Below are 144,179 nucleotides of genomic sequence, written 5' to 3' on the forward strand. Positions count from 1 at the left end.
AGGGATTGCGTCATTTACATGGTCTACTTACCTTACCTCCTTCACAAATTATCGACTACATTATGAAATCTCACTAAATTTAGACAACTTGCCTTACATTATGTATACAACAATCCATGCATGCAACAAAATATACAACAAGCGTTGGAAACCAATCCTTAAACACAAACCCATTGAATTGCAAATTCAGACAACTCCCTGTTGTTGTTGTTGTTGTTGTTAACAAAGTTTTGAAAAAAGAAAGTCTAGTATATAAAGAGAAAACAGAATCTAAGTGATAATTAATATTTTAATTCATAGTAGAGTACAGAAACATTAATAGATTTCATTACACAATGTGCTATATATTACTACGGCAATGCAGATAATGCAGTTGAATCAGCAGGAATTAACAAAGCTATTTCTTACCCAGCAGATCATTCCTAATAGGCAAATGATCCTTGAAGCCAGCCTGCACCTACATCTACATCCATTTAACCATCCCCATACCCAGCCTGTTTCGAGCCAGGTTCGGGTACCCAGCCTATTGCCACCACCACCTTTTTTTTTTCTTCTTTTTTAAAGATTCTATTCCACCCTTTCCTATAATAGTGGAATTTTTTGCCATTACAATGGGTGTGAAGATCTTGCAAGCCTGATGAGGTGTCAATTGATCGTCGAGGGGAAGCTCACATAATCCAATTGAATTGATTTCCATGTTCCCCCATGGGCCCATAATGCAAATGCTTCTCTTTGGTCCTCTTTTTCTTTTAGTTAGCTTATCTAATAAGAATGGCAATCTTCTTGTTGTTTTCCCTTCCATAACCGACATATAGAGAAGACTAACTGAAAATTTTTAATCTTGATACTGTTTACTCAATCTGCAACCGACATATAGAGAAGACTAACTGAAATTCTTTAATCTTGATATTGTTTACTCAATCTATAAATTCCACTCAATGTATCTTGTTGAGGACCATATGAGCTTCATGTCCTTTTTGGTCCAACCATTTACAAAGTAAGGGCTCCTATGCAAAACCTTTGAATCCTAATAAATTTACACAGAATTCAAAAAAATCGAACTGAAATAACAGCCCCCCACTTAAATAAATCTGAACTGCCTCTGTGAATTGTGTTGTTGAAATCAAAATAACCATGGAGTCGTGTGAACCAAAGACGCGTAATCAAAATAAATGATGACAACAAGCAATCATTTTATATCAACGAACTCAATTTTCATCACCAAGCACCACAAAGATTTTAAACATAAACACCAAAAACCCCAAATTTTCCATTTGGAACTCTAGAGATGAGACAAAATCAATACCCTTATTTTAAAGAGGAACTACTCCATAGTCTGCAGAGTATGGTGGACCATGCACATCAGCACATCTGCAATAAACTTGGCATACATATACATCAATATAAACCTCTAAATCAATGGCCGCTATGGATGGCACATGGCCTAATGGTTACAAAGATTACACATTCCGAGCTGCCTGATAATCGCCATCGAATAGACATCTAGAAAAGAGAACAGGTCAACAACCTAAACTCAATAGGTGATGTCAAACAGTAGCAATCATCACATAAACGATACTTCCAATCCATGTCCATCCACAACCAACGATTTGGATGGTCTGGATCAACGGGCAAGCATGCCACGCATCATACTAAACCTGAGAATAATTCCACTTTTCTAACTATTAATGTTAAGAAGGAGAAGATATTTAAAATTTCTATAGCATAGCAGTATAGCACATTTAGAGGAAGTCAGATGCTTGGTTCCTGCACATGCTCTTTCAATGCAAGGGTACTGAGTATAATTTTAACATCCTATCAAAATCCAAAAATCCCCCAAATGAAAGTTTCAATTTTCTAGCACTGCAGAACCAAATTCAGAGAAAGAAAACAACCAAACGTCATTTCAGAATCATCTGCGCAAAATCAAAAGAAAAGGAAAGGAAAAACCCAGTTAAAGTTTCTACCATTTTAGCAATAAAGAAAAGCAACTAAGAAAGATTAAACAGCCAACAGCATTACAGAAAAGGAAGTTTCAGGATATTTTGCCAAAAGCCAAGAAATCCAGATGAAGTTTCCAGCTTCCCAGCATTGCAGAACCGAGATCATAGAAGTAAAACAACCACAACACTATACAACAGAAGATTATTTCTGGTTCTCTGATGCGTTCCTTGTAGCCTCTCTTCCACGGCTTGGAGATGGGTTCTGGTGTTCTGTTGCTGGTGGCTCAGCTTCACCATTACCAGCATTATAACATTCTTATCTTGCCTTAGAAGGCTGATTTCTACCTCTAATTGATGAACAGGCACAGAGATTTCTCGTGCAAGATATATAGGTTGGGCAAGTGATATTACAAGATACAGAAATAGAGATTTCAATGGCGAATCCAACCGCAACTGATTTTGGAAAGAGAAAGAGAGAGAGAGAGAGAGAGAGAGAGAGAGAGAGAGAGAGAGACTAACCTTTCTTCTCATTCCTGCGGCGAAAGGGGGTTTTGAAAACGCTAACGAGAGAGACAGAGAGGTTGGGAAACAGAGAGAGGGGAATACGGCCGAGAGACGGGGAGAGGGTGACGGAGAGCGGGAGATCGAGAGATGGCAAGGGAGAGGTTGAGTGTAAGAGAGACAGAGAGGGTGAGGGAGCCCGGGAGACGGAGAGGAAGAAATGGGCGGACGCAAAAACCCTCGTTTTGAGAGGTACGCGGGCGGGAGAAAATAGAAAAATGAAATTTGAGAGGGGCGCGTGACGGACGGCTCATTAGGACCGTGGAGCCCACCATGATGTATATTATTTATCCACTCCGTCCATTAAATTTAAAATATTATTTTAAGGGTTGATACAAAAAATGAGTCAGATCGAAGCGGTAAGAAGACCACACAACATATTAACAATAGATATTTAATTTTTATGATTCTTATTGTGTGGTCCATTTACCCCTTTAATCTATATAAATTTTGGCCCAATCCACTGAAATTATATATAAGAATTTATGGATGGCTTAGATCAAACACATATGTTTCAGTGGGCCCCGTGGAGCCCCTTAAGCAATATCAATATCTAATACAGCTATGATGAGGGGTAGGCTTTAGGTATAGATCAATTAGGTTTTAAGTACATATTAAATCCGTAGCTGAAAACTTTCAAAGTCCACGCCCTTTTCTCGATTTTTTGGTAGTGTAATATCGATGATAGAAAATCAACCAATGGTGGTTGTTTCTATATTGGAAATTGTTTAGTTTCTTGGTTTAGCAAGAAACAAAGTTCCATATCGGTCTCAACTGCTGAGGCTGAATACATCGCAGCTGGAAATGCATATACTCAGCTTGTATGGATGAATAGAATGTTAAGTGATTACGGGATTGCACAAGATTCAATGGTTTTATATTTTGATAATTTCAGTGCAATAAATATATCTAAAAATCCAATCCAACATTCACGAACTAAGCACAAGATATCACTACATTCGTGAATTAGTGGAAGAAAAGACAGTCTCTTTGGATTACATTTCAACCCAGACTTAACTTGCTGACATTTTCACTAAACCGCTCAACAAAAGCAAGTTTAATAAATTGAAATTTGATCTTGGTATGTGCAATTTAAATTGATTATTCATGCATTTTTGTATTATAGTATATATATTTGTTAATTTATTTAATTAAATTTCAAAATTATAAGAAAAATGCATGTTTTGTGTTTACACGACCAGTCGTGGCACGACCGGTCGAGGACGTCCCACGACCAATCGTGTAGCGCGCTGGACCTTTTTAATTTGAGAAAAAACTCTTTCGTCCTCATTTCCTCTTTGCTCTCCGACGGGCCGTAACACGATTAGTCGTACCCAACTTTATGATTCATCAAGATTAGTGCATTATTTCAATTTTTCTTATAGATTCAAGCTCTAATCTCTTCATTTTCTTCCTTGGAGTGTTTAATTTCAAGTTTCCTTGAAGTTTTTGGGATTTTCTTCTTCAAAATCTATTTTTGCAGAAACCCACTCTACATCTTTTACAACTTCTTAATTCCTTCATTTCTTTGTTGTAAATGGATGCTAGAGGTAAAAAAAGAAAACTACTCATGGTGCTTCCTCATCTAGGTCGACACCTTTAACAAAGCGCCATCTTCAATCACCTGAAGATGATCCCTCCTATGTGCGGGATTTACGATTGCGCAAGGTTATTGTTGAGCGACCTGTGGATATTAATCATATTGCTCCATTTGAACTCCTTCCACTTCTCCAATCTGTAGGATGGGCTAACATTCTACATTAGGGTGGGCCAGCATACCAATCTATTGCGCAAGCTATGTTTGCGTGTATTTCTGAATTTTCGACTGAGAATTTAACGTTTTCAATAGCAACTAGAGAATGTCCATTTGCAATAGACCGTCATTTAATTTGAGCTCTAATAGACATACCTGTTAATTACAAGGGTATTCCTATTCACACTCTAGTTGACAAACCGTCAGAATCAGAAAAATGCATGCTTACTAGAGCATTATGCAACATAGATGTGCAATGGACTCATAAGGGGAATGCGCTTGCTTCCAAGTACTTGTTACCCAGATACAGGATTCTTCACAGAATCTTTATTTCAAATTTGTATCCATGTTCTGGTAATAAAACCGAACTCACCTCTTTCATGGTTCTGATTTTGCATTCTATCATCTCTGGTACTAAAGTTTGTCTTCCTTCTTTAATATGTCATTCTATCATTCAATTTCATATCCATCCTGGACACGGTGATATCCCTTTTGCATATCTTATGATTGTGTTAGCCGCTCATATATTAGTTGTTATGCCTGTTGGAGAGGCTCCTATTCATCACCTTATTTTCAACAACTCAAATATAAATAAGATGAAATTGGAACTGGCTCCTGGTCAAGTGAATGTGGGTGGTGGTGGTGCTGAAGAAGTGAATGAAGAAGAAGGTGGAGATTTACCTCCAGATGATATCTTCAATGAGATTGAATCAGATTCTGAGGCTGACCCTGACATCAGCCTCCTGATTTTAATGAAAGGTTGCGTTTTCTTGAGGAACAGGTGGCTCAGATACGTGTAACTCAAGATTCTCAATTTGCTTATATGCGTAAATATATGAAGCGCTTGAACAAAGGTTTACACCAAATTGATTCATCCATTCCTGCTCCCTCTTTCTGGATCTAATTGAGTATTTTTCTCGTATGGTTTGTAATAACTCTTATGATACTTTGTTTTCTTTCAGTTTTTAAGACTGACTTTGGATGAACTTGGTTTATGTTGGTTACTTATATGAACTTGATTTATACTGATTTATGTTGGATGAACATTATTTGCTTATCTGGATTTATTTACTCTTTTTTCCTTCTTCCATATCTTTGTTGCTTCCTTTGTCATATTGTGACAAAAAGGGAGAGAATGGTTTGTTATTTCTAATGGTATAGGTATGGATATGGATATAGGTATATAGATTGTGGGTAGTAGCATAAATATGTGTTCTACTCAGGGGGAGTAAGTAAGAAGTGTGCTTTGACTATTTCGTGATGATGTATTATGGTTATTATAACTGGTGCATTATACACTCCTATATATATTTGGTGCATGATTCTTTATTGAGCATGTAATGCTTCTTTTATTTTTAATGGAGTGTGTTTTGTCACAAATTTGACAAAGGGGGAGATTGTAAGTGCTATGAGTTCTTGCTCATTTGATTGTCAAATTTTGTTGTGCCAAAACCACAGTATGTGCCTTGTGTAACACATTGATATATCTTTTCAAGGCAATGTATCTCATGTACAAGGACAATGCTTCAAGTCAAGAACAAGGATCTACTTCAAGAAATGCTAGATCAAGTATATTGATTCACCTTTAAGCTTCAAAGTTCAATGATTTTAAAGTGACATCAAGACTCAAAGTGAAGCACGATTCAAGTATTACAAAGTCAAGCTTCAAAAGATCTCAAGTATAAGCGTCATGAACTTTTACGATCGTCCATCATCTGAAGAAAAGAAGGTTCAATGTTCATACTTCATGGTTTAAGTATAAAAGACCATAGACCTTAGGGTAGGTCATTTCGGATACATAAGTCAATTGCTTATTTTATAAGTGTTTTGGTCTGTTTTACGATTAGTCAAGGACTCTGTTCTACTAGTCCTAGCACTGGCTCGACCAATCCTAAGTTGTTACAATTTTTTAAAATTTTTTGGTTGAACTACGACCAATCCTGGAGTTTACTCGACCGGTCGTGTGAACAGTGCACGACTCGTTCATGACCAGTCCTGCAGCTACGACTCAAACTCCAGTAACTATTCCTGGCTCCTCATGACCAGTCGTGAGTAGGTCACGACCAGTCGTGGATGCCTCACAACTGGTCGTGAAGTGCCTACGACCAGTCGTGGAATGGTTTTATCCGATCGCGCTCAAAATTTTAAAAATCAGTTCATTCTACGACCAGTCATAGTGTTCACAGGACCAGTCGTAGATGTGATTTCTTCATCTATAAATAGAGCACGATTTTCAGTGTTTGATATCCAATTCAAGTAAAATCAAGGCATCACTCTGAGAGATAAATTAGTATTCATTTTAAGCTAAATTGTGCTCATTTGATATTCTCTTTTTATTAGCTTTTTATATTTGATTTTGTTTCTGCATTCCAATCTGATTTGAAAGAGGAATTATGATATTCCATTTCTTGGAATCAAAATCAAATAGAGCTAGCCCAACTTGAATTAATTTAAAATCAATTAGAACCTAGAACCATTTCAAATTGAGTATTGGACATTGAACTTTTATATTTGAACTTTTACTCCGACTTGGTTCTTCCAGGCTGCAACAAAAGGAGAAATCCAGGTATTTTACATTTGTGTAAATCTTCTGTTTTTGGTTTCTTTTGAGATTGAGCCAGAAAAATCTTATTGTGTTGGTTATCTGAGGAGAGCCAAAAAAACTCAGAGTGGGGTTTTTGGAATTGTGTAAGCCCATTAGAAAGACACAATTGTGAGGGTTTTAGGTGAACCTGAGAAAAACCTATTTCATAGTGAACGCTAATATGTTTAACAGTTGGTGTACACACAGGCGAACCACTATAACTCTTTATGTTTTGTGGATGTGTGGTTTATTTTCTATACCTTTAATCATTCAATATTGTGGAATGTATGTGTGGATGTGAATGTTGTAATTTTTTACATTTCAAGCATTGTGGGAATGTTGTAATAGATTAGATTTTATTTCCTTGTTATTTATATAATTATTTATTCCTTTGTATCAAGTTTAAGTTTTTGATACAAAGGCCTTTATAGGAATCAAGTTGTCCTAACATAAACCTTGTTTTTTGGTGTAAGGTTGTTCTTAGAACAACATTTGTATCAATCTCTCAATACTCATACATTTGAGGTTGCTTTTCATTTCAGTATTGTGAATTAATTATAGTGCTATCCTTCTATTAATTGTTTAAATTCCGTTGTTATTATTTTAATTTGGCATAGTCCTATTCACCTCCCCCCCCCCTCTTTGGGACATATAGCTTGGCCTTTTCAATATTGTTTCGCTAGCTGCCGGACCATCGACTATCAATTTACGTACGTGAGTACGATAGGCAGTTGTTATGCAGTACGTGATGTACGCACGTGATGTGCTTCGCCAATGGCCAGCCTTTGCATGGGTGACGAGTCTAACTGTCAACTGGATGAGCATCCCCAGGTCGATGATGCATTTACACATCTATACATATAATAAGACTGTATCATGTATTATTTTGCATGCCTCTTTATGTTTTTATAACTATGCTTATCTAATGCAGAGGTGTGTAATCTTGAGGGGAATTCACACTGAGTTGGTCACTCATCCATCAAATATATAACCGTACAGGTAACACAGGTGGCTTAAGTGATATGCATGCTCAGACTTGATGAGGGGCAGAGTACAATCGCCAGGGATGCATGGCTGTATTTTTCAAGAGGAGCTACGCGATTTTGTGACTCAAATTTATATGCATTTTGCTATCTCTCTTGTATAAATTATATAGTTCTTGTATTTGTTCATTCGAAGACATTGGTTTGTATAAGTCATATTTATGAGCAACCTCTTGTATATTCTAAATCTAAATGCAAATTTTTCTTTATGTTGATTTGTCCATCCTACACTAAACTGCTAATTATAAAAGAAATGAAAATATATATATGTGGAATTTGGATCTATATAGGTTAACACTCGGGTTTTTGGGAAACGAGTCATATACTCGGGTCCTGAAAACACGGGGCGTTACAACTCAGTATACATAAGTAATGGCGTTAAACTTGACATGTAGGTAGTCATAGTCTATAGGATTAGGTTAGAGTCTGGTCATTTATTGAATCTAATATATACATTTTATGTGTTTTTTAAAAGGCATAATTTGGTTTTTATTTCTCATTTAGACAAATTGGGTTATTCATTTAAATTTGATAATAAAAAATTGAGTATTTACTTTGAGTTAATTATTGTCGACACTGGATCTATGGTAAACAACCTATATTAATTAAACTTGAATGCATCACACATATATAGTGTAAATGCCCTGCATGAAAATAAAGTAAAATCTAAGTGAAGACTAGACTATGAAAATTCCTCCATGTTGTGGCACAGACGATTAGGCTACATCTCTCGTGAGAGATTAGAAAGACTAGTATGGGAATGAGTTCTTTATTTTTTAAACTTCTCCGACTAAAAAACATGTGTTGATTTTATTAAGGGTAAATAAACCAGAATCATTAAAAAAACATGTGTAACTAGGATTGTAGGACTCTTATAAGTGATACATATGAACATTTGTAGTTCATTTCCTATAGCATCTTTGAGTTGACACAAATATTTTATCACTTTTATAGATGACTATTCTTGTTTTAAGTACCTTTATCTCATAAATGAAAAATCAGATGACCTAGATGCTTTTAAAATCTACAAGGTTGAAGTTGAAAATCAACTCTATAGGAAGATTAAAGTTGTCAAGTCCTACTGTGATGGTGAATACTAAGGTGGATATGATGAATCACGATACAATCTAGGACCCTTCGCTATATACCTACAAGATTATGGCATTGTCACCTAACACAACATGCCTGAGACTCTAGAGCAGAACAATGTAACTAAAAGGCACAATTGCACTCTTATGGACATGGTGCGTAGCATGATAAGCAATTCAACATTATTAGAATCTTTGTGGGGTGGTGCGATCAAAACTACAGTTCATATCCTTAACAGAGTCTCTAGCAATATTGTGAGCAAAACCTCTTTTGAGCTGTGGAGTGGGAGAAAAGCAAGTCTTCATTATCTCCGCGTTTAGGGATGTCCTATTGAGGCCAAAGTTTATAACCCACATGAAAGAAAGCTTGATCTTATAACCGTAAATTGTTTCTTTATAGGATATCTAGAAAGGTTAAAAGGCTATTGATTCTACCGCCCTTCTCATTTCATCAGGATTATTGAGACATGAAATGCTAAGTTCATTAAGGATACTGAAAATAGTGGGAGCACGAACATTATGAATTTTATATTTGAAGAAGAGTAGATTATGACTCACGTCATGACCACTTTTGACTACGTGGGGACAAATCCTGCAGTTTAGCCTGTAATCACTGCAAATCACTACAATGAACCTCATATAAAATCCACTGAGGAAGGAAATCAAAATCACACTCAAGAGAGTGAGCCATTATGAAGATCTGAAAGAGAGGGAAAACCCACGATTCCAAACGATTGCATCGTGTACCTGCAAAAGCACTAGTTTGACATAGGTGGAAAAGAATCTTGACTCTTTTTCACGAGCTAAACAAAGTGCTAACTCCTCTCGATGGATTGATGTCATGAAGGATGAGTTAAAATCTATGAAGGACAATAAAGTATGAGATCTTATTGAATTACCTCAAGGAATAAAGTCGATTAGTTGTAAATAGGTATTTATAAAACCAAACAGGACTCCAAGGATAATATCGGAAGATATAAAGCCAGACTTATTGCTAAGGGTTTTAACCAATATGAGGGCATTGAGTTTATGGAGTCTTTCTCACCAGTATCTAAGAAAGACTCATTTAGGATTATAATGGCTCTTGTGACTCATATGGATTTGGAGCTACACTAGATGGATGTACCAGATGGATGTATCAGATGGATGTAAAGACTGTGTTTCTCAATAAAGATCTGGATGAAAATGCATATATGTTGCAACTTGAAAGTTTTACAGTTGAAGGTTCAAAACATATAGTTTGTAAACTCAAGAAATCCATATATGGGTTTAAACAAGCATCACGACAGTGGTACCTAAAATTTCATGAGGTGATTTCTTCATATGATTTTGAAGAAAATACTACAAATGAGTATATTTACGTTAAGATCAATAGAGTAAGTTCATCATATCGGTTTTGTTTGTTGATGATATTTTATTAACTAGCAGTGACATTAGGATGATGAGTGTTATAAAGAAAATATTGTCTCAAAGATTTAAAATAAAAGATCTTGGTAATTTCTTTTATGTCATTGGCATTGAGATACAACGTGACGATCACGCGGACTGCTTAGCCTATTATAAATAGCCTATATTGATAGAGTACTCGAAAGGTATGGCATGCAAAATTGTGGTCATGGACAATTGTCCATTGTAGATGATAATAAATTTGGTCAATTCCAGTGTCCTAAGAATGATTTGGAAAAGAATCGAATAAAGAATTTTTTGTATGCATCAATAGTAGGGAGCATCATGTGTGCTCAAGTCTGCACGTGACTTTAATTTTTCTCTTGTAGTTGGAATGTTGGGTATGTATTTCTCTAATTTAGAAATGCAACATTGGATAGTGGTAAAGAATGCGTTGCGCTACCTGTAAAGGACAAAGTACTTCAAACTCACATACAAAAGGTTTGACTAATTGGAGTTTGTCCGATATTTAGACGCAAATTATGCCGGCTGTGTTGATACTAAGAAGTCCAACTCAAGTTACATCTCCATAATGGTTGGTGGGGTTGTGTCACGACAGAGAGTGAAATAATCAATGACTTACTCATCCACCATGGAAGCCGAGTTTATTGTTTGTCATGAAGTTTCAAATTAGGTAATATGGTTACAATGGTTTTTCTCATGTTTGCGGGTATTAGATCATATCCCGAAACAATTGAGATTTTTTTGTGATAACTCAGTTGCGGTTTCCTTCTCAAGCAATAATGAGCACTCATCATGGTCAAAGCATATCGATATCAAGTACCTTGTTGTGAAGGAAAGAGTTCAGAATTATCTTACTTCTATGGAGTTCATCGGCACTAAGAAGATGATTCTGGATCCGTTCACTAAAGGGCTCTCTATCATGTCATTTTAGGAGCATGTTACATCCATGAGAATCATTGATCCCATGGATGTATTTAGTCAGTGGGAGTTAGGAGTGCTTTACTTTCATGGACATTAAAGAGGTCTCATCTGTAAAGTTTTGATAAAGTTAATTTATGCTTATTTTCATACATGTGTAATTAATGATGAGTAAGCGAAATTAAAGTCATGTTTCATTGGATACATGTGAAAGCTCATGGGCCTCATAAGGATAGCTACATATGATAATACTGTGTGTGTAATTCTTATACCATACTTTCAAAGTCCTGATCTATACATTAAGACTAGTGGTTTTTGTGACCGTATTTAGTCTCACTTCACTTAAATTAAATGTTGCAAAGGCTACAACAATCCAATATTAGTAGTCTTAATGGATTATATCGTAAAAGTATTGCCCGTATTATCCAATAATTACATTGGTGAACCATTTAAATACTTTCTTCAAAATTAAAACATGTTTTGAAATGTTTTAAAAATCGATCTTTGAAATTGATCAATATGGCCCAAGTGGGAGAATGTAATAATTTTATAAGGTAGGCCTTATTGATCAATGGTCTGGATCTCCCTAAGGATTGGATAATGTGATCAAGTGTACCTGTGGATCTCACTTAGTTGTGATTGGTCAAAAATCATGTAAGGTGTGGTGCACTATAACTATGTTACACGCACAATATTTTAAAAGGACTAGGAATCCTAAATTCGTGTGGAGCCTAAAGGGGATGTGTTTCGATGAGTTACAAATTCCTCACCCTCAATAAATAGAAAATCAACTCTAATACAAAATCTAAGATCCAGTGACAAATAAAATTTATGCATATTTAAACATAATTACTCACTTTAAACTACTATATAAATTAAACTAAGTAAGGTAATTAACTCTAAGGCTTCCAAGCTAATAGAGGGTCTAATCACATAGACTACAATGGATGTAACATGCTAAGGAACTAGTCTATAAACATGATAGTGTACAACATCCAGTGGTAACAACGCAATATAAATCATTATTGTCACTGGATCGTAGATTTTGTAATTGACGTTAGGATTGAAGATTTGTCGTAATTCGGTGTTTAGGGGTGTAAGAATTTTTCCTTCGATATAAATTATAAGTTATGGGTCTTCCAAACCCTAGGCATAGAGAGATTCTTTATTTCTAGGTCATGCGATGGTAGCCATTGGTGACGGCTTGTAGGGATTTTAGAACCCATTAATAGGAAAAAATTGACCCTAGGGATTTTATGGCCGAGTGATAGTGTTTGGATTCCGACCAGCAATAGGGGAAGATACCGCTTTAGGATTACCTCTACCGGGGCTGCCCCTATAGTTGGGGAAGAGGGTGTGGCGACAGTTGCTATTGTTGCAACCGTAGAGGGTTTCCAAAATCCATACAAAACACAAAAACAAATAAACCTTTGTCGATAGCCATAGAATAGGCATCGACCCATTCACCCCTTGCTTCTTTCCTGTTTTAGTCTTCTCTTCAAGATTTGGGTTGTAGCCAACCTTCTGCATATGACCCAAAAATCCTTTTTGTTGCCAGAGAGGATAAGGGCTTTGAAATCTTTACATGCTGTCGTGTGGGCTGACAACCATTGGTGTGTGCCGTTGATGCTCGAATATATTGTGGCAACCATGGAAACCTATTTCTCTATTCAGCACTACCTCTAGTGGTTGCTAGCATTTAGCATGCGGTGTCCTCCATGGCCATCATAGTAGAGCCACTGAACCCCTAAGCCACTCTCTCTGACCGAAAATCTCTGGTAGCAGTTGACGATCGAGCTTGGGATGAAGGGTTAGGGTTAAAATGATTCTTTTTTGTTTTTCCTTTTATTCGGAGGCTACCTCTTTAGTCAACCAGTAAACCATATGGTTTGATTGTTTTTAGGGTGGGCCTGCTTCACATACGTGGGCCATGGGTAATTTTAGAGCCAACCATCGGCCTTACCTGTTGGTTATGCATTAGATGTTAGATCAGATCTATCCCTTTGAGCCTTGTGGGTGTGCCACCTAAATCATCCGGTGGACGGGTGACTTAAAATCCAAATCCATTATAATGTGGACCTTTAGTATTGGATCTTGGTCGTCCATTAACATGGGCTATAATGTAAGATATGTTTGTCCACTTGTATCTGACTAAATGTTTTATCTAGACTACCCATCTTGTGAATCGTTTACTTATACTTGGAATGCTCAATAGATGATGTGCAAATCATATGGGTGTAACCCTGATTACGACCAATTTGGGCCTATTACCAATTTTTTGGAGTTGGCATCCATCCTCGGAATAAGGAAAGAGAAAAATGTTTCTTTATCTTTTAAAGTTCCACGTTTCCAACTATCAATGCCAACCGACTTCTGGGCAAAATCAGATTACTTTTTAAAGATAGTCCATTAAGGGTAAGATTATAATCGCAATCTGTAGTCTAAATTCAGGGATTGGATCTGATTGTGTTAGCCACCACAGTGATCTCAATTGGTGAAGATCTTCATGAGTTCAGACTTATGATATTGGAATTTAAAAAAGGATTGCATACAGTTGCATTTGCGCTCCATGCAAATGATGATGAAAATGCTGACATTCATTGTCTAGCAAGGACATGAACGGTGTGGAGTAAATGGTGCTAATAATGTAAAGTTGAGACTCATGTCACCCATATGTAATTAGTATCACTTAGCTTCATGTTCAGGAGAGTCATTTGCAAGTCATGACTACCTCCCACTGGATGAGTAATGATGACATGATCGATTCTCACCAGGACTAATTGGTTGGGCCCATCTTCCTCCTAGGAAATTCAATTAAAGGCCCCAATCGATTGAATTAACAATAATTTTGCTCGATAGTTAGTTTTTTTCATGAACTAGTTAAAGTAAATAAATGTAATGTGAGTATATTTTGTAGTCAGTTACAATTTCAACTCAAACGCATCATGTTCATACCTTAACAGGGTCCAATTACGTTCAACAGAAAGTGTCCATAGAGATAGTCTTGGAGTACTAGCAGCTACATCTTGCCTTGATAAAACCAAAACCTCCAAAACCATCTAAAAATGCTAGTAAATCAGAGATTAATCATTATAAGGCTTGGTCCGGATCTAACAGTATGTGTCTCAAAATCACAAAGCATTCAATTTCTGAGACAATGTGGGTCGTCATGCCTGATGTGGATAAGGCCAAAGTTTTCTTGACTAAAATGGAAAACCAATTCAAGAAATCGGATAAGACAAAAGTGGGTTTCTTATTGAACAAAATAACTCACTCATCCTATGACGGAAAAGGAAACATTCGAGAATATATTATAGAGCAGATCAAAATTATATATAAGATCCACTCTTTAGGCTTGAAAATACGAGATGACCAATTGGTTCACTTGGTCATAAACAATTTACCTCCTTAATACAATCCGTTTCTAGTGAACTATAACACACTAAAAGATAAATGGACGTTAGACAAATTGATTTCTCAGTGAGTCCAAGAGGAGGAAAGTCTAAAGGTACTAGGCAAGACACAAAATGTTAATCTTGTAACTTCAAGGCATGGACATGGACATAATGGAAAGAGAAAAAGGGAACAAGGTTCTAATAAGTCTGAAAAGAATACATAAATAAAAGGGATCGTCGATATAAAATCAAAAACTGGAAAGGTCTCAAGGAGCATACACAAGGGTGGAGCAGCCGCCAAAGAGTTTTTCTTCTTTTCTAGTTTATTTTTCGTGCTCTATTCAGGAGATTTGGTTTCAATCATGTCTATGGTTGGCTAAAGCACTTAGATAAGGTTAAGAGGTGAAGCTTGTAGCGTGTTTGAATGTTTATTTTTCTTTGATTCTTATTCTTATTGAACATTATTGATTTTTAGTTTGATATTAAGGGAATATTTTCAGTTTTCTATGATTTATTGTGATTCAAATTACAATAGATGTTGTGATAGTTTTGGATTTCTTCTTTTTCTGTTTTAAAATAGTGAGATTGGTAAATCTCGTTGTTCACCATTGTCTCCTGGGCATGGTAGGGTGATGGAATCCCTTCCAATCATCACAATTCTCTTCCATTAAGAATTAGGTCAATGAAAAGTTCAGATTTGATTTAATTATTTTATCTTCCAATTGGATAGGATAGGACTCCAATTCCAAATGTGTTCCTTGAATCAAGTAAGGTAGCATCTTGATAGCTATAAGTGGATCCTTGGCACCCTAATTCTCACATTGAAATTCATAAGTTTTAATCAACTTATTTAGATTTCAATTTAGATCTTTTTCTATTTCTAGTTCTAGTTATTTTTAGAATACGTACAAGTTTAGTCCTTGTGGATTTGACCTCGGTCTTACCGAGTTATTAATACATCGCGACCCTACACTTGGGGTTGTGAACACACACTCAAGAGGATGAGCCATTATGAAAATCTGAAAGAGTGAGGAAACCTGCGATTCCAAACGATTACATCGTATACCTGCAAAAGCACGAGTTTGACATAGGTGGAAAGGATGCTAAATCTTTTTCACAAGCCAAACAAAATGATAACTCATTTCGATAGATTGATGCCATGAAGATGAGTTAAAATCTATGAAGGATAATAAAGTATGGGATCTTGTTGAATTACCTAAAGGAATACGGTCTATTTGTTGTAAATGGGTATTTAAAACCAAATAGGACTCCAAGGGTAATATCAGAAAATATAAAGCCAAACTTGTTGCTAAGGGTTTTAACCAACATGAAGGCATTGATTTTAAAGAGTCTTTCTCCCAAGTATCTAAAAAAGACTCATTCAGGATCATAATGGCTCTTGTGGATCATATGGATTTGGAGCTACACCAAATAGATGTAAAGACTGTGTTTCTCAATAAAGATATAGATGAAGATGTATACATGTTGCAACCTGAAAGTTTTACAGTCGAAAGCTCAAAACATATGGTTTGTAAACTCAAGAAATCCATCTTTGGGTTGAAACAAGCATCACGACAATGGTACATAATATTTCATGAGGTGATTTCTTCATATGATTTTGTAGAAAATACTACAAATGAGTATATTTATGTCAAGATCAACAGAGGAAGTTTGTCATATTGGTTTTGTTTGTTGATGATATTTTATTGGCTTGTAGTGACATTAGGATGATGAGTGATATTAAGAAAATACTATCTCAAAGGTCTGAGATGAAGGATCTTGGTAATGCCTTTTATGTCATTGACATTGAGATACGACGTGATGATCACTCGGACTGCTTAGCCTGTCATAGATGGCCTATATTAATAGAGTACTCGAAAGATATAACATGCAAAATTGTGCTCTCGAACAATCATCCATTGTAGATGGTGATAAATTCATCTAGTTCTAGTGTCCTAAGAATGATTTGGAAAATAATCGAATAAAGGATTTTTTGTACGCATCGGTAGTAGGGAGCATCATGTGTGCTCAAGTCTGTACATGACCTGATTTTGCCCTTGTAGTTAGAATGTTAGGTAGGTATTTCTGTAATTTAGGAATGCAACATTGAATAGTTGTAAAGAAGGTGTTGTGCTACTTGCAAAGGACAAAGGACTTCAGACTCACATACAGAAGGTTTGACTAATTGGAGTTTGTTCGATATTCAGGCACAAATTATGTCGGCCGCATTGATACTAAGAAGTCCACCTCTGGTTACATCTTCATGATAGTTGGTGGGACCGTGTCATGGCAGAGAGTGAAACAATCGATGACCTCCTCATTCACCATGGAAGCTGAGTTTATTATTTATCATGAAGCATCAAATTAGGCATTATGGTTACAACAATTTTTCTCATGTTTGCGGGTATTGGATCATATCTCGAAACCATTGAGATTTTTTTTAATGATAACTCAGTTGCGGTTTCCTTCTCAAGCAACAATGAGCATTTATTAAGGTAAAAGCATATCGACATCAAGTACCTTTTTATGAAAGAAAGAGTTCATAATCGTCTTACATTTGTGGAGTTCATCGGCACTAAGCAGATGATTGTGGATCCGTTCACTAAAGGGCTCCCTATCACATCATTTTAGGAGCATGTTACATCCATGAGAGTCATTGATCCCACAGATATATTTAGTCAGTGTGAGTTGGGAGTACTTTACTTTCATAGACATTATAGAGGTCTCATCTGTAAAGTTTTAATAAAGTCAATTTATGCTTATTTTCATACATGCATAATTTATGATGAGTAAGCGGAATTAAAGTCATGTTTCATTGGAGACATGTGAAAGCTCATGGGCCTCATAAGGATAGGCACATATAATCATACTGTGTGTGTAATCCTTATACCATACTTTCTAGTGAAATTGCGATAATGACCGCTTTAATTGAAGTGGGAATATGCCAATATGTCCTAGAAGGGGGTGAATAAGACTTTTTAATATTTTATGGTAATTTAAAATCTTATCAAACTTATCCTGAGAGAATAGGCATATATCAGGATTTCTTCAAAGTAACTCTAATGACTTCTAAGCCAATTAGAAGATTCAGTCATGAAACTATTTGAAAGATAAACAAGGTGCAAATCATAGTTTATGATGGATGTGATTGTGTGTGAGGTGTGATCTCAGATAAACAAATATGAAACTATTTAAGGAAATCACACAAGCAATAACAATCGCAAATACAGTTGTTTTTATAGTGGTTCGACTACTTGTCTACTCCACTTCCGGCGGACGCACTCAACACTTGAGTATACCGGATCTCACTAACGGAGGTTCGCAACAGGTTCACCTCAAACCGGAGGTTTTAAATCAGGTTCACCTCTAACCAGTACAACCTACACTTAGGCTGACATGACGTGTTTGCACGACACAGTTTATGCTCCCATGAGTAAGGGTCAGCACACAACATCTGAATTTTAGGCCACACAGGCCAAGGATCTACATAAGGAACCTCACCAGTTTATGCTCCTATAAGCAAGGGTCAACACAAAGCACCCAATTTTAGACCATACAAGTCAAGAACCTACACAAGGACCTAAGAGTTTATGCTCTCCACAGAGCAAGGGTCAACACAAAGCACCCAAGTTTTAGACCACACAGGTCAAGGACTACACAAGGACCTAAGAGTTTATGCTCTCCACAGAGCAAGGGTCAACACAAAGCACTCCCACGTACACTCCCGCCGGAGGCCTCTTATGAAGACTTACAAGGGGTGAGAAACACCTTAGACCCAATCCTACAGAAGGAATGATCACAAGGGTCCTCTGAACTCTAATGACTTACAGATAAGTAGATGAGCCCCATTTAATGCGTTGATGAAGATCTTCTCCTTTAATGACAAAGAATCTTTAGCTCCCTTAAACCGTAACTCAGAAGATGTACCAATACAAGGCAACGAGTTGGATCAAGGTTATGATGGAATCCTACTCTATTACATGTTTTCCTATAAGAGAGATAGAGCGATTCCAATCATCTATGCATTCAAGGAATCCCAGCTTAATGATTTGTCATTAAGGTAGTAGCTGAAGGATCCTTGAATGCAGAAGTTCATTCTCCAATCCACTCTATTGAATGTCAATGATGAGGGTGGATTGGAGGATGAACTTCCATGAGAGAAAAGGCTTAGGGTATATGATCTAGAGTTAAACGCACAAAAGCACTCTCTTTTTTCTCTACAAACAACCAAGGGCAAGCTCTCATTAAATGGGTAAAAAGTTCCAATGGATATAAAACGGTCATATTTTTTACAGAGTTCGATATCATCAAGCAGGATCGATATCATCGAGCGTATACTCTCGATAGCATCGACTGGCCGCTCGATGACACAAACTCAACTGTCAAACGCTTTTGAAACCTTTTGCCAATTGGTTAAGTAAATTGAACGTACGTCGATGTCATCGGATTTTGAACTCCGATTTTATCGACACAAGGTTCGATTCCTCAACATTTGAAAATGTGAGAGCACTTGCCTTTGAAATATTTCAGGTATATGATATGATCGAGCATCACTCGATATCATCAGAATTTGAATATCGATGATATCGAGGGCAGTGTCGATTCATCGATAATTCTAAGGAATTTTCTTATACGCTTACTGGACAGTTTATGTCCACTTTCGATGACATCGACCATGCCTCATATGATCGATATTTGAATATCGATTTTATCGAGTGACCCTTGATTCAAGAAAAACAACCTGAAAAACTTACTGGATAGATTTGTGTCCCAATATGATATCAACGAAGGGCTTCCGATATCATCGAGATTTGAATTCCAAGGACATCGAGGAGCTCTTCGATATATCGAGGATTACATGATTTGCCTTAGCAGTACTTTGGATACAGCAGACCAAATATCGATTTTATCGAGTCGGCTTGATGGACTCGAGATTCAAACTTCGATGATATCGATAAGTCAATCGATCCATCGATAATTCAGTCCAGATATCGTTGTGGTTGCTGGACATCTTAAGTCCTCATTTCGATAAGATCGAGTGAGCTTCGAGGACATCGATAACAGGTTTCGATTTCATAGAACCACTTTGTAACGTCCCGATTTTTTGCCAACCTAGAGTTAGACATCCTTAGGCAATGGGTCGATCATAACACCTTATTAATTTCTCAGAACTCAATCCCAAAGTTTAAAATCTCTTTTCAACCCATTTCTTTCACAAATCTCACCTTTCACCACCTTATTCTTTACATTTTTCTAAGTACTTTTATAGTAGACACTAATCCTAACATTTAAATGATAGAGAACAATACTTAAACTTAAATTTACTATAATAGTAAATATATAAATAAAAATGGGTTTTGGGTCATTAGTCTTATGGAATCTGACAAAATAAATAGGTGATTTTGATAAAGCAACCTAGTCTATCATAATTGGGCGACACGTAGTTAAATACTAACTAAACAATCAATGAATTTGGCTTGAACCACTTTCTATACAAACTATAAGACTCAAAACTATTAAATCACTAACTCAACATTACTTAAAAACATAGGAGCAATCTCAAAACTCAGTTGCTCACAAGAGCACATTAGAACTCCGTCTTGGACTTAGACCACGTGTCGAAAGTTCGATGACCGCGAAACTATAAGGTTATGACCACCTTACTAGGCTTGACAACCATCACGGGAATTGAGTCCAAATAGTATCTAAAAATGCACAACTTAAGCCCAGAGCAAAGTTTGTGGAAAACGCGAATATCTTTAGAAAATGAACTCAGATTTAAGTGATTTGGGTTGTTCGCTTGCAGGCCAAATTTAAGGTTTCAGACTATCAGATTTTGACCCAACTACACCCTTGGATTAGGGAAATTTTCCTACACAGGTCAGTGTACTTGTGGCCCTGATCGAGCGACGATAGCCGTTGAACTGAAACTGGTCCTCCATAGTCGATCCACAAATCTGATCAGACCAAAATCTTAACCTAGCCTAGATCCATTGCTAGGGAACTTACCCTACGCCATAGGTGAGTAATGGACCTCCAAATGGGCCTCGTTTATCAGAAACAGACTCCTTTTAGCTATAACCTAATTATACCATGGCCCTGGGGCCATTTAAACTAGTTCTGGGCCTATATAAGACCCTTAACCCACCCTTTCTCTCTCACGTACGAATTTGCTCCAAACCCTAGGAGAGAGAAGAGAGAAAAGAGGAGAGAAAAGAAAGAGTGAGAGATCGTTGCTGGGATTCTCTCCCACAACTCCACGCCTCGATTCACCCTTCCACATTGCTTCACGATCGTCTCCAACTTCGATTTGGGTAAGAAATCCTAACCCTAATCTCATTTTAGGAATCCAAGTAGAAGAATCAGTTAAATAGCTAACCTCTTTCATGATTTAGGTAGCCGTTGAACCGTAGACAAAGACGTAGAGTTCGAACCGAGTTCGTAATAGGCGTACCGGCGAAAGGTGCGGACTATAAACGTTTAGGTTATGGTTTTCAAGGCTTTCAATGTCAGCTAATGATTTATGTCTAACTTGATTATTGTCATATGATCCTAGTTACGATGTTTTCAATATGTCATATATGTGTAAACTAGGTTGTATACAAAATGCATTCTATGTGTTTGTTGAAATGTTTAAATGAATATGAAATCACGATTTGAGCTTGCCATGACTATTAACCTAGGATTCATGTTTGTTTTATGTATGACAATCCCCTTGTGATAGGACTTGCCATAATGTATGCCGTAACTAATATAGTCTATGTATAATACAAAATACATTCCATGTGTTTGTTGAAATGTTTGACTGAACATGAAATGGTGAATTGTGCTTGTCATGATTTCTAATCTAAGATTCATGTTTGTTATATGTGTTATAGCCTATGTTGTGTAGGAAATTACTATAGTTCACTTCATAACTAATTTAATCTATGTATTTGGTAATGTGTAGGCTAAGTGTTTGATAAAATGCCTGAATGAGATATTGTTTGTGAATTGTATTTAATAAGGGTGTTGAGATGGAATTCTCAATTACCTTATCTATGTGTATAATTTCCTTCATGTAATCTTAATTTCAACTATACAATTTATGGATGAATTGAAATGTTCAACAGCATGTTCAATATGTTGATAAAATGCTCAAATGAGTGTTGTACTTGGATTGTTTGTTAAATGCCTATATGATTATCAAATGTCTCCACATGCTGCATTTGAGTATGATTGGGACTACTACATAGTCCAGGCAATTGGTAACAATTCCTGTTTGAGTGGCCGAATTAGTCTCGCCACATTTGATGCGTTCGGTGAATCCGAGTCATACGATGATTGTCGATAGTGGTACCATGTCGATTAATTCAGTGTACGCTCGTACCAGTCAAACTTGTCTAATAAACCGATAGGCCTATTGTGTGTTTACCATGTATGAACGTTACTGCTTGAATCTAAGGTACCACTTACTAATGTAAAAGTCTATTTCAACCATGGTACCACGATCCGCTAAGACTCATGAGCCGGGCATGGTGGTATGGGACACCGTGGTCGAGTTGTCGGCCTAAGCTGGGGTGACAAGCCTCCCCGTAGTGACCAGTGAGCAACCCAAAACTGTAAGTCAAATACAGTGGTATGGGACACTGTACTCGAACTGTCGACCTACCTCGGCGTAGCCTGACTGTGGTCCCCAGTCGGGTTGGTGACGACCCTTCGAAAATAGACTGTCAGTTGGCAGGACGTTGGTGGTGTGACCTTGAGTACAAAATAGGCCTACGCTAACGGTGACGAGCCTCTCGTAGCGACCTAGAGTGTAAACTCTTGAACTTGCCTATCGTATGTGATTAACTAAGATTGACGACCCTAAATGGATCATTGTTTGGGTAAATGATATAAAGGGAGGTACCTTGGCTTCCCAAACCTACTATATGAATAGGTCTAATTAAGAACTTGGCTAACACACACATGCACCGCATGTCTTTGGCGATGTAGTTGAGCATAGCGGGAGTGTTGCATGCGCGACCATGAGATGATGTCGTTGAGGGAGTGCAGACAAGGGCATGCATCATTATAGCATATGATCTCTGCATTAACAAGAGTACTTAGGACATGATTGTTGCACTATTTTATCATTACTACTTGACTGAATTGATAACATGTTAACTTTTACTCTATAGTTCCATTGAATTAACTACTCATTCCCACCTGGGATGATGTTTTAAACACCACCCAAACTCTGGTTTAGATGCAGGTGATGGTGAGGTCTATATAGCAGAGTTGGACTTCGTAGGCGAGGAGGAAGAGTTCTCCTACGTTCAACTATCGGGCGAATCTATGTAGATCTCATACCGATACGCAAGGACTATTGGGATACCTGTTTAGTTGAACACATTTACTTTCCATATTTATATGGTTAGAAACAACACATGTATATATTTAGCCCAGTTTCATACTCATACTCCGAAATTTGTGAAACGTTTTCATAGTTAAATGCATATATTTCAGTCTTCCGCTTGCCAAATTACATTAACTCTTGAGTATGATATGTTGTTTTAGTATAATCTCACTCATGTTTACTACATTGCTAATGGACGACATCTAAACATTATTATCCATGTTGCATAAGTGATGCGTTGGAACTCGAGAGTAAAGCTTTGCTCAACCCTCAAATTTCGGAGCGCTACACACTTGTCGATAAATCTACAAAGGTAAAAAACTTAAAGATTTTGCTGTATTTGAAAAAAGTTTTCTAACCAAAATCCCTAGAATGTTCTATTCAATTTTAAGGGTTTTAATTACCTTATGTTTTGGGACATAGGATGTGAGGCTAAGATTTACCTGTGACGAGTTCGAGCACACATCCTATTAAGGTAGACGCTTGATCAATCTTCCTATGGGGCTCCTCTGTCTAGCTGACTCAACGATTATGCTAATTAACAAACTAGGGCACTTTCAATCTCCCCCTTTGTCAATTACGTGACAAAATACCAAAACACCTTAGAACAATGTCTAGACTAACACCATAAATTGTGTATACATGAACTTTACACAATTTTACAAAGCTAACTAGTTCATACACACAGATGACTCTGTCATTCAGTAGCTGCTCCCCCCAACAGCAATCTCCCCTTGTCTTCTTGCAGCTGCTCCCCCTGAAACCTGTACCATCATCCACAAACACAGATACACACAATTTTATCCTTCGGGGTGTGAATTTGTTCTCCCCCTTTTTGTCAGTCATTGGCAAAGGATAACATACAATGGATATTGACTGAAGTTGAAGCATATGGGAGAACCACAAGTCGGCATAATGAATAGATATAAAAGAACATCCCATGGAAGCATAGCAGTTTCAAAGAAAAGATGTGATGACTAATAGTATGAGAATAAAGATTAAGCATCATGGACCATAGTCAATATAAACCATATAAAACAGGTGACAAGATTCACAGATGATAGCAGCATTCAAAGCAGTAAAGATATATGAGATATAATAGCCATAATCAAAACAAATATCCAAAATGAGTATTGCCCAAGGTTGGCAGTAGTATAACCTCCATCTCAAACCAAAAATTTAAGCCCATCCATGGGCACCTAGAAACACACACAAGTATCTAGCCCATCCAGGGGCATATACATCCAAAAAAAAAAAGTTGTCAGACTATGCAGGTTAGTAAGCCATCACATACACTCATGTGATCGTAGGGCATTCAAAAAGATACCCATGCCCATACGTTGAGATGAGAGTAGGGTGTATGTGACGACACACAAACTGTCTATACTATGGCGGAGGTGTGGAGGAGGACGGTGTTATATCGTCGCATCTGCAGGTGATCAGATCCACCAATTGCTACACCGACTACTGCACCCCATTCACCAGTCGTTCCAACACAGTGAACCTTGCATTCACGGACTCCTTTAACTAGGTGACTTCTCGCAGTGTTGTTCCAATCATATCCTGATGTAGTTTGAACCTTTTTGCATGCTCGGGTTCAAATGAGGACGGAGCTTATTGGGGCGCGAGAGGGTCATCCTCAGCCATTCCGGCGCCTTCTACTTGAGCAGCATCTTCACCACGTTCTCCTTCTTCATGAATCTCTTCCTCGGGTAGGTCTTTGAGAAATCTGTGGAACTTTAAATCCATCCTTCTAATGTTATTCTTGTTGAAGTGTTAAAGGGGAAGTTCCGGATCGTTTGTTGTTGGAAGACTGATTGCATTGCACAATGTGTGAATAATCCAAGGATAGGGCAAATGCACATCCCGAGAAGTATGAATCGCATATACTAGTTAATGAACAATCAGAGTAAGAAGGCAAATTTTGATCCCTGTGGCTACAGAATAGACTATCATGGCCATGAATCCGGTGAGGTCGGCACGATTGGTACCTCGAGGATATATGTTGGAGGCAAAGATGTCATGTAGAATATGATACCGTGGTTCAATGAATTTTGCTTTTAGCGCATTGCCTTGGTACCAGGGAATATCATGACCATGACATAGAAATTTTGTAACCATGTACCGAGTTTCAACATTCTCAAGGTCCATGTTAGGGAGACCGACGAGTGATAGAGTAAGGCTAAGGATGTTTGCAACGGTTGCAGGCGTAATTTTTACATCATCACCATCAACAAAAACAGTGATGGACGGAGGTTCAACCACCACAGAATGACTAGAAGCAAAGAAGTTGTAGGTCCGTTCATAGTGACATGGACCACCAAAATCAAGGAGAGGTAGCTAGCCAATTTCGGCTAACAGGGGTTCCAGATTGTACGGTCGTAGACACTCCCTATCTACCCTCCTTTCATGAACTAACTTCCTTCCAGTGTATTTTACCAATGCCAGAATTACCCTAATAGGAGGAGGGGCCGGTGCTTCAGATTGGGACCCACCACGCGATGTCTGTCGTGTTCACTGGCGAGTAGGAGTTCCACGTTCAGGAGCCCTTGCCCTTTCCTTTGGAGTAAGAACCTTTTGTCTAGAGGATCTGGAAGATTCTCCAGGACCAGACATTTTCCTTTTGTCCTTTCCCATTTTATGGAACTCACAGAGAGGGGTTTGATGAATTTGGTGATAAATGGACGAAGGTTCTCTTGAAAATATGGAAATACCTAAAAAGCACAAGATGGAATCTTGATGAAAGGAGGATATGGAACGGGCATTACCGGATTTGAATGACGTCTAGGACTCTTTGATGAAGCTTCTTGTGAGCCAGCTGAAATGGACGAGCAGGGAAGAAAGAAAAATGATTTTAGAAGAAAATTGTGATTTCTCCCGCTCAACTGCCTTTTATCGAGTGGCACTCTTCAATATCATCGAATATTGTTTCAATGATATCAAGAGACCCCATTCAATGTTATCGAATCTGTCTTCGATAACATTCTCGATCATGTGACTCTTCCTATTCCAAAGAGGCGTTGATGATATCGATGCTTGGTCGATTTAATCGAGAGCCCACATGATTTATCGACAAACAAATCGAAGGTGTATATTCTTCATTTTTCAACATTTCGACAATCTTCCATGTATAATATAATATATCTTTATACTAAAGAGTATACACAGCAAAAATTTGTACAAGCATTGTACAATCTAAAATTATAAACATCAAGATGTTTATATACAAAAAGATTAAGGTGAGGAACCTCAGATGTATCGTTAAAAGTTCATCAAAATTGCATCTTTTCAACATCTATCCACATCCAGATGCATGACCTGGACATGTTTTTCCATGCTTAATTGTTTCTAAGCATATGGATCAGCCCTTCCTTTGCTTTTAATGACATAGCAGTGGTTATTTGTGCGACAACCCTTCATTACTGGTTTACCCGATAGGTCTAGGATTTCGCATTCTTGTTTGTTAAATGTAATCACATGTTCATTGTCACATATTTGAGAAATGCTCAGAAGATTATGCGTCAATCCTTTTATGCAAAAGGCATTCTTATTTTTGAAAATATTTATTCCTTTGATAATTCCTTGTCCAATTACCTTAACAGTGCTTCCGTCTCCATAGGTAACTATCCTATCATTAAGATCTGAATAGTTTGAAAGAAGGGATTTGTCACCTGTGACATGTCTTGAGCATCCGCTATCCAGGTACCACTTAGCATCATTGCCTGTTATATGATTTGAGTGAGTAACAAGGTAATTTTTCTTTTCTTTCACTACCCATTTTGAAACAAGGTTTTTTTATTATGGTAGTTTATGTTTCTTTAATCAAGTTAGGCAACTGAATCGAGTTTCCTTGTCTCATACATTCATTAGTTTTCTTGTTTAATTCAGCCACTTGATTCAATAACTTCTTAATTCTGTTAGCCATTCTGGGTGGTGATGGATGTGTATTTCTTCTATCCATATTCCTCGGTAGACACCTGACATCTTGTATTTTTCTGGTTTGTTTGAATTTACCACTATGATTTTGACCAGCATTATGTTGAGTCCTCCTAGGTGACATGTATTCAAACTTATAATGACCAGAATCACCACATGAATGACAAACTGGAGTAGTTCTTGTTTTACTTCCTAAAGCAACATATTTTTCAGCCATTGGTGCTACATTTTCAGATTTTGTTTTAAACTTATCATATCCTAACCCACTCTTGTCTTTTCCGGGTCTTCCCATCCCTAAGAGTTTTTCTAATTTTTCACCACTCTGGGAAAATTTATAGTTTAGCTCAGCAGATTTTCTAGACTTTTCTAAATCAAATAGGAGTGTCCAATTTTTATTTTGAAAGAGCATGTTTTTATCTTTTAATAGCTCAACTTGTTTGGTTAGTTTTTCAGACTCAGATTTAAGGAAGGTATTGATTCTTTCGAGTTTATCATTATCTGAGTGGTATTGTTATAGATTGTTAATTAGGTGTGTATTGATTTCCAATGTCTTATCTAGATCTTTTTGCAGAAATTTGTTTTTGTTTTCATTTATTCTAAGTCTTTTAAGGATATTAATGCTATGAATGTAGAGTTGATTATAAGCATCCTGCAGTTTATCCTTCTCTTCTTCTTCTTTCTCAGTTTCCTCATTGTCTGATAGAAATGATTCAGTGGCATTAGGTTCTTCAGCTTTCTCAATTTCAATGGGAATGGTTGAGGCAGTAAAGACCATAAGAATTATAAAGATTTCTATTCTCCATCGCTCTCTGAGTCACTATATTCTGAGTTTGACTCTTCTGTATCATCTCATGTGGCTGACATTGCTTTTCTTTTGGTTTTCCTATTCGGGCATTCGGTGGACAGGTGTCCAAACTTTCGACAAGTATAATATTGTGGTTCCTTGGACTTTTTACCAGATTTACCTGTGAAATGTTTGTTGTCCACCGGTCTTCCTTTAAATGAATGGCCGTGATTTTTCTGAAAGAACTTTCTGAACCGTTGTGCCAACAAGGCCACTTCCTCATCTTCGTTTTCTCTTTCACTTTCAATGTCCTCATTTATTGTATTCTTTGACATTTTGAGGACAGTAGTTTTGGATTTAGGGGTTTGTTTGAAGTGTAGTTCAAATGTTTGTAGGGAACCTACTAGTTCTTCTACTTTCATCTCATTTATGTTTCTACACTCTTCAATAGTTGTTACTTTAGGATTAAACCGTTCCGGTAATGATCTTAGTATTTTCTTACAGATTTTTGGGACTGGAACTTTCTCACCTAATCCACCCATGGAGTTGCAAATGATGTTCAGTTTTGTGAAAAACTCCATGAAGGTTTCATGCTTTTCCATTCTGAGACTTTCAAACTGTGATGTTAGAAGTTGCAATTTGGATCTCTTCACAGTGCTTGTTCCTTCATGGGTTGTTTCCAACAAATCCTATGCTTCTTTGGCTGTCCCACACATACTGATTTGATTGAAAACTTCTTGGGACACAGCACAGTAGATAGCATTCAAAGCTTTAGCCTCAGAAGTTTGGTTTTCTTTATCGAATGCTGTCCACTTTTCTTTGGATTTTGGTTTGGTGATAGTTGTGCCATTTTCAAGTATTATTTGTTCAGTTGGTGACACATATCCTTTTTCGACAATATCCCAAACATCATGATCCAAAGATCTCAGAAAGTAATGCATTATAGCCTTCCAGTATGCATAATTTGATCCATCAAATACTGGAGGTCTAGTGACCGATGAGCCCTCTCCTTTGTCCATGTTACCAACTTTAATCAAGATCACTCTCTAGGCGATGAAGCCCTTAAGAGAGACCCTCTCTGATACCAATTGAAATTGCAGTAATGACGGCTTTAGTTGAAGTGGGAATACACCAATATGTCTTAGAGGGGGGTGAATAGGACTTTTTAATATTTTATGGTAATTTAAAATTCTATCAAACTTATCCTGAGAGAATATACATATATCAGGATTTCTTCAAAGTAACTCTAATGGCTTCTAAGCCAATTAGAGGATCCAGTCATAAAAACTATTTGACAGATAAACAAGGTGCAAATAATAGTTTATGATGGATGTGATTGTGTGTGAGGTGTGATCTCAGAAAAGTAAATATGAAACTATTTAAGGAAATCGCACAAGCAATAACAATCGCAAACACAGTTGTTTTTATAGTGATTCAACTACTTGTCTACTACACTTCCGGCAGACACACTCAACCCTTGAGTGTACCGGATCTCACTAATGGAGGTTTCACAACAGGTTCACCTCAAACCGGAGGTTTTAAATCAGGTTCACCTCTAACCAGTACAACCTACACTTAGGCTGACACGACGTGTCTACACGACATAGTTTATGCTCCCATGAGCAAAGTTCAACATACAACACTCGACTTTTATGCCACATAGGCCAAGGATCCACACAAGGAACCTCACCAATTTATGCTCTTATAAGCAAGGGTCAACACAAAGCACTCAAGTTTTAGACCACACAGGTCAAGGACCTACACAAGGACTAAGAGTTTATGCTCTCCATAGAGCAAGGGTCAACACAAAGCACCTAAGTTTTAGACCACACAGGTTAAGGACTTACACAAGGACCTAAGGGTTTATGCTCTCCACAGAGCAAGGGTCAACACAAAGCACCCCCACGTACACTCCCGCCGGAGGTCTCCTATGAGGACTTGTAAGGGGTGAGAAACACGTTAGACTCAATTCTACATAAGAAATTATCACAAGGGTCCTCTGAACTCTAATGAGTTACAGATAAGTAGATGAGCCCCATTTAGCGCATTGATGAAGATCTCCTCCTTTGATGACGAAGAATCTTCAGCTCCCTTGAACCGCAACTCAGAAGATGTACCAATACAAGGCAACGGGTTGGGTCAAGGTTATGATGGAATCCTACTCTATTAAATGTTTTCCTATAAGGGAGATAGAGCGATTCCAATCATCTATGCATTCAAGGCATCCCAGCTTAATGATTTGCCATTAAGGTAATAGTTGTAGGATCCTTGAATGTGGAAGTTCATTCCCCAATCCACTCTATTGAATGTCAATGATGAGGGTGGATTGGAGGATGAACTTCCATGAGAGAAAAGGCTTAGGGTATAAGATCTAAGGTTAAACACACAAAAGCACTCTCTTTTTTCTTTACAAACAACCAAGGGCAAGCTTTCATTAAATAGGCAAAAAGTTCCAACGGATATAAAACGGTCACATTTTTTATAGAGTTCGATATCATCGAGTAGGGTCGATATCATCAAGTGTATACTCTCAATAGCATCGACTGACCGCTCGATGACACGAACTTAACTATCAAACACTTTTGAAACATTTTGTCAACTGGTCGAGGAAATCGAACATGCGGCAATGTCATCGGATTTCGAACTTCGATTTCATCGACACAAGGTTTGAATCCTCGACATTTGAAAATGTGAGAACACTTACCTTTGAAATATTTAAGGTATATGATATGATCGAGCATCACTCGATATCATCGGAATTTGAATATCGATGATATCGAGGGTAGTGTCGATTCATCGATAATTCCAAGGAATTTTCTTATAAGCTTACTGGACAATTTATGTCCACCTTCGATGACATCGACCATACCTCGATATGATCGATATTTGAATATCGATTTTATCGAGTGACCATCGATCCAAGAAAAATAACCTGAAACACTTGCTGGATAGATTTGTATCCCAATTCGATATCATCGAAGGGCTTCCGATATCATCGAGATTTGAATTCCGACGATATCGAGGAGCTCTTCGATATATCAAGGATTATATGTTTGCCTTAGCAATACTTTGGACACAGTAGAGCATATGTCAATTTTATCGAGTCGGCTCAATGGACTCGATATTCAAACTTCGATGATATCGATGAGTCTATCGATCCATCGATAATTCAGTCCAGATATCCTTGTGGTTGTTAGACATCTTAGGTCCTCATTTCGATAAGATCGAGTGAGCTTCGAGGACATCGACAACAAGTTTCGATTTCATCGAACCACTTGTCGATAAATCGAAAGGTAGAAAACTTAAAGATTTTCCTGTATTTGAAAGAAGTTTTCTAACAAAAAATCGTAAGATGTTTTATTCAATTTTAAGGGTTTTAATTACCTGGTGTTTTGGGACATGGGATGTGAGGCTAAGATTTACCTGTAACAAGTTCGAGCACACATCCTGTTGAGGCAGACACTTGATCAATCTTCCTATGGGGCTCCTCTGTCTAGTTGACTTAACAATCATGCACAAACCAAGGCACTTTCATCTAGTTCCTAATCTATGCATTAAGACTGGTGGTTTTTATGACTGTGTTTAGTCTCACTTTACTTAAATTAAATGTTGCAAAGTCTACCGCGATCCAATACTAGTAGTATTAATGGATCATATTGTAAAAGTATTGCCCTTATTATCCAACAATTACATTACTGAACTATTTAGATACTTTCTTCAAAATTAAAACATGTTTTTGAAATGTTTTAAAAATTAACCATTGACATTGATCAATATGGCCCAAGTGGGATAATGTAAAAATTTTATAAGGTGAGCCTTATTGATCAATGGTTTGGATCTCCCCAAGGGTTGGATAATGTGATCAGGCGTACTAGTGGATACTGGTGGATCTTACTTAGTTGTGATTGGTCTAAAATTGTGTAACGGGTGGTGCGCTACAACTGTGTTACACGCATAATATTTTAGATGGACTAGGAATCCTAAATTCATGTGGAGCCTAAAGGGGATGTGTTTCGATGAGTTACAAATTCCTCACCCTCAGTAAATACAAAATCAAGGCCGGGTCCTCAAGCCTACACATGATTGAAGCCATGTACCATCCCGATGCTTCTCATGAGGTGTAAGGTGCGTAGGATTGTGGCAATCGAATTACAACAATGTGGTTCCAATTAGGTAAGAATTTTGTTTCAATTATTTAGATCCCTATCTTCGGTGCACTGCATGGTCTTATATATATATATATATATATATATATATATATAGGGAAAAGGTCCTATGCGCTCGACCTCACGATAAGCTCCCGTGAGGTCGAGCTTTGTGGGCCCCACCGTGATGCGTGTCGACCATCAACACCGTGCATTTGATGGGTCCCCTCTAAATTATGGGATATCCCAAAAATCAGCTGTATACGGAACTCAGGCGGGCCATAGCATCTGAAATCATGTGAAGACACCGTTAAAACATATAAAAGCACTTGGTGGGGCCCACCTGAGTTTTGAATGCTGCTGAAACTTGGTCTGAACCCTCATCCAAGTGGGACACACATAATGGATGGGCTGGATTTTCAAAGCACATCTCGGTGGGCCCAAAAAATGATTATGAATGTTTTAATGGTGCACGGCCCCTCCCCACTTCTGTATGTGGTGTGGCGCACGCAAGTTACGGATTGACTTGATTTTTGAGACGTAGGCCCATGATGGAATGGTGCATCTGACTGATGGGGTAGATGTTCGAAACGCATCACGGTGGGGCCCACACAACTCGACCTCATGGGACGGACTCGTGAGGTCGAGCGCGCGTGTGTGTCTATTGCAATTCTAGTTTCACACGACTTTCCTCCAGGCCGAGTCAATTATATTTTCAACACTACGGGCAACCATCCTTTTTAGTAAGTTCATGGCCACACCTTCCTACTGCTTGGAAGAAATTTTGAATTTTTGCTTCATTAGCATTTCATAGCCGCAAGGTAAATATGGGCCGTGCCATTCTCATACTTTGAATTTTTTTTGCAACCTCCATTATTTTATATTCTCTATCTTTTTAAGTTGATGAAAAACCAGTAATCTAATTCAACATCCAAGTGTACCCTCCTTATGATTGGATCATCTGATTTTCAACGAGTGTGATCTTCATGCAGGGGCATGTTGTTTTCATGGTAGTGATGTTCTGTTCAAGTGGCAAGTTGGCAGGAAAGATGATATGGTACCATAGGAAACGTCGATGTCGTCATGCGCCGAAACCGGTCGGACCAGTTTCAACGGGCCCACCATTAAATATGGGTATCAAAACATCTCGGAGTTCAATCCAAACAGTCAAATTTGGGCCCCACCATAATGTATGTGTTGTATCCACACCATCCATCCATTTAGAGAGATCATTTTAGGGCATGATATAAAGAATGAGGCAGATCCAAAGTTCAAGTGGACCCACCACAGAAAACAGTGGGGACAGTGACGCGTACCGTTGAAACCTGCCTAGGGCCCACCATGATTTTTATTTAAGATCCTGTCGCCCAGAGAAGTTTTTAATGGTAGGCGTTCAATCCTCACTTTTTCTGTGGTGGGGTTCACTGAAGCTTTGGATCTTTCTCATTCTTTTGATCATGCCCTAAAATGATCTTTCCAAGTGTATGGACGGTGTGGATACAACAAATACTTCACGGTGGAGCCCACAGAACGTGGTGACGTCACTTCAGTAGCAAGACTCGCTACTGTCAAGTTCAGTAGCTAATCCGCCTCCCTTACAAATGGCTCGGGTTCCCTGTTGCTGATGGTCGGTACTCTGTGGGACCCGCCATGATGTATGTGTTTCATCCATTACATTCATCCATTTTTACAGATCATTTTAAGGCTTGATGCCAAAAATGAGAGAGATATAAATCTTAAGTGGACCACACCACAGGAAAACAATAGTAATTGGATATCCACCATTAAAATCCTTCTGCCCTTTGTTCTGTTTATTTGATATCTAATCCGTTGATTAGGTCATACAGACCCAGATGAAGGGAAGAAACAAAGATAAACTTGATCCAAAACTTTTCTGGCCCACAAAAAGTTTTTAATGGTCTTCGTTCATTCAACCCTCTTTCCTGTAATGTGGTCCACTTGAGATTAATATATATCTCATTTTTTGTCTCATACCATAAAATGATCTAGAAAAATAGATGGACGGCATGGATGAAGTACATACATCATGGTGGGGCCCACAGAGCACCGACCAGCAGCCATTGGGGGAGTAGCCAATCCGTTTCCCTCAGGTTCGGACCTCATGGGTTCAAGTACTCATGAGGCGTATGTATTAGCCAATAAAAAAGTGCCAATGGGCTGCTTTTGAGCTAGCCTCGGTTAGCTCAGGCCTGAGCCAACGCTTTAAGGTTCCTACCCTCGTAATGGAATAAGTCAAGCATAACAGGCCCAAGTCCGACTCAGAAATATTTGATTGGGCCCAACCCAACCCAACCCAACCCATTGATATATTTATAGAATACAACAGATTACTCATGAAGTCGGATGCGGATGGGCCATTGACAGGTTGAGTAGCCAAACTACTACTGAAGTGACCTAACTAAGCTCTGTGAGCCCACCATGATATATGTTTTATATCCACGCGGTTCATCATATGGAGAGATCATTTTAAGGTAAGATCTAAAAAATAAGTCACTTCCAAAGCTCTAATAAACCCATCACAGAAAACGATGGAGAGAGTGATGCCACCTTAAAATCTTCTAAAGGCTAGAAAAGTTTTTGATCAAGTTTATATCTATGTTTTACCTTATTTAATGCCCCTATTAACTTTTGTACCAAGTAGATTTTGATAAAACATCACGAGGTCCGGGAAAGTTTCAATTTTCAACCATGGCATCAATATTTCCACTGTTTTTTGTGGCGGGTCCACTAAAGCTTTGTATATGCTCATTCTTTGGCTCGTAACTTAAAATGATATTTTCAGCTGTTTTTTTGTGGTAGGTCCACTAAAGCTTTGTATCTGCTCATTCTTTGGCTGGTACCTTAAAATGATTTTTTCCACTGTTTTTTGTGGTGAGTCCAGTAAAGCTTTGTATCTGCTCATTTTTTGGCTCGTACCTTAAAATGATATTTTCCGCTGTTTTTTGTAGTGGGTCCACTAAAGCTTTGTATCTGCACATTCCTTGGCTCGTACCTTAAAATGATATCTCCCAATGGTTGGACGTTGTGGACATCACAATGGATCTAAGTGAGGTCACTTCGGTAGCGAGTCTCCCTGCTAAATCTGTCAGTATCTAATCCGCGTCTGTCGTGCTGAGCTGGGTGTTGTCAGTTCATGGAAATTGATCAGGCCATGCCCGTGAAGGTGTGACCCACCATTTGACTGTTTGGATTGAACTCCACATATTTGACTTGTAGGGCTGTCAACGGTGATGCAGCTTTGGTGGATCCCTACCTGTGGGGCCCACTATGATGTATATGCCTCACATCCACGCCGTCCATCCATTTTGACAGTTTATTTTATAGCATGATCCCAAAAAATGAAGCATATTCAAATATAAATAAACCACACCAGAGGAAAACAGTGGTGATTACCTAATAAAATGTGGTCCCTTCATCCATCCAGGTCTTTGTGATGTTGTCAACAGGTTGAATGAAAAATAAACATTTCAGAGGTTTGAATCAGCTTCATTTTTAGGACCATGCCCTAAAAAGAGCTATCAAAATGGTGGACGGCATGGATGTGAGGTACATATATCACGGTGTACCCCACATTCAAGTTGTGGTCTACCTTAGATTTGAATCTGCTTCATTTTTCGGATGATACCTTAAAATGAGTTGTCAAAACGGATGGACAGCATGGATGTAAGCCACATACATCACATTGGGGCCCATATTCAGGGATTCAACTAAGCTGCACCCCAGCAATGAGTGGTCCATGCCACAAGTACTCAATGGACCGACCCAATTTTTTTCAAGTCCAGGTCCAACTTCCTGGAACCATTTAGTAACAGTGTCGGGTCCAGTTCACAATTTTGGACCCGGTTCATTCGGTCCACTGCACTGGACCTGGTTGAAATTAGGTTCGGTCCAATTAATTTTATTACTAATATTAAATATATTAAATACATATTAATTAATGAGATTTGGTAAGCGAAAAAAGTAAAGGGACTGTCAAGAAATGGTTTCCAAAATAAAAAATAAAATCTGGTCGTCATCATATGGACAGAAAGATCAATGGGCCAGATTCAACGAGCAGAGTATGGCCATCCAAACGTATTGGTACACCGTTACTACACACTTGCACACTTATTACTCAATCCAAACCGTCCAAATCTTCAGCAATATTGTTAAGAGGGATAATCCAAAAAGTTACCCTAGATGGATGATGCTAATTGCCTGATTCATGGCCAACAAATGAACGGTTAAATTAAAAGTAATCAACGGTTTATACTTAACAACAAATGACCACTAATCTGAGTTTAGGATCCTCTAATCAATCTGATCTCATGATTTTCATTAAAATGGGCCCCACGAGTTGAACGATATAGATTGAGGTAGATGCATGCTAGGTGTACAATGGCTGTATGTGCAGTACAAGAAGATAACTCATTGGATTTGGGGCCACCATTATGTATGCATATTATATCCATGCAGTACATGTGTTTTGTCAGATCATTTTTGGACATGAGCTCAAAAATTCAGCAGATCTAAATCTTAGGTAGACCACACTACATAAATCAGCCGTAATTGACCATTAAAAGCTTTTCAAGGGCCACAAGAGTTTTGAATCAAGCTAATTAATATTTGTGCAGTCCTCTCATCCAGGTTTTTGTAACCTTAATAACAGGTTAAATGAACCATAAACATTCCACTGGCTCTTTAGGAAGTTTTTAATAGTAGGCCTTCAATTACTATTTCCTCATATGGTGTGGTCCACTTAAGATATGGGTTTGCTGCATTTTCGCTTATAACTTAAAATGATCCGGCAAAACGGACGGATATAAAAGACATCCATCAGCGTGGCCCCCACGGTAAAGAATCCACCGACCTCGAGGGATCTGGATTCCTTCCACCAAAGCCATGTCCGTATATGCCTCATGGGCGCGGATTAAGTGCAGTACGGGAAACGTCACACTAGTGAGGCCCACTTTGATGTATTTATTATATATCTACGTCGCCCATCAGTTTTCCAAAAATGAACAGATGTAAATATCAGGTGGAGCACACTAATAGAAACAACGGTGATTTAATGCCCACCATTAAAAACTTTTTAGGGCGTACCATAATGTATATTTGCCATCCAACCTGTTTATAAGGTCAGAAGGACCTGGATGACGGTAAAACAAAGAAATATGCTTGATCTAAAACTTTAGTGGCCCGTAAAAAAATTTTAACAGCCAATCACTACTGTTTCCTGTGGTGTGGTCCACATGATATCTTCACCATCTTCATCTTCATTTTTGTGCTTATACCTTAAAATGGTCTGAAAAAAATGAATGGACGGCTTGGATATACAACACATATATCAAGGTGGCTCCACTATAAGGGACTCATCGGCAAGCCCCTCAGCTAATCCACTGCCGCGTCTCATGCCCGGATTGGGAAGAGAATCTCGGGAGAGTATCAAAGAATTAAATATGGGTAGTCCGTAGGAGTACGAGCTTGGTTGTATATGAGCTTGCTGCTTGCCTAAGCGCCTACGATAGTTTGGGGCCCACAGAGACATCCCTAATAAATCCACTCCGTCCATCTGTTTTAAAAGAACACAATAAGATAGAAATTTAAAAATAAGGTAGATTCAGAAACTCTTATAAACCACTCCATACGAAACAGTGGGGATTGAGTGTAGGAGTGATGGAAGCATGAGGATGATACTTTTGCCTACAGTTTATCATCCAAGTGGTAATAACTCTAGGAACGATTTAGATGGCATGTAAACATCATGGTCATCTCTAAGAGAGTTTAAAAGATGGTGTGGCCCACCTGAGTTTTGTATCTGCCTAATTTTTAGAGTCCATTGTCTTTCAAAATAGATGGACGGAGTGGCTTTGTCACGGACATCTCTGTAGGCCCCACATAGCCCCGAGCACAGGAATATCTCTGTGCCCGGGGTCACATGCAATCCACTTCCAGTTCACCTGTTACTGATGCAGTGGCCCACCTGATAAGCATGTCACCTTGATTTTCGGAGGAGAACATCTAATAAGTTGGAGCTTCCTGATGGATGGTATGGATATTATAGCATATCTGCCACTCTGGCATATGTGGTCGCGTATGCCGGAAACGGATTGGCTACTCCCCTTGACACCAGCCTGGTGGCTGATGGTCGGTGCTTGTCAGCCCCACCATGATGTATGTGTTTCATCCGTTCCATTCATCCATTTTTTCGTATTATGTTATAGGCTTAAGCATAAAAATTAGAAGGATATAAATATCAGGTGGACCACACCACAGGAAAACAATAGTGATGGGATATTCACCATTAAAATCCTCCTAAGGCCCACTGTGCTGTTTATTTGACATCCAATCTGTTGATTAGGTCATACATACTCAGATGAAGGGAAAAACAAATATCATCTTGATCCAAAACTTTTATGCCCCTAGAAAGTTTTTAATGGTTTCATGGAATTGGATTTGGTCCCATATGGGGTTTCTGTGAATTTTGAAATCTACTACACATGTGGGCCCCACATTGATGCATGCATTTATCCATGCCATTCATCCATATACCCCGTTTACACGTGACATCCGTTGTGCATTTGGTTCGTTGATTACTATTCCATGGTCCACCAAACATGAATTATTTTCCCAAACATGGGATTGGATGGCTACGGTACCATGGTACATGCAATCATTGTGCAGTAATGATGTTAATACCATCTAATGCAATTCAATACCATTCAATTCCACTTGATTTTTAGAATGGCCTCAAATTTGATCCGACCCCTTATCCAAATGGGACACACACAGTAGATGGGCTGGATGTCTAATCTCTATCTTATTAGGCCCTATATAGAATCAGAAAGGTTTCAATGAATGGACATCCACTCTCAACTGTTGTATGTGGTACGCCCCATGGTAGTCTTGGCTTGGCCTAATTTTTATGCCCATGGCTCACCATGAATAGAGTACATTTGATTAACGGGCTAAACCGCCATACATCATGGTGGGCCCACAACGCTCAACTTCATGGGAAGCTCTACACATAGCTCCACCACATGAGAAACTTCCCAAGAGGTAGGGCTTTTTGAGCCCCACCGTGACATGGCGAACATCCATCCCATTAAATAAGATGCACCCTCCCACGTGCCATGGGCCTAAAAGTCACGCCAATCCTTGACATAGGTGAGCCACACCACTAACAACAGTCAAGAATGGATGCCTGCCCATTGGAAATTTTGTGATTATATCTAAAACCCAGTTAGATGTGGTTTAGATATTCAACTTATCCATTGTATGTGTCCCACTTGGATGAACGATCACACTAAATTTTTAACCATTCTAAAACTAAAGTAAGCCCCACCAAATACTTTTAAATGTTTTAAGAACAATTTCTTATGATTTTAGATTGACCTACCTGAATTTTGAATGCGGCTCATTTTTGACCCATCCTATAATCTAGAGAGAATCTACTAAATGCCTGGGCTGAATATCTATCACATATCATGGTGAGTCCCAGAGACCTCATGGGAAGCTCCCATGGAGTTAACCTTGTATTTCCCAACATGACCCACACACATGAACAAGGCCAAGAATTTGGACTAGGGGTGTACACAAATTGAATTGGGTCGAGCTTGGCACAGCTAGACCTGGCTCGCCCACTAGTTGACCCCAGCTTGAACTTGGCTCAACTAGGTCCTCAAGTCTAGCTGGCTAGCTTGGCTTAGTTCGATCAGAAGGTCGGGCCGGTTCAAGCCAAGACCGAGCCCTTGCGCCATTTTCTCAAATACATGGAGTGCACCTTCAATTTCTTACAGAATGTAAAGCAACAACATCGGTGTACATGTATTTCATCAAATACTCAGCAACACCATAAAAATCAAGATACAGGGGTATTTGTTTCATATCCATACCTTTCTCGCCACCAGCTGACACTTCATTGAGTCATTTTATCAAACACTTGCTAAGCAACATCAATATCAAAATAACTAAGTCCACTGGTTCGATCCGAGTCAAGTTGAGCTCGGGCAAACTTAAACTCGGCTCGAAATTTTTTCAAGCTTTCGAGCTCAAAAACATCAGCTCAACTTGGCTCCAATTCAGTTTCCAACGGCGTCCAATTGAGATTTTTTGAGTCGAGTCAAGTGAGCTAACCGAGCTAACTAGGTTCATGTACACCCCTAATTTAGACCTCCTAACATATATGGGTATCAGTTGGGCTTGAGACTATAATGATAACTTATTAACCTCCATGTGTATGCATATATAATTTATCCAATAGGATGAAATAACCTTTTAAACAACTCATTAACGTGCACTTGGTTATATATTGTTTTATCTTTTGGTACTTACCGAAGATTATGTATTGTTTTATTTTGTGGCCCACTTGATGAATGGATAAGACAAACTTCTGCACTCGACCATCTTTATGGTGGGCCAAACCCATTGGAAGGGTTTGATGTCACATGCACTTGATAGCTTGAAAAATACTATTACGGTGGACCACAACCTTTGGTCCAACCGGTTGGACTTGATTCATATGGAAAACGTGGACTATAACTTTGTCCAACTTAGTCTATTATTATGATTATTTATAAAGATAGGGGAGTTTTGCTTACTAGGAGTCTAAGAGTTATTATTATTTATAAAGATGGGGGAGTCTTGCTAACCAGGATTCTAATAGTGTAAACCTGAGGAGTATCGAAATGAGTACTCCCGCTGAACACATTGCATTCAACGGCTACATGCAGTATGCCGCGTGAGTGCTTTTTATTGCTTTCCTTTCCCTCTCTCATCCCTCCCTCTCTCCAACCATGTCTCTCATTTTCTTCAACAATCCCTGTCTTCTCCCAAAACCCAAAAGCTGCTGGAGTCCCTCTCAAACAGGTTCTCTCTCTCTCTCTCTCTCTCTCTCTCTCTCTCTCTCTGTCTGTCTGTCTGTCTGTCTGTTAAATTCTGGTATCGGTACCACCGTAAGCATACGGTTTTACTAGGTATATGTGGGGCCCACGTGATGTAAATTACATCCAAGCTGTACATCAGATGCGTTCCCTTAATAGCCGATCAGGGACCAAAAATCAGGTCGATCCAAGACTCAAGTGGGCCACGGGAACAAGGAGGGAGGGCACTCTCACCCTTGATTTCCTTTATCGAGGCCAGATTAAGGATCTGAACGTCATGGATTCCATACATATAACACGGTGGGCCTTCCACGCTAATCAAGGGTGGGCGTACCCTCCCAGATTGTTCCCTTTGCTGCGGCCTACATAAGTTCTGGATTTTCCTGATTTTTGGGCCGGAAGGGTATTTTGGGGTGACGCATCTGATGGACGGGTTGGATGTCGTGAACATATCGCGTGGGCCCGGCATATGCTTGTTTTCTTAGGAGTTTTTCTATCTGTAGTACTGGTATGCCATCTCTCTCTCTCTCTCTCTCTCTCTCTCTCTCTCTCTCTCTCTCTGTTCTTTAAATAAAATAATGGTGTTTTTTTTTTTTGTTTTTTGTTTTTTTGTTTATTTTGGATTTTATGTCTGGCTGAGTATCAGTATTTCTCATTTGTTTTTGTGCTGTTTATTATTATTATTATTATTATTATTATTATTATTATATAACTTTCATTTTGCATTTGTATTGTTTTATGGGCTTTTGCCTTCATTAGTACTTTATAGGAATTACAGAATATTGAGCAAGATTATGCATGCATGGGGTGGGTGGTGGGCCCGTCGTTCGGTGATCCGGATGGTTGATCTGATGGGGCCTACTTTCCCATTTGTTTTTATGCGTTTTTTTTTTATAAAAAAAATATATATATATATATATTTTTTTTTTATTTAGTTTTTTGATTAGTAATTTTTTTTTTCAAACTTTCATTTTGCATTTGTGTGGTGTCTGGATTTTTGCCATCATTACTAGGACCTGTTTGTTTTGGTGTAAATACAAGTAAATATATGGTAAAAGCATATAATTACTTATGTCATCTCTTGGGAAAGAATGGAATTGCTCCTTGAAAATGGGTTAAAACTCAACCTTGTTTAGTTGCCATTGCCAAAACTTGGTGGGCCCCACCATGTTTTATGTATTATATCCGCACTGTCCATTCATTTTTTCAGATCATTTTAGGGCTTGAACCCAAAAATGGGGTAGATCCAAAGCTCAAGTGGACCACACCATAGAAAACAATGAGTTCAATGATGGTGTCATTATTCCCATTGCCCTCGTGGTGTGGTCCACTTGAGCTTTGGATCTGCCTCATTTTTTGGCTCATGCCTTAAAATGACCTGGAAAAATGAATGGACGATGTGGATAAAATACATACATCATGGTGGGACCATCAGAGTCTACCTCGTTTTCTGTGTCAGGACTTGCGAAAAGGTGTAGATGTCAACATTGTAAAACGATAGCTCTTGGAATTTATGTATATATTAATAAATGCTTAATGCAATGAAATTATAGGTAAATACAACATACCAAACATGGCTATATTTACCTCTAATTTCACAACATGAAGCATTTATTAAATACATATGTAAATTCCAAGAGCTATCATATTTCGATGTTAACATCTGCACCTTTTGGTAACTCCTAACACATAAAACGAGGCAAACTCTACGGGCCCCACCATGATGTATGTATTATGTATGTATTTTATCCACACCGTCCATTCATTTTTCCAAGTCATTTTAAGGCATGAGCCCAAAAATGAGGTAGATCCAAAGCTCAAGTGGACTTATGAAAATGTGCAAATGTTGACATTGTAATATGATAGCTCTTGGAATTTACATATGTATTTAATAAATGCTCAATGCAGTGAAATTACATGTAAATGCAACATGCCAAACAGGGCTGCATTTACTTGTAATTTCACTACATTAAGCATTTATTAAATACATACGTGAATTCTAAGAGCTATCATATTCCGATGTTGACATTTGCAACTTTTGGTAAGTCTTGACACATAAAACGAGGCAAACTCCGTGGGCCCCACCACGATGTATGTATTTTATCCACGCTGTCCTTTCATTTTTCCAAGTCCTTTTAAGGCAGGAGCCCAAATATGAGGTAGATTCAAAGCTCAAGTGGACTTACGAAAAAAGGTGCAAATGTCAACATCGTAATATGATAGCTTTTGGAATTTACGTATGTATTTAATAAATGCTCGATGCAGTGAAATTACATGTAAAGACAACATACCAAACAAGGCTGTATTTACCTGTAATTTCATTGCATTAAGCATTTATTAAATACATACGTAAATTCCAAGAGCTATCATATTATGATGTTGACATTTACACCATTTGGTAAGTCCTGACACATAAAATGAGGCAGACTCTGTGGGTCCCACCATGATGTATGTATTTTATTCACACCATCCACTCATTTTTCCAGGTCGTTTTAAAGCATAAGCCCCAAAATGGGATAGATCCAAAGCTCAAGTGGACCACACCATAGGAAGCAATGGGAATAATGACACCATCGTTGAAACCGCTGCTTTTATGTGCTCATGCCTTAAAATGACCTGGAAAAATGAATGGATGGTGTGGATAAAATACATACATCATGGTGGGCCCACCGAGTTTTGGCAACGAAACAGGGTTGAGTTTCAACCCATTTTTGAGGAGCAATTCCACTCTTTCCAAATAGATGACATAAGTAATTATAAATGCTTTTACCACATATTTTACACCAAAACAAATAGGCCTTAAAGGAATTACAAAGAATATTAAACAAGATTATGCATAGGTGGGGTGGGCGGTGGGCGCGGTGGGTTCGTCATTCGGTGATCTAGTTGGCTTATTTGATAGGCTTTGTTTCAACAAGAAATGAATGTGGTTTAATAGGGAAAATCTCATTCAATAATGAACAAAGAAAATAAAAGAACATTCATCATCATAGATTTCATCAATTCTGAGTTTCAATATATCATCGTGTTTCCCGTGATTCTGAAACAAAGTACAATGAATCTGTGCAATGAAAGAAATGATAATCAATTCAATAGCGATTTTGGCAACATTTCGGCGTATTTGATGTCCGTTAGAGTGACAGAGGGGTTGTGCGGGTCCAAGATCTTTTGCTTCGAGTCGACACTTAAGAGGTATATGCATCGAAAATCGAATTGCGAAGGGAACCCTCAAAACTGCAAAGCACAGGGCTGTGGAGGCCTTTTATTGCGCGACCGTGCTACAGACCCATCAAATTTGCGCAACACTATTCAGTGCGTAACACTATTCATCGCGCAGCACTATTCACGCGCCCCATACCCGATCATTCTCTCTGGAACTTCTGATGATGCAAATGAGAGGGGGAGGGGGTATTTATAGGCTTTCACATATGTGAGGCATCAATTTATGTGCCATGGGCCCCACTCCGCGCAACACTATTCACGCTTAACTATTCACCGCAATAGATTTTTCAGAGAGGGATGATAGAGAGAGGGTCGCACAAATAGGAAAATGTTGCGCAATGGGAGATCCAGGGAGAGAGAGGGCCGCGAAATGGGCAGGGCTGCCTACCTTGGATCCTTGATGCGCAACAAACCAAACTCCTATTGACTCGCGCATTTTTGTGCCTCAACAGGCATATTTCTCATTTGTTTTTGGGATTATATATATATATGTATATATATATATATATATATATATATATATATATATATATAAACTTCCATTTTGCATTTATATTGGTGTTTGAGATTTTGCCTTCATTTCTACTTTACTTTGGAGGAATTATAGGATATTGAGCAAGATTATGCATATGTGGGGTGGGCCAGTCGATTGGTGATCTGAACGGTTCATCTGATGGGGCCTACACGCTATAGGAGACGCTTGAAAATTGCTGCAGATTGCAACCTTTTGACCCTTTCAGTGTTTAGCTTATTTTCAATTGAAAGTGGATTGTCACTGTAATTTTTCTTAACCGTCTATTTGGGTTGAGTGATCCTCCTTTGATGGTGGGGCCAGTAGGATCAACAATTAGGATCACTGAACCATGGGCCCACTTGTAGAAAATCATGCTTGTCAACGAAGCATATGTTTGTGGAGGCTTGTCTTCCTATACTGCTTCTTTGCTCCGGAATACCCTCCCTTTGTTTTTTTTTTTTTTTTTTCTCCCCTCTCTCAAGTAGTTATATACTATGATTTACAATTCAATAGATGTTTGGGTCCCTTTTTTTTTTTTACTGATGCATTTCAGTGATATTTATATGATCCTTGGGCGTACGAATGGTCTTATGTGGTCAGTTTGTATAGGTGCAATAGTCCAAACCATTGATTTGGTGGGCTCACCATGGATGGACTTTTTTTTTTTTTGAACTTCCAATTTGTGGGGTACTAGATGAAGGGTTAGGATCATCCAATTGAGGATACCTTTTGGCTATGGTCACCACCATGGGGCACCCGTTTGGTCAACTGCAGATTAGTGAACCATAGACCCTATTTTCATAGACAGCAATAGATACTTGCATATCTTGTTTGGGAACCGTAATTCCTTTTAGTTGTGATTCTTCATTCCTTTGGAATTTGCATTTACTCTCTCTACAGGTGTTTATTGCCTATTTCCATTCATTGTAACCATTGTTTGAAGTATCCCCGGTATTGTCGAAATATCCTCGTTTATCCGTATCTCCAGCTCGACGATACCAATAACATTGGCAATATCAGAAATTCCAAGTATCGACCATGTATCGTTAAGTATTACTAATGTGTCTATATCGCCAATATTTTCAATTGTGTAAATTTTCAAGGTGTCAGTTGTATTGCCAATGCATCGATAACACCTATGTATCGCCAATATTTTCGACTGTGTAAATTTTATGTGTCGCTTGTATTGGCGATATTTCAGATATCGCTAAAAATCTGTTTTTTTAAAAAATCCATTTTAAAATTTTTTATGGGCACATGGTTATATGCAATTTTCAATTTGTCGACAATAATATCAATAATATCTCAATATTATCGTTATCGCAACATAGGTGATATCGAGACCACAATCTTTCGTTTCATTTATAGTCGTTGACGATTTCTTGGCAAAATATTGTGTTATCGATATTTTGAAATATCGATAAATGTTTGGATGGAAGGTTGGATGGTTGGATAGATGGTTGAATGGTTGGATGGATGGATGGGATGATTGGACTAATTTCTTAAGACCAGTGTTCGAAATATTAGTATTGCATTGCGTATTGCATCCTTGGGTTACAGATACATATCGGTTATCGCACGGGATACATCGTTAGTATCGGCTAATTTATCGCACTTTTTGGGAAACAATCATTGGGAAAATAATTGAATTTTTCAATGAAATTTCAAGGATTTTTTTTTTTTTTAAAAGACCTTAATCAGGGTGTTTGAAAACGGCTACGTATCGGCCGTAATGACTGATACGTAGTGGTAATGGTCGTGATCGTTACGCGTTATGGGGTCGTAACGGCCACCCCTTCTTTTTCGTGCCCGTAATGGCCGTTACGGTACCGTAACAACTGTTACGAGCCTAAAGAAAATAGGAAAAAATGATTTTAAAAAAAGAAAAATGAAAAAAAAAACGTACATTTCTTTCTTTTTTTCTTTTCTTCTTCTCCTTCTCCTTCTTCTTCTCAGGCTGCGGCTGCGGCCCTGCTGCTGCTACTGCGGTTGCGGCTATGTCTCCCCCTCTCGTTTTCTCATTCTCTCCTTTTCCCTTTCTATCCTTCTCGTTTTCTCCTCTCTCATTTTCCCTTTCTTTCCCTCTCATTTTTTTCTTTTTCCCTCTCATTTCTCTCTCCCTCTCTCTCGGTCTCGAAAAAAATGAACACCTTTTTTTTTAAGTGGTCTGCGGCGCACGCCGCTTAGTGCACTTGCACTGTTTTAGTGCATGCGGCCCACCTTAATTTATGTAGTGTATTATATATCCATGCCACCCATTAGTTTTTCTTGATCATTTCAAGGCATGGTCGCTAAAATGAAGCAGATCCAGATCTCAAGTGGACCGCACAGTAGGATTGAATGCCCATTGTTAAAAACTTATCATGGCTCACTGTAATGTTTATTTACCATCGAAACTACCGATAAGGTTGCATGGACCTGGATCAAGGAAAACACAAGGTGCAGCTTAAGTAATAATAATAATAATAATGAGTTGGCAAAAAGGATGGACAACATGGATATACAACAAATGCATCAAGGATTCAAGGTGGGTCCTATGTTTAGGGCGTCATTCACTAGCAGTCCACCTAAGGTTTAAACTTGCCTGTTTTTTTGGATCATGCTTTAAAATGAGCTAGCAAAATAGATTGACGGCACAGATATACAAATACATTAAGGTGGACCCCAATTTCAAGGCCTCAACCACTAATGGTCCACCTTAGATATGGATCTACCTCATTTTTGGACCATGCCTTAAAATGATTTGATAAAACGGATGGATGTCATTGATAATACAATGCATACATCGTGGTGGGCCCTATGTACATGGCCGTAAAAATTGCCCATGAAGCATACATTAATTCAAAATTAATAAATTAAATTATGGCACTATTGTTGCCATGTCACAATTCCAAAATTAAAGTATTTAAATGAGTTTCACCGTTAATTTGCAAACACTTGTTTTCCTGAAATAGGATCATTTGATATTTTTCATTATACACTGTTCAATAAATATCCACCAATCCATTAGTGAGATAAGTGCTAATAGATTGCGTGAATTTAACGTTGATTTGGGGCATCAAATGGTCCACCAAATTAGCTCTAAATCGACAACACTATTTACTTGAATATAATTTCAAATTTTTTCTTAAGATTTATTGGGAAAAATTATATTAATTTGTTACATATATGAATTATATAATTGGGCATAAAAGTCCCTAGATTGTATGTTGAAATAAATGTACACAAGTCACATGGTATGTAATACACCAATATCTACAAATATGAGATATTTTGGTATTAGATTCATTCTAATTAATTCATATTGATATTATATAGTTAGATAATTAAATATAAAAGATCTATAGCCAATACTAGGTTGTCACGTTCATAAATTCATCAGGCAGCCCGATACAACTTCTCACCAAAGAGTGGACTGTTACACCACTATAAACATGTTCCAAATCATAAATGAATGCATATTTGGAATATTTAGAATATTCCGGATTTAATGGATATTTTTCCATAATTTTTTGACGGAAAAAAAATACATTGTTACGGGACCCATATCGGCCGATACGAGGCGTATCCATATAGGTAACGGTGAGCATCGTTACGCCTACCGATACTAATGCGGAATACCTTGACCTTAATACGCACGTTTAAATCATAACATCTAGAAAAAAGGGTGCACATAATAGGTTTCCTTTGTATAGGGTCCTAAGCTATGCACTCTTAGACTGAACTAATGCAATTATATTAAAATTGAATGCATAACATATAGAGTGTATGTGATGATCATTTCATCAAACACTCCTAAATACTTCGAAATTTGTCTCAATTGATAACTGTTTGAATGGAAATTTTGAAAAAAAATTAATATTTTAATAAATTTTAAATTAAAAATGATTTTTATTTTTCAAAAATTGACAAGGACTTAACGAATCAGTGGATTAGCCCTCAATTTTTATTTATTTATTTATTTTTTTACACATGCACACACACCACCACACACTCACGCCGTAGTGGAATTTCACCACCTATGAGTACTTGAACCCTCATACTTGCTTGATTTCATGTTTGGAGTGTAACATTGTAAGCAATTTGGGAAAGAAAAATGAGGAAGTTTTGAATTTTCCTCAAATCGGATGTGTATGTGATGATTATTTCATCAAATACTCCTAAATACTTTGAAATTAGTTTCAATTAACAACTAGTTGAAATGGAGAACATGAAGAAAACTAATGTAGGGATATTTTCACATTAGGCTTGAGTGGGGTAGTCTGTGGGATGCGGGGACATAGTTGGGGTGGGCGGCCCATGTGAGGCGGGTCTCTCTTGAGAGGTGGGCCCATGTGAAGTGGGGCCCATGAGGAGGGTTCAGCCGACGTCCTAACCCATGCGATGTGGAGCCTGGTCTATGAGATAAAATGATTGATTCGCTACTCTCTATCAGTGGTTAATTGTCCTGCATCAAAGTGGTCTCAGAGCGGGAGGTCTTGTGTTCGAGATTCCTCACCAGGGATGATAAATGCAGAGGCTTTTTCATATCGGGCTCAAGTGGGGTAGCCTGTGGGATGCGGGGACACACTCGGGGTGGGTGACCCGTGTGAGGCGGGCGGCTCTTGAGAGGCGGGCCCATGTGAAGTGGGACACACGTGGAGGGTTTGGCCGACGTCCTAACCCATGCGATGTGGGGCTTGGCCTATGAGATAAAGGGATTGATTCGCCACTCTCTATCAGTTCGAGCTTTTAGAGCAAGTGGTTAATTGTCCTGCATAAAAAACTCCATGATTTTTCACACAAAACATGAAGAACCAATGGATTTGTAACTGTTTGACACTGATTTAATATAATTTCAATAAAAAAAGGTTTGGAAATTGAAAATGCTCACCAGATGAATATGTGGGATATATCAGCACTACTTGTGCATTTCGTATCGCACATGTGGGATACAAGATATATCATGGGATATATCGGCTAATATCATCGATATTTAAAGCATTGCTTACGACAACACATGCTTTTAGGCCCCCATTAAACGGGAATTTATTATGTGTGTGTGTGTGTGTGTGTGTGTGTGTGTGTGTATTTTTTGCATTTTTTTTAAAAAAAAATCATAAATGCGTAAATGTGTATTTTAGCATTTCCTGAAGTTTCACTGAAAAATTCCACCGTTTTCCCTATGTTCCCAATGTTTCCCCACATTTTCAGTTATCAGCGATATTATTGGCGATATCGATGTTGTTTCCATATCCCCAGCCAACGAAACTTGTAGCGATATCAATACTCTGAACACTAATTGTTACTTGGTATCTTCGTGAAGAATTCTAGGAAGCTCTGGCATTGTGGTGGATTGTGCTCTTGTGCACATCCACCATACATATGGAAGATATGTATGGTCATTTTAGTTGTGGATTCTAGAAGGTCGTCTTCTTGCCAAAAATCACATTGGTTTGATGATCCTAAACTTTCTACCTACTTGTCAGAAAGGGAAAGGGTACAAATTCAACCTAAAAATTACCATTAATTTGATGGTTAAGATCTTCTGATACAATGTAATGCTTGGGCTATGTCCCTTCTCCACTGGGACTTACAATTTGAATGGTTGGGATTGATGGACGTGTATCCATGGGTAATGGATGTGTGGGTTAGAAAGAAGGATCCACCTTTCTCTACCAAAGCATCATTCGATTCCTTTTTTTTCCCTAAGCATTTTACTGTGCTTCATCATCCTTTTGATTGTTGGTTTTTGGTCTCCGTGTTTAGTTACGAAAATTCACCATTCTTTTAATTCTTTAAAACAAAAAAAAAAAAAAAAAACCATTCTTTGGGTGGTTCTATTCATCTTCTTTTGGCGGTTCTATTCATCTTCTTGTGGTATTTATATTTTGCTTAATTAGGTATTTTACTTTGATTTTTTGCTTAGTAGTTCATTGCGTTTCACATTTCTTTTAAGTTTTGGTCCTTTTTTTTTCCCTTGTTTTGCGTACATATGCATAAAATTGCACTTATGTTCCTTTTTAGGTTGGACCTGAAAGGAACCTTATTGCAATTTGGAATCCTTCCCGACTCTTGATGTGAATGCTTAGGAAGGAGGCTGCAATTTAGCTATTTCCACTTAATTCTAATTGATATAGCGTCGTAAAGCACCCTAAACAAAATTCCATGCTTTGACAATATATCAATATTGGGTACTTGTTTGATGCTTTTCTATGATTTACCATTCGTTGACTTCTTGTTTTATTAAGTAGTGACAACGGGACCCACATCATCGATGGTTGGAAGAGCCAGCAATGTCGCAGTGGTATACCGACTCTCTTTCACTGTCTTATATTTGTCTATTAGATGATGATGAATGTATGTATGAGTGAGAATGAGTGGGTTTCCGATGCAGTGCACCCATGGGCTCGAGGAAAGAATAAGGGAGATGTTATTCAGGGTCGACCTTTCTGTTTCTTCCTACGACACTGCTTGGGTAGCCATGGTTCCTTCTCTGGATTCTCCTCAATTCCCCTGCTTCCCGGAGTGCTTGAATTGGTTATTGGAGAATCAGTGGCCCGATGGCTCATGGGGCCTTCCTGATCGTCATCCCTTGTTGTGTAAAGATGCTCTTTCGTCCACATTGGCATGTGTTCTCGCACTCAGACGGTGGAATGTTGGCAGGGAACATGTAAAGAGAGGTAATTTTATCATATTCCTTGCTCGTGTTCCTCTTTTCTATTTTTGTTATTTCAAATGGAATATGGTTTCTCTCTTGCAGGGCTCCACTTTATTGGTTCTAATTTTGATTCGGCCACTGATGAGAAGCAACACTCTCCGATAGGATTTGATATTATATTCCCTGGTATGATTGAATATGCAGAAGACATGGGTTTGGATCTTCCCTTGGGTCCGTCTACTATCAATTCTATGCTTCACAAGCGAGATTTGGAATTAAAAAGGTGTATGCTATTTACTGTTTCATTCTTCAATCTTCTCTCTTTTTTACACTTTTTTGTTTTTGACAGATTTCTTTTAGTGAAATATATTGTCTTGCATCTATACCTTTGTGTCTCAAAATTTCTCATCGTAGACCTTCAATCAATTGTCATGCTTTTGTATATATACAGTTGTATAAGCACACCTTAGATTTGATTAGGATAGATTCTATGTTATCTCCTAAGGTATGTTAAGGGTCTATATATGTGAACTTATTATCAATGGAATCAGTGTTTGAAATATCGATATCGCACCATGTATCGCACCCTTGGGATATGGATACGTATCGGTTATTGCATGGGATATATAGTTTGTATCACATAATTTATCGCATTTTTTGGGAAACATGGGGGAACATTGGGAAAATTGTTGAATTTTTCAATGAAACTTTAGGGATTATTAAAAAAGACCTTAAGACACTTTTAAATCATAAAATCTCAAAAAATAAGTGCACATAATAGTTTCATTTGTAGAGGGTCCCAGGCTATGCATTGGCTGACTAAACTATTACAACTATATTCAAATTGAATGTATAACATTAATAAATATATTAAAACATGTATGAAAATGCAATTAATTCATTCAAAAGTAAAAAAATAAAATAAAATAGAAATGGTAAATATACCCATCAATGATGTTTACTGCTGATTTTTGGGGCACGATGGGCGTTTAATCCTCACTGTTTCATGTCGTGCGACCCACTTGATCTTGGGAGCTGCCTGGTTTTTGGTCTCATGCCCTAATTAATCCTCACTGTTTCATGTTGTGCGGCCTACTTGATTTTAGGATCTGCTTGATTTTTGGTCTCATGCCCTAAAATAACCTATCAAAATGGATGAACGGTGTGGATAAAACACATACATCAGGGTGGCCCTACAAAGCCCCCCACAAGACCATTATAGCTACCCAGTCTACCTGCGCCCGTAAAAAGGATGCGGATTCGCTACTGACAGGTTGAGTGGTGATACTCGTTGCTGAAGTGACGTCACCAAGTTCTGTCTCCCCCACCATGATGTATGTGTTGTATCCACACCGTCCATTCATTTGGAGAGATCATTTTAGGGTACGAGACAAAGAATGAGGCAGATCTAGATCAGTAGTGGACCCCACCATAGAAAATAGTGGGGAGAGTGACACCCACCGTTGAAACCTTCCTAAGGTCCACCATGATGTTTATTTGAGATCCAATCCTTTCATAAGTTAACACAGGCACGAAATAAGCGAGAAAACAAATATCAACTTGATCTAAAACTTTTGTAGCCATTAGAAGTCTTTAATGGTGGGCGTCACTCTCCCCACTGTTTTCTATGGTGGGGTCCACTGGAGTTTTGGATATGAATAATTCTTTGTATCGTGCCTTAAAATGATCTCTTCAGATGTATGGACGGTGTGGATACAACACATACATCATTGTGGGGCCCACTTAACTTGGCGATGTAACTTCAGCGGCGAGTCTCGCTACTTAGTAGCTGGACGCGGATTTCTTGCAAAAGCCTTTGCAGGATGTTCCTACACTGGGAAGCTAGGTGGGGCCCACCATGATTTTTGTCATAAATACACACCGTCAATCCATTTTGGGAGGTCATTTTAGGGCATGATACAAAAAATGAGATGTATCCAAAACTCAAGTGGTTCGTATGAGAGGAAACAATTTAGATTTAGTGACCACCATTTGAACCATTCGTATGGCCACAAAGGTTCATATTAGGCGATATTTTTGGTGTTTTCAATTCATCTGAGTGGGAATGACTTATAAACGGTTTGGATGGCATATAAATATAAAGTAAGATCCCAGGAAGTTTTCAACCACAGGAAACTCTTTCCTTGGTTTTCCCTCTCATCCAACCCACTTGAGTCTTGGATCCAACTCATTTTTGGTTGCATGTACTAAAATGAGCTCCCACAAGGGATGGACGGTTTCGATTTCTAAAAACATCACTTTAGGCCCCACCTTGCATCACAGCGCATGAACTTCCTGCGAAAGGCTTTTGCAGGAAATCCGCATCCTCGGTAGCTAATCCGCGTCTATAAAAAAAGGCAACCGAAGCTTTTTTTTTTTTTTTTCGAAACCAGATAGGGTTACGGTTCTTCCTGCCCGGAACCCTAAATCTGAAAATCTCTCTCTCAAATACACTCCGAAATTGAAGGGAATCGAAGATTTTTTCGCACTTACCTACGAACGGTGCATCGCTTCGATCGATTGGCCCACCAGGAAATCTCTTCATCAGGTATCGAATGCACTCTTAAAAGTTTTCCTTTATATATATATTTCAATTTTCTGGGGCTGTACCGATTTTTTTTTTTTTGTTTCTGATTTTTCCGGCATTCCTGGCCCTTTGATTGCAAAGAAAATACTAAAATCTCCGACAAAAACGGTAGAAGTGATAATATTTGTCGATATCGCATGATATTTTGTGATATCTCATGATATTTTGCAATATATCGCACGATACACAAGATTTTTTGAATTTTTTGTATTTCAAGGGCCTTCCGAGGGGTTTCATTTCGCTCGCCATCGATACCGATAATATCGGCCGATAGTTTCGATATTACGAACACAGAATGGAATATACGACACAAAAGTTCTCTAGAATTTAGTCTTTGATGTTTACATGGTATTAGAGCTACGATTCTGATCTACCAATTTCATTCTCTGACCAGAACCGTTTGTTCCCATCCAACCATGCTCAACTCATCAGTGATCCTGCGCCACGGACTTTCTGCGATTCCACCAGTCCGGCCTTGATCCATGGCCCTAAAACCATCTTCTTCAGATCCGGTATCACCTACTGCTCAAGTCACTTTCTCATGAACCCACTATGGACTCTGGTAATCACCATGGCTGCCTTGCTACCCCGATCTTTAAACCCACCACTATCTCTGTTGTCTCTGCTCTCCTCTCCATCGTCCAATTTTGATTGGATTTGATGTCTGGTTTTTCGTTAGCTCACTGGAGTTGCAAATATGAACTGATATGTACTCACATCAATGTGCACCCGAACTTGCAATTGCTTGCATCTATATTCTGACATGATATCCGGTTGTCATTGGAGCACCAGATCTGAGAAACCAAACCCTTGTGCTTGCGCACCTGAACTGTTGTGCACTCATACCCTATGCATGTAAAGTAGTAGCTAGCTGCTACCTGTAAACCTGTTTGTACACACCTGTCCCTGCCAACTGAATTGCTTTTCAATGACATCTGAATTTGGATTTGTTGTTGCAACTGAATTACTTGTCAATCATGCTGCTCGTCTTCGTCACCATTGAAGTTCTCCTTTTAATTTTGAAAAGACATGTTCATGCCTTTCAAACTCAAGTTGTCCTCTGTATAGTAGATCTTATAATTGATTCTGATCATCTATGAAAGTGTCAACACTCAATGACTCTCATAGCGTGATTCTTGGGATGATGAGAGTGCAAACCACCATATGGGATTGCAAAAATTAGTATGGAACTTGGACCTTTAATAGTAACTATAATAGATCAGCGTGTGCTAGTGCACTTTGGAATGCGAATGAGTTGTGGACTACAAGTAATAGTGGTGTATTTGTTTCTTCCTCATGCATAAATGTTGCCAAACTTATTAATATGGGCAGTAGCAAGATCATATTTGTTTACACACACTTTTGAGGATAATCCCGTAATTTACTTTGATCTACATGCATTCTTTCACTGTTCTCAGAACTTTTTTGTTTTGTTTTGAAGAAAGTTCTCAGAACTTTTTGTTCTCAACTTCTATGCTTTTGAATTCACATATCCACTGTATGCATTTCCTCCAAAGTAAACAACATGTTTGGAGTTTCTAATAACACCACATTTTGTTTAAATTGGAAAATTGGTTGAGCTCAGGTCGAATTTCAATTTTCCCTATCTAGGGACTCTCAGGGCTCGTTTGGGAGCTTGTAAATGGAGGTAAATGGGAAACAGAATTGGCGGTAAATGAATTGAGAGTAAATGGCATACTCAGTTGTGTTTGAATGGGAGTAAATGAAATGCATTTGAAATCCAAATATTCTGATTGGATGGGAGCAAATGGGAGGAATTGGAATGCATTAGAATTTTCCAATGTATTCACAGAAACATATGCGATATCCCAAATCAGCTTTAATATCCCAAATTAGTATACATATGTGATATTTAACAGAATGATGGTAGCAAGCTCATTGAAATATATACTTTAGCCAAAAATGAGGAAATTTTGAACCTTGGGTGGGTCACAAATGTTAGGATCACAAACAAGCAACTTGCCAATGTTTTTTAACGGCCATTTAGATGGCCAACCGTTGGTTGGTTTGGATAATTCTATTGGTGTGATTTTAGTGATGTAGCTGATAATTGGAATATTTCAGACTATCATCAATGTGCCACGTTGTAACGCCTCCAAACGGCACTCGAGTATGAAGACTCAGGTTCCGAATTTGAGGGTGTTAACTAAATAATGAGCGAATGTCTCTGATATCAATTCTGTAACGCCTCGGTTTTCACTGCTCGAGTACGGTGCTCTTGCAATGGAAACTTGAGAGTTGTGCTTAGGCAACAGTCCACGTAGATATGCTTCCCAAGATACATATAGTTAGAATCTCATTCGACCACAATCACGATATTACATTTAGGAATGTAATCACATGTGGAGGTGCTTCTAATATCTGCACATGGTTAGGTTAATATCCAATCGCAGACAATCATCATTCATTTAAAATCAGAGTAGTATTTGATCAACGGGTATCAAAATATAAGTGAAGATAACTAAACCAAGAAGTAGTAGGGCTAAAAATCAAAGTATTCGAGTCCAAGGCTCCCTCAGCTGGTGATGCGGACATCAGTGGTGCGCCCTTTAGAGTGTACCAGAGGAGGGGGTGTCGCCGACAGAGTACCAGAGCATAGGAGTTGATGTGGATGGATGACGGGTCCATCGGACCCATTTTCTGACGCGTTACGAGTACAGGAGCGGCATGACTACACCCGATCATAGATCCATGGGTCGAATTTCACACCTTACCACACGGGTGTTCACCTCGACCATAGATCCATTGGTCAGATTTCACACCCTACCACATGGGTGTTTTAGTTTTGGACTTTTTTTAATTTTTTTTCTTGTTTTCAGGGGCTTTAGTGCACTTTTACTTTTTCCATAACTTATATATACGTTGTGAGGAACCCTATTTTCATTATTATTGAATGAACAAAAATTTGTCTATTTTCTTCCTCTTTATTCAAGAGATTAGGGTTTCAGGATTGACCCTTGGGTGTTGAGGATTCCACCCCGAGTTCGGGTTTTCCTCTTTCTAGGATCTTCGAAGTGTAGGAAAAGGTAAGAATCATTCTCCTCTTTTTCTTTTGACGACAAAGGACCTATACCTTCTCCATCTCGAACCCCTCATTCTTCACCCCTTTCATTTCTACCCCTTTCTAGTTCGAATGAAAAATAGGGATGGTTAGTCAGTAGAATCAGATCCAAGCTTACTCGTGGACTGACTTATACTAGATCTGGGATATTTTCATATCTCAAGGTCTTCCCTTTTTTACTGTTTATGTGATCTTATGCTAAGGGGCATGATCCTGACGGAATAACCTCATCTTTGTGTTGAGATTTACCTAATCCCTTTGTTTGGAAACAGTTAGTTAATTGGTGTATTTATTTGAATATTCTTTAACTTGATTATACATGCATCTAGGGTTAGGTTATCACATGTCCCTGCATCAGCTGGGGACCATACAAACCACAATATCCAAAAATATATAGGATGAACATCCAACACTAAAAGGGAAGAGCTGGAAATCTACCGGTTGAGCTCCTACATCTCAGCCACACTAGCGACAGCTCCACATCGCCAAGGTCCCCATCTACCTCTATCGGGATACCCTTATACTCCACGCCTCCACCTACTCCTGCATTAACTAGTTGGTGCTTTTGCATATAACAACGTGAGTGGCCAACTCAGTGAGAAATCCCTCTAAGATTACACAACGATATATTAATCAAGTATAGTTTTAGATAGGAAAACATACAACATAGTAATAATTATAATGCAATCTTGTTTTAGTGCATGGATGCATGAATGCACATTATTAGCCTGGGAATGCATATCTAGCTGGCTTTAGGGTTAGCCACCTACGAAAATACCTCTAGGTACGTGCATCAACAATGACTACCCACCATTCAACATAATATGGCTAGCCACCGGCAAAAATACTCAAAGGTATGTGCATCAACAATGGCTAGCACACCCACAAATAACAGTGGCTAGCCGCCAACGAAAATACCTGAGTGTACATGCATCAAAAACGGTGAGCACACAAAAGGGGTCGTTCATACAATGGACTAAGAATCAACGAAAATACTCAAAGGTACATGCTACCACAATATCTAGCCACCTGATAATGCCCGCGTGTTATAGATGCATTATTAATCCAACCTTTAGTAGTTCGATTCGCAAACAACCCATTTAAACAAAACCTCTACAACTAGTGGCCAACCTTGATCCGACAAGTAGACCTTACCATCACTAATTCATATATAATCTCAACAAAAATGGGGTTCCTCCCAATAAAGGCAACTAGGTACCAAGTCCATTTAAGGATGCAACAGAATGATTCCACCCAACAAAGCCAACTAGGACACAAATTTTCATGGAGAAAATTCTCTCCTCCCTTCTATCACACGTTTACGCATGCGGGGTCCACCTTGTGGACGACTGTCAGGTGCGTGCACATAGCCTTACACTTTGCGTGCATGCGCACAACCCTACACAGTGCATGCGTGGTGTCTCTTTGCTCTCCTCTTTGTTGGGAGATCAGGTTAAGACTTTCACGTTGAAAGATTGACATTGGACTTTTGCAATGATCATATGACACATTTGAGGTAACATCCCATCCATTGGTTTGTGTATATTTCTAGTTGATTATACCTACATGGGGATCCTTAATTAATTTCTAAAATCTGAATGTTTGAAATTTTTTACACTTTCATGTCTTTCAAAAAATCACTAACATGAATGGTGTTAATGTGGTGGTATACATCCATGTATCTTTTGATGGTAGATATATGTATGCATTTTTGTGACAGATACATTTAATCAACTTTGTGGTGGGGATACATGTATACCACCTTTAATTTGAGCACACTATACATGTATCGTATGATACTAAAAATTTGAAACACATCCAACATTTGCTAGAAATATTGAGGGCTATTTATAGATATACTAAGGTCCAAATTGCAATTACATTACTCAGTTGGATTTGCTAGGAATTGTAACTGCATATTGAGGTTGGTTAATATTATGAATACTATGGAAGGTGATTGCAATCTGGTCGGTTCCACTTGATCTGGTTATTTCAGTTCAGTTGAATAATGAATCCAAAGACAGTCATAAATAGTTGCTTTTTGTTAGCATTTTATGCAACACCTATACGCGCTATTCCTATTTTTTTAAAGTAGGGAATCTCTTACCTGTAGCTAATTGTAGATGAGAAAACTGTGCAATTTGATGCGTGTGGGGCCCACTGTTGTATGTGTATGGCATATAATCCACCCCCTACGCACGTACGGAAGGAGAGGGAGGGCCCCATCGTTGATCTGGCTCGATGATGACGTCCAGGGAGGGCCTCCTAGTTAGAAGACGGATTTTTAGTTCATTAGAGTAGGCCCGATAACCAAGTAAAGCCCATCATGAGATCTCATGATCGGGGCCTACTAGTTGGATTAATCTCATATTTTAGGTTTTGCTTATTAATGTTATTTAGAGTATTATGAACGCTTTAGATTTCTTTGATTAGTTTTTATTTTAGTTTACTTCATTGCCAAGTAATAGGTTGCGCACATAGTGAGAGTTTTGGGGTATATAGTTTTCTTATAAATAGGCACCCCTTGTAGTTTTTTAAATTCAATGAAGATTAATAAAAATTGCTGCGTTTTCCTACTCCTTTCCGAGTTAGAAAACCTAATTGGGTGCGAAGCCCTCCCTTCTTCGAAGGGCTAACTACCGTGGTGCGAAGCCACATCTATCCCGATTCACCCCCACATCCTTCCATCCATATATCTCACATTCTTCCAGCCATATTTCTCTTCTCCTACAAGCATTCTATCTACAAATCCATCAATAGTTGCAGTCGTTTTTCTCTCCATAGCAGATTTCTAGAATTTGGCCCTCCAGGAGGGCTGAAACTTCGGCGGAGCACCACGTACAAACCGTGCATTGGATCGAGCTGAGATTTAGGGGTTTTGGAGTCCATCCCTGGCTGACCAGGGCCAAAGTAGCCTTTTCTTGAATAGTGGGCCCCACACACGTGCGACCGTGATCACACGCACGTGCGTCTAGGCCACTGTTGCTGTCTGCGCGGGGGAACTGTCTTACGATTCAGGTTTTCTTCTTATTTTATCCTCTCATACTAGTTTTTCATAAACCCTAACCTTAGATTGCATTATCCTTAATTTATTTGCCAATTTTCTCACCCTAGGGTTCCTTGAATTGAAATTGGTGAATCCTTTGGATTAGGGATTGATTGTTGTGCATGTGTGGATGATTACTACTTATCTTTAAGCATTGTTTGGTTTATAATTTTAACAGATTCAGCCCTAACCTGTGTAGGCCTGGACCCGTTCAGATTCCCCTTGAATGTTTGGACTTTCATGTGGGATATGGAATTTGTGTAATTGTTTCTGAACTAACGTGATCTTAAGCTTGAAATCTCGCACATCATATTTGAATTTCATGTCCTGCATCACTGTCCATCATTTTCTTTGGTCTGGCCGACCTGATGATTGGATCAGCCTGATTTTAGGGGTTTCCTATTTTCATGGTGGGAAAAACCTGCTAGACAGGTTGGATTCCATACACATGCCATGGTTGTCCCGCAACCAGTTAGTTCAATGGGTTTCTCATCTACAACCAGTTGAGGGTGAGATGTGCCCACACAAGTTGAAGGCTCCAAAAGTGCAAGGTTAAGGCCCAAGAGGACATGGATGGAGGTAGTAAGAGAAGACTTGATGACCTATGATCTAACTGAAGGCATGTCCTCAATAGAGTGGAATGGTGGAATAGGATTCATGTAGCCAACCCCAATTAATTGGGATGAGGCTTAGATGATGATGATGGAGCTATCTACAGTTGGTCCTACATTTTAGACGGTTTAATTTGAGTTAGTGTATGCAATGTATACAATTTCTGAGTACTTGCATATCAACTATACGCTCTCCCCGGAGTATCAAACAACTCTCCAACGGTAGACTCTTATGTTGGTTTGGCACCATTTTGAGAATGGAGCAGTGACTTATACTTGGATGTTGGCACTCATTTACCCCATCCACACCATACAACTATGGGCACATCGTGGATGGGGCAATTTTCTAAAACCACACCAATCAAGCAAGATGGTTATCAAGTTGACAATTAAATGCAAAACAGTGTTTGATCTAAATTCCAAGGGCAAAATCATATGGTTGCTGTCATCTGCAACTTGTAATGTTTGGGTTATGCTCTATCTACAAATGGTTGGTCATGTGGAAGGTTTGATTTGTCATAAAACCATTGTACATATAAGGTCCAAGAGTCACCGCCATTTTAATGGTATGTATGAGTCACTGCCATTTCGTCTTGTCATAAAACTGTTATAAAACTATGCCATGTGTAGGGTGGAAGAGTCACCACCATTGTGCACTGGGCCATCATGAGGGCCCCTCACATTAATGGTATGGATGACACTAGTCATCATGTCAATGTTATGGATCACTATCCAATTCTAACAAACACAACTCATTTGAGTCACCACGTTGACTTGCTCGGGTCAAATTTTATAGGTCGACCAACTTGAGTCCAAGTCATGAGTTTACCAACCTTGATCATTACAGATTATGTCAGATACTCGTAGGATATTCTTTCTCTAAACCATGTGTGAAATTCATGACTTCAAATCCCAGTCCAGTGATGTGGTCGATTTGAAAATCCAAGCTGTATTGCCAAAATCAATGTGACTTGGACAAGTTGATCCAAGCCTTTAGGACCTGTTTGGATTGAGGGAAAAGAGGAACCGAAAAAGGTTTCCTTTGATGTGACATTTCATTTGTTTGAGAAACCAAAAAGAAAAAAGAAAAAAAAGGAAATCGATTTCATTTCCTCAACAAATGCTTCCTTCACAGTTTCTCCGGCAAAGCAAACAGGGGTAAGGGATTTGCATTCCTCCTTGCTTTTGTCAACTTTACACTCGCTTACCCTTGTTTTGTTTTCACCCAATCCAAACACACCCTTAATATACGCTATTCTCATTTGACTGAGCTGATGTGGACGACTCATGAATTTTCACAACCTTGTCAGAACAAGTCCCGAACTCCCAAGGGCTCTCCCCATCTTGTTCATATCCATTCTAATTCTAAAATCTTTTATTTTGGTATTGTTGTCTCTAAGAAGCTTTTCTCTTTCATTTAATTGGATTCTCATAACATTATTCTTTGCAGTTGCTAACATATGTTGTCTTTGTACATGAGTTTAGAGTCTGTGGAGCTCACTCTGAAGGAAGGAAAGCTTATCTGGCATATGTTGCAGAAGGGTTGGGTAAATCACAGAATTGGGAAGATGTCATGAAATTGCAAAGAAAGAACGGGTCTTTGTTTAATTCGCCATCCACCACTGCAGCTGCTCTAACCCACCTTCGGGATGCTAAATGCCTTGAATACTTGCAGTCGCTCTTAAACATGTTTGGCAATGCAGGTAACCTCCCAAACCATTTTCTCCTTGCATTTTTGTAACTTCAAAACTTGGTGCATGCGATCTTCTAGGGGTTGACTACGGTGTGCCCATCAATGTGTCAGTTGATCTAGACCTTCTAATTGTGGGTCCTCTTGTGTATGGGGAGTAGCATGAAACTCTTGCTGATAAGACAATTCTAATCATGTCATTGGACGCCATCAAAAGGATGATTCACAAGAAAATGTTTGGCGTCCAAATTTGATACGTGAAATTATATAGTTAAGATTGTCCCACATTTTGGATGGCATGGATTACATGCATTCCATGACTGCAACGCACAGGTTGACACTGTTCTGTTCAATATACAGTGGCGAATACACGACATAGTGCACCCCAATCTTCTACTGCTGTTTGATGGTAATGTTGTTGTCTGTTTCAGTTCCCACTGCTTATCCTCTAGATATATATACCCGCCTTCGTATGGTTGACAATCTTGAAAGGTTAGGAGTCGCTCGACATTTTAGGAATGAAATAAAAAGCGTGTTGGATGAAACATACAGGTAATAGTTGAAGCTTAGATCTGAATATTGCTTTCAATTTGCCAACCTATAAAAATATAACATTGCCCGCCATACAGATGTTGGCTGCAGAGCGATGAAGAGATATATTTAGACATATCCACTTGTGCAATGGCATTTCGGCTTTTACGTATGAATGGATATGACGTTTCTTCAGGTATTTGATTAAATAATTATTAACTGACTTCCTGGACGTGTTATGAATGTTTGTTAAATCAATGTAATATGTGCTTTAGATGCATTAATTCAATTTTCTGAAGAAGATGAGTTCTCTAATTCGATTGGAGGACATGTAAAGAATACGGGTACAGTTCTAGAGCTATATAAGGCTTCACAAATTATGACATTCCCAAATGAACTGGTCTTGGAGAAACTACATTCGTGGTCAAGTCAATTCCTGAAACAAGAATTATCCAAGGGTGTAATGCATATAGATGGATTCCATAAGGATATTAGTACTGAAGAGGTAATGTTTCCATGCTATTTATTCTCATTTCAATGTTTCCGTATCATGAAATTATGAGGTATCATATTATGCTCAACTGCATGCAATGGCATATGCTATTTGGCATAAGAGTTGTTTCGATAGGGTCCACCTTTTGGTGATCTAGATGTAAGGTGATCCCTGTTATAATCATATGTGGGAATGGAAAATGTCTCAAAAATCTCTTTCGTGGGATAATCATAGTTGTCCAATTAATGGTCCACTTGGATAGTTTAGCCAGTGGTTTACAATCAACAATTAAGATCTAATGTGTAGTGGTGTGGGTAACATTTCTGATAGTATTAGCATGACATGTCTAGGACCATGATTTTAAGTATCCATATCACTCGGCATCGCGCCTTAGTGATCCGAAACAAGGAGGTGGGTATCAAATCTTGTAGTACGCTGTTTTGCAAAATATAGCCTTTATAAACTTCCCGATATCGTTGATGCGTGTGATACATATTGACGATATCACAGTTTCGTTAGTCCCTAGTGAAAAAATTCAAAATTTTGATAAAAATGAAAAAATGATTTTCTTTGAAATTTTTTGTTGTGATCTTGTTCCTAAAGGAGATTATGACAATTGCTTTTCATATGTTTGGTGAGAAAATGGGATTTAAGTGCTTTACCTTATGCACACGGTTTGTGGGTGATTGTGTGCATCCTCAAGGAATAGTCTCGCCTTAATAAGGGGTGGAAGACTGGAGAGACACCCCATCATCATTAAAAAAAGGATTTAAGTGTGAAAAACTTGAGATTGTAGAGCATGCAGTATTGAAAAACTAATTGGTGAGTTTTTGCTAATTCAAATTGTTTTCTGTTGTTTAAATTGTTTGGAATCAGTGGAGATGTTAGTAATCCATGATTTTGCTTGTTTTGCATCCTCAATCATTGATTGACCTTAGATTTTCAAATTTAGGAAAAATGGGAGAAATTGGGGAAAATCCAAAAGTTTCTTAAGTTCACCCATCTAACTTGCAATTAGAGTGCTTGAAGGTGATATACAGATTGACGGTACTTTTTGAATTTTTGAAAAAAGTTAATTTTTTTAAAAAATTAAAAATATTGAAAATAAATTAAAAATGATTTTAAAAAATAGATTGATAAGATGTTATTTGTGCCTAATTTTTATGTTGATCTTAACATCAACTACACGTATGAAGGAATCAATGTTGGACTTATTTGATCCTTAGCTATTCATGCAAGGATTGGTCATTGGAGGTCTATAGAGAGTCCGTTTTATGAACTATCTGAGAGATCCAAAGAAGACTGAGCCAGTTGCAGAGAACCTTCAAGAGATGATCAACATACACTCTTATTTGTTTTCAAAAATTAAAATATAAAAAAATAATAACAAAATATATTTTTTAACTAAATGCACCATACATTGTAGGACAGTTTAGTGCAAGTATTTGGATAAATTTGGTGCAAGTAGGACTGATTTTGAATATAGTCGCATCACTTCTGTCAGGCTGTGCATGGTTTAAGATCCTATATAAAGGAAACTTATCATGTGTACTTGTTTTCTGTGGATATTTTAAGTCCAAAGTACGTAATAGTATCTTTCTTAATATTCTTTAAGTTTCATTGAAAATTTTGACCAATTTCCCAATGTTTCCCAAAAACAACGATACATTATGTGATACAGATAATCCCAAGGGTGTGCGTTACATGTCTCGATACCAATACTTAAATTAGTGGTCCAGGATAGGTCCTCCTAGATGGATGGCTAGATTATAGAATGAGGGGCCTGCCTATTATGAAGCTGGCCAAACAAGGCAAGTGGTTTAATTTGGTCGAGCATTGCATATTTCTTCTGGAACTTTTTTTTTTTGCTGTTGTTATTTTTATTTTCCGTAGAGGCAGCAACTGGTTGGGAAAAGTCATGGAAATTTGAAGTTTTTATATGGGCCCTTTTCAGGTAGAGTATGAACTAAAATTTCCCTACTATGCCAATTTGGACCGCTTATACAACAGAAGAAATATGGAGCACTATAATGCATGTGATTTTCAAATTTTGAAAACATCATACAGGCAAGTTTTCATTGAACTGTTTGGAAAGAAGAAAAGAAAATCCAAAGCTCTACAAGAATGTTTAGCTTGCGATATTTATTATGCATTGAACTTGTGATTTGACTTCCCATGTATCAGGTCCTGCTGTATCAATAACAAGGATATCTTGGAATTTGCAGTGGAAGATTTTAATCTTTGTCAATCCATTCAACGTCAAGAACTTGAACATCTCCAAAGGTATATGTATATCATTTAGGGTAATCATAGATGGAATGTTGAATTGGAGAGAATGCTCCAATGCTCTCAAAGCACTATAAGTTACAGTGCTCCTAGTTGCATCCATTCAATTGGACAGTCCAATCGATCGATCTGAATTGTCTATTCACTCCAGAGCACATTTTATGGACTACCATGCAAAACCAGCACTGATCAGATGATCTAATCCATCCTTGATTTGTCCTCATTTTCTCTAGCATCCCTTTTCTAAGTCGTGGATGGGATGGTTACGACTGCCAAACAAAAGTGATTCTTTAAAATCATAAGCCATCATGGATGGGATGATCCCTTTTCTAAGTCGTGGATGGGATGGTTATGACTGCCAAACAAAAGTGATTCTTTTCATGAGCCATCATGGTGGGTCCTTACAAATAGATGGATCAAATTGTTGATTGGATCTGTTTTTATGTAAACGAGCTTGACTGTCCCTATTAAAGTCCCTCAGCCAAATGGTTAGTATTTGTCAGATTGTTGTAATGTTTGCATGGATGTAATTGAAGGTCTGGATCAATGTATTGGACTGTCTAAGTGTCCCAACACAACTAGGAGCTCTATGGCTTATATTGCTCTAGTTTGGGTTGGGGAAGTAAAAGTAGCTCTAGTTGGATGAGAAGAAGAAGAAGAAGAAGAAGGGGGGGGGGGGGATGGGTTAGGTATTAGAATGCGACTCTCCTGGGGACTGAAACCGATATGACTCATCCCAGCTCGGTCTGACTTGGTTTGACTCGGTCACATATTAGTGTGGTGGCTTGTTTCATTTTGGACTGAAACCGATACTACTCAAATGCTATCGAGTTGAATTGAATGAACTTTAAACCTTGTATAGAGGTGAGAATTGAGATGTCGTAGACGATGAGTGAAATAGGCTACTACTCCAGCAAGTAGTCTTTTCAATGACATTTTGCAGAGAAATAGCTAGTCGAGTGGAGGAGAAGCTTTGCAATGACTATTTACAAGGCCAAAGAGGCGTATGAAGTTGCATCAATTATTGGGAAATCAAACTTACGAGTCTCACTATGAAGCTCCTGTAGAGTCTGGCAGAGGAAGGACTAAGGCAGGAAACAAGGATGTAATGATGCAACTGCAGACCATCTCAGCCAGGATGGAAGAAAGAAGAAAGAAAAGGAAAGTAAAAAGGGAAGATGAAAGGAGAAAAGAGGGGAAATATCTCCAAACCCAAGATTTAGGTTTTTGCAATGGCAGCATCATTGCACCATGCGAGCATCATCCCAGTTCCCTAGAGGCTCGTAACATGAGCATTTTGTAAGAGATAAGAAACGGAAAGGTGAAAACAAAAAGAGTTTAAGGTTTATTTAGGAACGTGGCATAGTTAGGATTTGAATTCTCATTTTGATGATTTTTTTCTTTCTATTATTAAGTTTTATTGTTTATTCAATCACTTAGTATGTACTTTTACTAATTAAAGGACACTTTCCTAGTTATCATAGTTATGCAGTGATTCGAAGACAGGGCATGCATGGAATATAAAACCCACATGTGATATTTTGATGCTAATAGCATTTTGTTTTCTAATTGTTCTTGGAGTGATTCTCAGCAATTTAAGTGATTTCTCAAGGCCTGGCTAGTGTGATGCTAATAGTAAATAGTCATTGGATGGTCTGATGGTAGCCAATATGTAAGTTATGATCTAAAATTGCAATTGTAACTCTCTCTCTCTCTCTCTCTCTCTCTCTCTCAAATTTGCTATAGTTATTTGTTATTAAAGGTTTAAAATTTAAGGAGTTCGTTGATCGCAACCATGCAATAGTCATAATCCTGCACGTCATATAAGGGAATCAGTTTGGCTTCATGCCAGGGTGATCGGTACGGAGGATATATTCTTACTTAGACAACTGATGGGAAAGAGTAGAAGAAGGGGAAGAACCTATGCAAGTTTTTGAAGATTTGGAGAAAGCACACAGTAGAGTATGTAGGAAGGTTATGCAGTGAGTGCTCAGGAGGAAAGGAGTCCTTGGAAAAAAATATTGACATCATTAGAGACATGTATGAGGATTTTGTTACAAGAGTGAGAACTACTTGTGGTTGAGACTAGTGAGCTCCTTTGTTTGTGGCTTTTTCATCAAGCATTGGCTTTAGGCCGTTACCTTTCTCGACTTATTATAGATGAGCTAGTATTTCACAATATCTAGCAACAGGACTAGAGAGGGGTGAATTCTAAATTGGATGTTTGGAAGAAGGCTCTACCGTCAAAGGTCTCGAAATTAGCAAAATGAGTATTTGAAGTGCAACTTTAGTGAGGATTGTCACATAGATGAGCCTTTGACTAAAATTGATGGTAATGAGCTTCTTAGAGCGACACATTTCATTACCTTGGCGCTGTAATTTAATAGGATGGAGAGACCAACGTGGATGTTTGCAATATAATTTCTGACAGGTGGATGATGCAGAGATTTACCCCTGGAGTGTTTTAGGATTGCTGCATGTGCAATGGGCAAAATTTTATAAAATAGCTATTTGATTGGCTGTGTTATATGTAGCGTTGGGCAATTGAGATGGTTCGGCTATGTGCTATGAAAGACAGAGGAGGTCATGAGAGGAAGGCCCAAAAAGGACTTGCCTCAAGGTGGTGGGAAAAGATATGGATGCTTGTGCACTTATTCTGGACACGGATTTGGGAATATTTGGCAAAACAGGATTCATAAAGAGGATCCAAAGAGCTGGGAGAGGCTATGATGATGTGATGGTGAAAGAGACAATGATCATGTTATAATACCTTCTTTCTTATTTATAATGTGGGATAATGCTCTAGTTGTGGTTACATTACTTCTCAAGTAGGACATGGAAGGAATACAACTACAATTTGAGGGATATATCCTCTCTGAATACGAGATTTGCTAGACCCACACTCATGTGCAACAAAGTTCATGTACACACCACACATGTGCCAGCATCACACGATAGGTCCAAGATCGGATCACCCATCAGAAAGGCACCATGATATTGATGGATGGATTGAATCTCATGTGTGCTATGCTAGTATGAATGAGTGTATACTGATATCTTTCCATGTGAACAGGTGGGTCAAAGAAAACAGACTGGATCAGCTAAAATTTGCTAGGCAGAAGCTGAGCTACTGTTATTTCTCAGTTGCCGCCACCCTGTTTTCTCCCGAACTATCTGATGCTCGCATGTCTTGGGCCAAAAATAGCATACTCACCACTGTTATTGATGACTTCTATGATATTGGTGGTTCGAGAGAAGAACTAGTAAACCTCATTAAATTGGTCGAGCGGTATGTTTTCTTTTCTATCCTTCTTTCCAATTGAGTTTGAGGGCTTATAGAATGCGTGTTTTTTTTTTTTTCTTTTTTCTTTACGTGATACTCATTTTTATTAGAAAGGGCTTATAGAATGTTGAGCCCTGGGCAACATATAATTTGACAGCCTGAGCTCAACATTCTATAAGCCCTTTCTTGGTACATTCTATAATTTCGACTCGAGACTGTACAGTTTGCTTGGATTTTCATTTTCCACAAATGGGTTTCTTGGTTCAGCACTTCAAACTGTTGATATGACAGCCTGAGCATCAAAAATCTCTTAGCGGGGAAGATCCTGCCTGTTAATTGGTGACCGAAAAATAGATGGTTAAGAAAGACATACAGCTTATGTACGCGTTCAACCAAAAAAGCCAAAAGATATAACGGTTAGGATCTTTTGATCTGGGGTTTTTTTTTTTTGGTGGATGGGGTGTCCTGAATGGGGCCCATGATCAATTGTAGATCATTGAACCATGGCCCCACCTGCACTAAGTACAAAACTAAGCAAAGTGTACATTTTATTGGGTCAAGCATTGTACAAACCTCATAGTTTGAACTTTGAAGTACAAGATTTTGTACCTGTGGGTCCCATGGTCTGATCATCAAGACCATTGATGTGATGGCCCCACTGATAATAGGGATGCCTTAAAAGCCTCCTAGATTGGAAGATCCTAACAATTTTACCTTTTGAATATAAACAGAGGACTCAGAAAAAAATATGTGCAGCAGTGGTCCACAGTCATGGAAAATAGCCTGAAAGGGCTAGGATCTTCTGCATGTGAGATATTTTGGGCAACTCTCAGCCATGGTGGAGTCCATCTGATCAACAGTTTGGATCGAAGCATGGGCCTGCATGTACATATGTTTGCTTTCGCTCAATACCCTATAATTCCTCAATGAGACCACCATTTCCTCTGATCCACTTGATTCTGCTTCCCAGTTGAAATAAATGTAATGAATTGACCCTCAGGTGGGACAGGAATTCAGCAGCTGATTGTTGCTCCGAACAGGTCGAGATCATATTTTTCGCACTTTGCGACACAATCAATGAGATTGGAGCCAAGGCATTCGCATATCAAGGGCGTTGTGTCACACACCACGTGACTGAGATAGTAAGATCTCTTCTCTAATTTCTCCTAAATTTTCTGTTAGATAGGAGGTGACATGTACCACTGTGTTTTCTGCAACAGTGGCTGACCTTGCTCAAGTCTATGATGAGAGAGGCAGAATGGCTGCTTGACAAATCTCTGCCCACTTTGGATGAATATATGACAAATGGGTATGTATCATTTGCCTTGGGGCCCATCGTTCTCCCAGCGCTCTATCTTGCAGGGCCAAAGCTTTCTGAGGCGGTCATTAGAGATTCAGAGTACCATAATCTATTCAAGCTAATGAGCACATGCGGGCGTCTTCTCAATGACCTGCAAGGCTTCAAGGTAGAAATTCTCATTCATCCCATTGCGTTATAGGCTTATAGCACCCAATTTTAATAGAGGTGTGCTTGGACCAAGAGTCTCTACAGCGGCTTGGGTTTTAGTTGTACAAGTGAGCCCCATGGTTCAATTGTATAACCCATTGTATAACGGGCCTCTCTATGGATGGTGCAGCAACCCCAGACTCGAAGATCCTGGCTATAGAAGATTTGGCCTTCTTTTGGTCGAATGTGAACTGTTGTTTGGCTGAGAGTTTGTACCTATGCTCTGGTTATAATTTGTGCTAGTGGGGCCCATGGTTCAGAAATATAAGCTTCATGGGACTCGAATGTGGTTGGCCCAGGCACCTACTTCCCCAGATTGAAGATCCTAGTTATAGATTATTCAGCCTAACTGTCCATTTTTCAGTCATCTATTGGAGTAGGATTTTTCCATCTGAGACTTGGGACTGGTAATATCAATGTTAGGTTCCCCAATTGTACAACTGAACATCTTGTAGAAGGGTTGGGATCTGCCTAGAACTGGGCAGGGGACGACTCGACTCGTCTGACTCGTTCTGACCCAACTTGACCCGAACCGAGTGGTTGAGTCGATCTGAACCGAGTAAACTTCATCCAATCTGAACTCAAACCGAGTTGAGCTCGAGTCACCCAGTAACTTGACTCGACTCGACCCAAAATCCGATTATATATATATATATATATATATATATATATATATATATATATATATATATATATAGTCTGGTTTCGGATCAAGTCTATTTCAAAACCGGGTCGAGTCGGGTCAGCCCTAACTTGGTCCAACTCGACTCGATGCCCAACTCTAGATCTGCCTGCATGGAATGTTTCCGGCACAAACCTCATCTGCAGTGGGACCATCGGACCAATGGTTTGGAACACCAAACCATGGGACCCACATGGAGCAAATTCCTCTGCATTCGCAGACTACATGTATGCTGATGAGCAGGACTGTATCTGCCACTTTAGCCATATGTTGCAAGTATTCGTGTAGTATCCCTATCCATATTGGCATTGACACTATGGGGCCATTTGGATGCAATCAAACTTGTGTGGGCACAAGCTGTCTAGATCATTTTCTTGGATAAAACACCCTGGAGCAGGGTTTAAAGATGGATTGTGGCACTAGGGAGTGTAACATGGATGGATTCATATGCAACTTTTATGGCGCATGTGCACATTGGCACATATTCAGCACTTGAAGATTTATGATGGCACATGCCCACATGTGGGGCACTTGAACTTGGATGGCCTCACATGTGGCACATTTTATGCATGTGTACTAGATAGCATTCCCACATACACGTTAGGGATAAGCTATCCCCATTGTTATTTCATATTTTTTTGCAAAGATATGTTATCCTTGTTATTGCACTGGATAAGTCTGCCATGGACGGCTTGGGCCAAAATAACTTTGCTTAAATTTAAATGGCCCCTATTCTGGTACGCTGAGCAGAACGCAGATTCCCTATTGACGTAAGGTGGCTACTGGATGGTGCTCTATGGGCCCCACCATGATGTGTGTGTTTTATCCACACCGTCAATGTGTTTTTCTATATTATTTTTGGGCATGAGACCAAAAATGAGGCAGATCCAAATCCCAGTGGACGACACCACAAGAAAACAGTGGTGATTGAATGCCCACCATTAAAAACTTCCCAAGGCCCATTGTAATGTATATTTGCCATCTAACATGTTGACTAGGTCACACAGACCTAGATGAAGGGAAAACATAAATATCAGCTTCATCCAAAACATTTGTAGGCCCCAAAAAGTTTTTAATTGTGGTCGTTCAATTACCACTGTTTTTTGTGGTGTGGTCCAAATGAGATTTGGATCTGTGTCATTTTTGGGCTCATGCCCTAAAATGATCTAAAAAAATGGATGGACGGTGTGGATAAAACACATACATCATGGTGGAGCCCACAGAGCTGGATCTAGTAGACACTAGCTACTGAGAACGTCAGCAGGCAATCTGTGTCCCCCTGAGCACCATCTGGGTACACGGTTCCTCACGGCTCAGTCCATACCTGACCCATAGTGGGCCAGTCCATGTAGTCAAGGACCGTTTGTGGCTCAAGTTATATAACCTAGCCCACTATGGAGTGGGAGTCATATAACAATGTGGTGCTGATAATTTACAAACCGCTAACTGTCATGAGTAAATGTTGTTGTCCGTTTTAGTAATAACTATTATTTGGGTTGCTGTTCTGATTTTGTTGCAGAGAGAATTCAAGGAAGGGAAACTGAATAGCGTGTCACTCCGCATGGTCCACAGCAATGGTGAGGTCACTGAGGAAGACGCCGTGAGAGAGATGAGGGGTATCATCGACAATAGTAGGAGAGAGCTGCTGAAGTTGGTGCTGCAGACTAAGGGGAGTGTTGTTCCAAGAGCTTGCAAGGATTTGTTTTGGAAGATGAGCAGGGTATTGCACCTTTTTTACTTGAGGAATGATGGGTTCACTTCACCACAGGAAATGATTGGTTCTGTGAATGCAGTTCTACATGATCCCCTTAATCTGCTGTCTATTTGACAGCAACTGTCATCGAGATGAAAGATTGAAGAGGTGATCGTGGTGCATGTTCCAATGTGGTATACCTAGGCGGGGTCCAGCCATTCATCAGGTGGGGTCCATGGAACACATGACTCTGCCTGAAAATCAGGGTGGTCCAATTATCTAGTGGGCTGCACTCTATGAGTGAAAAAGGAAAATGGAGAAGGTGAGAAAGGTCATGTATGCAATGCACACAGTATGACAGATCTTGATTTTCGGACCCTGGGCATGTTTGAGTGGCCCCCCACCGGATGAGTGACCAGTTCCCATACGTGTGCCAAGTTAGCATGTGTGCCATAATTCTCCCCTCTTACTTGATGAGAGGTGATGTATTATAATAATACACAAATCAGTGACAATGGAAAATTTTCTTAAAATGATTAGCTCCAAAGCTTTAAGTTTGCTTCTTCGTCTTCTTTTTATTTGTGTATTCCCTCGTAGGTTTTCTGGGTAACACCTTGCCTGGGCTAGGCTTCAATAACAGGTCATGCCTATGGAAAGCTTGTACACCAAACAACTGAACTGTAGGTGGGTTATGCCCAGTTGGAAGTTGTTTGGGTCCATATACTAGTTTTAAATGGTCTACTGTTTGGAAGTGTTTGAAACATTCAAGGGCCTGTTTCGCTGACGTGGAAAAATGAGTTCAGCTCATTTTACTATTGTAATTATGTATTAGAGATTTGGTTATCAAGATTATTTTTAATCGTACCAGAATGAAATATGATCTCTAATACATAATTACCATTAATTTAAAAAATGAGATGAACTCATTTTGAGGGCGTCTATCAAACAGGCCCTAGGTGGGTGTTGGAAACTAGCGTAGCATTGGCGGATCGAAATAATTCTTATGTAAGTAGGGTTGTCATTGAGCTGCAGCCAAATAGATGAATGACTTTGCATCATCTTCATCTCTACCACATTTTGACGATGAAATTTATGAAGATTGACATACGGTTTGTTATTCTTGTTATTCTGCACAAAAACACCACTAATTCGTGGGAAGATACTGAACTTGCACAAAAATGTCCTGCCTAGTTCAGTAATTTGTGGGAAGATACTGAACTTTTGTATTTGAAAAATGTTTTCGAAGATATCATTGAAGTAGAGGGGGATTGATAGAGTAATCGTTTATTGTAATTTTCAATATGACTAGGTGGGGGCAAGCAAATTCCGAATGATGGCCCCAACATTCAAAATCCTGGTCCTATTTCTTAAATAGCTAACCTTGTTTTTTATATACAACTGTGCTGAAAAATGTGTCTATCCCATTTTAGATAACAACGATGATGAATTCAGGGCTGGTTTGGTTTTGAATTACCACTGGACTCGATTGTAAATAAGTCTGTTGGCAGCATGCATGTGCCACATGTGTGGCAGACATGTTAGGTTTGGGCAACCGCTGGGTCCTTCACGTGGCAGCAGCTACCTCCACCACCCTCCCTCTCTTATTTAAAGGCAGCATGCATGTGCCACATGTGTGGCAGACATGTTAGGTTTGGGCAACCGCTGGGTCCTTCACGTGGCAGCAGCTACCTCCACCACCCTCCCTCCCTTATTTAAAGGGAAGAGGAGAGGGGTGGAAGGGGTGTTACACACGCACCACCATAGGGATGGAGGGAAGGGGGGAAAAGCAAAAGAGAGATTTGTGCACATGGCACGTGGGCTGTGTGCGCGGTGGAGGGCTGCGTGCACTTTGGATACGTGGTGTCACGCCTTAAAATCCGTGTTTAAAGTGTGTACCCTTGGACGTGAGTTTCAGTTTATAACTTGTATACAAAGTGTACTAAATTTCCTGCTTAGTTTAATCATAGGTGATAATTACATTCAATCTAAATTCCACCCTAATTCCAATTACGCGTACAGAACATGTAGCACCAATTAACTAAGCATATATAAATCTTGATGACAATTAAAATAGTATAAATCTTTAAAATCATTCATTTATTATATTGCTATACTATAAATATATGTTTATTCTAGATTAACATTGGTTCAATGAGATAATTCTAAACAGTTTCTTAAAATCTCATAATCAATACCAATATGCATTATACGCTGATCAAACTATTCTACAAAAAAAAAAAAAAAATCAGAAATGGTCGAATGCTGCCACTTTTTCTTCAGACAAGTATGGTCATGTTTCACATGGGTCATGTTCAGGTGTGGTGGATCCTTTTGGTTCTTGTGCCATATCGTCTGTTAATGGCTCATATGTATAATTTTTCCATTAATAAAAAGGTAAGTTGGCTAGACTTAGTGAAATAACTCGGCGTGGTTCATGATTATAGCAATTAAAATAATACAAGCACTAAATGTAACCATGTATGCATGATGATATGGATGCAAATGGTATATAAGCGCATCAGATGGGATGATTGTCCATCTGCTTGGGTTGAAGATCAACCCGCATCCATCCGTTAGGTAGGCTTCTGGTAACACTCTATTAGGAACGATATTTTTTTCAGGGAGGGACTCTAAGATCGACAATGTAAATGCAATGAATAATGGATAATGTATGAATGTATCATTTTTATAACTGTCATAGATATTTGTCTTGATAAGAATATTCATATGTGAATTTAATGTACAATTATCATAGTCATGTAATTTAACACAAATTAATAAGTGATTTACCGTAGCATACAATATTACAACAAAATATTCAAATCAGTATATCAATTAATCAAACAATCACAAATAATTTATTTTAATTCCAATGAATTATGAGACACATTGGGTTACTCAACTGAGTCTGGTAGTGTAAAATTCATAAGGTAATTAGGTTGGTTTGAATTCAAAGATCCTATCAGTTATATCAATAAGATTATTATTCATTTATGGTTTGAATTCATTTGGTTATATTACATGGTGGGGGCCCACCTTTGATATACATCCTGGGTGGCCTAACCATAAATGATCAAATAATTAAAATTATATACTTATTAAATTTAATTATCAAAATTTAGATTTTCTTTTTAAGATCCTAAAATTGAATGTTAAATGATTAATCAGGGTGGCCCACTGAATGATTGGATCATTCGGATTCTTGAGGTCTCGACATATTTTGCCTCTATACATTGGATGAATAGTGTTGATCTAACCACATATACATCGATGACCCATCTCGACTTTCTACACTAAGTGATCCCAATCAGTTGCACAGAAATCTAAACTTTTCTTATTAAATATTTATAGATTTGACTAGTATGGCCCATCCAATGGTCAAAATTCAAGGCACTGTTATCTTTTGATGCTTAGGATCAAATGACCCGTTCAGATCTATCTTAACACAATCAGATTCCATCCATTAAATTTATTCCTAAAATATTACTGATCAGATCTGAAATCATAAAGCATCACTTTGTTAAAATTTTCTCTACACATGTATACAATGATCGTGTGGATGATCCACATCATCCATTGTATAGATCGGAAAGAAATTAACAACATAATAAAAAAACTAAAAAAATCTAAGGGTTGGAATTTACCTGATCAAGCTATCTTAGAATCTTCTCTCCATTTTTCTTTAGAGCTTCCTATCTCTTTTTTGATAAAAAATATTATTATTACTCTAAGAATATATCTCTAAACCTCTCTCTCAATTAAGAATGTCTCTACCAACTTAATTATTGACTTGTTTTTATTTTTCATTTTAAAATAAAATATTTAAATATTTATTTAAGTTTTTTTAATGCACCAAAATTTAGTCATGTAGTGTGTGTGCTGCGATATAGAATAGGATATATTCTTATGGTTGGTTGTGTGCGTTGGCATACCATCGTCGTTGTCGGATTAGGTAATTGAATTGGCTCATCTTATCTGTGTAGTTGGGCCATTGGTTTTCATGTTTCGGTTCTCCGATTTCAGTTGTGTTATCGTGTCATTTAATCCATAATCATATTAATTAACGTAACTCGCAACACTCTCTGTTTGCGCCCAACAATGATATTAGAGTCACAATTGACATGGTTTTGATGAAGAAAATTGAAAAATTTTCTTTTTATTTAATCCGCACAAATCACTGCACAGGAATACGTAACAAATAATGATATAAAAAATAATATAATAACTATTTGTCTGGTATCTCTCAATGGTGGCTGTAAGTGCTGTAATGTATGAAACACACTCTTGTTTGTCAAATTTCGATGAGACAAAACAACTTATAATATGATTCACCTTCAAGTGAATTAAGATGGAAAGTTCACCTTCAAGTACTAGTCATGAAAGTGCAAGCATAAGCACAAGTCATGAAGTTGGAAAGTTCAAGCTAAAATGAGTTTAAGTTCTACTACACTTTTAGCAGAAGATTAAGCTCCATTATCGACTGTACTTCAAGTATAAGATCAACTATACATTATCGAAGATTTAAGCTTTACACTTCGATGTCCAGTCTTCTTAGGTATAATAGACCCTAGAAAGACCTTAGACTTAGGTGCTTTCAAAAGACAACTTATATGAGTTTTTATACTTTGGTCAGGCTTTAGTTTGACTAATTTGGGCCTTGGTTTGACTAGTCTAAGCTGTAGCTCAACCAGTCTAAGATAATCTTTGACCAGTCCAAGTTTGAAATCCAAAAAACAGATATTTCTAGTGCTTTCTCGACTAGTCGAAGAGTGACCTTCGACCAGTCGAGGGTTGCTCGACTCGAAGTCTAGCAATCATATTTTGGCTCCCTCGACCAATCGAAGAACAATTTTATCCGATTATGCCAAAAATTTAAAATTTTGTTAGATCTTAAATGAGTCGAAAGAGACCTTAGACGAGTCGAAACGAACAATATTTCTAACTATAAATAGTGCTTTTCTCTCATTCTGAAATTATTCATTCAAGCTAAGAAAAACCTTCACCAAGAGAGAGAGAAGTTCCCACTATCTTTAAGCTATTGCATGGTATTTTAGTATTTTATTTATATAGCCTTTTGTTTTAATTCCTTGATCTCTTTTCATGAATCTAATTCTTTCAAGAGAGTAATTGCCTTTCTTTGATATATTGAGAAATTCAAACAAGTAGCCTTTGGTTTGAATTAATTTAAAATCATTCTAGAACCTAGAACCCTTGTTTGTGTTACTGGACATTGAACATTCTACTTCAAGCAAAGCGGTTCTACAAGTTACATAAAAAATGTCTTCAAAGAGAATATAAGTACAATTCTATTCTTTGTATTTTGGTTTCTTTGAGATATCCAAAAAATCTTGTGTATTGGTTTTGACTGAGATAGCCAGAAAATCTCAATGTGGGGTTTTGTCAATTGTGTAAGATTTTAAGGTGAACCTGTGAAAACCTTATTTTTAGTGAACGCCAATATCACGTGGGTTGTGATTATTAAGAGTGGAGTAGGTGTGGCTGTTTGAGAACAGTTGATGTACACACCAAACCACTATAACTCCTGGTGTTGTGGTGAATATTTAATTTTTGTATCTGTGGTGAATGATTGTAACTTTATTTCTGCACTAGTGAATGATTGTAATAGATAGGTTTAATATCTCTTGCTTGATTTGAAGTCTTGATCTTTACAAACGTTCATGAAATTAGGTTGTCCTACCTAAAACTTTATTTTTGGTGTAAGGTTGTCCTACGAACTAAGTTTGAAGCAAATTTTCAATACTAGTGCTATTGAGATTTGTAATTTATTCTGATTTATTTATTATTTCAGTACTCTAAGTTTTTATTTGGCATTGTCCTATTCACCCCCCTCTAGGACTGTTAAGCTCTCCCTTTTTCAAGTGGTATCAAAGTTAAGTTACTCATAATTTTGGACTAAGTTCCTTAAGTTTAAAGATTTAGAGCTTTCATTATGTCAAATTTCGATAGCTGGTATATACCCAAGCTACCACCTTTTGATAGCTCCAACTATGCATACTGGAAAGCCGGAATAAGGATTTTTCTAAAATACTTAGATGAAAGCATGTGGCAAACCACTGTAACCAAATGTAAACCACCGATGTTTGAAGTTCTAGGCAGTGATGTTACTAAATATATGAAAGAAACTGCATTCTACTTATGGACTATACCTCAGAAAAGCGAAAGCAGTGCAAATGATGAGGCCTTAAATGTCATAACTTGTGCTTTATTACCTGATGAGTTCAAAAAAATCATTTCATATGATACAACTAAACAAGCCTGAGATATTCTTGAAATGACACATGAAAGAACTACTATAGTTAAGAAATCTGAAGTTCAAATCCTCATTACAAAATTTGAGGAAATTCGTATGGAAGAAAATGAAACTTTTATGGACTTCTATAGGAAATTAAATGATATAGTAAATTCTATGTGGGGTCTAGGAGATGTAATCCCAGAAAGCAAGGTCTGTGCTAAAATACTGTGATCACTTCCTGAGAGATTCCATTCCAAAGTAACTGTCATTCAGGAATTAAGAGATACTAATCAAATAAAGGTTGAGGAGTTAGTTGGTTCTCTCCAAACGTATGAATAGTTAAATTTTAAAGCTCCTAAAGGTAAGTTTATTGCTCTTAAATCATCTAAATCTGTTTCAAAAGATAACTGTGTTAATTCTGATGTTGAAGATACAAAAGATGATGTGACTTTACTTATTAAGAATTTTTACAGAATTTTCAAAAACAAGAAAAGATCTGATTTTCAAAAACCATCTGACAAAAGAAAAGGAAAATCTAAATCTTGAAAATCTGTAAAAGACAGTCAATGTTTCAACTACCATGAATACAAGCATTTAACGAATAAATGTCCTAAAAGGAAAAGATAAAAAAGAAAGGGCATGTTAGCTACTTGGGATGAATCATCCGGCTTTGAAAGTTATTTTGAGTCAGATGAATCAGAACAAGAAAATTCAAATGAAGTAAAAGCCCTGATGATTATAGCCAGAGTCACCTCCTCAGATAGCCGTAACTTATCTGATTATGATAATCTCCGGAGTGACCCTGAAAATGAGAATGAAGATGATCTTCAGGATGCTTACAATGCCTTATATAGGGAAAGTTGTAAAATTGCTTTCAAACTGAAAATTCAAAGGGAAAAATATCCTCAACTAAAAGAAGAATTTAAAAATAATATTTTGAAAAAATCTCATCTTTCTGATTGTTTTGAAAAAAAAAGAAGCAAAACTTGATTTCAATATCAAAATCTCAAAGTTAGAAAAACTTAGAATTGAAAATGAGAATCTAAAACTCAAAGTTTCTTATCTTTTGAGTTCTAAGGATACTTGGAGATATGTTCATGGAGACCCCAAGCTGGAAAAGCTTTTAACTGCATCCAAGAAATGTGGCGATAAATCAGGTTTGTGCTAAATCAAAGATAGTTCACTGAAAAAATAAAAATACATCTCCTATATTTGTAAAAGGAGAACCTCAAACTCTAAAGGTAAGAACTTGAGAAATTTTGGTTGAAATGATTTTAAAAATCCAAAACCTTTTCAAGTTTCTAAGATTAACTCTAATACTATCAGCTAAAGAAATCAAAGATTTAATAAACCCCCTTTGACTGAAAAAAATAGTGGACTTACTCAAAGAGCTTCTTAAATCTAACTCAAATGGAATCGGAGTTAATAGACAGTGGAGTAATTCCAACTCCCAAAATGGAAAAAATCCAATGAAATTCCTAAACCTAGAACCATATTGAAATAGGTTTCAAATGTTACATGCCTTGTTGCCTACATAGCCTTCAAAGCCACTAGCCATTCAAAATTGTACCTGGATAGTGGATGTTCAAGACATATGACAAATGATAAAAAAATATTCACCAACTTTAGAGAAGTAAACGACGGCTCAATTACTTTCAGTGATGGAAACAACTGCAGAATTATAGGCCAAGGTACTGTTCAACTCTCTAATCTCCCTCCCTTTGAGAATGTACTGTATGTTGAAGGTATAAAACACAACCTCCTAAGTATATCTCAAATCTGCGATAACAATCAAGCATGAAATTTACAAATCACGGATGTGAGATATTAAATGAGAAGGGAAGTGTTATATTAAGTGGGTGTAAAACTTCTGAGAATTGCTATATTATTAATGACTCATGCTCTTCTAATTTTTCATGTTACATGGTCCAAACAGACAAAATAGAACTATGACATAAACGTCTTGGACATGTCAACTTTAGAAATCTTTATAGCTTCAGAAAGAGAGATCATATTAGTGGTCTACCCAAATTAAAAAAAAAAGTAGAAAAGATTTGTGGTGCATGTCAAATTGGCAAACAAATTAGGAATAGTCACAAGAAAGTGAACTCCTTAGCCACATCCAAACCTCTTGAACTACTCCATATGGATTTGGTGGGACCAACAAGAACGAAGAGTAGAGGTGGAAAGAAGTATATTCTGCTTATTGTAGATGATTTTACCAGATATATGTGGGTAGCCTTCTTGAGAGAAAAATCTGAAACTCTTGATGAAGTTAGAAGAATTCTAAAACGAATTTAGAGTGAAAAAGAAGTACATGTGATCAAGATCAGAAATGACTATGGTATTGAGTTTGAAAATAACAGTTTTGAGAAGTATTGTATAGACCATAGTGTATCACATGAGTTCTCAGCTCCTAAAACACCTCAACAGAATAGAGTTGTTGAAAGAATGAACAGAGTGTTACAGGAAATGGCCAATGTAATGTTAAATAGCATGAATTTACTGAAAAACTTATGGGCTAAACCTGTTAATACTGATTACTACATTATAAATCGTGTGTATGTCAGAAAAGAAAAAGATAAAGCAGCCTATGAGCTATGGTTTAATAAGAAGCCAACTATTAAATACTTTCGAACTTTTAGAAGTAAATATTACATTTTATGTGACCGGAAAAATTTGGGTAAGTTTGAAGCAAAGAGTGATAAGGGAATATTCTTAGGTTATGATCTAAATAATCGAACATATCGTGTTCTTAACAAAAGAATATGAGTGATTCAGGAATCGATTAACGTTGTAATTGACGATCACCTGATCACACCCAGACCAAGTCAAGACAATGATGAAGTTAACATTATTGACAAACCTGACTCTTCATCTAAATCAGATAATTCTGAATTAAGATCAATTAAAGACCATCCAACTGATCAAATATTAGGTAACCCTCGTACTGGTGTTCAGATAAGAAAAAAATTAGAGAATATCTATAACTACGTCTGCTTTACTTTTCAAATTGAACCGGCAAATGTAAATGAAGCACTTGCCGATGAAAGTTAGATTTTGGCTATGCAAGAAGAGTTAAATCAATTTGTTAGAAATGATGTTTGGTATTTGGTTCCCAAACCTTCTTATAAACATATAATCGGAACCAAATGAATTTTTAAGAACAAATCTGATGAAATGGGAAATATCATTGGAAATGAGGCTAGACTGGTTGTACAAGGTTATAATCAGATAGAAGGAATTGACTACAATGAAGCCTTTGTACCAGTTGCACACCTTGAATCCATTAGATTATTTATATCAATTGCTTGCTATAAAAAATTCAAGATATATCAAATGGATGTTAAAAGTGCGTTTCTAAATGGTGATTTACATGAAGAGATATATGTTAAACAACCTAAGGGTTTTGGGGACCCTAAACTCTCAGATTATGTATATCGTCTTAAAAAGACACTTTATGGATTAAAACAAGCTCCCAAGGTATGGTACGAAAAGTTGATAAATTTTTTACTTAGTCACAACTTTATCATGGGAAGAGTTGATAAAACTTTATTTGTCAAAAAATAAAATGAACAAATATTAATTGTACAGATCTACGTTGATGATATTATTTATGGATCTACAAGCACTAACTTGTCCATTGAGTTTGCAGATATGATAAAATCCAAGTTTGAAATGAGTATGGTTGGAGAATTGAATTAATTTCTTGGTTTACAAGTAAAACAACAGGAAGATAGAATATTCATCTCTCAAATCAAATATACTATAAATTTGGTAAAGAAATTTGGATTCGAGAATGGTAAAAAGTTTGATACTCGTATGAGTACAACTCTCAAACTTTCTATGGATGAAATAGGTAAAAGTATAGACTCTCGCTTATATCGAAGCATGATTGGTAATCTTTTATGCTTAACTGCTAGTAGACCAGATATTGCTTTTAGCATTGGAATCTGTGCTAGATATCAGTTTGCTCTTAAGGAATCTCATCTAATTGTTGTTAAATGCATAATCAGATGTATCGCACAAGTTCTTCTAATTTCGATTTATGGTATTCGTATGATACAAATGTACAACTTGCTAGATATGTAAGTGCTATAGTTTATAGCCCCTTTTTGTTGTCAAATTTATGGTGCCAAAGATACTATTATGAAGCTTGCATATGTGAAGAACAAAGCTCTACTCAAGATCAGCTTTGATTGACAAGCACTGTTCACAAGTCAAGACTCGAGAAAGTGAGATTGTTCGACTTAATTCAAGACAAGGATAATGCAAGATCTCAAGAAGCTTTCAAGTTCAACCTCAAGATCTCAAGAAGCTTTCAAGTTTGAGCTACATCTAGACTTCAAGCTTCATTACTTTCAAAGGTCACTCGTCTCTAAGTTTCAATGTCCTTACTTCACTATTGAGGTATGACTGACCTTAGGTTGATCTTTAGAGTAGGCCATTTTGGATACATAATTCATATATTTTATATAAGTGAGTTTAGTCTGTTCTAAGACCAGTCCTGGACTTTGTTCGACTAGTCCTAGCACTGCTTTGACCTATCTAAGAATTTCCTAAATCAGTCGTAAGTTTGTTGCAAAATTTGAAAATTTTCTATTAGGCTTCGACTAGTCTTAGGGACTGTTCGACTAGTCGTATGAACAGTGTCGATTATTTCTTCAACCAGTCGTAGTCCTACAACTCAAAGTACAGTGTTGAAATTCGTCTAGCTTCGACTAGTCGTGAGCAACCTACGACCAGTCATAGACCACCTATGACCAGTTGTGAAACTGCCAGAACTTATCGCGCCTGAATTTTCAAATATTCGTTGGTTCTACGACCAGTCGTAGAGATCTTTAGACCAGTTGAAGACGTGATTTGCTCACCTATAAATAGAGCACGAATCTCAAAATAAAATATGAAATTCAAGCTAATTTAATTCGGCCTTCTGAGAGATTAGTTTGTACTCCATTTAAGCTAAGTGTGCATGTTTAATATTGTCTTTCTTTAGCTTTTAAAATTGATTTTATTTCTTATATTCCAATCTGATATGAAAAAGAAGAAGTTTCATTTTTTTTTCTGAAATCAAAATCAAATAAAGCTAGCCCCATTTGGTTTAATTTAAAATCTATTAGAACCTATAACCATTATAAAGTAAGTATTGGACATTGAACTTTGACATTCAATTCTCTACTCCGATTTGGTTCTTCTGGGCTGCTACAACGAAGGAGAAATTCAGGCATTTTACGTTTATGTAATTTACTTTCATTTGGTTTTCTTTTGGGATTTGCTAGAAAAATATCATTATATTAGTTATCTGAGGAGAGCCAGGAAAACTCAGAAGAGGGGTTTTTTTAATTGTATAAGCCCACAGAGAAAGACACAATTGTGAAGGTTTTGGGTGAACCTGGAAAACTTATCTTTGATAGTGAACGCTGATATCCCCTGCGTGAGGATATTAGGAGTGGAGTAGTTGTGTGGCTGTTTATTAACAGTTGGTGTACACACAGGCAAACCACTATAATCCCTTGTGTTTTGTGGTTTTGTGGTTTATATTTTATATCTTTAATTATTCATTTGTGGGTTGTATATGTGGATGTGAATGTTGTAATCATTTTATTTCAAGCTCAGTAGGGAATGTTATAATAGTTTAGATTTATATTTCTGCAATTTATCTCTTGCTATCTCTTTATTAGTTTGAGCTTCAGTTTCTCTATTTGTTCTAGTAAGGTTGCCCTGCTATTTTTATGGTGCATGGTTGTCCTTAGAACAATCAATATTTTGAGATTGCATTCAGCATTGTGTATTGATTTATTTATTTGGCTCTCTCTTTCTTTATTTTCGCTGTATTTATTTTAAATTTAGCATAGTCTTATTCACCAACCTCCCCCTCCCCCCCTATAGGACATATAGCTTGGCCATTTCAAGTGGTATCAAAGTCTAATAGCTCTCTTTCTTATTTGGATTTAATTCCTGAGCTAATGATCTATGCTTTATATAAGATGTCAAATTTTGATAGCCTTTCAGTCACTAGGCCTCCACCTTTCGATGACGCCAATTATGCCTATTGGAAAGCCAGGATGGGGATCTTTCTCAAATCCATGGATGAAAGTGTGTGGCTATCCACAGTGAATGAATGGATCCCCCTACCATTGAAGTAACCGGGATTGATGGTTCAAAATCTATGAAAGTTACACCATATTTTTCTTGGACCACACTTCAGAAAAATGAGAGTAGTGCAAATGTTAAAGCACTAAATGCAATTACTTATGCACTATCACCGGATGAATTCAAAAGAATTATATCTCGTGATTCTGCAAAACAAGCTTGGGATATATTGGAAATGACACACGAGGGTACTTCAATTATCAAGAAATCTAAGATACAAATCCTCACAACTAAATTTGAGAAAATACGTATGGAAGAAAATGAAATGTTCATGGACTTCTATACCAGATTAAATGACATTGTAAACTCCATGTGGGGTCTAGGTGATAAAATCCCTGAAAGTAAGATTTGCGCTAAAATACTACGCTAACTTCTTGAACGGTTCAATTATAAAGTAACCGCAATCCAGGAACTTTGTGATACGGACAATATGAAGGTTGAGGAATTAGTTGGCTCATTACAGACTTATGAGTTAACCTTTAAAGCTCCAAAAGGTAAATCTATTATCTTAAAAACTTCTAAAAATGGTTTTCAAGAAAATGATTTAAACTCTGATTTAGAAAACTCTGAAGATGATATGACTCTTTTGGCAAAAAGGTTTTATAAATTTTTTAAAAGTAAAAAGAGGATTGATCTTCAAAAGGCATTTGATAAAAAGAAACCTAAACCTAAATCAAGAAAATCATTAAAAGACAGTCAATGTTACAACTGTCATGAGTATGGGCATTTGGCTAACAAATGTCCCAATAAGGGCAAGTCAAAAAAGAAAAGTATGATGGCTACTTAGGACGAGTCCTCTGATTCTGAAGCCTCCTCTGAATCAGAAGATTCTGAAACTGAGTCAGGTTGTGATGTTAAGGCCCTTATGACTCAAGCCAAATTCACTTTTTCAGATAATGATGACTCGACTAGTGAAGAAAATCTGAATAGTGAATGTGAAAATGAAGATGATCTTCAAGATGCATACAATGCCCTATACAAGGAAAGTTGTAAAATTTCTGTGAAATTGAAACTTCAAAAAGAGATTTTCTAAATTCAAAGAAATTTATGAATCTCTTGTTTTAGAAAAGCCCCACATTTTAGACTGTTTTAAAAAGACAAAATGCGATTTGGATTTTAAAACCTCCCAGATTGAAAATCTTAAATCTGAAAACGAACAACTAAAACATGAAGTCCCCTCTCTCTTGAGTTTAAAGGAAACCTAGAAATATGCCCAAGGTGATCCTAAATTAGAAAAACTCTTATCAGGATCGAGAAAATGTAGCGATCGATCTACTCTGAGTTATGATAAGAATGTTTCTCCTAAACCAAAGAATACTCCTCCCAAGTTTGTAAAGGGAGAGACCTTAAACTCAAAAGGGAAAGATCAAATGTTTTCTAAAATCTCTAAATCTTTTCAAAAACCTAAAAGTAATTATATCACTTATAAAAAGCAAAATCAAAATCTTTTGACTAAAAATATAGTTGATTTACTTAAGGAGCTTCTAAAGTCTAACTCAATAGGTCATACTTATAATTCTTACAAATGAAAGAAGACCAACTGTCCTCATAAATCCAAAATGGTTATGAAATGGGTTCCAAAGGTCACTTGTTTGGTTGCTCATACTGCTTTTAAAGCAATAAGCCATTCTAAGTGGTACCTAGACAGCAGATGCTCAAGACATATGACTGGTGATAAAGGTTTATTCACCGATTTCAAAGACACGACTGATGGTTCAGTCACATTTGGTGATGGCAGCAATTGCAAGATTATGGGCCAAGGTATGGTTCAACCCTATAACCTTCCTTTGTTTAAAAATGTTTTGTATATTGAAGGACTGAAACATAATCTTCTAAGCATATCTTAAATTTGTGATAATAACCATAGTATACGGTTTTCTAATCAAAGCTGTAGATTCTAAACAACAAGGGTTCAGTAATACTAACTGGACGTAGAACGTCTGAAAACTGCTATATTGTTAACGAATCAACCTCATCTAATCAATCGTGTTACATGGTTCATACAGACGAGACTGATTTGTGGCACAAATATCTTGGACATGTACACTACCGAAATCTATATAGATTGAGCAAACGGAAACTTATAAGAGGTCTACCTGTAAGACCCGTGTCCTAATCCGTCCTGTTCCGTTAGCTTCCGCGACCCTTCCGGTTGCAACTTTCGCACCGTATTCGGTGTTTGCGCACGATCCTAAGCGGGGTCCCGTCCTGCGTCGGCTTGGTCCGAAAGTTATATCATGGCGACCGCGTCGTCGCCGCGGTGCCAACGCCGCGAACCGATACCCTGGCAAGAAGATGCCGATCAGCGTTTAATGAACACCGTGCGTTGCAGATTTCGAGGGAATCTCTACAATTAGTCCCATCAATCAACCATTAAAGCATCCCATACCTCAAGTACAACAACCCATTTCCACCTTTTTCAAAAGTCTACCCTCTTTCCACCTCACCACTCCTCTTTTTCCCATTTTCAACATCAACCATACCCCCTTTTACAATTTTTTCAACCCAAACCATCCCCCATCACTCCATCACCCATCTCTCTCTCTCCCTTACAAGTCTCTCTCTCATTTCAAACTCTCCCATAGCAAGTCCCATACGTATGAGTCCCCCATGGTGAGAAAATTTCATTTGTGAGGCCCACCTTTCCTACCCCTTCATCTCTCATCTCAACCATCCATTTCTCATCTTCCTCCATCAAAGAGAAGCACAAGGAGCTAAGGAAGCCAAGGGAGCAAGAAGATCAAGCGGTGGGTGTTTGGATAGGATAGTTTTTGATGTTTTTAAGATGGGCCAAGTGAGGCCAACCGATCAATGGTTCGGATCTCACTTTGGACCCTAAGATGTGGCCGATGGCCCACTTGGATCACCATGATCATTCCATGATGGGGCCATTCTCCATGGACCCCATCATGATGTTTATTTCCTTACATGCTTAGGGTCATCTAGACCGTTTATTTAAGTGGAGAAGGGATCTCCACCGTTGGATTTCAATTCCATGGACCCACTTGTAATGGGACCCACTTGATGTATGATTTAGTGCAAGGGAGGGCCCATAGTGCCGGGGTCCCTCCATCACACGGTCTCACTCTCTACCCCTCTCTCTTTTATTTTATTTTATTTTATTTTTTTTGTGATGATAATGGGGTTATGTGGCCCACTTGAATGGACCCCACTATGAGGTAGGTATTTTATCCAAACTATTTATAAGTGGGGCCCACCTTATATGTGTAGTGCCCACGCCATCCATCACGGGGTGGTCCACCTAAGCAGGGCCCACCCCCAACGGATATGCCAAGTCCAGCGTCCAGGGACGCTGGACGTCTGCTGGGAATAAACACAAATATCAGCTTCTAACTAAGCGTTGGGGTGGCCCTTCCATGTAGGCCCCACCTTGATGTATGTCTTCAATCCACTCCAACCATTCCTTTCCCAAGCCTCTTTTAGGCGTTGAGCCGAAAGATGGGATTAATCGGACCTTCGGGCGGGCCATACCCTACCAAATGGTGGTTTTCACCATTGAAACCTTCCCTAATTTCCTATACGCCAAAACATGTCCGATATTGGACTTGAACTGCTCGTGGTGAGCCATGGAAGAACACTGGACGGCGTGGATTCACTGGATATGGACCCCACCTGCGAAATCCTTACAAAAACAGAAATCAAAAAGAAAAAAATATTCCCCGGGCCCGTGTCGGCGGCGGGCGCTGGGCGGACGGACGGCACCACCACGGGGCGTGGGCCCCACCTTGATGTTTACATGTCATCTAACCCGTTCATCGGGTGGGTCACTTCAAGTGGGCCCACCCCAAAAACCAGATACTCGGGTGGCCCACACCGTATGGAACAGGGGGATTGAACCTCTACCTTTGAAACCCATTTGGGGTCCACGAAGTTTTGGATCGGGGTGAAAATTTCTCCCACCCTCCACCTAGGTCCATTATCATTGGGTTGGATGGCATATCAACATTTGTGGGCCCCACATGGAGCCCACATAGATGTATGTGTTCCATTTCCACCGTCCCCAGACGGTGGGGCCCATTGTGATGATTGTGTGGGCCCACCGTGATGATTGCGTGGAGCCCACTGTGCGTGTGTGTATGTGTGTGTATATATATATATATATAATATTATATTTCATATGATATTATATGTATTATGTATATATATATTATATACTATATATTTATATATTTTTGCTAAAGTTGAGACCCGTGATTGAGGCCCACCTTGATATATAGGTGAGGCCTACCTCAATTTGCTTGTGGCCCATGATTGAGGCCCACTTTGATGTCTATGTAAGGTCCATGGGTCGAGGCCCATTTATTGTATTAGGGGCCCATGGGTCGGGGCCCATTAAGATGTAATGGGGCTAATGGGTTGAGGCCCATTTGATGCATGTATGGGGCCCAACTGGCGAGGCCCATTTGATACATATAAGGCCCGTAAGATTAGGCCCATTTAATGCATTCTAAGGCCCACGGGTTAAGGCCCATTGCAATGCACATAAGGCCCATTGGTGTGGCCCATTGTTGTGGCTCGCTTGATGAACATGAGGCCCATATGATACGGCCCATTTGATGTATTGAAGGCCCAATGAGTTATACCTAAGGTTCATTGCAATGTGCAGTCCCAATATGATTTATGTAATGATGTTTACGTCAGGGCTATGCCTTGGGAGCAATGGTGGTTTGACGTCCACATTGCAAATATAGTGTGGTTAAATGTCCGCATTATGACTTTCCCTAGGGCCCATTGTTAGGCTCGTACGTCTGATGTGTAGGCCGTCTAGGCCCATCTTTATTATGATTAGCATCCATCCCATATAACATGTTTAATTCCATGATTCATAATCATATGCATCATACGTATGCTTGATATGAGAAATGCCTGATCATAGCATATGCCTTCGGGCAGATGGTTTAGGGGCTCCCGTACAAGGGGTGTTGCCCTACATGAGCGCACGATACGCATAGGATTGCTGTATGACTGGATAGTGTGATTCATGAATTCGCATTATGTGATATGGTTACTATACGCCCTAGCGACATCAGGGTCGTAGCCTCCACAGACATATCGTGGTTGGCAGGATTGGATACCGAAAATACTATTCGACATGGGGTGCGATAGATATCCCTGGGTGAAAGTCCCTAAACCCTTATAGTACCAAGAGGTTGCTCCAACGTCTAGACCGAGTGGATGCATGAGCGCGAGGGCCGTACCAGACGGTTGCGCTTTCCACCGTGTCGTGGTCGGTTGGAAGGGGGTGCGGCCTTACCCGCCCGAGAGTAGGGGGCAATGCTAGGCTGAGTCTGACCAGCTCGAGGAATGAGTCCGCTATTGACGAGCCGAGCCCGATATTGGCAGGCGGATAGTGAGGTCTTTTCCACTCACCTTATTGCGCGAGATGGGGCGGCAATCTGGCTTGGAGTGTACTAGACCCCGGTGATATTCCAGATTTGAGCCGTATTGACATGTGGACTTAGATGAGGATTTGTATGCTTGACTTGCATTTCACATTGCATGGCCTTGGTATGGCTGACATCATTCCTTGCACCGCATGGCCTTGGTACAGCTAATGGGATTCTTAGCATTCATCAGCATGTTCTGCATTACTCTAATACTGCATAACTACATTATCACCTTGAGCATACACTTTCACCACACTCTAAGCTTTCTATAAGCTTATGCACGACCGTTGCGTGCAGGTGACGTTGGATCGCAGCAGCGCTGAGGCTTGGACGCGTGGCTGATCTTTTGGAGCTCTTTTTTTTGTCTATCATCATTGTATTTCCCTTATGCTCATTGTACTTGTAAAGTTTTTGATTATAGTGGAAATGTGATGGAGTTTTTGGTTGTTGTTTGTGGGTTATGCCTTTGGTTATGCTTATTACGAATCAAACTGATGTTGAAAATCCTCCTTGTGGCATCCCAGGATCGGAACATGGCGAATGGGCGCTGGGAGCTGAGAATGGGGTTTTACGAAGGCTGTCGGCGCTGAAATCTATATAGATTGAGCAAACGGAAACTTATAAGAGGTCTACCCAAACTACAAAAATTAGATAAAATATGTGGTGAATGCCAGATTGGCAAATAAATGAGGAACTCACACAAAAAGGTGAATTCCAATACCACATCAAGACCACTCGAGCTTCTCCATGTGGATCTTGTAGGACCTACCAAGACGGAAAGTCGAGGTGGCAAAAGATATATCTTGGTAATAGTAGATGACTTTACCAGATATACATGGGTTGTCTTCTTAAGGGACAAATCAGAAATCCTTGAAGAAGTGAAAAAGGTTCTCAAAAGGATTCAAACTGAAAAAGGTTCTCAAGTTAGTAAGATTCGTAATGATCATGTATCTGAATTTGAGAATAGCGGTTTTGAGAAGTTCTGTAGCGACCAGGGAATATTACATGAATTCTCAGCGCCTAAAACTCCACAACAAAATCATATAGTTGAAAGGAAAAATAGAGTGCTTCAAGAAATGGCTAATGTCATGTTGAATAGTATGAAGCTCTCTAAGAATCTTTGGGTTGAAGCAGTCAATACAGTTTGCTATATCATTAACCGGGTTTACATTAGTAAAGGTAACAATAAAACAGCTTACGAAATGTGGTTCGATAAAAAGCCTACTGTCAAATACTTTTGAGTTTTTGGCAGCAAGTGCTGTATTTTACGAGATCGTGAATATCTGAGAAAGTTTGATACGAAGAGTGATGAAGTGATCTTTTTAGGATACTCTTTAAACAATCAAGCTTATAGGGTTCTGAATAAAAGGACCGGTGTGATTTAAGAGTCCATCAATGTAGTCATTGATGATCACTTAAATACACCATTCTCAAGTTCAAATAATGATGAAGTTCTAGTAATTGATAAATCTGATACTTCATCTAATCAGACTGATTTTGAACTGAGGACTGTTAAAGATCATCCAACTACACAGATTCTTGAAAACCCTCTCACTGGTGTTCGTACCCGTAGACAACTTGAGGATATATGTAATTACGTATATTTTACATCCTAGATAGAACCATCTAATGTAAAAGAAGCTCTTACTAATGAAAACTAGATTGTTGAGATGCAAGAAGAACTTAACCAATTTGTGAGAAATAATGTATGGTATCTCGTACCTAGACCTAAAGATAAACATATCATTAGAACCAAATGGATTTTCAAAAATAAGTCTGACGAGCTTGGTAATATAATTAGAAACAAGGCTAGGCTAGTGGTACAAGGTTACACTCAAATTGAAGGTATTGATTATGATGAAACCTTCACACCAGTAGCACGTCTTGAATCAATTAGATTCTTTATATTCATTGTGTGTTTTAGAAAGTTTAAGATTTACCAAATGGATGTGAAAAGTGTATTTTTAAATGGCGATCTCCATGAGGAAGTCTATGTTGAACAACCGATGGGTTTTGAAGACTCCAAAAATGCTGATCATGTGTATCGCCTTAAAAAGGCACTTTATGGTTTAAAACAAGCTCCTAAGGCATGGTACGAGAAACTAACAAAGTTTCTATTAAGCCATAATTTTCAAATGGGATGTGTTGATAAGACTCTGTTTATTAAAAAACATAATGATCACATTTTAATAGTACAGATTTATGTTGATGATATCATTTATGGATCTACCTGTACTGACATGACTATTGAGTTTACAGATTTGATGAAATCTCAGTTTGAAATGAGCATGGTTGGAGAATTGAATTATTTCCTTGGATTACAAGTAAAATAAAAATCTGATGGAATGTTCATTTCTTAATCTAAATATGCTATGAATTTGATTAAGAGATTTGGATTTGAGAATGGTAAGAATTTTGATACTCCTATGAGTACAACTTTGAAACTCTCAAAAGATTCTACAGGTAAAAATGTGGATCCGAAATTATATCGGAGTATGATTGGTAGTTTACTATATTTAACTGCTAGTAGACCCGATATCGCTCTAGGTGTTAGTATTTACGCTAGATATCAGTCTGATCCTAAAGAGTCACACTTGACTGCTGTCAAGCGAATTATGCGATATGTCGCAAGTACTATTAATCTCGATCTCTGGTATCCACATGAGACTAGTGTTCAATTAGCTGGGTATTCGGATGCTGACTAGGCTGGTAATCTTGATGATAGAAAATCAACCAGTGGTGGTTGCTTTTATATTGGAAACTGTTTAGTTTCTTGGTTTAGTAAGAAACAAAGTTCTATATCACTTTCAACAGCTGAAGCTGAATATATCGCAGCTGGTAATGCGTGTACACGGCTTGTTTGGATGAAACATATGCTAAGTGATTATGGAATTAAATAGGATTCTATGTTATTATATTGTGATAATTCCAGTGCCATAAATATTTCGAAAAATCCAATTCAGCATTCTCATACTAAGCACATTGACATTAGATTTCATTATATTCGAGAATTAGTAGAAGAAAAGGTTATATCTTTGGAATATATCCCTACCGAGAATCAACGTGCTGGCATTTTCATTAAACCACTCGACAAAAGCAGGTTTAACAAAATGAAATTTGATCTTGGCATGTGCATTTTAAAATGAGTATTTATGTCTATTTGTATCATATTGTATATAATTGCTTGATTAGATTTCAATTTTTGTATATAATGCTGGAAATCAGATTTTTGGCTGGTACTTGACCAGTCGTGAGTATACACGACTAGTCGTGTTACGACCGGTCGTGTACATCCACGACCAGTCGTGAATCGCTTGAATCACTTAAAATTGGGAAAAACGCTTCATCTTCTTCATTTCCTCTTCACTCTCCAATGAGCCGACACTCGACTAGTCAAACCTTTCCTTCAAAATCTTTAAGGTTAGTGCTCCATTTGCATTTCGCTTGTAGATTTGTGTCTAGATTACTTCTATTTTACTCTTAAAGTTATCTATTTCAAATTTCGTTGAGATTTTGAGTATTTCTTTTGTAAAATCTGATTTGAGAAAACCCTCTTCTCAATCCTTTGCAACTCTTTATTTTCTTGAAATCCTTGTTGCAAATGGCATCTAGAGGGAGAAAGACTATCCTGTGGTCCATCTTTTTCCTCCAGATCGGCCCCTATCACTAAGTGTCATCTTCGGGCTCCTAAGGATGATCCATCTTATGTTCGGGACATCAGATTGCGTAGCGTTATTATTGAACATCCTATTGATATTAATCATGTTGCTCCTTTTGATATTCTTCTTATACTCTAAGCTGTAGGTTGGGATAACTTATTGCACTGGGGTGGGCCAGCATACCGGTCTATTGCCCAGTCCATGTTCGCATGCATAAGTTCTTTTTCATTAGAAAATTTAACTTTTAAGATAGCCATAAGAGAAGGACCATTTGACGTTGATCGTCATTTGATTTCAGCTCTTATAGAAATTCCTGTGAATGATGAGGGCATTCCTATCCATAACTTATCTGAAAAACCCTCAGTAACTGAAAAACGTATGCTCACTAGAGATTTATGTAATTTGGATGTTTAATGGACACATAAAGGGAATGCGCTTCCCTCAAAGTATCTGTTACCCAAATACAGAGTTCTTCACAAAATCTTTGTGTCTAACTTGTATCCTCGATCGGGTAATAAATATGAATTGACTTCCTTCATGATTCGTGTTCTTCATGCTGTTGCCAGCGGTACTCATGTTTGTCTACCATCCTTGATTTGTCACTCCATTATTCAGTTTCGACTCCATCCAGGTCACAGTGACATTCCTTTTGGTTATTTGATGACTGTGTTGGCTACGCATATGTTAGTCGATATGCTGGTTGGAGAGGCCCCTATCCATCATCTGATGTTTAACAATTCTAATATCAATAAGATGAAGCTTGATTTCCTTCCCGGCCAAGGTGCTGGTGTTGGCAATGCTGAAGCGGAACATGAGGAAGAAGCTAGTGATCTTCCTCCTGATGATATTAACATGAATGATATTTTTGACGAACTTGAATCTGATTTTGCAAATGATCCAGATTATGAGCCTTCTAAATTTGATGCACGACTGCGTGCATTAGAAGATAAGGTTGAGAATATTAATGTTAGGATGGAAAACATGTCTGTTACCCAGGATTTACAATTTAAGTATATACGCAAATATCTTAGGCGCTTGAACAAGGGCATGCATCAACTTGATCCTTCCATCCCTATTCCTTCATCTGGTTCAGATTAGTTCTTTTAAGTTTACGAGTCTGTTATAACTTTATTACTCTTGCGCTAGCTTAACTGGTTTTGAGATTGTAGCTAACTTTGACTTAGCTCAGTTTATGAATTATGTGGGTTGTTTATGCCGGTTACTCATATCTTGTCTTGTTACCACTCATATATCTCTTTACTTATTTCTCCACAGCCATCTGTTCTATGCTTCCTTTGTCCTATTGTAACAAAAAGGGGGCGAATGGATATGGATGTGTCTAATGATTATGTTATGAGGAGGGAGTAGCATTGAGGAGGGAGTAACATTGCATTTTTAATGTATGTTACTTAAGGGGAGTATGTGCAGAGGTGGACTGTATGTTATATTGAATATTGATTTACAGGTTTGCAGGATTATGTTAGTATGCCGGTTGATAACAACTGGTGCATGATTCTTTAATTAGATATTCTGCGTTATGTAACATATCTTGCAAGTGTGTTTTTTCACTAATTTGACAAAGGGGGAGATTGTAAGTGCTATAGTTTATAGCTCCTTTTTGTTGTCAAATTTGTAGTGTCAAAGACACTGTTATGAAGCTTGCATATGTGAAGAACAAAGCTCTACTCAAGATCAGCTTTGATTGACAAGCACTGTTCACAAGTCAAGACTTGAGAAAGTGAGATTGTTCGACTTAATTCAAGACAAGGATAATGCAAGATCTCAAGAAGCTTTCAAGTTCAACCTCAAGATCTCAAGAAGCTTTCAAGTTTGAGCTACATCAAGACTTCAAGCTTTATTACTTTCAAAGGTCACTCGTCTCTAAGTTTCAATGTCCTTACTTCACTATTGAGGTATGACTGACTTAGGTTGACCTTTAAAGTAGGCCATTTTGGATACATAATTCATATGTTTTATATAAGTGAGTTTAGTCTGTTCTAAGACTAGTCCTGGACTTTGTTCGACTAGTCCTAGCATTACTTCGATCTATCTAAGAAATTTTTGGATCAGTCGTAAGTTTGTTGCAAAATTTAAAAATTTTCTATTAGGCTTCGACTAGTCTTAGGGACTGTTCGACTAGTTGTATGAACAGTGTCGACTATTTCTTCGACCAGTCGTAGTCCTATGACTCAAAGTATAGTGTTCAAATTCAGCTAGCTTCGACTAGTCGTGAGCAACGTACGACCAGTCGAAGGAGACCTAGGACCAGTTGTAGACCACCTACGACCAGTCGTGAAACCACCAGATCTTATCGCGCCTGAATTTTCAAATATTTGTTAGTTTACGACCAGTCGTAGAGATCTTTAGACGAGTCGAAGACATGATTTGCTCACCTATAAATAGAGCATAAATCTCAGAATAAAATATGAAATTCAAGCTAATTTAATTCGGCCTTCTGAGAGATAAGTCTGTGCTCCATTTAAGCTAAGTGTGCATGTTTAATATTCTCTTTCTTAGCTTTTAAAATTGATTTTGTTTCTTGTATTCCAATTTGATCTGAAAAAGAGGAAGTTTCATTTTTCCTTTTTTTGGAATCAAAATCAATTAGAGCTAGCCCCATTTGCTTTAATTTAAAATCTATTAGAACCTATAACCATTATAAAGTGAGTATTGGACATTGAACTTTGACATTTAAATCTCTACTCCGACTTGGTTCTTCTGAGCTGCTACAACGAAGGAGAAATTTAGGTATTTTACGTTTATGTAATTTACTTTCATTTAGTTTTCTTTTAGGATTTGCTAGAAAAATCTCATTGTATTGATTATCTGAGGAGAGCCAAGAAAACTCAAAAGAGAAATTTTTTTAATTATGTAAACCACAGAGAAAGACACAATTGTGAAGATTTTGGGTGAACCTGAAAAACTTATCTTTGATAGTGAACGCTGATATCCCCTGTGTGAGGATATTAGGAGTGGATTAGCTGTGTGGCTGTTTATTAACACTTGGTGTACACACAGGAGAACCACTATAATCTCTTATGTTTTGTGGTTGTGTGGTTTATATTTCACATCTTTAATTATTCATTTGTGGGATGTATATGTGGATGTGAATGTTGTAATCATTTTATTTTAAGATCAGTGGGGAATGTTGTAATAGTTTAGATTTATATTTCTGCAATTTATCTCTTGCTATCTCTTTATTAGTTTGAGCTTCAGTTTCTCTATTTGTTCTAGTAAGGTTGCCCTGCCATTTTTATGGTGCATGGTTGTCCTTAGAACAATCAATATTTTGAGATTGCATTCAACATTGTGTATTGATTTATTTATTTAGCCATCTCTCTTTCTTTATTTCCGTTGTATTTATTTTAAATTTGGCATAGTCCTATTCACCCCCTCTAGGACATATAGCTTGGCCATTTCAGGATATACCGATGTTGACTAGGCAGGAAACATTGATGATAGAAAATCTACCAGTGGTGGATGTTTCTATACACGAAATTGTTTAGTTTCCTGTCTCAGTAAGAAATAAAATTTTGTATCACTATCTACAGCTGAAGCTGAATACATCGTAACTGGTAATGCTAGTACCCAGCTGATCTGGATGAAAAGAATGTTAGCTGATTACGTGATTGCACAAGATACTATGATATTATTCTATAACAACTCAAGCGCTATTAATATTTCAAAAAATCCTATTCAACATTCTCGTATGAAGACATTCGATATCATTACATTCAAGAATTAGTTGAGTACAAGAGCATTTCATTAGAATACATTCAGACGGAAAAGCAGCTTGCAGACATTATGACCAAACCGCTTGACAAGAATAGATTTTCTAAATTAAAACATGATATTGGTCTATGCACTTTTAATTAATTAAATCATGTTGTTTATGCATTTTTAGTATCTTCATGTTTGTAAGATTTTTTTTAAATGCAAAGCATATAAATTTTAAAATTTTTGTGTTGTACGACCGGTCAAGCTTCGACGGGTCGAGCACGTACTCGACTGGTCGAAGTGCGCGGGTGGGCCTTCTTAAAAAGAGGGAAAATCACTTTTTCTTCTTCATTTTGCTCATCTTCCTTGACCAGCCTTTGCTTGACTCAAGGAACCCAACTCCATAGAGTCATTGTAAATAGTTTATTTTCTATTTCTTTCTAGATTTGGGTTCCTTGTTGTTAGTTATTCTTCATTTTGTGATTGATTGCGGTTTTGCATCCTTTCTATATAGGATTTTTGGGCAAAAAACTAATTTAAGTCAAATCCATCTTTACTATCTACTTTTGCAAACTCTATATGGAGCATCAATCTAAGAGGAAGGCTTCACGCAAGGGCCCTAACGGCTCCTCCTCCCGAATGACTCTAGTTAGGGTGAGAACCCTGAGAGCTCCCAAAGAAAATTTAGAGCATGTAAGGGATCTCCGCACTAGAGATATTATTATAGAAATAACTGTGAATCTTGATCACATAACTCCATTCAAACTCATGCCCATTCTGTCTACCATTGGTTGGGAAATATTCTGGGTTGGGGCGAAACAACATACTGCTTCATAGCTCAAGGGATGTATGCATCCATAGGAGAACTATCTCTTGATAATCTTACATTCTCTATTAATTTTAGAGAAGGGTCAATTACGGTTGATAGACATCTAATCTCAAGATTACTTGATGTGAATATGAATGACGAAGGCATACCCATTGCCCCACTTGCTGATAGAATGTTTGAATCCGAGCGTCGGGATATTACTCGTAAACTATGTCGCTTTAATGCCAAATGGAGTTCTGGTAATGCTCTCCATGCCACCTCGATGATTCTAAGATTTAGGGTCCTTCATCGGATTTTTACATCAAATGTGTATCCTCGTTTCGAGAATAGGTCTGAACTTACTCCCTTTATGACTCGTGTCCTTCAACCGTTGCTTCTGGCATTCCTATCTGTCTGTCTTCATAATTTGTTATTTAATTATACAATTTCGTATTCATCTAGGTCATGGTTCCATACAATTTGCATATCTGATGACAACTCTTGCTATCCATTGCAACGTTATTATTCCATCGACTGAGGCACCTGAGACAGTCCTACCTTTTGATAATACGAATATTAATAAGATGAACCTGACATATCTTCTTGGCCAGAGAAATGATGATGAAGAAGATGAGGCAGAAGCACCATTATCTGAGGACACATCTATGGATGATATCTTTGCAGAGTTGGAATCAGATGATGAAGCTGATCCTGAGTATCAACCATCTCAGGTTGATGATCGGCTTAAGTCTTTAGAAGAAAAGGTTGTTGAGTTGAAGGTATCATAGGACAATCTGGTTGAAAGTCATAAATCTTCCATGAAATATATGCGTAAATACTTTTATCGCATTACCAGAGGACTTCACTAGATCGACCCATCTATATCTCCTCCATCCTCTTCTGGATCTGATTAAATTGATGTGATTTTTATGTTTGGATTGTACAACTTTATATTATGTGTATTGGATGATAGCTCTCTCTTACTTCTTTCTTATATCCTTGATGATGACTTGAGGTTAACTCGTAATTACCATTCTCTATGCATTTTCCTTTTATTGGTCTACTATTTCTATTGTGATTTATTGATTTTAATCACATGAGTATTCTTTCCTTTGTCATTTTGTGACAAAAAAGGAGAGAGATTTCCTAATTTGATAAATAGATTCAATGAGTTATGCATTATATTGAATGTTGATATATTGATATGTGGATGGTTGTTGGGAGTTTTGTGTTGAAAATGTATTATTTGTCATAACATAGGATAATCTCGCATTAAGATGGAGTAAATTTTGCTGATTCAATTGAGCTGCATCTTATACAAACATGGAAATTAAGCTGACAGTATGGATGTTGTTATGATAAGTGTTTTGTCACGAATTTGACAAAGGGGGAGATTGTAAGTGTTGTAATGTATAAAACACACTCTTGTTTGTCAAATTTTGATGAGACAAAACAAATAATATGATTCACCTGCAAGTGAATCAAGATGAAAAGTTCACCTTCAAGTATTAGTCATGAAAGTGCAAGTATAAGGACAAGTCATGAAGTTGGAAAGTTCAAGCTAAAATGACTTCAAGTTTTACTACACTTCTAGTAGAAGATCAAGCTCCACCTTCGACTGCACTTCAAATATAAGATTAACTATGCATTATCGAAGATTCAAGCTTTACACTTCAATGTCCAGTCTTCTCAGGTATAATAGACCTTAGAAAGACCTTAGACTTGGGTGCTTTCAAAAGACAACTTATATGAGTTTTTATACTTTGTTAGGCTTTAGTTCGACTAGTCTGGGCCTTGGTTCGACTAGTCTAAGCTATAACTCGACCAGTCTAAGATAATCTTCAACTAGTCCAAGTTTGAAATTTAAAAAATGGATATTTCTGGTACTTTCTCAACCAGTCGAAGAGTGATCTTCGACCAGTCGAGGGTTACTCGACTCGAAGTCCAGCAACCATATTTTGGCTCATTCGACTAGTCGAGCAGGGTCTTTGACCAGTCGAAGAACAGTTTTATCCAATTGTGCTCAAAATATGAAATTTTGTTAGATCTTAGATGAGTCGCAGCAACAACATTTCTAACTATAAATAAAGGTCTTCTCTAATTCTGAAATTATTCATTCAAGCTAAGAAAAACCTTCACCAAGAGAGAGAGAAGTCCTCACTATTTTCAAGCTATTGCATGATATTTTAATATTTTGTTTATATAGTTTTTTGTTTTAATTCCTTGATATCTTTTCATAAATCTAATTTTTTCAAGAGAGTAATCGCTTTTTTTAAAGATATCGAGGAATTCAAACAAGTAGCTTTTGGTTTGAATTAATTTAAAATCAATCTAGAACTTAGAACCCTTGTTTATGTTACCGGACATTGAAAATTCTACTTCAAGCGAAGTGGTTCTACAGCTACATAAAAAACGTTTTCAAATGGAAGATAAATACAATTCTATTCTTTATATTTTGGTTTCTTTGAGATAACTTCAAAAATCTCATGTGTTGGTTTTGAAAGAGATAGCCAGAAAATCTCAGCATGGGGTTTTGTTTGTGATAGCCCTTCTAAAATCACAACTGTGTAAGGTTTGAAGGTGAACCTATGAAAACCTTATTTTTAGTGAATGCCAATATCACGTGGGTTGTGATTATTGGGAGTGGAGTAGGTGTGGCTGTTTGAGAACAGTTGGTGTACACACCGAACCATTATAACTCCTGGTATTGTGTTGAATGTTTAATTTTTATATCTGTGGTGAATGATTGTAACTTTATTTCTGCACTGGTGAATGATTGTAATAGATAGGTTTAATATCTCTGGCTTGATTTGAAGTCTTAATCTTTACAAACGTTCGTGAAATCAGGTTGTCCTACCTAAAACTTTATTTTTGGTGTAACGTTGTCCTACGAACTAAGTCCCTCCCCCCCCCCCCCAAGGACGGTTAAGCTTGCTCGTTTTCTGTGGCGTATGATGACATATTGCTTGAACAAATTTATTTGACATTGCATTAATATTTATAATTTTGATAATATATTGTGGGGTCACATGGCTATTTCTACGGGAGATTCCTTTATTGTCTTTTTTACTTTGATTGTTTCAGCTACGCCTAATTAGGTAAGTGAAACTTTTGGGCTGAACTGAGAATGACCATATTGTCCTTATGTCAATTTGTTTAAGTGATACTATTGTGTCAAACCATTGATGATGATTGCATATGAATAAGATTAAAATAATGTCTTAGATGTATTTTCCGATCGACTAACATAGGACCCTCTCTAACATGATGTAGTGATAAAATGATGTCAAATCAATTGTGACCGACCTCTTGAAAGGAGAAAATTTTGATGGCAACAAATTTGACGACAGCGAAGGCTTGTAAGATGAAGAAAATGTATTATATATATTGACAACTGCTAGGAAAACCCTACATATAGAAATTGAGGATATGCCTATAAAGAAGTTAAAATTTGAGTTGCGGGAGTATAAGAAGTGAGAGAAAAATAATAAAACAACTAAAAATATTCTTCTTAGTTCTATGCATAAAGATTTATTTGCACATGTAAGATCTATGAAACTGCCAAAGAAATGTGGGATGCTCTGATTAGATGATGCAAATGGAATTTGATGCATATAGAGTGGCTATAGGATACTCTATTAAAGACCACATTAGGAAAATGGAAAAAATGATGGCCGATTTGCAAAATGTAGGTTGTGCTAAAACTTATGATGTTTCGATCTCTACCGGATTTTTAGCCCCATATAAAAGACATCTTAAACCACAATGAAGTGATAAAAAAGTATAAGGATTTAACCATTCACTTAGAGCATGAGGTTAAATCTAGGGTTGTTCAGTTTAGCAGTAATGTTATTTTTATTGCAAAAAGTCAAAAGAAATTTAATCGATCAAAGAAAAGGTTTAGGAAACCAAGTAGATAGTATGCCTTACTGGCCAATTCAATCCATCTTATCTATATCACCCTGGCTCTCCAATACTTGGGTATTGGATGTTCTCAGGTGTCACTATGAAAATTTTTGATTTATTATGCCACCATACATGTATACACGTATTTTAAACTCGGAGAGTTAGAGATTATGAGCAAAAACCTTAATTCCAAGAACCCGAAACTTAATTAAAGCTTGCACACAAACAAATTGTGCCATACAGAATCAATTGTGCACTTGAATCATCGGATCTATAGTCCACTAGATACCTAGTCATTGACAAATAAAATTCTCATTAAAACGCATCAAACTGAATGTTTAATTTAAATATTAATCAATGGAGTCTATTGAGTAGTCCCTTGAACCCAAGAATAGAGAGAAAGGCCCATTTATAAGCAAGTTAGTGCTCTATCAGCTCGATCGACTGTGTATAAATGAACACGAGAGGAATTTGTGCTCTGTCGGTGCAATCGACAGAGCTGTCGGTTTCTTGTCTATTTAACTAACAACAGTTGTCAATCTAACCGACAAAAAATTACATGTTGTGGACCCATGAACCACCATACTAGAAGTTTGGACACTATAAAAGCCTCATTCATCTCTTCCTTTCAAAATTTTTAGAGAGAGAGAGAGAGAGAGAGAGAGAGAGAGAGAGAAGGGGGGGAGGAGGGGTTGTCTTGCCGCTCCATATCATTGTGGGTCGAGTTTTGTTGGGCTTGGTAGTGTCCAGATCTTGTTGTAGGTCTGAGAGAGAAGAAAGATAATGAGTAGGGGTTGTTGGTTTGAGATTATCAATTGCATGCGCCCTTCCCAGGGTGTCTTGACCATTCTACACCGATTTCTAAACGAGTGAGTTGTCTAAGGGCTCTCCATCCAAAGATCTTTGATTGTGAGCCGGATAATCCTTCAATTAGCCAGGTAAGCAATCTTCTAGCCCAAGCATGTGAGTTATTCCTCAAGCTCCTAACAGTTCGGTGTAGGATTCAGTCATATGGGCGAGTAATCTTTTGAGTTTTGAAATTTTGACTCATCGGTTCGTGCATGTTAGGTTTTAGGGTCTTAACTGACATTCAGAGCAACCCAGCTATATGCAGGAGCTATCATTGTCCAACGTGTCACCTTGGGTTTCGAGTTAGGCTAGGTTGAGCTAGGAATCTTATTAATGGAGACAGGTAGACGCCGAATCCCTCATTGAAAGTGAAATTCAAATATAACCAACGACATTGAGCTTTCCCCTAAAATTGGACATAGGGCCTTGAGCTTTCCCCCAAAATTCTATGCTTGGGGTGTACCTGAATCAAGGAATCCCAACCGTAAGGTGATGAATCTTCCCTCAAGCTTTCCTACAACATGTTTAGTCGAGTAATAGTTTTAATAAATGAATAGTTACGTTAATTCAATTTGTAAATCATGTGATAACTCTTGCAATTCACATTACGTGGGTTAATCTTATAATGATTGGTAAATTTCTTGAACTCTAGAAACTTTTATATCTACACATCACCTATTTATCTCTTGTATACTCTCTTAGGTGTATATAATCACTTGAATATAACCCTTGTCTTGTATGTTTCACATGAACATGCATTCTAACATGCTATTATATGAGCAACATGTGTTAGCTTGTTAATATACTAAGAATTATGAAAGGTGGTAATTGAAACCTAGTTGTAAAGTTTGTGGGATATCAGGAATCGTTTAGGTGGTTTGAATTGCCACTTTTATGATTCAATGGAAGCACACATTGGACCAGTGGCCTTGTCACATGAAAGTTATGTAGATCTAACTTATGAATTCCATCTGTTAATATTTGTGCCCATTGTAGTTTGTGGGTTGAACCATTTGTTGTATCCTCAAATGTACTTGATTGCCCTACATGGCATGCAGACATGATCAGTTGTCTGGCCATCGTGAGCACGTACCTTTGGAATTTCGCTAGTGACTAGTCATTGTGAACACGTACCTTTGTGTATTTTCGCTGGTGACTAGTCATTGTGAGCACGTACCTTTGTTATTTTCGCTGGTAACTAGTACATTGTATGAACACCCATTTTTGCATGGGAATTTAGCAGGTGGCAAGTCATTGTGCGGCTGTTTCGTATGGTATTTTACCCAATGACTATACCATTGTGAGACTGTCCCTTTTTTCTTGGTGGGTCAAAATCTTGTTGTGTCCAAGATCGAACTTGTGGTGAAAGATTTCTTGGTTGATTGTGTACAATTGAAATGAAAAGGCAACTAGTTGAATGAGTTTATCATAACTAGATTGTTTCTAAATTGGACTAATAATGGTTAGGCTAATCATGCATGCATGGCATACGGTCGTTATTGAGTGTGTAGTCATTGTGTGCACGTACCTTTGGTAGCTAATACATTGCACGAGTGTCCATTTGGGAGTGCACTAGTCATTGTGAGCACATACCTTTGATTATTTTCGATGGTGGCTAGCCACTATTATTTCTGTATGGTGGGTTCTACTCCCAATTGCCAGCTGGATGTGCATCCTCGGTCCCAAGTGCATTTCATTCATCCATGCATTTAAAATAGGTTTGCATTTATGAGGTGTATGTTAGCCTTTCATTTGAAACTATACTTGATTAATATGTCATCCGTGTAATCTTGAAAGAATTTCTCACTAAGTTGGCCACTCACATTTTTTATGTGCATTGCACCAACCAATTGATGCAGGATTAGATCATGATGACAATGTCGTACCTGGGGGATTCTGGCAGAGGCTAAAGAGGAGCCCGTGGATGAGAAGCCCTTTGCTAGCATGGTCGAGCTCTATGAGTTCAACGAATAGATTTCTTGTTCTTTTTCCTCTTTTTTTTTGCCAGTTACTATCCTGTACATTTTGTTTATGCGGTTTGTATATAATTCTCATCTGGGCGAACATCTTTTTTGGATTTTTTTTTTTAATGATGATATTAGCCTTGATATCTTAGACATGGTTACATTTGCTTATCTCTGTATATCCGTTGTTTGATGATCGCTACTCTGATTATATATGATTGATAATCCAAATATATGGATATACTGGAAAACACACCGACGTGTGACTTTCCCCCCAAGTAATACTCGGTTTTTCATGGCAAGAGTTTTAACTCAAGCCGCGAAAACTAGGGTGTTACATTATCGCCCACTCATTCCTCCTCATTTTCATTGACGTCTACCTCGTTACCAAAACGGACCACCCCAATCACATGCACCTCAAAATTGACCATATCCACCTAGGCACTATCTAATTTAACCTTCACAACTGTTGTAGCCCTATGATGCATTCTTTGACCCTAGGCTGCCAGGTAGAGAGAACGAGAAGAGAACCAAGGGTCAAGGTGATGGCTAATGTTTATATGCGGAAAGCAAGGGCATTGGGCTAGGACTTTGATTAAAAATTGATAAATTTCCCTGCACTCATTGGATGTGTTTGCATAGAAGTATTGAGAGGCAATGAGGCATATAACAAAGGACAGAGATGGCTTTGTGGACTTTTGGACTATCCCACTCGGAAGTCCCAAGCTGTTAGGGTTGTACATCGAGCCAAGTCGAGTCGAGGTGGGCCAAGCTTGGCTTGACTCGTCTGTGCTCTCCTTAAACTTGAGCTCGAGCTCACCATTGGAGCTTGTCTTGTTTGCCAAAGCTTTCGAGGCAAGCTAGTGGATCGAGTCGCGGCAAGCTTACCTTGAGTCAAGTTGAGCCTGCTCCCAACACCCACACTTGACCCAACTTAGCCATCCGACCCAACCCCTAAATCAAAATTTCAAAACCCCAAATCTCAATTTTGGGATTTGAGGTTTTCAATTACAGAAATAAAAAATTATGAAATATTAGATTTAGATAGATGTACTTTGTTGTTAAGAGAGAAGGAGAGAGAGCAAGTGGTCGAGTGCGGGTTGTACGGCTGAGATGAGTTGTGCAAACGCTGAGTCAATCTTAGGAGAGTGGGAGAGAGAGAGAGAGAGAGAGAGAGAGAGAGAGAGAGAGAGAGAGCACGACGGGTCGGGTAATGAAAGGAAAGAAAGGGACAGATGGCTAGGGTTTTAAGTTTTTAACTTTTATTATTTTAAATATTATATATATATATATATATATATATATATATATATATATTCGAGTCGAGCTAAGTTCGAGTCAAGCCGAGTCAAGCTCTACTCTACTTGACCTCGGCTCGTTTTCAAAACGAGCTAGGTCACATGAAGCTTGGCTCGTCTCGATTCGTCATTCAAGCCTAGTTAAGCCGAGTTAGATCGAGCCAAGCCAAGCGAGCTTTTTGAGCTAGCTTGGCTCGTGTACCGGGCTACAAGTTATACATGGTTAAGCAATGCGTCGAAGGAAGACATCAAAGTTGATTAAGAATATTTTATTATTATTAGTTAATTTTCTGATTTATTTGTCCATTTTTTTAGAAAAAGAATGAAGAAGAAAAAGAAGAATGAAAGAAGAAAATAAGTTTTATTTATTCGATATTTTTATTTTCATTCTCCTTTTAGTTTCTAAAGGAAAAAAAAAAAGAAATTTATTGAAGGTAATTACTAGTATTTTTTTCTTATTTATTTATCTTTTTTTTTTTTTTTTTTATAGAAAAAAGAGGAAAAAGAAAAAGAAAAAGGAGAAGAAGAAACGGGCATTTTCGTCCGTCACTTTCAGAAGTCTAAAAAAAAAGAGTTTAAAAGGCTGCTCCATTATTAATTAAGGTCAAACCTTTGGTCTACTTTGGTAATAGCCCAAAAAAAAAGAAGAAGAAAAAAAGCCATGATAAAAAGGAATATCAAAATAAATAGACGATCCATTTTCTTCTGATGTATGATTAAGGTTAATGCTACTATTTCGAATGCATGTGACGGAGCTGTTGTAGCTATTGGGTATTTTTGCCCCCGCAAAATTAGTTTTTGGGTTAGTTTTAGAACTGTAAGATGTGGCTATTGTTCATCAGTTAGGATTTCACGACCAAAAAGCAAGGGAAACACTTGGATTCAAGCAGCTTAAATATATTTTTTTTATCATGTTATCTTTGCAATTAGTGAGGGAAGAGTCGTCTTTCCTCCCTTCTCTTACAAGTAGCCTGCACAACTCTCCTTTTTGTGTGTAGCAAGGGCATAGTCTTTCCTGAGTCCAGTTCCATGGCTCAGTGGTAGACAGACTTAATTTCAACACTGATATCATAGGATAAGTGTCCATGTGGTGTGGTTGGGTATGTGAAAAAAGAAGAAGAGAGAGAGCATGGTCTTTCCTCACTTCTTCAAGTAGCATGTACCAACTCTTCTTTCTCTGTGTATCCAAAAGCGTCTTGCAAGTCCATGAAACACTGTAGGGCCTAAGGTGGCTGTCAACGGGCCCGGCCTAGGGTTGGTCACAGCCCAGATTTGATCTGTTTTGGCCTGGGCTTATTCAAAATTCAGATTTTCAGGCTCTTGCCCAGCCCATTAACACAACTAATGGTGATGATTGTATCACATTTACTCCTTACATCTGTTGTATTGGCTCAAGTTAAGAAATCATTCCCCAAAAACTAAGAGGATCAAACACTCGATCGGGCCACAAATTTGGAAACAGTTGGAACGTCTGTACACTCTTTTTCTCCTTTTGTATACTAGGGTGTGGCCTTTCCCTCCATTTCTCCTCTCTTTTCTCCCTAAAGAGAGGTCCTCTCTCTGCTCTCTCCATGTGCATTCCATCATATGGCTTTATTTTTTAAAAAAAATAAAAAATAAAAATTATTGAATAACATCATTTTCATTTCTATTCTAGGGCAATGATTGATATTTAAAATGGATGTACAAAAATAAAAGGCAAAATAGTCAAGCTGAGCCAGTTGGTGGACCACATCATTTCTTAACTAGGTTGATACCTCCCACCACCACCACCACCACCACACCCACCCCCCTCCAATTAAGACAAACACTCGCTCCAATATGGCCCAGTCAGCGGGCCAACTTGCCGAGTTGAAACTGAGTCAAGGTCAATAACAATTTTCGTTATGACTCAAAAATTGATACGACTCGCCCAAGTTTCAAGTCAAGTAACTGAGTATTAAATCTCTGGTTCCACCCTATCAATTCCCATCTAAACGTTATCTGATTCCGGACATTTCGACAGCCCGGCACACACCAGCAGGCACATGTGTGAGACAACTCAGCCATTCATATGGTGATATTCACCATGCATGACCACCCAGCACAAAGACCACACCCATCAATCGGGCCGTCTTCATTCAATTCATGCCCAATGAACGAACTGGCCTGATTTTATTTTATTTTTGTGCCAGGCCACTTCAAACCACATCATTTTCATGGAATATGTTAAGTTGGAGACTAGAATGTATAATTAAGCATAATACAGTTCCTGATTATGGGCCATCCTTCTTATTGGATAATATACATTACATGCTTATTTGGCAATATATAAGCTCCAAAATACTGGTGGTGGTCCACCGAACCATACAAAGCTACAATCACCTTCCCTACCTGCAATCAGGCGGGTGCGTCTGCACTAGAAGAGACCTTTTTGAGGACGTAAACAGGATCGCCGACTTTAATAACCTTTCCTTTCCCTGAAGTAGAGAGGGACTCTTTGCAGACCAAATTCTGACCAAAGTACACCTGCAAGGTTGCTTAGATTTATTTTATAAGCATAAAAGAGGGCATCATATTCATGGATTGACAACTCGGATGAGTCGGATGCAACTCGTCTGAGTCGACTCGGGCATGGTTGGACCTGATCCAGTTTGATACCGTGAGTCACCCCCAACTTGGGTGAGTCGGGCTGATTTACCCTGGCTCAGGCAAGTCGTGACTCTAACTCGAGACTGGCTCAGGTAATTGTACAAGTAGGGTCCACCTTGCAGTAATCAAGGCCATTGATCTGGTGGACCCACCAAGGGACAGGCCATGCCCTAATATATCTCCTATCAGATGAGCCTAACCAACTCGATACTGACAACTGATGGTCCACACATGGGCCCCGCATGTACAGTTTATAGGGCTTAATTGGATATTGTACATTTCATTGAGAAAAAAAATCACCGCATGCATGGCTAGGAGGATATTGTAGTAATATGTAGCAAGAAGAGTTACCTTTCCACGTTGATTTCTGGTTGGGCGTAAGACTTTATCTGACCGAATCTTCATCAGTGTTTCTGTTGGCTCAGTGCTCGCAATTCCATTCTCTTGATTGATTGTGGGTACCTAATGAAACAAGATCCATATAAAAACTACTGGCACTGATTCGACATTTGAGCCTAATACAATAATTAAAATCCCATTTCTACTTTTACGGTGGAATGCAGGATCCTACTTCCCCTACACGCAACAACGAGTGTGCATGCCAAATCCAATTTCTTCGACTGATGGGTCCCACAGTGAATGCACAGTGGGTCTGGTATTGGTGGGCCGCACCTGAATGAAAGAAATTGACCAACAGACCACATTCATCATATACGCATCACCCGCCTGATGCTAAACCAGCCTGATTTTCAGGCCATGGAACATGCACAGTGGGCATGAATACCCTGATCGTGTACCAACATGAGTCTTAATGTTTCTGGGGAGACGGATTTGAAATTCCACTCATGGAACTAGGATTCTCAGTGTCTCCTCTTTGCCTGAAGTAATATATATATGTTGAGAAACCCAACACCCCCCCCCCCCCTTGGGTCATTTGGTAGCAAGAATTTCGAGGGATTTGGAAGAGGAATCAAAATCCCTGAAAAGCGCCTCTTTTTTTTTTTTTGGCAATCCCACCTTAAAAACCTATCTTGCAAAATCCACTTGATTCCACGGGTTGCAAAATACACTGGATTCCACAGGATTTGAAATCGATGCAGCCAAACAAGTCCTAAAATTAAGAACAAAATTATGGCAGTAAGACAAGAATCATATCAATGGCTTATCATATGGTTTTCCTAAGGTGTTCTATTTTCAAGAATATTAGTAAGATGGATTAAACCATCTATTAGAGTGTTCTTAATTCTAGTCTTTGTGGACCTCTTGTTTTCATAAAAGGTGCTACTATACCAATCTTCATGTAATAAGATATGAAGAATGTTTCTATCAAAAAGGACAGAACTCAAAAATGAAACTTTACCTTACAGCGCGCGCATAGCTTGACTCCATTAAATGTTAGGTTGTTAATTTTCAGTACCGTCCACAAGTCCTCTGAGAATGGTCCGCATCCATCAACAAGAATGCTGAAACATCGAAAAAGATAAATTAGAATCATTTAAAACCATGTCATGACCACCTAGTGTTATGGGTATATGTGAGACCCACATGGTGTATCATGTGCATCCGCGCTGTCCATCAGATGCAACTCTTCAGGTTATTGCCAGGGCGCAAAAATCAGATCAGTTCAAAATTCCAGTGGGCCACAGATTAGGGAATGAGGTGGGAGTGAACGCCCACTCTTGATTCTAAATGGGGACCTGATCTTCAGAACAGTGATTTTTGTCCTGGTCCTTAATCCATGACAGATGAAGGGTCTGGAAGGCCTTGATTCCGTATACACAACACAATGGGCCCCCAGGCAAATCAAGGGTGGGAATCCCATCTCAATTTATTCCCCACGCTGTGGCCCAGCTGAATGTCCATTTGAGCTGATGTTTGGAGCCTTAAAGTGAGTTGACTCACTTGTTGGCGTGTTGGATGTCTTGAATACATTATGTAGGCCTCAGTTTTGCCCAGCACCACTGTAGCTTGTCGTGGCACCGGTACCACCGAAGCACACCTCAATGGGGATTGCCCATATGCTTGCACCATAGGTTAGTGGAGTAAGCATATGGTTCTCGCCCAAGAACATGTCTTTTGTGGTGTACTTGAGTCCTCAGTTTGTGCATACGGGGCCCAAAATTTGGTCATCCAGACCATTTATCTGATGGGCCCCACTGGGATGGACCGTAGCCTAAAAATCTCCCGCATGGAACAATCCATCCAATTGATGCCCCACAAATAGATGGTTAAGACAGACACTTAAACAGCTCACATCAAATAGAGAAACAACCAGAGATTTTATGCTTATGATCTTCCTAATTGGGGCATGGTCCATCACAGAGGAGCCTTGTGGAGCATTGACCTGGATCATGTAACCAAGGACCTGACTTGTATATATATCCTTACGTTGGCATCATAGAGTTCCTCTAAAAATGACGGATATAGATATCAAATACCCACTTGGGTCGGAAGCGATTGATTGGTAAGGGCTCAGCAAGACGTTCATTCAATGCATTCAATGATCCCTGCAAAAAGATAAAACATTATAAAATATCATCCCCGCAGTTTGAGATTATCTTGAGGTTCTAAAGAGTACTTTTTCTTAGTTTGACTAACCTGGGATATCAACAAGAAAGGATATTCATCAGAAAACATAGTTTTGTATCCCCGAGCAAAATTAGGATCCACAGCCCTAGTTTCTGATGCTGCAGCAGTAACCAATTTACTCAATTTCTGAACATAATATAGCCCTAGGATATGCTGTTAATTTACAGAAACATTATGGCCCTCTTTGGTAGCAGCCTAAAAATGAATTCATCTCATTTTATTTAATAGTAATTATGCATTAGAGATCTCGATCTCTAATACATAATGAGTTCATGCTAACAGTAATTATGTATTAGAGATCAAGATCTCTAATATATCATTACTGTTAACTAAAATGAGATTAACTCATTTTTAGGCGTCCACCAAACATGGCCTAACTATATTAGATCATAGAGTATATATGGTTTGTCATATACTAATCATGAATTCAAACTAGTCAGCCAAGTACGGGATCAAAGGGAGCAATTATATGATCCTATGCTTGAGGATGACTATATTATCCAAGAGCCTAATTTACTTTATGTTGGCCATGGTTAGGTTTCCAAGCCGCTGATCTGATGGGGGCCATCCTAAACCATGCTCCAAATATCCTGGTTTGGAATACCTTAGAAATACAAAATTTCGGCCTTTCCTTTGTTCTTTGCTCTTTTTTTTTGCTCAACCATCTATTCAACAATGTTTTAGAAGGTGACGGAGGCATACATATAAGGGCATGTTTGGATACATGGAATCCAAAGGAAAAGAAAGGAAATGGATAAGGTTTTTCATTGATGTGACACTTTGTGATGTTTGGACAACAAGGGAAGATTCCACATAGCAATCATTGTACTTTTCTATAGTAGCACAAGAAATTATGTGGCCGTTGTCTCACAAGTATGAGAGTTTCTCTTGGCATCCAAACAAGACCCCTAATAGTAATTCAATGGAAAATAGTGCTGATGAAAATAATCATTATTATTATTTTCCCTTTCCTCCCTTTCCTTTCCATTTCTAGTGCAATCAAAACATTCCCTAATGCTTGCCTCAAGGCAAGGCTCCCTTGGAACACCCTGAAGCACGGCGCCTGAGGCTTATTGTAAATGAGGGAGTACTTTTCCATAGCAATCATTGTACTTTTCCACAGTAACACAAGAAATTATGTGACTGTTGTCTCACAAGTATGAGAGTTTCTCTTGGCATCCAAACAAAAACCCTAATGGGAATCCAATGAAAAATAGTGTTCATGGAAATAATCATTATTATTCTTTTCCCTTTCCTTTCCATTTCCATTTCCAGTGCAATCCAAACATGCCCTAAGGCTCTCCTCAAGGCAAGGCTCTCTTGGAACACCCCGAAGCACAACACCTGAGGCTTACGGTAAATGAGGCTTATGCCACAGAGAGTGAGTATGCCTCTTGTATGCTTTGCACCCGCTAAGAGGCTTAAGCCTCTCAAATTTTTTTTTAAGGTTTTGTCATAGAAGTAAATTTCTCTTGTTCCTCTTCTTCTTCTTTCCTACTTTACCTTCACCTTTCAGTCTTCCTATGACCATGAAGGATATAGTTAACCAGTTGAATAGAACAGATTTATGAGGTACTTTTAACACTACCAGAGTTCTCCCACCTTCTTCAGCCTTTATCTTTTTCCAGTTATTCACATTTTTGGTTATACATTTCTATCAAATAATCACAGGTCGATTATCTTAACATTTACATGCATAGTAATAGAATAGATATACAAAATCATATGAAATATTAAAGGAGGATCTATTCGAAACCGTTAGAAGTTTCCATCAAGCATCCAATTATGAATTGTGTCAACGAGAGAGGGAGTTATGTCAGCATCACCATTTTTTCATTTCCTCACATTGCTAGGGAAGGGAATTCTGAAGCAGATGAAACCTGGTACAGATATTTGAGTGAAGAAAATTGAACATGCATTTTGCAACATGCAATCCAAAGCACCCATCGAGTGGGGCCAGCCATAAACATTCTCTAGCACCAAAATCAAGCCAGTCCACTCATCAGGTGGGCACAAGTACAATAAAAATGGAGGGCGGATTCATGGTGGGGCCCACTTGATGAAAGGACCAAATCTTGCATACATGTGCCCCACTTGCACATGTACCGCAAAGAAGATCCTCAGTCCTCTAATGTGTTATCCTTCACATTTCTCCTAGTGCACAGAAGGACATAAGTTTGAATAGAAATAATCTTTTAAATTAGACAAAATGGAGATCTACCTGTATTGAAACGCACTAAACGACTGGGTTTCCCGAGATACTTTGAAAACCACTCTGATGCTTCAGCTCCCTCATCCAATGCAGAACCAGACCACTCCCATACAGTGATGCCATCAATTGGTTCACAGTTTTTACTCAATTGTACCTTCAACAAATTCATTCCGGGGGCCCTTAATACTGCACAAGAGTAGAAATATAAGCTAATGACAAACTGCACCATGTCTAATGAACGCCATATCATATTATAATTTACCCGAGTAACCATAATCAATTAATCATCATAGCCTTGTCCCAGCTATTTGGGCTGGCCATCCAAGCAATCAATAGAAACCATATCTGTTATATGCCAACAACATTCATGCGATCCACTTCAGAAATAAAAACAGAAAATACATTTAGACCCCTTGGAAAGTACAATAAGTACATGGGGCACTTTGACCACATTGAAAAAAATACAAGAGTACATAGGTTCCAAGATAAATGAGGGTGTACATTTTTTTTCCTGCACATCTACATGTAATTAAATGAACAGTAAATTTATCCAAAGACACTGCACATTAATGTGTCGTGAGGTTTACTAGGGAGATTCACTGACCTCCTTGGAGGTTAGCTCATCTCCAGCATCTCCACAATACGTATTGAGGGCAATCAGTTGATTTGTTAGCAAAAGTTATGAGGAGACTATAGCCCTGACGATCCAAGACTGTTTTTAGAAGGCAAGAAAGAAATCTCTCTTACAACCAAGGGAAAAAGCCTGAAGAAAGACAAAGGATACATTTCGGGCCACAGCACCTAATCGAGCAAGAAACGGAGAGAGAGAAAAAAAATCCCACACCCAGGGCCAAGGAGGAAAACTGCCCACACACTAGGCCAAGGAAGAGAACACCCACACCTTGGACCAAAAGGAAGTTAAAGAGAGAATTGCTCACACCCTGGGCTAGGGAAGAAAGCCGCCCACAATGCAGGCCAGGGTAAAGATCGACCCAGATAGGGAGGAACGTTCGACCAATACAATTTTCCCTCATAGAATGCGGACCTTGGGTCAAATAAACTTGAACACGAAAGTCACTGTCATTTCCATTCAATCACCCGTCAAAATAATGTGAGATCTAGAAGAAGAAAACAGATTGAAGGAGAAGAAGAGAATGTTGGATGAGAAAATTATAGTTAAAGAATGTGAGTTAAAAGAGGAGACTAGTGAAAGAGATAAAGAGAGAAAAAGATAGATTAGACAGACCTAATCTAAGCCTAATCCTAATCCTAGACATATAGTGTACTCCAGTAGGTGTACCCTAAAATGTTGTGTACATCGCAGATGTACTCAAGTCTGTGTACATCAACACTCCCCCTTGAAGCTGGTGCATGGATATCATTCATGACAAGCTTGATACTGATGGTCTTGAGGCGCACTGTTGATGTGGCTTTGGTGAAGACAAATGATCTTCTAAACGAACAAGAGGTGTATATAGAATCTTGGCAACTAATGTTTCCCGGATCAAATGACAGTCGACTTCAATGTACTTTGTGTGTTTGCGGAAGACTAGGTTGGATGCAATATGTTTGGCTGCTTGATTATCACAATGTAGTACAATTGAAGAAGTTATTACGAATCCCATATCCTGAAGGATGGCTTTCACCCATGGTAATTCGCATTGTTGCATGAGCCATTGCCGATATTCAGCTTCAACGGAAGAGCAAGTAACAACAGCTTGCTTCTTGCTTTTCCAAGAAATTAAATTTCCTCCTATAAACATGCAATACCCTGTAGTAGAGCGTCGATCGGAGGAGAAGGCAGCCAATCAACATCGCAAAAACCACTAATATTCAAATGACTATGATTTAAATCAAGAAGACCACGACCAGGTGTAGCTTTCAAATAACGAAGAATTCGATAGATTGCTTTGAGATGGTGACGACAAGGTCATTGCATAAACTGGCTTATAATTCCAACCGTATAAGAGATATTTTGATGAGTAAACCTGAGATAAATTAATTGACCCACCAGTTGACGCTCACTAGATTATCAATTTTGTCTAACTATTTTTCATATAACTTATGACTACTTAGATAGTTATGTCAACAGCATGGGCACCAAGTAAACCAGTCTCAAAGAGAATATCTAGCACAAACATTGGGATAAAAGGATTCCTCATTTTAAGCGAGCCACTTTAATTCTAGGGAAGTACTCTGGTGGCCCTAGATCATTCATTTCAAATGGCAAGGCCAAAATTTTCTTAACATTATCTATCTCAGTCATGCTCGTGCAGTTAGAATGATATCATCAACATATATGATAAGAAATGTCGTGTTGCCATTCATATGTTATACAGATACAGAATGGTCAAAGGCACTTCTTTTAAATCTGATGTTGGAAATCATATTGCCAAGCTTTTCAAACTAGGGCCAGGGCAACTATTTGAAATTGTACAAAGCTTTCTGAAGACAACAGACTTTGTTAATCTCCCCTTGATGCCGAAAGCCAGGAGGAAGGGCCATATATATTTCTTTATGAAGATTGCCATGTAGAAACGTGTTTTTGACATCCAATTGATGCAGGGGCCAATTGTGGTTCACAGCAATGGACAGGAGAATGCAAACAAAATTCAATTCTTTCACCGGGACAAAAGTTTCACTGTAATCTTCACCATACTTTTGAATGAAGCCCTTGAGAATCGGTTGTGCCTTATATTTGTCTATCTAATACCATGTGAGATTTAGAAGAAGAAGAAAATAGATAAAAGGAGAAGAAGAGAATGTGAGATGAGGAAGTCATCTTTTCCTTCTCCTTAATATTAATCTTATAGAAAAGGATTAAATGTAGAGAATATGAATTAAAAGAGGAGACTAAAGAAAGATAAAGGGAGATAAAAATGAACTAGAGAGACCTAATCCTAATCCTAGACATATATTGTACATTTGTACTTCACAAGTGTGCATAAATCTGTGTACACAGCGGGCGTACACTAAGCAGTTGTGTACACTGCAAGTGTACTCAAGTCTCTATGTACCAAACAAATAACACATTGCAGAAGCCTACTTGTGTCTTTGAGTGTTAAAAGGGTGATATAAGAACAAATTCGGATCTACATGAGGAAGGAAGCACAACAATGTTCTGTAACTCGTACAAAGGATCTTCATAAGAGGAATCTTAAAATATTAATATCATTGTTAGAAATCAAAGGCCAACATCAGAAGCAGCCACCTTTGGGAAAATTTTGATATTCTCTACCTAGGTATATAACAAATTTCCATAGAAAAATCCACCCCAATAAAAATGCACCCAATTCTATGAAAGTAATGCAAGCCTTTGATTCTTTAAAGCAATTAGCAAATCCTAAACAAGCCAAAAAGAAGAAAGAAGATGACACGTTAAGTCCCTCAATGTCCCAATTCTAAAATTTAAATGGTGCAAAAAAAAAAAAAGAAAAGAAGGCTTTCATAGGCCCCTCTCAAAATCAATGACAGTGAATATCCATTAACATTTTATTAAAGGAGCATTGCATAAAGAGAACACAAAATATCAATATCAAATTCCTCCTCAAGTTGCAAAAGTTGCCACAAGGAGACTCTAAAACCAATCTCTAGTGATCCAAAGGCCACTGGAAACAAGAACTCTTCGTTCTATGAATCGGCCACTTGACAAATGTCACTACATAAAGCAATTACTTTACTATGCAAGTCGAGCTTCAATACAAGGACCTTCTACCCGATGTATCACTACAATTGCTTCCCATGTGTTGATGTAGGATGAAGTCAAGGCCAATCTCATGGATGGTCAGGATTGAAAGAAATCAGGCTAGAAAGTTTGATCCAAGGGTCTAGCGCGCATTGTAGCTTACAATGGCCATAACTTTGTGATCGGTTATCCATTTCGTGCATATAATATGTCATCAAAAAGCTATAGGCGACATCTACGTCTTGGCCAATGCCAAGGGCAATGGCCCCTGAACGGTTATCCAAAAATAGGTCGTTTTAGGGGTTAATTTTGTGTTTAAAGTTATGATTTACTATTTCTAGTAAGTTACAATTTTTTTTCTATTTTATGGTTTGAAGACTCCCAGATTAGCTTAAAGTCCTGGTTTGAGTTAGTTTAGAAATAATTTACTATCTTTAGTAAATTTATTATTTTAGGAATATGTAGTTCTAGTTCCTTTGGAAATGGTACAGATCCTTGGCACAAAAAGAAGGGGTTGATCCGTATCATCTTGACTTGGTTCTGCTTCCCCTCTTTCTTTTAACAATATCAAGTCGAGTTCTTCTCATACTAGTATTGAATAGAACATGCTAAACAAAATCTTCTTCCCTTAGAAGCGGAAGACGGTTATCAAAGCATCACAAAGAAATAGGGGATCAACCTCTAATTGAAGCAACTGCAATCAATGTATGTAAACTAGTCATCTTTGTAAAGGGAGCAAAGGTCTCCTCAAAATCAACCATCCCAATCATGCATTACCATTTTCAACCAAACTCGCTCCACTCGATTGTGCCATTTGACGGAGTCTTCACTTGATACACCTGAGTGAGTGACTAAACAAGCCTCCAATTAAATCTCAAACAACGACAAACACTATTTCAGGATAGTTATGAATTTAGGGTTCAGGGCCTATATAAGTCACATAAAAGGGCTTTAAAAACAGACTTTTCATTAATAATATTAATTTTTATCTTTCATTTTCAAAGATTTCTCTCTCCTTGTGGATTCAAGGTGTTTTTTTAGAAGAAGATGATGATCTCCTCTTTATCCACGACCCGCTATGCTATTTGGCATCAGAGCAAAGTCTTTCCTTAGGACAATGGATTCCAATAGCAGATTGGGCGGCAACAATCCTTCGGACGATGCTCTGAATAATCAGATAGTGACCACGCGATGTCCCAAGCTTTTTATCAAGAAAACTTACAATCAATAAAGAAGATAATAGTATTAATAAATGATTCATAGATTCCATGGATCGCAAACATATTCATGGCAACAAATGACCCAGGACCATCAACATGGCTCAAGGCCAGTCAGTTTGTGGCCAAGCAACCATGCCAAGTTGTACGCCACAATCCTATGTAAGCAATGTTAACTCAGGGAGCCAGATGCTTTTTGCCCAATTATATATTGAAGATAAGAGATGAAAATCTTGAGGAAGAAGAAGAGTGTGTTGTTGATTGATGTCTTAAATCTATAAATCGACATGATTGTCGATGACAGTTCGATGCCATTGAAGTCAACTCGATGTCATGCTGGACACTTTGGTGTCCTGCTCGATGCCATCGAAGTTAGTTTCGATGACATCGAAGGCCTTCTCAATGCCATCGGTAAAATCCGGGAAAATCATGTTTAGTCCCTGGAACGTTTTCGTCGTTAGTTCGATGCCATCGAAGTGGGTTCAATGCCATCGACGGTCTGTCGATGCCATCGAACGATCGCGCAAAAAATACGCAGAATTGTGTAAGTGCGGGATTGTCTCCTATTTCGATTATGATTCACCTAGAGGCTATATATGTGTGTGTGTGTGGGTAGGTGTAATCAGGATTAAGGGGTATCTAAGAGCTTTCTAATTCGTTCCTAAGGTTTTCAAGGGCTTGTAAGGGGATATTCGACGCTTGTTCGAATCAGGTATTCTCTCTATCTCTTGTAATTTCTGCTTTCATAGTGATATCCGTCGCTTTGTGCCGTGGTTTTTTCCCGCAAGGGTTTTTCCATGTTAAATTCGGAGTCTTTGTGATTGGGCTTCTTTGTGCTATTGGAATAATTTGCTTGATTCATCTGTGTGCTTCCACAATTCCCCAACAGAGTGAACTCATGCAGATGAAGGAGTACCTCTTGAGGACGAAGATGAAAAGTGGACCTATGCATACGGAGTGCCGCTTGAGGAATCCACCATCCAATTACTTGATAGATCCACGGATGGATAAATTGCTCCAGACTTCCATAACATGTGCCATAACACTAAGAGGAATCCAATATTGGATTCCTTGATGGTTCCACGGATGGATTGATGGGTCCGTCTAGAAAAAAGTTTAAATTTGAACTAAAGCATTAGTTGATAGATAGGTTAACAAAAGGGATAGATGGATCAATAGTAAAAGATGACTTGATTGCCAGGGACATGGATACTTTCGTGGTCACCCTAGAGTGCACAGATCAAAGGCCAATAGTGACGATGACAATACCATGGCCAATAGACACTAATAAAGAAAGATGAATGAAGCAACAATCAACACTCAAGCAATCCATGATCACAAATCCATTCTTACAAAAATGGTGGAGATGAACGCAGCGAAATATGAAGGAATGCAAAGAAACGGAAGTGAGGTTTCATTTTGTAAAGTTCCACCATAAGTATATAATTCTAATATGATGTATAAGCCTTCACCATCAGTTGATGCTAAAGACAAAGAAGATGTGCTACAAAAGGCAAGTCATCATGATGGGCTATTGATGTTATAAACTCAAGATCTCTAAAAAAAATAAAAAGTTCTAACCTCGAGGACCAATTTAATTTTTCAAGTGGAGGAGTCTGATATAGGAAAAAGTTAAGGTCAATCTCATGGATGGTCAAGGTTGAAAGATATTGGACTAGAAAGTTCGATCCAAGGGTCTGGCACACATTATAGCTTCCAACGGCCGTAACTTTGCAATTGGTTATACGTTTCACGCACATAATGTCACTGGAAAGCTATCGGCAAGATCTACATTCGGGCCAATGCCAAAGGTTAATTGACTCCTGAATAATTTTTAAAAAAATAGGTTATTTTACAGGTTAATTTTGAGTTAAAAGTTAAAATTTACTATTTTTAGTAAGTTGTGGTTTTTGCTATTTTAGCATTTGGAGTGCTGGAATAGCCTAAAGCCCTTGTTTGAGTCATAGGAAAGAGTTTGAGTCAATTTAGAAGTAATTTTCCATTTTTAGTAAAAGTGTTATTTTAGGAAAATTTACTATTTTGGGTAAGTTACGAATTTAGGTGTAGGGCTTACATAAGGGATGGATTTGTAAACAAACTTTTCATCAACAATAACAATTTTTGTCTCTTGCTTTCAAGGATCTCTTTTTGTAGATTCAATGGTTATTTTTTATAAGAAGACGGTGATCTCTTCTCTTTATCCATGCACCCACTATGCTATGTGTTCAAGTCGCTGGCATGAAACAGACGCTTCACTTTTCCTGCTTCGGAAATTTCTCTTGCTTGCACTCATGCAGTTTGCAACTATGACTCAAGCATACCAACTGTCTAGGGTTACCTCAGCATATAAAAATCATTTCCAGTCACCACTTGCTTGATAAAGAAACTCTGTTGGTTGCCTCCAGTCATTCTTATCAGTTATCACAATACCAACTATGGATTACATAGAAGAAAGTTAATTAAGAGGTGCGGCAATAGCAATTCTAAAATAAATTCAGCTACTTAAAGAAACCTCAGATAGATAACTAAAATTTCATATGAATGATGTCTATAATAACGAGTTAGTTTAAACATCCAAACAACACGTATAAAGGTTCCTCCAATAATTGAACGTTAAACTGCACGACAACGGTTTCCAAGCAATAGTTTTACTGATGGTCACCAATGCCAAGTACTGCAACATATTTCACAAGGAAAATATGAGAGAAATATAGATCTGAAAAGCTCAATGAAAATAAACTTTTTCTAGATAAGTGAATTCTGAACAAATAACTGCTTCCATACCTAAATATGAACCTTGTGTAGGCTCCCAACCCTCATTAAATGCCTCCTTTGGCAGCTCTACCTCAACCAGAGCAAGCTTTGGTTCAACTCTTTGGGTATATGCCCTTCCTTTGGAATTGACAACCACCCAATGTCTGTCCCATCGAAATCCTACAAAAGGAAGCACAACAATTACTAGTGGTAACTGGTAACAAGTCCAGATGAAATTATTGTTTCCCATCTTGTCACAACATATTTCATCACCGAAGATGAATGAATTGCAAAGGATCTCATAGTCCAGCACTATAGAATTACTCAAAGCGAACAATTTAACCATGTGAGCTTATTTCATCAAATTTCAGTTGGTGCAATCTCCGATGGAACAATGATGACAAAATATAAAAATAGCAAAAGATATCAAAACAACAGATGTTTTTTAAATATCTGTTGAGCTAGGTTTGGTGCATTTGGAAGTTACTATACACGCATTGAGCGGAACGGCCATTGTGATCAATCCGGCAGCTTGCCACATTGAGCTACTTACCATTTTGAGCCAGTTTGATAGACTTTCTCCATTCTAGGAGATGTGGAATAGGCCTGCTCTTCCAAAAGCAAGTCAGCACCATTCAAATATTGTCCAATGAGTAATTTGCTCTTAGAAACTGGGCTGTAGTCATGGATAGAAATGATCGACTGCTAAAGTTACTGTTCAGCACTTAATTTGGTGTATAAATGGACAATTCATTATTCCCTATACCTAAATTCACATTGTCAGCAAGAAACTCAATTGAAAAGGTGTGGCTTTCTTTTAAGCATTCATTCTAATATTATTTTATTAAGAAAACCCGAAACAGAAAAGAAACAAATTCCACGTGGAGCACCAATGCATAAACACGCATACTCGCAATAATAATAGATATGACGCATCACAGGTGCACAAAGTCACCCAACAAACACACACAAACACACTAAATCTCCAACAGGAACTACATCCACATCTGCATCCCAAACCAAAGCCTACATGTGCAAATGCAGTTGCTACCGAGGGGAGTTAACTCCTATTTTTGGTGATTCAGCAAATGATTCCACACACCAGGCAATCAGTAAGCTACAACAACTGACTGCTCTCAATGTCAAAGGAAATATCAATCTACACAGCAGATTTACAGCTTTACAGATTTACAGATTTACAGCTTTACAGATTTACAGATTTACAGATTTACAGCTTTGCAGATTTACAGATTTACAGCAGATTTACAGCTAATATCTACAGCAGATTTACAGCTAATAGCAGATTTACAGCTAATATCTACAGCTTTGACTGATATGACAGTTATACAGATTTATTCCTTCCTTAATTAGGATATATTAGCTGTACAGTATATTTAGATAGATGTATATATGGTAGGGGCTGAAGATCAGCTTGTATTTCTTCCATAAATAGCTTGTAATCTACCTATATAATGGGCAATTGTCAATGAAGAAAGGCAGACTTTTCCAAAAGGACTCTAAACTGTCATGGTATCAAAGCTATAGCTCTAAATTTCCATTCGTGCTCTCAAGTTTCTTAGTCTCGGTTATTCTTGTTCTAGTTCTGTTGACCTCATGTCTTCCGATAAGTCTGATGTTTCTTTGATTCGTTTCAATGGCAAGAACTACTCTGCTTGGGCGTTTCATTTCAGGATTTTCGTCAAAGGTAAGGAGCTGTGGGGACATGTTGATGGCAGTAACCTAGCTCCTGACAAAGACAAAGACAAAGACCGACACGCCAAGTGGGAAGTCAAGGACGCACAAGTTATGGCATGGATTTTGGGATCCGTTGAACCCAACATCATCTTGAACCTTCGATCTTCTCAGACTGCAGCTCAGATGTGGACATACCTGAAGAAGGTCTACAGTCAACAAAACACTGCTCGTCGTTTCCAGCTTGAACATGAATTGGCCACTCTCCAACAGGATAGTCTTTCTATCTCTGATTTTTACTCTAGATTCACTAATCTTTGGGCTGAATACACTGATATAGTTTATGCTGACTTACCATCCGAAGGTCTTAGTTCTGTTCAATCTGTCCATGAAACTACTCAGAGGGATCAATTTCTAATGAAACTAAGGTCTGAATTTGAAGGCACCAGATCCAATCTTATGAACCGAGAATCTGTCCCCTCCTTGGATACATGCCTAAATGATCTTCTTCGCGAGGACCAGCGCCTTCTCACTCAAACCACCATGGAACAACGACGATCTACATCTGTTCCTGTAGCCTATGCAGCACAAGGCAGGCCACGAAGCAGGGATATGAGCACTGTTCAGTGCTTCTATTGCAAGGGATTTGGTCATTATGCTGCAAACTGTCCCCGAAAATTCTGCAACTATTGCAAAAAGGATGGCCATATCATCAAGGAATGCCCAACTCGACCCCCCAAGAAATCGGAGACAGCATATACTGTCTCAGTTGGCTCTTCTAGTGCGGGTAGTTTGGTGAATACAACACAAAGTGCTCCTGCTCCTGCTCCCGTTTCAGTCCAACCCGTGACCCCTGACATGATTCAACAAATGATCATTTCTGCATTTTCAGCTTTAGGACTCTCAGGTAAACCCTTCACTACATCATCTCCTTGGTACTTTGATTCCGGGGCTTCCCATCATATGACAAACAATGCTGCTTCTCTTACCAATGTAAACAAATATTTTGGAAATCTCAAAATTCACACTGCTGATGGCAATCATTTACCTATCACGGCCACTGGTGATGTTTCCTCCTCTCTCACTAATGTCTTCGTATCTCCCGGTCTTACCACCAATCTTGTGTCTGTCGGTCAGTTAGTTGATAATGATTGTAAAGTAGAGTTTTCTAAATCTAGTTGTATTGTGCAGGATCAACAGTCAGGGCGGATGATCGCGAGGGGGCCTAAAGTGGGACGTCTTTTTCCTCTTCAATTTCCTTTGTCTTCTTTTTCTTTGCCTTTTGTCGCTTGTAATTCTGCTCATGTTGATTACCGAGCGTGGCATAAACGTCTCGGACATCCAAACTCTAATGTACTTCATGCTTTATTGAAATCTGGTTTTCTTGGGAATAATGAAACACCATCTCTTAGTGTTGTTCAGTTTGATTGCAATTCTTGCAGACTTGGCAAAAGTAAAACTCTACCCTTTCCTTTTCACACACCGCATGTTGTCAAACCTTTCGATCTGATACATAGTGATGTGTGGGGTATGGCACCAGTTACTTCGCATGCTAATTACAAATACTTTGTCACTTTTATTAACGACTATAGTCGTTTCACATGGATTTATTTCCTTCATTCCAAAGACGAAGTATTTTCTGTTTTTAAGATTTTTCATGCATATATTCAGACACAATTTTCGGCCCATGTCAAAATCCTTCGTTCTGACAATGGGGGTGAGTATATGTCTCATTTGTTTCAGGACTTCCTACAGAATCATGGCATCATCTCTCAACGGTCTTGCCCTTCGACACCTCAACAAAATGGAGTGGCTGAAAGGAAGAACCGTCACCTTCTTGATGTGGTTCGCACTCTTCTGTTAGAATCTTCCACGCCCTCTCGATTTTGGTGTGAAGCTCTTTCCACTGCTGTCCATCTCATTAACAGGTTGCCTTCTCCCACATTGAACCATGACTCACCTTTCACCAGGTTATTTGGTCACCCTCCAACTTATTCTAACCTTCGTACCTTTGGTTGTGTCTGTTATGTTCATCTTCCTGCACATGAACGCACAAAACTTACGGCTCAATCAATTAAATGTGCTTTTCTAGGATATTCAGTACAGCAGAAAGGTTTTCTTTGCTATGATCCAAATCTGTGTCGCATTCGAGTTTCTAGAAATGTGATTTTTTTCGAAAATCAATATTTCTTTTCTACCCATCAGGATCATGTTTCTCCTTCATTTTCTGTTTTGCCTATGTTTCCTAACTCTCTTGCAGATCCAGTCCCTTCTAAACCTCTCCTAGTGTATCGACGACGCTCCACCGCCACTTCCCACCAACCTTCAGCACCTCCTGAGCCCCCTCAAGCTTCTTCCCCGATTGCTGCTCCTGTTTCAGCACCTGCACCTCCCTCTCTCCGACTCAGTACTCGGGTTCGTAGACCCCCAGATAGGTTTGGTTTCTCTTCTCCTTCATCCTTCATAGCCACTTTGTCGTCTATTTCTCTTCCTTCATCTTATAAACAGGCAATGGAGCATGAGTGTTGGCGAAAAGCAATTGAAACCGAACTTCTCGCACTTGAAGAAAACCAAACATGGGATGTTGTTCCATGTCCCTCCTCCGTGAAACCCCTTGGCAGTAAGTTCGTGTTTTCTATCAAGCTTAATTCCGATGGGTCCATAGATCGTTACAAAGCTCGGTTAGTGGCACTTGGCAACAAACAAGAAGCAGGACCACGTCTCCAAATCATCTACTGAGGCCGAGTACCGAGCCATGTCTGCAGCATGCTCCGAGATCATTTGGTTGCGTGGTCTCCTCACAGAGCTCAGTTTCATTCCCGTACATCCTACTCCACTCCATGCTGACAACACTAGTGCCATCCAAATTGCCGCAAACCCAGTCTATCACGAACGCACCAAGCACATCGAGGTTGACTGTCACTCAATCAAGGAAGCCTATGATCATCAAGTCATCACTCTTCCACATATCTCCACAACTTTGCAGATCGCCGATATCTTCACAAAATCCATGCCACGTCAGCGCCATCATTTTCTCGTTAGCAAATTGATGCTTGTCGATTTACCAGCATCAATTTGAGGGGGGATGTCAAAGGAAATATCAATCTACACAGCAGATTTACAGCTTTACAGATTTACAGATTTACAGCTTTACAGATTTACAGATTTACAGCTTTGCAGATTTACAGCTTTGCAGATTTACAGATTTACAGCAGATTTACAGCTAATATCTACAGCAGATTTACAGCTAATAGCAGATTTACAGCTAATATCTACAGCTTTGACTGATATGACAGTTATACAGATTTATTCCTTCCTTAATTAGGATATATTAGCTGTACAATATATTTAGATAGATGTATATATGGTAGGGGCTGAAGATCAGCTTGTATTTCTTCCATAAATAGCTTGTAATCTACCTATATAATGGGCAATTGTCAATGAAGAAAGGCAGACTTTTCCAAAAGGACTCTAAACTGTCACTACAGGCATCTATAAGTTCAGAAACTTGAGTAGAGTGGACTGTCCAGGTACTACAACTACGAATTATATGTCATTTCAGTCCTTTCCTTCCACATCCTTAGTTATCCACTCAAGTGTCTCAAATCATATGACCAGCAAGAGAGAAGGTTTTCTTTTCTAGTGACATAAACCACCTAATGGTACCTATTCAAATGCCACTGGGAAAGGAAAATACCAATTTTCTTCTTCTTTTTCATTGGCTTCCATTCTACATGTTCGTTCATTACCTATAAATTTGCAGTCTGTCAGTTCTCAAATAACTAGACAGATCCAACAAGATGGGTCCTAAAAGGTCAAATTCATCATCATCTTCGATGACGATAGGCGACCCAAAATATTTGAAGCACTGATTGGAACCCTGAGAACAGCTAAAAAGATAAAGATCACAGCATATGACGGCAAACTACTGATTCAAGGAGTTCATGATAAAGTACATATAACCCTCAAGCCCCCACCAGCTGCACCAACCGCCACCACCCAAGTAGTCCATTTGGTTGTCAGTGTTTTTCATGGATCATGTATGAAGACAATCTCCCCTTTGACTAAACTTTTCCACTACCAAAAGTAGCAGTATATTGCTTGTAATTCAAGAATGCAAACAGAAAAGGCCTATTTGTGGACAGTTATTCCTTACAGTAAAGCTTCAACGGTGCATGTCTATCTAAGAAAAAAAAAACACCATCACCAAAAATTAATAATATTATGATTATCATAGTAATTAGTAATTGTCATTTTTGATGAGTGTGGACTGGATCCTCTATTTCCCGGAAACAGGAAGTAGCTGATTCCAGCCTTATTATTGGTCCACGTCATTGTATTGCCACGTCAGCAATTTTTTAAAATATATTTAAAAATTATATTTCAGAAAAAATCTAACAGAAATGGTAGCTTCTAACAACGGTTTCTATTTGGGTTTTTTTTTTTTTGGATTCTTCCTTCTTCTCTTGAATCTTCTTGATTTGCTTTTCAATTTCTTTCCGATTTGAATCATGGCGTTGATTAGAAGATATTTTTCACAAAACGGTCATTTTGCAATTACAAAAGGGGGATTCATAGCCCCTCATTCCTCTCTCTCTCTATCTCTCTCTCATGCTCTCTAAAGTGCATGCACGTTGAATAATCTTGGAGTTTCGACACGCTGCCGGCCGATAGCCGATCTTCGAGCATCGATGCCTCTTTCATCCCTTCCTCCCTCGACGATTCATGGCATTTTACAAGTATTTTTTTAATATATTATTTCAGTAGATGGCATACATATACAATGCATACATCAAAGTGGGCTCCATGGACAGGTCCCATTCACATCCCAGGATTTGGGGTCCCAATAAAGCCCTATCCATTTCATCTATCCGGATCGTCTAATAGGTTCAGTCTACGCATCTTCTGTACTGGGAAGAATTCATAATGATAAATGATTGGATGATCCAAACTGTCCATTTAGTGTCATGGAGAATGTAGGGACAGGATTGTTCAAAGAATATAGCCATTTGATTGCTTCGATTTTTACATAGCAAAGAAGAGTGGACACTACCTTATGGGCGGTCTCCATAGAAGATGTAAATCTGTACAAGTCAAAATGCAAGTAGGTGTGTGGAAAAGTTTCCATCCACCAAGCAAACTTGATCATCTCCCTTCTTCAATTTCTACTGAAGCCGGAATGTGTTGTAGAACCTTCCTAAACCCACATGTGTGTGCAGTGAAGCACATGTATAAGATGCAATCCATCCATCAGAAAGATGCCACTATGTTGATGCCCTAGCCCAGTAATAAGATTGATCCACTTGTCAGGTGGGCCACATTTTGCCAAAATTATACCGGTTAAAAGAAAAAAAAAAAGAAAAACTTGGCGGAAGATTTCTATCCTTTCTATCCCATCCACTTGTTTCCAATATTGGGGTTCACATGCTGAGTGGACTAGATTTATTTTTGGTAAAACATTTACAAGTTCGACCAATGGATGGATAGGATCTAGCACATGGGTGGAGTTTACATGAGCTTTATTGCACGTGTGTGTGCTTAGCAAAGCTATGTTCTCTAAATTCTATTTTAGGGGTGTGAATATGTAAGCTACCTAGTTTTCTAGTAAAATTTAGCAAAGCTATGTGAGGAAACTCGCTTGTGAGACTCAACAAGATTCATATTTGTGTTATGGGAAATTCGCTCCTGGGTCTGACTGGGTCTGAAATTGACAAGACCCATCAAGTTACCTTGCTGACTCAGTCGATTAGTTATGATTCGTAGTGACTCAAGTCGAGCTACACACCTGGTCAACCAACAGCTATTTTTCTAATAAAAGTCGAAAAGAAATTGGTGGTGACTTTCAAACTGACAACCTCACCTAATCAACCAGATGGACAATATAACAGGAGCGTCCTGCATTGGTTTGTTTCAGTTAACTTTTTTTTTAAAACCAAAACATAACTAATTTTATCTATTACTATTACTGTAAATATACTGAGTCTGGTCGGCTGAGTGTTTGGGTCAAACCAATCCAGCTGAACATCAAGACAAGTCAAGTTTTTGGGTGTTTAAACTATGGATGACAAGTGCTACATGTTTGTATAAGATACTTTTGTGGGTTTGTGCTGTTGATACGCTTCCAGAGTATCATAAAATATCTTTATTTTATTCCTCATTGTTTTTCAAACATGTCATATTCATCATTTTTTTCCACAAGAAATGCCAAAGCTTCTTGCTCGTGTCTTGTGTGCTTTTTGCCAAACATGAGAAATAACCAGAGCATTAATAACATGTGGCCAACCATGAACATGCCTTGGACCAAAAATAGGCCAATCCACTCATCAAGGGACGCGGATTGTGTAGTGAGGAGCTCACCATGCTATAAAGTGGCATGGATTCCATGGGGCCCACCATGATGCATGTGTTTTACCCACACCATCCGTCCGTTTTTCCGGCTCATTTTAGGACATGAGCTCAAAACTGAAGCATATCCAAAGTTCAGGTGGACCACACCACAGGAAACGGTGGGAATTGAACGCCAACCGTTGAAACCTTCTTGGTGGCCACAGAAGTTTTGGATCAAGCTGATATTTATGTTTTCCCTTCATACAGGTCTGTGTGACTTTATGAACAGTTAGGATGTCAAATAAATATCACTGTAGGCCCTAGGAAGGTTTCAACAGTGGACATCATTATCCCCACTGTTTTCTGTGGTGTGGTCCACTTGAACTTTGGATATGCACGGGCCCTAAAATGAGCTGGAAAAACAGATGGATGGCATGGATAAAACATATACATCACGGTGGGCCCCACAGAGAATCCACACCGCACTACAGCACAGTGAGCTCCTCCCTACACAATCCGCATCCCTCATCGAGTAAGCCATGTGTGTAGACAATCAATATGGACAATTGGTCGATTCCTTTTAACCATCCATCTTTTCTGTGCATGTGTGGCCCACCCAGTGATCTGACCAACCTAATCGTTGGGCCACAGACAAAAAATCAGGAACCAGTGACCTTTGATAGAAAACGTGGAATATCTGTAACTCAAGCTAAACCGTCGAGATAGTGGGCCTCAGTTTAGATGATTTACAGAACAAAAATTACACTGAACTGATGCCTTAACTGTTCCATTTGTAGATTTCGAATTTTAATCTCAACTTGAAAAATAATCAAACGGTTAGAATTCAACAAACAAATTTCCACAAATCAGAGATTACAACAATTCAATTAATATCGTAACCTATCTACAGCGGTTTCCATGATTTGGACGGTTTAATTCGAGTAACGTGTATGCCACGTGTACAAAACCAAGTGCATGCGTATCATCCATCATGCTCTGGTAGAGTAACAATCAAACAAGAAATGGAGTTACCAGTGGAAGTGATGGAGGCTTGAGGAACGGAGATTCCTCTGCATGACTTGATGGGATATACGAATATTGAAGTGATTTTTGCTTCTGCTTCTGATGGAGTGCTGCCGAAAATGGAGCTGATGATTGAGGAAGCCTTCTCCATCTCTCCCTCTCCCTCTCCCTCTCTTAGCTCGACCCACGAGAATCACGCCCAATTTGAAAACTGGCGTCAGTTATAGTCCGGCTCCGCGTGCCGCTTGATGCAGTATCTCAGAAATTGTACACCTGCGATACACGTGGAACGAATTTAGTCAAGCAGTTTTTATATATACCGCCTTCCTTTTCACTGTATACCAAATGCGCTCCTCCCTTTTGAGTATTATCAAATAATACCTTCCATTTTCTATTTACCATTTAATAAGATTAACATATAAAATGTATTAGTCTTTAGCTGTTCATTAGTGCTGTACATGGAGCCCAGTCGAGTCAAGGTGGGTCAAGCTTGGCTTGACTTGTCCATGCTCTCCTTGAGTTCGAGCTTGAGCTTACCATTAGAGTTTGGCTTGTTTGCCAAACCTTTTGAGTCGAGCTAGAGGCGAGCTAGTGGATCAAGTCGAGGCGAGTTTACCTCGAGTAGAGGCAAGTTTACACTCGCACCTAACTCAACCCAGCAACCTGACCCAACCCCCAAATCACTCAATTAATAATGTGTGTGTATTTGTATATAATATTAAATAGAACCATAGAGGGTACCTTGTTGTTTGTGTTGAGAGAGAGAGAGAGAGAGAGGGGGGGGAGAGCTCAAGCAAGTGCAGGTCATATGGTTGAGATAAGTCAGGCAGACGCTGAGTCAAGCTTGGGCAAATGGCTGAGAGAGAGAGAGAGAGAGAGAGAGAGAGAGAGAGAGAGAGCGGGGGGAGGGGTAAGAAAGGGATGGATTGGTATGGTATAGTTCAAGTTGAGCTAAGCTGGGTTCGAGTCGAGTCGAGCCAAGCTCTACTATGTTTGAACTTGACTTATTTTCAAAATGAGCTGAGTCATATGAAGTTTGGCTCGCCTCGAGTCATTATTCAAGTCGAGTCAAGTCAAGCTAGATCGAGCCAAGCTAAGCAAGCTTTTGGAGCTAGCTTAGCTAGTGTACAGCCCTACTGTTCATGCATGAAATAATACTTTTATTCCTAACTATGTAAATACAAAAAATATATATGGTTTTAGGTGAGATCACACTGCTTGTGATGTGGGTCCTACCATAAATAAATGATTGAAACCATTCAACGGTAAGTTATCCATGACAAATGATCTAAATTATTCAAATAGTGTATTTAATTCATGCATAAAGAGAGTCATTTGTGGGACATGATTTAAACCACCAAGATAAGGGATCTAACCAATTCATGAGGTGAGTCATGAACGATATGCCATTAAAACATCATGGGGGATCTAGTGCATTTATATTGTAGACTACCATGGCATGTGATCTAAACTATTTTAATGATAGGTCTAAACCATTCAAATGATGAATCTAATACATTCATATTGCGGATCATCCATAACATGTGATCTAAACAATTCATTTCATGTAGTAGCTCTGACGCAAGGATGAACGTGATGAGGTTGATCACTGTCTTCCTCAAGGATAACTACTTCGAATCCACGGAGCTTAGACTCCTCACATAGACTTCTTGAATTCACGAGCAAAGAAAGCAAGAAAATAGAAATAAATTCTAATAAATTCAAATTTTAATTGATTCATGAAATAAATGAGTTCACAACCCTTTAAATAGGGATACCAAGCAATATGAGAGAAATCAAAAGCAAACTATAACTAAAACTCCCTAAAATTCGTAACTTACTATAAATAGTAAATTTACTTTTATAGTAAGTGTCTTATATGGCTTAACCATGTTATTCTCCTAATTATTCTAAGAAATTTTCATGTTGGGGACAACTCCTAAAGCCCAATGGATGAAGAGTTATCATCAAACTAAAACTTACTATTTATAGTAAAAACGGAACTAAACATGGAATTTGGCTGTTGATATGATGAAATCTCACAAATTCAACATGAGTAACCCGGCACAGCCAGGTTGGTTGGCTAAAGTAGTTCGTCCTACCCTAAAATCATATATGGTACGTCGAGTAACTCATTCCGGTTTGCGAGATATATCTGTTTTAAGGTTCTGATGGTCTTGATGACTTCTGCCTCTGATCGGGCCTTCTCTGATCCATCTTGGACATGAAAGTATCCGTGACCCGGTCTACATCAGTCCCCTCCATTTCAAAAGAACTCGTCCTCGAGTTCTCGTGTTGCTTTGGTTCATGATACTCGGTCTGGTGGGCCGTAATGATACCCGGATCAGAAGTTATGATTAATTTATGGTCCACCTTCTTTTAGTCAAACCATGATAGGAATGTATCTGTGACACGTTCTACATTAGGCTCATTCTGATATGCCATCTAAATCAACAAAATTGGTGAATCTAAGACATTCATATGATAGGCTGTCCACGGCATGTGATTTAAATCATCCTATGGTATTTCTAACCCATCGATGTAAGAACATCCATCAAAATGTAATTTGAACCATCCAAATGAGCAATTTAACATAACCTAATTGCGGTTAGACCATTCATAATATGCAAAGTAAACATCTAAATGAACAATTTAAAACATCCTAATTGCATGCTCATCCACATCATCTCATCTAAATTATCCAAATGTTATCCATGGCATGAAATCCAAGCCATCTAAATGGTGGAATCCATATCATGGATAGTCCACAACAAGCGATTTAAACATTCCATGTAATAGTCCATCCACTAATGCAATATAAATCTTTCAAATAGTTGATCTAAGCTATTCATGTGGCGGGCCATCCTAGGAGTGAAATTCAAAACCATCTAAATAGTGAATCCAAACCATTCATATTATGAAAATATTATGAAACATGGACGTCAAGTTATATATACCATCCAAAGGATGGGAAGCTATTTATATGTTGGATCATCTACTGCATGCAATCTAAGCCATCCAAATGATGGATTTTAGCAATTTATAAGAGAGGTCATTCATGACGTACAATCTAAACCATCTAAATGGTTGAAAACATAAACTAGTCCTCGAGTTTAGAATGGTAATAGCACATTGCGATGATATGCCTCTATAGCATCTTTTCTTTGGTTCTGACAACAATTGATGATTAAGGCCTACATGCCGAATTAGAATTTATTTATAAAATAAAACTTTATAAAATGTCATCTTACCTTTTTATTTCTTTACCATCCTTTACGACTCTAGCTCTACCTTTTTTACAACAATATATTTGTGTTCTTTACTATTATCTATCTTCATAAAGTTTTATGGATGATCATAAAAGCATTAATCTTCTTAATAATGGGGCAGTTCGTATCCACCAATGTATCGATTATTTTTGTTGATCCATCTATGAATTGATGTGTTGATTCAATTTGAAAATTTTTAGATCGTTCGTTAATTTATTAATTGATCCACTTGTGGCTATCAAGCAATCTGACGATGGATTCATCAAGAGGTACTTCTTTGTCAACATAGATCCACTCTCCTTGTTCATCAGTGGATTTCGCAAGAGGTACTTCTTTATCTTCATAAGTCAACTCTTCTTCGATTGGATGAAAAACATCTAATTATTTGAGTTAACTTGCCTCCATAAGGTTGTGGCCATAATTTAGTATAGGTATTATTCCTATTGGACCCCAAACTACAAGCCCTTTCGGCTCTCATGGATTTAGCAAGAGCTTCTAAAGTATTGAGTTTTTGTTGGCATGAAGGACAGACTTGAACTGGAATTCTTGAGTCAGCGTTCTCACAACATGAGTTTTCTACCCCATTAGAAGTGTTGATGACTGATTTTCCATTATAGTCATCCTTTTAACAAGAGTACTGACAAACAAGTATGTAGGCAGGAATGCAATATCGAATCCACCAGTAGGGATGAGGAAGCAGAAAACCATTACTAGAATAAAGAATTCAAAAGTATGAGATGTCGAAGGGAAGCAAGACTACTTGGGGACACAAGGAAAATTATTCAATCAATGTGCATGTAATATGTGTTGATAGTTCGAATGAGGAGAGAAAACAGAGAAATGCGTAATATCCTCAATTTCTATATTATTTATACTAAAATTATAACAAGCAAAAAGAGAACACAACCCTTGTCTAAAAAGAAAATAAACTAAGAAAAGAATCTCTAATAAATGAGAGATATGGACGAGCTAAAAAGCAACTCTAATAAATTAGAGATAAGGATGAGCTACGTACCCAACGGATGATGCGTCTATTGTGATCCTTTGACCACTTCTCCTTCAACACTCTCCCTCAAGCTTAGCTCAAAAATGTCAGATATGCCAAGCTTGGAAGAAATAGGATATGTCGATCTCCTGGAAAAGCTTTTGTAAACACATCGGCAAGTTGGTCCGCTGTGCGAACATGTTGAGTAACAATCTCCTGAGCCTTGATTTTTTCTCAAATAAAGTAGTAATCGACTTCGATATGCTTTGCACACTCATGGAATACAGGATTGCTCGAGATATGAATAGCAGCTACTTATCACACATCATCTGCATTGGTGTAGAAGGAGAGAAACCAATCTCGGTCAAGAATTTCTTTAGCCAAAGCAATTCACAGGTGGTTTGCGTTATGGCTCTGTACTCGGCTTCGGCACTGGAGTGTGACATAACCATTTGCTTTTTACTCTTCCAAGTCACCAAATTACCGCCAATGAAGGAACAATAGCCAGTTGTAGATTTCGGATCGTTTTTGGAACTGGCCTAATCAACATCAGAGAATGTGGAAATATTAAGGTGTCCGAACTTGGAATAAAGGAGAGCCTTTGATATAACGAAGTATATGGTATGCAATATTTATATGGGTAACTCGAGGCGAGTGCATGAACTAACTGAATACACTTAGCGTGAGAAATATCCAGCCTGGTAATAATGAGGTAAATAAGCCTCCCAATGAAGCGTTGATAAGGTTCAGGATTAGAGAGGGCCTCACCATCCAATGAAGTGAGTTGATGGTTGACCTCAAGAGGAGTGTCAAGTGGCTTACAGCCAATTATACTGGTCTCAGTGAGTAAGTCCAACACATATTTATACTAATATAAGAAGATTCCATGATGAGAATGAGGTATCTCAATACCCAAAAAATAGCATAAAGAGCCAAAGTCTCTGACCTAAAAAATGCGAGAAAGGTGGGATTTGATACTAGAGATTGCGAGAGAATTGTCACTCATGACGGTAATATCATCGACATAAAAAAAAACAATTGTAATCCCATTTGCCGAGCATTTTCAGAAGACAGAATGATCTGAGTTGCACTGGTAAAAAGAAGCATCCCGCATTGCATAACTAAATTTGTCAAATCATGCACACGGCAACTGCTTGAGGTCATATATAGACTTGTGAAGGTGACACACTTTCTTTTCCTCTCCCGTTCGATGAAAACCGGGTGGCAGGCTCATATAGATTTCCTCATGAAGATCACCATGTAAAAAGACAATTATTTTTTTTTACATCAAGTTGATGAAGTGGCCAGCCCAAATTTGCTACAAGAGATAAAAGGGCACAAATGAAATTCATTTCAGCTACAGAGGCGAACGTCTCGGTGTAGTTGATGTCATAGGTCTGAGTAAAGCCTTTTGTAACAAGGCGAGCTTTATACCGATCAATAGTATTATCGGGCTTATTCTTAAGTGTACACCCATTTGCAACCCATCACTAGCTTTCCCATAGGTAAATCGACGAGCTGCTAGCCTCTACCGATTTGATGGGGGTGTTCAACCCAGTGTTGAATGGATTTAAAGGATCACAACAACATGTTCCCACTTCATGGAGCTAATTCCATACTTTACCTTAGAGATGAATGGATAAATATACATGTTAGGAGGAATATATCTATTAGGTGTTGTTTCTTTGGCATCATACGTGATGCCAAATGGCTTTTCAATTATATACGTTCTTGTGTGTAAACTAATATTTTGAAAATGTATGAATGTCTTACAAATGACAGTTTTTCCAAAGTCCTGATGTCACTTAGAGTAAACCGGAGATTTTGAATTCAATCCTTGGTTGAGTCACCTCTTTGTTAATCGTGATTTTGGATCAAATACACATATTGAATAAATATTACACCAAGGATCACATTTATCCATAAGATATTCATAAAATATTCTCATCATACTGTCATGTCCACATAAAGAAGATAAGAGCACATGCAATTAGAGAGTATTTATTATTATTATTTAGGTTCTTATTACATTTAAGGTCATAATTTACCTAAAACCTTTAATTATATTTCTATAAAATACTCTTAGTTAAAATACAATATGGTGGTAAATTAATGATAAGTAATTTAAAACAGGTGATATTTAGTAAAACGCAAGGAATGCATGATATGCAAAAATGCATGTACCTATGACTACTCTTTTATAGTCTTGAGATTGTTTGTGCAATCCATAGTTTGTGCTATGTGGCCTCCTCACGTGGTGAGATATCAGGGTAAGTACCATTATTTGCATTTTCCTTTCCAATAAGAATCCATTAAAAAAAAAAGAAGAATACATGATAATATTTGGAATGTACGTTTGTTGCATATTAATCTCCTAAACAAGGAGTGTATCACTTTGTATATGTTGTAGCACATGTTTTCTGTATGTTACAAAAATAGTATTAGAGCACTATGTTGGATATCGTATGTGGGATGTATCCATAAATTCATACTGGATTGGAGAATTATATCTCCCTTTCACGGTCTGTTTGAATCACCATGATAGTGGCCATAAGGCTAGATTTATTGTATTGTTGCTTATGTTTAAAAAATATATAAAAAATAGAGAAATGAGTAATTAATGCCAGAGAAAATATCAAATATGAGTCATATAGAGGATGACATAGCCACACAACCGCCTAAGATGGCATAATAGCTAAGGAGTTTGCATGTATGTTGATAATGCAACATTATAAGGGAGGTGGCATGGCTTTTCCTTGACTCCAAGAAGGTAGCATGGTTTTCTCTAGGGTCGAGATGGTGGGTGGCTACAACTTCATTGAAGATTATGAAAATAGTGCATTTCAAATTTCACCTGGGGAAAGTTGTGCAATCCTCATAGGTCAAAACTCGAGGGAAATGAAGAAATGAAATAATCATGTGCCTAAAGAAAGGCCCCAATGGGGTATTTATAGACTTCCTTAAGGATCAAATGATAATGTATCATTCCCCTATTGACTAGGAGTCGTGCCATGTGGCAAATGCACCCTCTAATATAGAGTGGGGATGTCGTTGTGCAAAATGGGCTTAGGTCAACCTACGTAGAAGGGTGATAGTGCGGACTTGGCCCTATAGTCACATCATCGGTTTGCTCCTTTGTAAGTTCAAGCCCGGCCTTCCATGTTTTTTGACATATTTACAATCTATGTAAGCCAATTCTATACTCTCATTTACTTAGTTATTTTTATGTAAATAAGAAAGTACCTCCATTTAAATTTAATAAAAATACTCGGAAATCAAAATTTTAATAATAAGAAATCTGATTTTTCAAATCAAGAACAAATTGAAACTTTTTGTCAAAGTTTAAAAACTTAAACTTTTAAATAAGAAGATTTTTCTCAAATTTTAACAACTTATAATTTTTATTATATTAAAATAATGCTAAAACATTAAAGACCGATAGAAAAAATACTTTTAAATCATGATATGCTTTATGGTATTTTCTCAATCCCAACAATCCAAAGCAGGTGTGCCTAAACATTCTTTCTGTTTATCATAATAAAAAAAAATCTATGTTCACGTCACTCATAAATTGTACCATGCAAGTAATCCAGAGCAAGTGCAGTCTTAATTTCCATACTACAATATATCCAGATAAATTATTAAATTTTTTTAAAAAAAAGTATATTCATAACAGAAGCAAAAGAAATTTTTTTTAAAAATAAAATGTGACAAATCACGGTTTCAACGTCGTTGTTGCAAATTGAGGGTGGTCACAATTTTGACAAAGAAGATCATGATTTTGTCAAAGGGGCTATTGCAATTTTGATAAAGAGTAGATAGTTGTTTTGTCAAAGGGTTGATTAGGGGTATCAACAATGGGCGATCATAGTTTCAACATAAGGTGGTCGTGATTTTCATGATTGTCCTCTCGTTGGAACCGCAATCACCCTCGACACTATAAGAACGATCGCATCCTCATTGAAACCGCGATCACCCCCCAATATTGTAACTGCAGTCATTGTTAGATTACAACAATGATTGTAATAACATTGTAACCGCAATCGATAACAATCGTCATAAGGTTGAAACCACGAATAGCACAAAGTTGAAACTATGAATGTTGTTTTGACTTTCAACACTGAGGTCTTGGTATTGATTTCCTAGTGGGGGTGGCTAACAGTGAAGTGTGAACTGACAGTGGGGTGTACTAACATGCTAACCAAAAAAAAAAACAGAATGTTGTTTTGATGAAACAGTGATCAACTTAGCGTTAAAATTATATTCAAAATGTCGTTACTAGATCAACTGCAATGGATCACTCATAAAATAATGATCACTTTATCAACCTCCCATTTTTTTTCAAACTATCTAATATTCCTCCACTAAAACACACTTATAAGCTACAACTACTTCTCTTCTTCCCTGTTATGCTGAGAATTGTCCAAACATTAATAAAAAATGAGTTTTTTTTAAGAGTAATCAAACCGACTATAGAGTAATTTAAGCAGTCTTTTTCTAGGAAAAGGGAATGCTCGATTGTCAGGAGGCACACCATAGAAGAGGTGGTAGTTGAATTTTGGAAAAAAAAAAAAAAAAAACAAACATTCGGCTCAAAGTCGATCATTGTCCATGAGACCTACTATACCTGTTTCATCATTTGACTATGGGACTCACCATGAGATGTGCTTGATTCGATTTATCTATCCGTTTCGGCTTTTAAAGTTAAGGTATGGGCTTAAAATAAGTCAAATCTAAGTTACATGGGGCCCGTAAAATGATAAACAATGTGCATTGAACGACACCTGTTATGGGGAAATTCGAGCAAGACCAATAAGGGCAGATCTGGGCAAACCGAACTGATTCATAGGGCCTCGAAAGGGAAATATTGCATTAGGTCTGATCAAGCCTTCGAACTACGGTCCTGGGTCGGCTGAGCCGAGCTCTTCTCTAAGGAATTACGACCTTGAGTCGATCGAGCCGAGCTTTCCTCCGAGGAGTCACGACTCTGGATCAGAACTCTCATCCGAAGAACTACGGCCCTGGATCAACCGAGCAAACTCATCCTTGACCCCGAGGCCAAGGACTAAGACCAGAACAGGTACGCTCGGCAGACTCCAATTCCTGTGCTCCGACAATAAGACTTGATCATAGGCTCGGGGGACCGAGTTGTGGGACTAACTCAAGTATGGACATGGCCAAAGATCACGCCCGTAAATACATCCCGTTAAGGCATACGGGAGAATGATCTAGCGCATGATCCAAAGATAGAGGCCGATATCTCCGTGCACGCAACATCCGTTTGATTGAGTAAATCGTGCCGAGATTGACGGCCATGATCCCTTCGTTTCACAGGTATAAATACCAAAGAAACCCATTGCAACAGGTACTCAATATCTTGCACTTCCCATCTACTCTACACAGCATAGACTCAGTTTTCCTAGCCTGACTTTAGCATTAGAGGGTCCCCCTGCTTGAGCCAGGGTCTCCTTTGTTGACCGCTTTGTGCAAGACCAGGGTGCGGTGGAAGGTGTTCCAGATTCTTGCATCAACATCGCCCATTGAGGATTCTTGGTGACCATGGATGATGTGAATAGAGCTAGGCATTTCTGGTTCGATCCGGTGGATCCGACCCAATCTGAACCGAACCGAAGGCTTGGATTAGTGCGGTTCAACTTGGATTAGTCAGATCCGACCGTTCATCAGATTGAGGTCGGATCATGGTGAATTCGGACCGATCCGATCCGATCCGGAGTGATTCAATGGTGGAATTCAATACTTCTACTTTTTCTTGTGGTATGGTCCACTTGAGCTTTGGATATGCATCAATTTTGGGTTCAACCACTAAAATGATTTGAAAAAATGAATGGACGGCGTGGATAAACCATATGCATTCACGGTGGGCCCCAACATAGTTTACTAAGAGACGTGTTGTGCACGCCAACCACTTGCGTGCACAGCACGTCAGTGATAGGCAGGCTGAGTAGCGAGGCTAGCTACTGAAGTTACGTTAACAAGTTCCGTGGGCCCGACCATGATGTATGTTTTGTATCCACACCTTCCATTCATTTGGAGAGATCATTTTCAGGAAATATCCAAAGAACGAGTTAAATCCAAAGCTCCAGTGGACCCTAGCACAGAAAACAGTGGGACAGTGAAGCCCACCATTGAAAATTTCTAAGGGCCATGAAAGTTTTAGATCAAGCTCATATTTGTGTTTTCCTTATTTCATGTTTTTTTTTAAAAAAAAACTTTTTAATAGGTTGGATTTCAAATAAACAATATGATGGACCTTAGGATAGTTTCAACGGTGGAAATCACTCTCCCCACTGTTTTCTTTAGTGTGGTCTACTACAGACTTTTATTTATCTCATTCTTTAGTTCATACCGTAAAATGATGTCTAAAAATGGATGAACAGTGTGGATATAATACATACATCATAGTGGGGCCCACAGAACTTGGTGAGGCCAACTCAACCTCTAAGTATCTAATCCGCGTCCTATGGACATAGCCTGTATCCATTTCATGCCCAGCAAGTCAATAGGTTGTGACAGACAGAGACATGTCGTGCAAAGATGAGCAGTGATAGGCCTCGAGCTCCGAGTTATACGAATGGCTCAAATGAGATCAAAGTTACATGGGCCCCACAGTTATGTATTTATTATATCCACAACGTTCATCCATATTTCGAGATCATTTCAGAGCATTATAAATAAATAATAATAAAAAAAGAATCATATCCAAAGATCAACTGGACCACACCACAAAGAACAGCGAGAATAATGATTTTCACCGTTAAAAAATTCGTAGGGCCCATTATAACATTTATTTTCCATCCAATTTGTTATTAAGGTTAAAAATACATGGATAAAGAGGAAAAAAAAATTTCATATTAATCCGAAGCTTCTATGATCTCCAAAAGGATTTCAATGGTAAAAGTTCAACCCCTACTGTTTTTTGCAATGTGGACCAACTGATCTTTAGATCTGTCTTATTTTTCGGCTCAAGCCTTAAGACGAACTCTACAAATGGATGGATGGTTTGGATATAACACATACCTCATAGTTTGATCCACAAATCTAACCTGAAGTGAATTGTACCCAACCCAATCCGACTCGGTTTCCCTGACCGAGTCGGACTCGGTTCGGGTCAGGCCAACCGTGCATTAGATCAGTTCGGATCAACTTGCGTAGATTTCGGATCGGATCGAGTTGGACCCAATCCAATCCAACTCGGTCCGATGCCCAGCTCTAGGTGTGAATCATGCTGATATTTGAGTATTCCAACCATGAACGTATGTGGAACCTTATGAATAGCTTAGATGGCTTCATAAGTAGACCAAATGAAAGTTTGAATGACCCACATAATGTCATACGTGGGCTCTAACAAATCATCTCTTACATGGAAGCAACATGGAATGGAGCATTTTTGTCGCAAGAAAAATAAAAAAGCTACTAGAAGTCTAGAAAAATAATTAATTGAAAAAGGAGTTCTTTCGAACCCTACAACTAACCTCAAATCTAGTTTAATTAATTAGAGAAAATGTCCAAAGATAAAATCAACTAACTACAGTCATATCAATCCCAACATCCATGTCAATGTTAGGATACTATAAAATTTAAATATTATATATAAGCATTTAATATTTTAATTAAAAATATTATTAGTTTTATAAATCATAAAAATACCTTTAAATAATTAACTTGTGGATATGGATATGGTAATAACTAGGGCTGAAAGTCGGGCGGGTTAGGTTGGGTTGGTGCTCAACCCTAGCCCAACCCAAGGTTCTTTCACCTCAACCCTAATCCAACCCAACCCAATATCGGGTTGGGAATTCTTAACCCAAGCCCAAACCAAGCAGGCTCGGTCGGGTTAGCCGGGTTGGTCGGGTAGATATATGCTAATATTTGCATTATTAAATAAGTCTATTATATTTTCAATGCACATCTTATTTTTTATACTTATAATTTTATTAATTATATATGTATTTATTTATCATAAAGAAGTTCATTTTTTCTAAACAAACAAGCTAAACTATAGAATAAATATTCCTTTAAAAGTCTTGTTGTGTATCAAGCAATTTATTTGGGAGAGAGAAATCCGGCACATCTTGTTAGCTTGAGTAATCGGAAATGACATAGATCAATGAAACCCGATGACATTGGAATTTCCTGTGCCTTCAACACAGACGGTCCGCACTCAATTATAATTAATTTATAAGGAATTTATATATTGATCGGGTTCGGGTTAGATCGGGCAACCGAGACTTCAACCCGAGCCTAACCTAAATTTAATTGGGTTGGTATTTGTATGGCCCAAGCCCAAGACCAAACCCGATACGTCCTGCCCAAGCCCAACCCAATGTCGGGTCAGTGTCGGTCAGGTTGGACCCGCCCAACTTTCAGCCTTGGTAATAACTATGTCCAGCCCACTTAGAAGTCGAATAATTAGATAATTAAATACATATTTTATATTATATTTAATTGTTTCACATATGATAAGTAGCACAATTAAATAAATTAATAATTATTGTTGTCCAGTAATCAAAATGCAACCAGGTGTTGGGTTTCCCATACACCTAGCTCACTAGATCATTTGTCGAGTATACACTTGGTATCAGATCATTAAAAAACAAAATCCTAACCTCTGATTGAAGGACACGTTTTTGTCGAACTTGAACTGATTTGTCTTCCCTACCAACCGATGTGGGCCCAAACCATTTGGATGGTTCAAGACACGCATGGCTTGTTTACTGCAGGTGGCTGCCTTGGATCATAGCTGCGGCCCAGCTGACTGGACGCGGATTACGTCCTACCCCCGCCCGTCTCAGCTGGGAACGGGCAGCAGCTCTGAGCTGCCACCGTGATGTATGGGTCTTATCCACACCGTCCATCCATTTTTTTCAATCATTTTATATTGCAATCCCAAAAATTAGGCAGATCCAAGGGTCAAGTGGACCACACCAAAGGAAGAGCGGTGATAATGATTCTCACCGTTGAAACTTTTCTAGGGCCCACCGTGATGTTTATTTGCCATCTATTCATAAAGTTACATAGACCTGGATGAAGAGAAAACATAATCAGCTCCATCCAAAACTTCTGCGGCCCC

At 38.3% G+C, this 144,179-nt stretch overlaps 2 protein-coding genes across 2 annotated transcripts; one reads left to right on the forward strand and one right to left on the reverse strand.

The window, feature by feature from the left end:
* Positions 1-40,662: 40,662 nt before the first annotated feature.
* On the forward strand, positions 40,663-73,246 carry LOC131221117 (ent-kaurene synthase, chloroplastic). Its single transcript, XM_058216243.1, has 14 exons — positions 40,663-40,808; positions 50,789-50,844; positions 50,935-51,220; positions 51,301-51,481; positions 62,010-62,227; positions 62,646-62,766; positions 62,844-62,941; positions 63,021-63,250; positions 65,193-65,305; positions 65,423-65,521; positions 68,598-68,813; positions 69,808-69,949; positions 70,028-70,273; positions 72,516-73,246. Exons 1-14 carry the CDS (start codon positions 40,736-40,738, stop codon positions 72,822-72,824), a joined length of 2,388 nt encoding a protein of 795 aa, XP_058072226.1. The 5' UTR covers positions 40,663-40,735; the 3' UTR covers positions 72,825-73,246.
* Positions 73,247-108,912: 35,666 nt separating this feature from the next.
* Positions 108,913-131,041, reverse strand: LOC131221118 (uncharacterized). The gene is made up of 8 exons (XM_058216244.1): positions 130,844-131,041; positions 121,823-121,972; positions 114,146-114,322; positions 111,934-112,022; positions 111,778-111,842; positions 110,696-110,798; positions 109,687-109,797; positions 108,913-109,212 (listed from the first exon to the last, which is right to left on the reverse strand). The coding sequence occupies exons 1-8, from the start codon at positions 130,983-130,985 to the stop codon at positions 109,084-109,086; spliced, it is 966 nt and encodes a 321-aa protein (XP_058072227.1). The 5' UTR covers positions 130,986-131,041; the 3' UTR covers positions 108,913-109,083.
* Between the last annotated feature and the right edge of the window lie 13,138 nt (positions 131,042-144,179).

This window comes from Magnolia sinica, chromosome 12 (assembly GCF_029962835.1).
Source record: "Magnolia sinica isolate HGM2019 chromosome 12, MsV1, whole genome shotgun sequence".
NCBI lineage: Eukaryota > Viridiplantae > Streptophyta > Magnoliopsida > Magnoliales > Magnoliaceae > Magnolia > Magnolia sinica.

Bases quoted from the DNA above. Each gene is read 5' to 3' on its own strand.
- LOC131221117 (XM_058216243.1), top strand. From the start codon at position 40,736: ATGTCTCTCATTTTCTTCAACAATCCCTGTCTTCTCCCAAAACCCAAA. The intron at 51,482-62,009 runs GTGTATGCTATT...ACATGAGTTTAG, and splicing joins CGAGATTTGGAATTAAAAAG to AGTCTGTGGAGCTCACTCTG. The intron at 70,274-72,515 runs GTAGAAATTCTC...ATTTTGTTGCAG, and splicing joins ATGACCTGCAAGGCTTCAAG to AGAGAATTCAAGGAAGGGAA.
- LOC131221118 (XM_058216244.1), bottom strand. From the start codon at position 130,985: ATGGAGAAGGCTTCCTCAATCATCAGCTCCATTTTCGGCAGCACTCCA. The intron at 121,973-130,843 runs GTAACTCCATTT...TTCCTTTTGTAG, and splicing joins AGCCTCCATCACTTCCACTG to GATTTCGATGGGACAGACAT. The intron at 112,023-114,145 runs GTAGATCTCCAT...TTACTGCTGCAG, and splicing joins TTTAGTGCGTTTCAATACAG to CATCAGAAACTAGGGCTGTG.